The sequence below is a fragment of the Aquarana catesbeiana genome, linkage group LG01 (genome assembly GCF_042186555.1).
Source record: "Aquarana catesbeiana isolate 2022-GZ linkage group LG01, ASM4218655v1, whole genome shotgun sequence".
Lineage (NCBI taxonomy): Eukaryota > Metazoa > Chordata > Amphibia > Anura > Ranidae > Aquarana > Aquarana catesbeiana.
Window position 1 is genome coordinate 933,557,051 of NC_133324.1, and position 144,179 is coordinate 933,701,229.

The 144,179-nt window shown below is 46.2% G+C and overlaps 2 protein-coding genes across 2 annotated transcripts; both read left to right on the forward strand.

Moving 5' to 3' along the window:
• Positions 1 to 13,277: 13,277 nt before the first annotated feature.
• On the forward strand, positions 13,278 to 29,763 carry LOC141121068 (sepiapterin reductase-like). Its single transcript, XM_073611060.1, has 3 exons — positions 13,278 to 13,793; positions 23,881 to 24,171; positions 29,148 to 29,763. The coding sequence occupies exons 1-3, from the start codon at positions 13,352 to 13,354 to the stop codon at positions 29,333 to 29,335; spliced, it is 921 nt and encodes a 306-aa protein (XP_073467161.1). The 5' UTR covers positions 13,278 to 13,351; the 3' UTR covers positions 29,336 to 29,763.
• Positions 29,764 to 54,957: 25,194 nt separating this feature from the next.
• On the forward strand, positions 54,958 to 74,707 carry LOC141121085 (sepiapterin reductase-like). Its single transcript, XM_073611061.1, has 3 exons — positions 54,958 to 55,325; positions 71,407 to 71,697; positions 73,630 to 74,707. The coding sequence occupies exons 1-3, from the start codon at positions 55,001 to 55,003 to the stop codon at positions 73,815 to 73,817; spliced, it is 804 nt and encodes a 267-aa protein (XP_073467162.1). The 5' UTR covers positions 54,958 to 55,000; the 3' UTR covers positions 73,818 to 74,707.
• Positions 74,708 to 144,179: the final 69,472 nt, after the last annotated feature.

A 144,179-nucleotide genomic window follows, 5' to 3' on the forward strand; every position in this document is an offset into this window, starting at 1 on the left:
ACCGCATACTAGCTCATTATGAAAAACTTACCTTAGAACGAGGCGTCGGTATCTTACCTGGTCCACGCCGAGGCAACATGACAGCTCCCTCGGCGTGGACCAGGTCTTCCGGGTATCGCGGTTCCAGCGCTGTGAGTGGCTGGAGCCGCGATGTCATCAGATTTATTTCCCGGCAAGGTACGGCAGTTGCGGGTGTCTTGCCGAGAAAGTTCCCCCGGCGGATAAGGACCCCCTTGTACTGCGTAGGCGCTGCGCATGCGCAGTACCAACGACTAGAAGCCGCCGAAAATATCCAAAGCTGAAAAACTCCAATCAGCTGTACATGGCGCCTGCGCCCTAGGTCCAGGTTCAAGCCCGACCATCCAAGTGGACCTAGAGGGAGAATAAAAAAGTGCCGAGCGCAGCGAGGCCGTGCCCGAAGCGTGGCGAGCGAAGCGAGCCCACGAGGGACCCTCTTACAGGCGCCGTGTACAGCTGATTTCTAGTCTATTTCGCTTCGGCTATTTCCGCCGGCTCCTACTGCGCAGGCGCTGCGCCTGCGCAGTAGAGGGGGTCCTTATCCTCCGAGAGGAACTTTCTCGGCAGAACACCGGGCCTTCAGCCGAGAATCCCCTGTGCGCATGCGCCACTGCAGTCAGTGGCTCATAGCAAGGGGAATATCTCCTAAACCGTACAGGTTTAGGAGATATTTTTTTTACCTACAGGTAAGCCTTATTATAGGCTTACCTGTAGGTAAAAGTTAAAAAAAAGACTATACAACCGCTTTAATAACACGAAACAAGTATCAGTGTGCACACGTAACCAAAAAGAAAAGATTCAGCACCATAAGCCCCCCCCCAAGGTGACCATACTCTGCCTAAAAACTGAGAAACAGTGTGAACAGGGACACATAGAACTTCCAGAACGTACATGTCCCTGGGAGGTGCCAGAGCTTCTGCACTGTAAGCATTGCTGAAACACGGTGTAGGGTCTGAGGCACACAGACACCCCTAATTTAGGATCTCACAGTGATTACTGCGGGCCAAATTTGGGGGCAAACACCCCCAAATTGGACCCACGGTCACTGTGCTGTGAGATCCGATTTTGGGGGGTGTCTGTGTGCCTCAGACCCTGAGGCAGCCAGGCACCCCATTAACCACTCATTAACCCCCCATTAACCCCCAAAAGCTGGTACCACTGCGATTGGGGGTTAATGGGGATACCTGTTTGCCTCAGGGTCTGAGACACCCCCAAAATCAGATTTCACAGCACAATGATTGTTGTGGGCTGAATTTGGGGGAATCTGTGTGCTTCAGACCCTGAAGCAGCTAGGTACCCCATTAACCCCAAATCACCGGTACCACAGTGGTCAGGGGTTAATGGGCATGCCTGGCTGCCTCAGACACCCCATTAACCCCCAAAAGCCAGTACCACAGCGATTGGGAGGCAATGGGGGTGCCTGGCTGCCTCAGGGTCTGAGACACACAGACACCCCCCAAAATCGGATCTCACAGCACAGTGACTGTGGGACGAATTTGGGGGTGTTTGCCTTAGACCCTGAGGCAGCTAGGCACCCCTATTAACCCCAAATTATTATTACCACAGCGATCAGGGGTTAATGGGGATGCCTGGCTGCCTCAGGGTCTGAGACACACAGACACCCCCAATATCGGATCTCACAGCACAATGATCACTGCAGGCCAAAATTGGGGGTGTCTGTGTGCATCAGACCCTGAGGCAGCCAGGAACTCCATTAATCCCCAAAAGCCAGTACCACTGCAATTGGGGGTTAATGGGGATACCTGTCTGCCTCAGGGTCTGAGACACACAGACACCCCTAAAATCGGATCTCACAGCACAATGATTGTTGTGGGCTGAATTTGGGGGAATCTGTGTGCCTCAGACTCCGAGGCAGCTAGGCACCCCCATTAATCCCCAATCACCGGTACCACAGTGGTCAGGAGTTAATGGGGGTGCCTGGCTGCCTCAGACACTCCATTAACCCCCAAAAGCCAGTACCACTGCGATTGGGGGTCAATGGGGGTGCCTGGCTGCCTCAGGGTCTGAGACACACAGACACCCCCCAAAATTGGGTCTCACAGCACAATGATCACTGCAGGCCAAATTTGGGGGTGTCTGTGTGCCTCAGACCTTGAGGCAGCCAGGCACCCCATTAACCCTTAAAAGCCAGCACCACTGCGATTGGGGGTTAATGGGGGTACCTGTCTGCCTCAGAGTCTGAGACACACAGACACCCCTAAAATCGGATCTCACAGCACAATGATTGTTGTGGGCTGAATTTGGGGGAATCTGTGTGCCTCAGACTCTGAGGCAGCGAGGCACCCCCATTAATCCCCAATCACCAGTACCACAGTGGTCAGGAGTTAAAGGGGGTGCCTGGTTGCCTCAGACACCCCGTTATCCCCCAAAAGCCAGTACCACTGAGATTGAGGGTCAATGGGGGTCCCGGACTGCCTCAGGGTCTGAGACACACAGACACCCCCTAAAATTGGATCTCACAGCACAGTGACTGTGGGACGAATTTGGGGGTGTTTGCCTCAGACCTTGAGGCAGCTAGGCACCCCCATTAACCCTAAAATTATCATTACCACAGCGATCAGGGGTTAATGGGGATGCCTGGCTGCCTCAGGGTCTGAGACACACAGACACCCCCAAAATCGGATCTCACAGCACAATGATTGTTGCGGGCTGAATTTGGGGAAATCTGTGTGTCTCAGACCTTGAGGCAGCTAGGCACCCCCATTAACCCCCAATTACTGGTACCACAGCGATCAGGGGTTAATAAGGGTGCCTGCTGCCTCAGGGTCTGAGACACACAGACAATACCAAAATTAGATCTCATAGTACAATGACCGCTTTGGTCTGAATTTAAGGGTATCTGTGTGCTTCAGACCCTGAGGCAGCCAGGCACCCCCATTAACCCCTGATCGCTGTGGTACCAGTATTTGGGGGTTAATGGGGTGCCTGGCTAACTCAGGGTCTGAGGCACACATATACCCTCAGATTCGGCCCACAGCGATCATTGTGCTTTGAGAAGCTCCGAACTCTCTGTCACAGTAGCTCACAATGGGCTATGAGCAGCAAACAGGGAAAAAAGTTTAATCCCAATGCCGCGTACACACGATCGGAAGTTCCGACAACAAATGTTCGATGGGAGCCTTTTGTCGGAAATTCCGACCGTGTGTAGGCTCCATCTGACATTTTCCGTCGGAATTTCCGACAAACAAAATTTGAGATCTGGATCTCAAATTTTCCGACAACAAAATCCGTTGTCGGAAATTCCGATCGTGTGTACGCAATTCCGATGCACAAAATCCTACCCATGTTCGGAATCAAGCAGAAGAGCTGCACTGGCTATTGAACTTTATTTTTCTCGACTCATCGTACGTGTTGTACGTCACCGCGTTCTTGAAGTTTGGAATTTCCGGCAACATTTGTGTGACCGTGAGTATGCAAGACAAGTTTGAGCCAACATCCGTCGGAAATAAATCCCAGGATTTCGTTGTCAGAATGTCCGATCGTGTGTACGCGGCATAAGTGTTCCTGTAAAGAGAACAGTTTGAATTACAATAATAAAAACCCCTTCACTGCTGTCTGATCACTGCTTATATGCAACCATATCTGGCTGGAGCTACTAGAGTTCCACTCTAGACAGGAAACTTGTGACAGGAAACGCAGATGTGACATCAAACATGTGACCTCCACTTACTCAAGTTGTGTCTATTGGTTGTTTGTTACATTAAAATTGATTAAAAAAAACTTTAAGCGATGGTCACATGTTTCCTGTCGAGAGTGGAGCTCCAGTCTAAGGACAGACCCCTCTCGTGTGCTCTGGCTCCCACCAGCAGTGTCCTGCAGTGGTGCATGCTGGGGGGTGGCTATAAAACCTTGGGGCTTGGTGGCCAGGTGAGCTCGCTCCCCCAGGTTGTGTCCTGAGGAGCACAGGTGAAGTGTTATGCTGGGCCTAGCACAGGTTTGATCAAGCTGCCCTGCCTGATGGAGGAGGGTAATGCGGGTTTTCCCTTCATCCAATTTGCATAACAGGAGAGAGAGCCGGTTCACACATCTCCGGGGGCGGCTGCGGAGCGAATTGCACAAGAGCCCTGTATGTCTTCTGGTCCGTTTCAGGTCCAAGTTCAGCCAAAAATTCGGGCCTGATTTGTCCCTGAGATGGAGAGTTGAGACGCACCAGACCCTTGCTGCTGTCAGCCACATCCGTCTTATGGCCCTATGCTAGTCTCATATTGAAAATGGAGAGGTTACTTAAAAGAGTTTGTAAACGCTCATGTTTTTTGACCTGCGTCAAGTCTTTTGTGGTATTTGTGGATGAGGCTCTTTATCTTCTCAGATGGTAAAGCTGCCCGTTCCTCTTGGCAAAAAAGCTCCAGTTCCTGTAAATTCTTGGGCTGTCTTGCATCAATCTCTCCAGAGTGGCTCAATGATATTGAGGTCAAGAGACTGAGGTGGCCACTCCAGATCCTTCACTTTATTCTGCTGTAGCCAATGACAGGTCGATTTAGCCTTGTACAAACAACAAAAGAACACCGCTCTAGGCAGACATCTCATGATGCATCCCACCTGCTAATGGAAACTAATGGAAACAGGTGCTGGCTCTGCATGTAGGAATGAATCAAAGAAAAGACTGGCATGAAAAGCTGACATGTTTCACACCGCTATGGGGTGCTTAGTCATACATATGACTAAGCACCCCATAGTGATGTGAAACATGTCAGCTTTTCATTGATCCTGTGCCTCTGATGTCTTTGTACCAGAATAATTTTTAAACCGTCTTCAATAAAGGTGTCAACAGAGTGTGGCTGTCCAGTCTTTTCTTCGATTCATTTTGACTTGGCCTTATGTTTTCAATCATTGTTATGTTGGAATGTCCAAGTACGTCCCATGTGCAGCTTCCTGGCTGATGAATGCAAATGTTCCTCCAGTATTTTTTGATAACATACTGCCTTCATCTTGCCATCAATTTTGACCAAATTTCCTGTGCCTTTGTAGGTCACCCCCCCCCAAAACATCAGCGATCCACCTCCGTGTTTCACAGTAGGAATGGTGTACCTTACATCATAGGCCTTGTTGACTCCTCTCCAAATGTATTTGTTTATGGTTGTGGCCAAAAAGCTCAAGTCTCATCACTCCTAATGACTTTGTGCCAGAAGGTTTGAGGCTTTCTCTGTGCTATTTGGTGTATTGTAAGCTGGATACTTTGTGGCATTTGCGTAGTAATGGCTTTCTTCTGGCGACTCGACCATGCAGCCCATCTTTCTTCAAGTGCTTTTTTAGTGTGCATCTTGAAACAGCCACACCACATGTTTTCAGAGAGTCTTGTATTTCACCGTAAGTTATTTGTGGGTTCTTCTTTGCATCCCGGACAATTTTCCTGGCAGTTGTGGCTGAAATTTTAGTTAGTCTACCTGACTGTGGTTTGGTTTAAACAGAACCCCTCATTTTCCACTTCTTGATTAGAGTTTGAACACCGCTGATTACAATTCTCAATTCCTTGGATATCTTTATATCCCTTTCCTGTTTTATACATTTCAACTACCTTTTCCCGCAGATCATTTGACAATTCTTTTGCTTTCCCCATGACTCAGAATCTAGAAACGTCAGTTCAGCACTGGATGAAAGATGCAAGGGTCTGTCAGGAGTCCAGAAAATCATTGACCTTTTAGACACACACACACTAATTACAAGCAAACAGATCACAGGTGAGGATGGTTACCTTAAGAGCCCTTTCACACTGAAAGCGCCCGGGCGTCGGCGGTAAAGCGGCGCTTTACCGTTGTTTTAGCAGTGCTATTTGGATGCTAACTGAGTGGTTTTAACCCCCCGCTAGCGGCCAAAAAAGGATTAAAACCGCCCTTAAGGCGCCACTGCAGCGCAAAATTTCTCTACAAAGCGAACTTTCTATATTGCCTTTGGTAAATCATCCCCTTAGATCCTTAGATGTGCAGCAATAAACAAGTATGTACTGACTTCTCAAAGACTAACCCTTCCACCACAAATGTATGAAATGGCCGTGTCAATAGTCTTTGACATTTATATATTTGGTTGTGTTCTGTTGCTATGCTTTAATTGAGCATGAAAAATTTCCCCCGGTCATCATATGCACAGCTTATTGTACGTCACATGAAAGAAACACAGATCAATATACTATTTGTTTTCTTTTTCTCAATAGGAAGTGAATGAGTGATGTTAAAGTGAACCTTTCACCTGCTTTTCAAGACTGCATGAGAAAATCAACACATCAAAATATATACAGCTGTAGCAAAGTCCCGTGTCCCTTGAGGCCTAATGGTGACCTCCAGAGTTATGGACAGCTGACATCCTTCTGTGTAGTGTGGGTTAAAAGGTGGGTGTAATGCAAGTTGAACAGGTAAGCGCCAGACACTTTTTGAATGCAAAGAGATTTATTGTCTCTTGAACAGAACTGTAGGAGAGAGGGTTAGGGCCAGGACACCCTTAAGTAGATGCAATGATAATTGGCAGACTCTGAGACTTCTGTAGGAAGACAGCTATACAGGTGAAGGCCTTAAGCTGGACACCACTTCTGTATAGGTAGGACCACTGTCTCCTAAGGCAACAATCTTGTAGCAGTTACTAACCGTAGTTGTATTCAACTATTGGCAACACAAACAGTTCTCCGCTTACTCCACAGTCACTCACTGTAGATCTTCACTCAACGAACTCCCAGTCTTTCACTAGACTTCAGATTCAATAGCCACTCGATCCCCTGAGCTCTTCCCCTTTTAGCACTCAGTATCTTCCTCAAGCGTCACCCCCGCTTCCCTGCTGGGTCCCTGGCTTGGCATTCACAGATACTCTTCAAGCGTCACCCCAGCTGACCCGCTAGGTCGCTGGCTTGGCACCCACTGATGCTCCGCAAGCGTCACCTATGATGTGCCGCTGGGTCCCTGGTTTGGCACTCGCTGAAGTTTTCCCACTTTTTCACCGTCCCCAGCTGGTAAGAAGACTGCTCAGGTACTGGCTTCAGCTTACTCACAGTGGACTCCAGGAAACAAGGCGGATGCTCCCTTAGTGGCGACAGCTTCCCCTTCTACCTTCGACCACAGCTGGTTCCCCATCCGGCTGAACCACTACTTCTGGTTGGACTACAAGCCAGCAGTCCCAACCCTACGCTGCTCTCCCGCTCCTGGAAAGGCCTTCAGGCAGCCTAGCAGCCAAATTTCCCTGAGATAGGCCTCAGGATTCTGGCTTAGCAGCCCGGGGCAGCATAACACACATCCACCCAGACAGCAATTTAGGTGGCACTGAACACCGATCACCTGACTCCACCCAAGGAAATATTCTAAGCATGGAATTGTTAACAAAAAAATAGTCTATACGGGAGTGTGTGCAATGGGGGGCCGAATAAAACATGTACTGTCGATCCCCTGGATGGAGAGCCCACTAGGTGTCAGAGAGCATATCTTCTAGTGAGCTGGCGAAAAAAGCTGCGAGACCCTGAGGACTTGGGATTGGTTACCCCAGGGTTCCACCATATGACGATCGAGAGCGGCAGAATGATATAAATAAAATCTGCTCCTACAAGCAGATACTCGTGATCTGAGCAGAAGAGATGGGCAAAAAAGAAGTTAAACTGTAGGACAGTCGGAGCATATAGGGTACAGAAGGTAACTGCCTGCGTCTGCCAAGGAAGATAACGAAATGGCTCCTTGGGTCCATGTAAGATTCAGAGCAGGTAAAGGTGGAGTCGCCTTTAAAAAGTATAGCAACACCAGCTGTAAGAGTTCACGGCTTACTACGCATGCACCAATGACGGATTGCCGCAAGAGGAAATCCGTGCCAACTGAGCATGCACCAAAGACGCCTCAGGGTGCCAACCCGCACTTGCGCAGAAGACTTGATGGAAAAGGGCAGGAAAACGCCCAGGATGTGCACAGGAAGTGACCTCAACCTGATGGAAAAAAGGCGGGAAAATACCCAGGAGGCGCACAGGAAGTGACATCAACCTGATGGAAAATGGCGGGAAAATGCCCAGGAGGCGCACAGTAAATGACCTCAAACTTCCCTATATAAGCCCAGCCCAGACACTGCCAAATTGCTGGATCATCTTCAGTCCCCCCTTGTTCCTGTGCTAGTGTGAGATCTGTCTGAACCTGTTGTGACCTGGAAACCTGTTTGACTGCTCTTGATTGCTGCTTGCCTTTGACCTCGGATTTGTACCTTAACCATTCTACTTCTTTGCCCCTTTTGTACTCAGCTGCCAGATTGGAACCTGCCCCGGCTTGGATCTCGACCATTCTTCTGATTAACCCTTTAATGCTTTGTTCCCCAGCTGGACTTGACCTCGGCTCGGATCTCGGACTAAGACTTGCACGGTGCTCCGCATTCTTGGCACCCCTGCCACTCGGTGTCCACACCATGTCTCTGTCTCCATCTCCAGAGGTTTTAAGGACCCGAGGTGCAAGGGAGGCCTCCCCACTACTTTGGTCTTACATCAGGTACGTGGCCTTCATGACACCAGCCCTCTTATGAGAATTCGAAGCTTGATATACCCAGGGGTAATATTTGGATGCGAACGAGAAGGAACTCCTCTTGTCTAGATGAGTCTCTTGGACTAGAATAACATCAGCCCCCCACTGCCTAAACTCTCTAAGCGCCAGATGCCTCTTTCTATTCGAATTCAAACCATGAACATTCAGAGATAGAACCTTAACCATGGTGTTGGATGAAAGCAGAGAAAACAGCACTTATTTGATCCAGTAGTGGAGTAGCCATAGTTGAAGAACCAGGAGGACTTGTACACCAGGAGAGGAACGGGACAGAAGGAAACAGCCACATGATGACACAAAGGAAAAGGGAAGAAGGAAAGAGTGGAAAGGAAATAAAGGGTTAACATAGCAAAAAAAAGACAATACAACACAGTATTAACATAATTAAACAAACCTGCAAGGCCTAGAACTTTTCAAGTTCCTTTATGTCCTCCTGACCAGAATAGAGACCAGGGGGACACAAAGGTGAAAAAAAAAGAAGGAACTTTTGGCAAGTAGCAGGAGAGGGTTAATAAAAGAAGAGCCGACCGCTCTCAAGTCTCACCCGGAGTGGGCCCATTATGTAACACTGGTAAAAAGAAACATAGGAGAAAAAGAGGACTATTGGTATGCTAACAGTGACGGCATAGCAACAGTCAGTAATCAAGTGCTAACTATTGCTATGCCCTCACATTTAGCATACCAACAGTTCCCTTTTCTCTTATGTTTCTTTTTAAGCAAGGCAAGTATTCAGGAGGAGGTGAACCGGCAGACAGTTCATCCAATTCTGTGTCTGGTGGACTTGCGTGGAGTATCCGGATCTCTAGAGCAGAGGGGGGGGGGTTGACACAAGATCCCATTCAGGGAGCAGCGTATGACAAAAGGCCATAAGATCTTCTGGATAACACATCACTGAAGACTTGCCCTGACGCTTGGCGGTGAGACTGAAAGGAAATCCCCAGCGGTAGTTGATAACAGCTTCCTGTAAGGAGCGCAAAAGGGGTTGAAGAAATCTACATTTTTGGAGTGTGATCCAGGAGAGATCTGGATATAGCTGTACTGGTGTTTCCTCGAATACCACTTTGTGGGAGGAGCAAGCTTTTTGCATAATGTCCTCTTTCAAGGGATATGAGTGAATTCTGCAGATGACATCCTGTGGCTTAGTCAAAGAACCTTTGGGTCGCAGAGCAGGATGGGCTTGGTTCATCTCGATGTATTTGGTGGGGGGGTTTACCCAGTAGTTTGTTAAACAGGGTCTGTAAAATAGACTGTAGGTCCTCAGAGCCATCTGGCTACTAGAGGCCCCGTACGCGCATATTATTCCTGCGCCCTCTATTGTCCAAGTCCTCAAGATGGTGTTGCATGTCCCTTAGTAGGAGATGATGGTCCTCTCCTTGGAGTTGGGTGCGGCGAACTGCCAATTTTGTTTCCTGAATCTCCTCTTCTGCCAACTCCACCCAGTCCGCATGGTGCTTGAGATAGTTTGGAGGGCTTGGATGTCAGTGCGGCAGGTAGTTTTAACATCTTCTATTAACTGCTTAAAGTCCTCCTTGGTAGGGATAACTTGAAGAGAGGACTGCCAGGAAGGAGGTACTTGTGAAGAGGGGCAGCTGTCACCATCTACAAAGGTGGGTAGGGGAAGAAGGTTGCACCAAAGCAGCTGACTGAGCTTGGGGTACATGGAGCAGGCGAGGATCCCACAGTTCATACTAAGCTGGAGAGTGTAGAGGAGAGGATGCTGGTGAGGTGAATCCCCCCGGGAGCTGACCAGGAGAGCCATTAGCATAGGTATGAGGTGTGGGGGGTCTTGCAGCACCCCTGCAGGAGCTGGGGTCCCAGGACCTAGGTGGTGCTGAAGTGGAAGCATGGGGGAGCACGTGATTCTCCAAATGCCTTGCCACTAGCAGTTGATGGGCTGGAGATTGCAGCAGGCCAGGATAAGCAGGAAAGTCGATGGGATGGTCTGAGGAAATGGAGCATTGTGTATAGGACGGGGGGCCAGGCTGGGTGAGAGGGCCTGTGCTCTGTGCAGTGCAGCAGTAAGGGAGGCTGCCGAGGGGGAAACACTCGCTGCTCTCGCTTGTGAAGGTGGCTGTCTGCCATCCGGAGCTGCCATCGAGACATCTGCGGGGACCCGAATTCCCCCCGGAGCAGAGGAGGAAGGCTGCGGTGAGTCCACATCCCGAAGGTGCTCTATTGGATTGAGATCTGGTGACTGTGGAGGACATTGGAGTACAGTGACCTCATTGTCCAGTGGTGAGATGATTGGAGCTTTGTGACATGGTGATTATCCTGCTGGAAGGAGCCATCAGAAGATGGGTACACTGTAGTCATAAAGGGATGGACATGGTCAGCAACAATACTCAGGTAGGCCGTGGTGTTTTTTTTGAAACTTGTATTTACAAGTTAAAATCCATTTTTTTTTTGCTAGAAAATTACTTAGAACCCCCAAACATTACATATATATTTTTCCTAAAGAATAAACTGGTGGGTGTTGCAATACTTTATGTCACACCGTATTTACGCAGCAGTTTTACAAGCGCAATTTTTTGGGAAAAAATACACTTTTTTTAATTAAAAAATAAGACAACAGTAAAGTTAGCCCATTTTTTTTATATTGTGAAAGATAATGTAACGCCGTTTTCATATGCGGGCACGACTTACGTATGCGTTCGCTTTGGGCATGAGCTCGGCAGGATGGGGAGCTTTAAAAAAAAAAAAATGTTTTTCTTATTTACTTTACTTTTTATTTTTACACTGTCCTTTAAAAAAAAATAAAAAATTGGGTCGCTTTTTTTCCTTGTACGAGGAATGTAAACATTCCTTGTAATAGAAAAAAAGCATGACAGGACCTCTTTAACCACTTGCCTACCGCGCATAGTGATATGATGGCGGCAGGAACCCTTTGTCCCTCCGGGCCACCGTCATATGACGTCTTTTACGTCCTGAGCCCCTAGGTGGCGCGTCACTAGGCACGTGCGCTGTGGTATGTGCTGAGTGACCACAGGGCTGCTTTTACCTGCATTTCCGGGAGCTGCGATGCTCTCAGGTGCCCTCCCTTCTCCCCCATTGGCCACTCAGTATGAGTGCGAGGAGATGGGTGGGTTTTTCCTTAGCACATCGGCATCACGCATCCGCCTTACACATCCGATGCCCTTTGGCGTCGGAGTGTCGGGACGAGTCACGTTACCTCGGCTAACCAATGGGGAGTTCCATCTGGCTTCAAATTAGCGGAGTCGGCCGCCTTGATCCGGACCTTCCTCCCTCATGTTATGCCAGCGTGACGTTAGTTGGGCTGGTTGGATATACACCGGATACACACACCTCGGCCATTGGTCTCAGTCCATTCCTGCTTTTTATACACCCTTACTGCTGGGTTTTATGTCTCTCTGGGGCAACCAAGGTACATGTTTTTCACCCATTTTCTTATCTGGGTTGGGGGCTTTTTGTTTACTCCTAGTCAACCCACTTGGTTACTAATGTCACTCATCATTTAATTTAGATTGAAGCCCCTGTATTTTCCACCTATCAGGTGGACACCTACCTACTTGGGAATATGTCCATGGTTGCTGCTTCCCACTGGCCCCACTTCAGCTCCCAGTTTGCAGACTATCCAGTGTTCCAACTCGCATGCACACCCCCGCATGCTGCCAATGAGTAAGTTGTTTGGAGATGGACCATTTTCATCTCTGTGCTAGTGTCTCCCAGTTTTTGGGTGGTATGCCTAAATTTATACATCACATTTATGTCCTTCTGCAGATTTTACTCTATTATGCATCCGCCCCTGAAGATTGGCAAGTACGCCATGAAACGCGTCGGGCACACACAAATGCAACATGATTCAACTGTAGGATCTACCTCGGTTTTAATGTTTCCACTCGTGAGAGGATTTTTTAGCAATGCGATTAAGTAGTCGTTTCACTATGTTTTATGGTTTCTTGCATCATGCTTTGTAAATGTTTACTATTATGTATGCCTATGATTATGTATGTATCTTCAAACGCATGCTCTGCTGGGAGTTTTATACTAAAAAACACATCCGTATTAGATTGTCTTATCCTTGGGTCCTTTCAACCAATAAATATACGCTTATTGCGATTTTTTTTTACCAAAAATATGTAGAAGAATACATATCGGCCTAAACTGAGGAAAAAAATTTTTTTTTTTTTTTTTTTTACTGGGATATTTATTATAGCAAAAAGTAAAAAATATTGTGTTTTTTTCAAAATTGTCGCTCTTTTTTTTTGTTTATAGCGGAAAAAATAAAAACCACAGAGATGATCAAATACCACCAAAAGAAAGCTCTATTTGTGGGGGAAAAAATTATCAAAATTTAATTTGGGTACAGTGTTGCATGACCGCGCAATTGTCATTCAAAGTGTAACAGTGCTGAAAGCTGAAAATTGGTCTGGGCAGGAAGGGGGTGAAAATGCCTGGTATTGAAGTGGTTAATGTGAGATCTGGTGTCAAAAATAATAAAGTGGCCGGAGAGTGTAATTTGGACATAGGACCATATCGTCTTTGTTTAGACTTAAAAAGTTACCATATGGTCCACTTTAATAAAGACTGAAACCCTTTCTGATGAAACCAATGTTACTGTAGTATTTTTGCTTGCATTATACGGTTTTATGTGTGACCTTTTGCACAGCAATTCATTATATAAAAAGAGAGATAGCATCAGTGTGCGTCTTTGTAGGAGGGGGGGGGGATATGTCATGGTTCATACAAAGAACAGATTTGTATAGAGACAGGAAGGAGGATGAGTATATAAATTGCCTGGTACATGCAATGAGCAGACAGGGCAGCAGAAGAAGAAGGACAAGTATATAGACAGAGCATTGTATACAATGAGCAGGCAGAGCAGCAAGCTGGAAAGCAATGGCCATGTAGATGCCCCCGTGTATAATATGAATGGACACAATGGTAGGGAATGTTGGGAGAAAACAAAATTTGGAGACTTGACACTGGATGCCACAAACTGGCACAACAGCTCCAGCCTGGGCACTGTGCTGTGTGTTATCACAGGGGCCTCCCGGGGGTTTGGAAGGAGCCTGGCATGGGAACTGTGCAACAGAGTGACGCCGGGCTCTGCCCTGCTGCTGGTGGCCCGCACAGAGCAGGCGCTGCGCGTGTTGGCCGAAGAGCTGACACTTCAGTACCCGGAGATCGGGGTGAAATGGGTGGCAGCAGATTTGGGCACAGCAGACGGGGTTAGGAAGACGATAAAAGCTGCACAGGAGCTGAATGGATGGGACACTGCACAAAGGATCCTCATCGTCAATAACGCAGGTAAGGACGCAATGTCACGTAGAGCTGCCAATAATATAAAGTTATTGAAAACACATTGCTGCTTAAGGGACAAATATGGCCAAAATTTTGTATTTTGATAATATGTTTAATTAATATGTTTTTAATGTCACCACTTATAGAAATTTTACAGTTCTTCCAGGGACAAAGGAAGTTCATTTGCTTTTTTTTTTTCACGGAAGGCGTAAAAGTGTCTAACATCAAAAATGTCTTTAGTTATGGAATGGGAAGCATCATTTGATCATCCCAAAGGGACACACAACAAAAAATACTTTAACCACCTACATATTAATACAGTCTACAAGCTTGTACTGTATGGCTCTTCTGTAGCTATCCATGGTTTACAGTTGGATCATACAATCTGTTCAGATGTATTGACTTGTGTTGGTTAAATTAGATCCAGCCCAACCATAAACACTGGGTGGTGCTTCTGTAATCCAATATAACCCGTAGGCCCTCAAAGGCTACAGAAGCTACCAAAAGCTACAACTGAAGCTTTTCTGATAACGTCTAACCCAGTGATGGCGAACCTTGGCACCCCAGATGTTTAGGAACTACATTTCCCATGATGCTCAACTACACTGCACAGTGCATGAGCATCATGGGAAATGTAGTTCCAAAACATCTGGGGTGCTAAGGTTTGCCATCACTGCTCTAACCCATACTTTGTACCCAATGATATCAGTGTCCAAAAAACTACCCAACTGTAATTTATTAATTACGCCTTGTTATGACAAGAGGGTCACTCTTTTGATAGTAACAAAAGTATGAATCTTACCCATGCTCCTCAAGAGTCCTGCCACAGGCCGGCAGCTTCCAAGCTTATTTATAGCTGAATAGTACAAGGTAACACGATTATTACAGCAGCTCCAATAATTCCTTGGTAATGCTGTGTAGGAAAGTCTATTATTAATATACAGGATTTACTGTATATAGCGCCAACAGTTTGCATAGCACTTTATAAACAATAAACACTAAAACCTACAGTTAGAATACAATACAAGACGAGGGTTATTAGGAGGGCCCTCGTAAAGGGAAGGGCAAGAGATACAAAAAGGTAATAAATACTGTAACTGTGTGGGGATGAGTCGTTTGAGAAAGTAAAAGTTCAGGTGTAAAGGTGTACAGAGTAGGAGAAAGCTGGACAGATTGAGGTAAAGAGTACCAAACGATGGAAGAGGCTCTGCAAAAGTCTTAGAGGAGAATCTGGGAGGGGATGATGAGGTTTTGGGATGTAAGGGAGCTGTGAATGGCTTTGTAAGTTGTTAGGATTTTTAAATGTATTTTTTAGGCGAGCAGAAGCCAGTGGAGGAATTGGCAGAGAGGGGTGGTGGATGCTGAGCATTGGTAAGGTGGATGAGTCTGGCAGCAGCATTTAGGATAGAATGAAGTGGGGATAGTCTGTGTAGAGGTTGGTCAACAAGAAAGAAGTTGCAATAGTTGAGCTGAAAGTTAAGAGAGATAAGTAGTGATTCAATTAGTAACTTTTTGTGGTTTCATTGGTTAAGAAGGGGAGAATTTTGGAAATGTTATGGAGGTGAAGGCAGAAAGATCTGGGTAGTGATTAGATGTGGTGCCAGAAGGAGAGGTCAGAGTCCAGGATTATACCTAGCACCTTGGCATGAGAGAGTAATAATACTGATAGTTGTAAAGAGGAAAGGATTGCCCCCAGGTTACTAAACAATAAGGAGCAGCCTCAGCCTACACGTCTCCACCAAACCACAGAACCTCTGATGCATTTTGCCTCACCCACTGGGTGGTTTGGTGGAGACATGTAGTCTAAGGCCGGTCCTTATCTTTTAGTCACCTGAGCTGGTCGGGAGTAGCAGTGATCCTTTCCCCTTTACATTTACTAGCCCTCTGGTTGGTATCAGGACAAGCCTGCACCCCATGCTGTGGGACACAAGTATATGCTTTCACCTCTAGTTTGAGCAGTGCCAAAAGCACTAATACTGATGGTATTACTGATCTTGATGGAAAAGTTGGGAGAGAGGGCTCGGAGGAGGGAAATATTATGAGTTCAGTTTTAGAAAGATTTAGGTTTGGGAAGTGGTGTGACATCTATTCTATTATGCTAGAAAATGAGTGATATGCAAGGAGAATAAAGGGGTATGTTGAGGAGTAGAGAGACAGATTTGGATATCATCAACATAGTGATGCTTTTGGAAACAATAGGAGGCTATCAACAGACCAGTAGAGGATGTGCAGATAGAGAATGGGAGGGGTCTGATGACAAAGTCTTGGGAAGAGGAGAGGAGGAGGTACAGATGTAGGTTACACTGGAGACTTAGACTGGGAGGGAATATTGCATCGATAAACACAGAACATAAATGGGAATTCTTCAAAAATGCATGCATGTATGCGAACTCACTGCAAAGTATATTCCCATGGGCAATACGTTTAAAAGGCTAAAAATAAAACCTATGTTGCTCATGGCCAAAGTTAAAGAGAAGAGCTTTTAAAAATATAAAAATGAAGGAACACTATCATCATTTAAAAGTTACAAAGAATATAACAGAATATGCGAAAAGGAAATTAAGGACGCAAAAATTCAAAACGAACGACATGTTGCAAAAGATAGTAGAACAAACCCCAAAAAATTCTTCAAAAATATTAATAGTAAAAAGGTCAGGTCTGAGCATGTAGGACCTTTACAAAATAATCTAGAGTGGGTGACTGGGGACAAAGAGAAGGCAAATTTATTAAATTGGATTTTGAAAAAGTGTTTGACACAGTTTTTTTTATGGTCGAACTAGATGGACTTGTGTCTTTTTTCAACCTAACTATGTAACTAAGTTCCCCACACACAGCTAATGTGTAACGTAAAGTCTACAGGCTTGGAAAGATCAATTTGTAAAGGGATAGAAAACTTTCTAAAAGACTGAATTCAGAGAGTAGTGGTTAATGATTCATACTCTGAATGGTCTATAAGGTTATCAGTGGTGTACCCCAAGGTTCAATGCTGGGACCCTCACTTTTTAATATCTTTATAAATGATATAGGGCCTGGGATTAAAAGTATCATTTTAGTCTTTGCAGATGACACCAAGCTATGCAGTGGAATAACATCCTTACAGGATGTCTCCAACTTCCAAGCCGACCTCAATGCACTGTTTCATTGGACAACTATGTGGCAAATGAGGGTTTAATGCTGATAAATGTAATGGTATGAACTTGGGGACTAAGAATATGCATGCATCATACATACTAGGGGGAGTACAACTGGGGGAATCCATAGTGGAGAAGGCTTTGGGGGTTTTGGTAGATCATAAGCTTAATAATAGCATGCAATGCCAAGCTGCGGTTTCCAAAGCGAGCAAAGTCTTTTCTTGTATTAAGAGATGCATGGACTGCAGAGAAAGCAATATCATTTTGCCCCTGTACAAATCATTAGTAAGACCTCACCTGGAATATGCAGTTCAGTTTTGGGCACCAGTTCTCCCTAAGACCACCATCCCTACAGTCAAGCACGTGGGTGGAAACCTGATGCTTTTGGGCTGTTTCTCTGCTAAAGGTACAGACAGAATTTGCCACATTGAGAGGCCAATGGACAGGGCCATGTATTGTAAAATCTTGGAGGAGAACCTTCTTCCCTCAGCCAGAACACTGAAGATGGGTCATGGATGGGTCTTCCAGCATGACAATGACCCAAAACATACTGCCAAGGCAACAAAGGAGTGGTTCAAGGAGAAGCACATTAAGGTCATGGAGTGGTCTAGTCAATTTATAGACCTTAATCCTATAGAAAATGTATGGAGGGAGCTTTAACTTTGAGTTGCTGCCAAGAAACCTTAAGGATTTGGAGAAGATCTGTAAAGAAGAGTGGACCAAAATCCCTCCTGAGATGTGTGCAAACCTGGTCACCAACTACAAGAAACGTCTTACCTCTGTGCTTGACAACAAGGGTTTCTCCACCAAGTACTAAGTCATGTTTTCCTTGGGGATCAAATACTTATTCACCTCACTGAACTGCAACTTAATTTATAGCATTTGTTTTATGTGTTTTTTTCTGGATTTTAGGTTAATATTCTGTCTTTGTCATTTAAAATACACCTATGATAAAAATTATAGACCCTTCATTTCTTTGTAAGTAGGCAAACTTACAAAATCTGCAGGGGATCAAATAATTATTTTCCCCACTGTAACTTTGGAGTTCTTAGTTAGGCAGGAGTTGAACCAGAAAAGTCCTATTTTTGGGGAGGAGCGGGTAGTAAACTGTACCAAAGGCACGAGAAAGGTCTAATGGTGTGGGTATGGAGTAGCAGCCATAGGTTTTAGCAGTTTTTAACGCATTGGTAAATTTTAGTAGAGCAGATTTGGTGGAGTGTTGCGGGTGAATTCCAGACTGTAAAAAGTTTAAAGGTTGTTGACTAGACATTCTAGAAATTTAGAGGTAAATGGGAGCAAGGAGATGGGTCTTAAAGCGGAGTTCTGCCTGGGAAAAAAAATTAAAAGTCAGCAGCTACAAAAGCTGTAGCTGCTGACTTTTATTATATGCACACTTATCTGTCCAGGGAGCCCGCGATGTCGGCACCCGAAGCTGATCTTTGGATCGACTCACGGGTACTGCCACCGCCATTTCTGGTAAGGGAACCAGGCAGTGAAGACTTTTAGCTTCACTCCTGGTTCCCTACTGTGAGTCGCGCTGCGCGTTCTGAATGGTCCCTGCTGTTTTCTGGGACCTGTGTGGCTCCCAGAAGACAGCGAGGGGGAGGAGGGGCTGGACATAGCATAGTTCGCCGCACGATGTTCGCCGCAGATATCTGCTCCCCAATCCAATCAGCAAAAGTTCCATTTCTGGGTGGAACTCCGCTTTAAATTGTTCAGACTAGTTGGGTTCAGTGAGGACTTTTTAGGTATGGATGTGATCAGTGCATATTTTAGAAGGTAATATGCCAGTAGAGAGGCAGAGATTGAAGATTTGAGTTAGAAAGTGTTAAATAGATCAAGACAGAGGTTGACTGGAGTACTTGTGATGGAATGGGGTCCAGTGAACAAATAGTTAGGTGGGCATCTGAGAAGAGTCTTCCAACATCCTCCGTAGTAACAGAGTTAATAGAGGAAAATATTGAAAGTGTTGGTAGACTTGGTATGTTAAGTGAGGGAGATATCTGGACAGTGGAGAGCTCATAACAAATTGCATCTATCTTGTTTTATTAAATGATTGGCAATGCCCTGGGCAATAGCTGTTTTAGAGGATGAAGGCAGTGGGGTAGTAAGTAGAGAGTTAAAGGTAGAAAAAAGTTGAGGAGTACTGGATAAGTGGGTGTTAATCAGAGTGATGAAATTGGTCTGTTTGGCAGATCAGAGGGAGGAATTATATTTTAGGAGGGCAGAAGTCTTTTAGGGATTTAGTTTTTATACCACAATCATTAAAAGTACATCCATGTCTTTTGAGACTTCTGATGTCATCAGATTATCAGGGATGTAGCTGTCAGGCATACTCGCTACAATGATGTGACCAAAATTATACAGTGCTGGTGACATGGAAATTGATCCTCTAGCGGGACTTTTAAGGGGAACACCTACTCATGGGTCATAAAGAGTATGGAAAATGTAGAATTAGTATGATAGAGTGTTTATTGGTAATATAGATAGTTAAAGGGATCTGTGATACATGGGGGTACATATGCAGCATAAGTAATACATACAAAGAAATAGCAATACAAATGCCAATGCAAACAATTCACAATCATGGAACTCCAATACACATGGAACACATATGCGGGGAGTACCCGACGCGTTTCGAGATATATACTCTTCCTCAGGGGTATCAGATTGGAATCGGCAAGCAAAGGGTATATCTATAAATTAAGAAAACAGTAATGAACCAATTGTAAGGGTGTTGTGAACAACATATATATATAAACATGAAAGAGGTAATGGTTGGAATACAGGTATACAATATATATATATATATATATATATATATATATATATATATATATATATATATATATATATATATATATATATATATATATATACGGAGGAAACCAGTAAAATACTGACCATAAAATATTGCTTGGAGGGCATGTGTCTAATGCTGCATCCATATTTAAAACCAAAAAGGGAAAGATCAGGGGTCTGAAGGGGACGTAATACTGCTGAACATAAAGGTGTGTCCTGGTCCACAACCCGCAAGGCTTGTGTGCCCCCCACGGCGCGGCCGCCAGGAAGAACCTCCCCAACAGAGGGCGTCAGAGAAGACCACCAATAGTAAGGAATGATCCTAGGGGGCTCCAATCTGTGGGGAGCAAAAGATAGGAAAAAGAAGGTGGGGTGATGAAGGGGCAAGGAGGTGTACATAGTGGTTGTTGATAGTACAAAAGGACCCCAAGGAGCATGGTAACCCAATAAAAGGTAATGGCCAACAAAAAATACCTGAATGAGCCCGTCAGTGGTATGTAGGCGGGAGGCTAAAAAAAGTGATAAGTAATGGTGCGTCTAGGCCTGGGTCCGGAGTGGCCGGGTGTATTACCCCCGCTGGATGATCCCCAGAATCAGGGGGTCCCCGATGCTATAAGCAGGGGGGATGGAGTAATGCCGGTCAAAGAATGGTCCAGAACAGAGCAGGGATGGAGGATGGACAGGAGGTTCCAGACCCGGGGACACTTGCGGGGTCCAGTCTGCAACAATTAAGAGAAAAAGTAAGCTAGATGAATCCCTGGGGGGGGCCCGGACGCCAAAAGTTGTGGTCTTACCTAGGAGGGTCCCGAGTGTAGACTGGATGTGGTAGATGTCAGCGTGCTGCAGCCGAGGACGCCGTGGGATTGTGGAGGATTGGAAGCCCGTTCATATGGCGCGGTTGCGCCCGTGATTGGTCGCAGATGCGGCCAATGGGTGGAAAGGTAGACGTCCCCCGAGCCTGGGGCGCACGCGCCGGCCCCATTTGACACCGCAACCCGGAGTATGTACAAGCCTCCGGGCGCGGTGACGTGTGTCCCCCGGTGTAAGGACGTATGCCGCACGGGGTGGGGTGGGACCGAGACCTGCGCCGAAGGCCCGCGGCGCGGGAGTCGGGAGAGGCCGGACCGGGTTACGATCCAGCATCTCCTAGTTACAAGAACGCCGCCTGCAGCAACATGGTTGCGTCAGGCGGCCCCCCCGCGCCGAGTGGGGAAGGAGGTCCGGCGGCACGCGCCGGAGAGGGACAGCCCCGTGGCGTGGAGAGGAGGGGCAGGACAGACCAAGCAGTGGGTGGAATGTCAGGAGGTGCCAACAGGAATGCACACAGGAAGGAAAGATCAGAGTGGAAAGACTAGCCAGGATATGAAAAAGGGGAAAAAGAAATGAGAATTAATGAAAATGAAAAAAGAGAGAGATGATTGTAGCCAGGAAAAAAGAGGATAAGGTAAATAATAAGGAAACAATAAATACCTAAAATACCATATATACCATATACAGTAATAAAATAAAATAAAGTACATAGTGTATCCTTGTGGGTATGAAACCAAGCAGACAAGGACACCTGCTATATACAGTATATACAACTATGTACAAAGGGAAAGGGGGAGGGGGGGGGTAGTAAGGGACAAAAAAAAAAAAAAAAAACCCTTTTTTCCCTCAAAATCTCTTTTCTTCCTTCCTTCTCAAGATTCTTTCTTTCTTCTTTTCTTTACCCGTTCCCTTGGGAGGGGATCTCATCGGGTTCCCATTCGGAGCCCCCTGATGAGAAGTCCTCCAGGAATGGTCTAAAAGATATACATGTATTTAACCCGGGGGGTTGGGTGGCTCTGAGTCTAAAGATCCACCTCTGTTCCAATTGCAAAAGTGTTTTGTTCATATCTCCTCCCCGTATACCGGTGTATACACGATCAAGGATAATGAACCAAAATTTTGGGCAGATGCCCTCATGTATGTTTGTGACATGGCGACCCAGAGGTAAATTCGGGTTGCAGGTCTGCATAGCAGTAATATGTCTGTAAGCCCTGCGCCAAAATTCTTGGATGGTTTTCCCTATGTAGAAACACGTGCATTCACATGTGAGCAGATAGACTACCCCACATGTTTTGCAATTGGCGTAGTGTCTGGGTTTGAAAAGTTCGCCATTGGGCAGGGTGATGTGTTTAGAAGTGTTAAGAAACCTGCAGTAGTTGCATCCGCCACACGTAAAAGTGCCTTTATTTTTACATGGGTCATGTTTGCCACTGCCTTTGAACTCACTACAGACCAGTTGGTCTCGAAGGGAACCAGCTCGTCTGTAAGTGAAAGCTGGTGTAGGGGGTACAAAAGGGCCAATGGATGGATCCATGGTGAGCATGTGCCAATACTTGGATATGACTTTTTTGATGGCCATATGTTGGTTGTAGAACCTTGTGATGATGGAGATTGGTTGGGATCTTTAATTATACAGTGCTGGTGAGAGCATCCTCTCTAGCTGTAGAACACAGGACAATGTCTCTTCCAGCAGGACCACTCGCCCATCTCAGCATGGTCACAGTCCAGCTAAATCACATCCCACTCTCAAAAAGAGGAATGTACTGTCCCAAGTTTGTAATATCCCCCACCAAGACAACCAAGAGGATATTAAAAACTGAATCTTCATGCAATACGTTTATTAAATAGTAGCACATTAAAACCATAAGATATAAAAGCAGGTTGTATGTGCACAACAAAATGTCAATGGATGAACGTCTAATGCTTTTCATCCTCTGGCCCTTCGTTCTTGGTTGCTGAAAAATGTTCTCCATGGTAATTGGTGGGTTTGGCAATTTTCTTGGTGTGGTTCCCTCTAGGGCAGTGTTTCTCAACCTTTTTTTTAGTCAAGACACCCTTTGAAAGGATGCACAATCCTGAGGCATCCAATTCTAAAATGTAAACTAAACTAATAGTTGGACATAAGGCAGCAACATCCACACACGTAGGACACCCAGCGTTGGAGGTGATTTGTTCTTCCTAAGCAAATCCAGTTTTGTACACTGGTACTGACTAGTATTCCAAGGTTTCTCTTCTCCCTCAGTCTATCTCTTGCGCAGCTCATGTGACTCCAGTGCTGACGGGGTGGGGCAAACAAGGATGCAGTGCAGGCGCTTGATGTCCTCCTTATCAACCGATGACACAATTGGTTGTTAGGATGCCGGCAGCTGGAAAGTTGTAATGGTGCACAATAAAAACATGTGACTTTGTGTAACTAAATCCACCCACTGGCAGTTTTTGGGCAATTTTTAGGCATTTTGCCAAAGCACCCCTGAAAAGAAACCTAAAGGCATCCCAGGGTGCCTAAGCACCCTGGTTAAAAAAGGCTGCTCTAGGGCTTCCTGTTCCCTTCTTCATGGGTACATTAGATGGCAGCTGACCACACACAACACAGGCACTGAAGATCCATCTACTGAAAGATCTTTATAAAGTAGAGTGACCAGACGTCCCCAGTTTCCAGAGACAGTCCCCGAATTAGAGGGCTGTCCCCATGAAAATAAACATTGTAGATTTCAACCCTAGTTAAAACAATGTGTCCTGATTTATTTCCAGCTTTATTTGTTTTTTACTGTTTTTAAGAAAAGAAAAGGACAAAACTTAACAAGGAGGAATTTCAGCTTCAAAAAAAAAAGTTCCAAAACTCAATATTTCCAGCTTTAATAATGGTGTCCCCAGCCCCGGCAGCTGAAGGGTAGGCCATCACATGCCGATATTTTGTGGTCTTCCTAGTCCTTCCCCTTTGGGCTTGTGCAGACTTAGTTGCAGGAGATATGGATATGGATCATTTCCCGCCTTGCCCTTGCTTGAGATGGTGACCTGCAATGCATACCTGGGCTTGTACTCTTGACTCAGGGCAAAGTAACCTCAGATAAACTATACCCTATTAAGCCCCTCCCACTGATAGCACAGTTTGGCCACACTGAGCATTTGGTGTGATGCATTTGGAATGGCGCAATTATCTCCATCCCTTGCTCCTCCCCTCTCCCACCCCCACTAAAAGTGGGCGTGGTCTGTAGGGTGTCCTTGGATTTCATTTTAGAAATTTGGTCACCTTATTGTACAGATATGGAAGTTTGTGCTGAACATGGTTGGCTGTCAAACTTTAAAGAATATTTTTGATTACAAGTCTGTGTCTTCTTCTTCCTCCACAGGGTCTCTGGGTGATATTACCAAATCTTTTGTGGACTTTACGGACCCTCTAGAAGTGGACAGATATTTCTCCTTCAACGTGTCATCAACGCTGTGTCTGACCTCCTCCCTGCTGAAGATCTTTCAGGGACGTCCTGGGCTACAGCGGCTGGTGGTCAATCTCACGTCTTTGGCAGCTCAGCAGCCATTTAAGTCCTGTACGCTGTACTGCGCCGGGAAGGCGGCTCGGGAGATGATGTTCAAGGTGCTGGCCGAGGAGGAGAAGGATGTCCAGATACTCAACTACTCACCAGGTAACTTCTCACTTTCAGGAAAATTCAATGTGCTAAACATTTAAAGAAAAATAGGGAAAGGAAACAAAAAATAAAAAGGGGAAGTACAGCAGGTACAGAGGGTGCAACAGCTATCTTGATCCACATACAGATTTGTAGATTCTCCCTCTAGTGTACTAAGCAGTGAAGTCGACATCCCTGCTAAACACCTGCTGAAAAACTTTATGTGATAATTCAAATGGAGAGTGCATAAATTTACACCGAGGACCAGTGGTGAACAATTTGAGAGCTGCACCACCAAGCAGGAAGCAGAATCATCATAAAATCAGCACCAACTATGGCTACTTCCATGAACAAACTGGACATATAAACAAGAGTTTTAAAACATAAGTTCTGTTGATGAGATTAATTGTTTTTCCCTAAAATTTAAATGCCAACGTCACCTTTGGTTAATAAACTCCCCTTACCCCCCCTGAGAGCAGGCAGACTGATCTTATACTTACCTTAAGCCCCAATCCTGTGATCTCCTCAGCAAACTACACTCCCTTGGCCTTTGTGATTCTGCTTTATCCTGGTTCTCCTCCTACCTATCTCAGCGCACTTTCAGTGTCACTTACAACTCCATCTCCTCTACTCCTCTTCCTCTCTCTGTTGGGGTACCCCAGGGCTCTGTCCTTGGGCCCCTCCTATTCTCGCTCTATACCTCTTCCCTGACCAGTTGATAACCTCCCATGGCTTCCAATACCACCTCTACGCCGATGACACCCAGATCTATCTCTCCACTCCTCAACTCACCCCCTCACAGGTATCAAACTTACTGAATGACATCTCAGTATGGATGTCACACCACTTTTGTCAAACTCAATCTTTCTAAAACTGAGTTTGTAACATTTCCTCCTTCCCCGTGCCCCCCCCCCCCTTACCATTAAAGGGGTTATAAAGGTAAAAGTTTTTTCACCTTAATGCATTCTATGCATTAAGGTGAAAAAACATCCAACAATACCGGCCCCCCAGCCCCCCGTTTTACTTACCTGACTGACCCCCCGACATCTTCTTCGCTGCTCAGCCTGGCTGTTGATTGGTTACAGTGGATGGATTGAAAGCAGCGCAGCCATTGGCTCGCGCTGCTGTCAATCACATCCAATGACGCGGTGCGCCGGCTGTATCACGGGAGCGTGCCCGCAAGCATGCGAGGGAGTTCACTGAAGGTGTTGAGTCCTTGCGGGGGAGAGCCGAGACAGCCGCCGAGGGACCCCAGAAGACCAGGTTTGGGGCCACTCTGTGCAAAACGAGCTGCACAGTGGAGGTAAGTGTAACATGTTTTTTATAAAAAAAAAAAAAAAAGTATCTTTAGTGATCCTTTAAGATCAACAGCACAACCATTGGTCCCTCCGCACATGCCAGGGTGTTGGGTGTAATCCTTGACTCTGGCCTCTCCTTCAGCCCCCACATCCAATCACTGGCTAAATCTTGCCGCCTTAACCTCCGCAACATCTCCAGAATTCACCCCTTCCTGACTAATGACACCACAAAGCAACGTATTCACTCCTTGATTATTTCCCGCCTTCTCTACTTCAACTCTCTCCTTAATGGCCTACCCTTACGCAGGCTATCCCCCCTTCAGTCTATTATGAATGCTGCTGCTAGACTTATACACCTCACTAACCGATCCGTGACTGCTGCCTCTCTCTGCCAATCCCTTCACTGGCTTTCCTTACCCCACCGTATAAAATTCAAAATGCTATCCACAACATACAAGGCCATCCACAACATCGCCCCCAGCTACATCACCAACCTCATCTGCAGATATCGCCCAAAACGTCTCCTCCCAGGACCTCCTGCTCACTAGCTCCCTTGTTACCTCCTCTCATGCTCGTCTTCAGGACTTCTCCAGAGCCTCTCTCATCCTCTGGAACTCCCTGCCCCGGTATATCCGATCAGCCCCTAACCTGTCCACCTTTAGGAGATTCCTGAAAACTCACTTATTCAGGGAAGCCTATCCCACATCCACCTAACAACCCCATCAAATTATTCCCCGCATCTATTACCTTTTGTACCACCACCCCCTCCCTTTAGAATGTAAAATCTATGTCCCTTCTGTATTGAACGGTACTGTAATTGTACTGTCCCCCCTCTACATTGTAAAGCGTTGCGTAAACTGTTGGTGCTATAAAAATCGTGAATAATAATAATAATAATAATAATAATAATAATAATCTTACCACCAACACGGGCCTGGCCAAAACTTCTTAATCCTGTGCATGTAACTGCTAGTAACTGATGGAGACCACCATGAATATGGTCACCTGTAAGGTGAAGCCAGGACTCATTCACATGTGGGCCTCACGTTCAGCCAAGTGCCAGCCTCTAAGTGCAAGTTGCAGGGCGTCACAAGTTGTTCAACCCAAACCAATCAGTATCACATGCATGGATGGTGGCCTGAGACCATCCTCCTGGCCATCTCACAGTTCTTTATAGATAACCCCTTCCTGCCTGGGGTACTCACTTACATGAGCCCATTCTTGACACATGATACAGAAAAAGGTCCCAGAGTCCTGCCGACCACCCAGGGCCCATATGACATGGAGCCCCGGGCCACCCGGCGCATATCACTCTTAACAAAAGACGGGTTACTCCTCCACCATCACCACCGACTCGAGCACAGACCAGTAAAACACAGAACTCACGTCACCTCCCAGGTATTGACTGAGCTGAAAACTTCACCCATTAGGTTATCACACAGCTAGTTTTTGTTGGAATAAACTCTTTTACTTGAATACTCCTTCAACTGAACAGTCCAAATAATGGCATCAATAGATCTCAAATACTGGCTGTAGATCAATGAATATGAGATAGTTTGTGGCTTTCAGCTAAAATTGGATATTCATCCTCTCAGGCCCTATCTGAAACTTCTCCCACAGGCCACCCAGTTCCTACAGAGGGAAAAACTGGGGGGACACACCAGCCCCTCACTCTTTCTTGGGCACCTGCTCCAACTTTTAAAGTATAACTAAAGGCAAACATTTTTGTAGTTTTGGATAGAGTGGAGGGGGATTAGAACCCCTGTCAGTTTTTATTGCTGTCTGTGTCCCCGTTAAGGAGATTCACCTTTTATTTGTTCTGTTTACCATTATCATTGAAAGTTAAATAAAAGAAAATCTTCCAATGGGGACACCAGTTCTGGTGACCTCGGGGACCCCAATGAATCCCATTAATTTTCAGGGATTTCCTCTCACTTCCTATTTGGTTATGGAACAGGAAGTGAAAGGAAATCCCCACAATGGGACACGGGTGGTGAAAAAAAAATCTGACAGGGGTTATAATTCTTCTTTGATCTATCCATAATTAAAAAAAAAGTTTTGTCTAAAGTTCTACTTTAAGATCTTAAAGTGTTACTAAATCCAGGACCCTGCATTCACTATAGCTGGGTCTTCCACAGTACACAGAACGTGGAAATGCAATTAATTTGGTAAATATAAACTGCTAAATACCTTTTCTCGTCGGCAGTTTATAGCAGTCTTTTGACTTCTATCAGTGTCTGATGTAGGAGGAGTTTTCATTCTCCCCTGATTGTCCTATGAGGCTGCAGGACCCCTGACCTTCTTTCTGGACAGTACTGATTGGTCCTGTGCTGATCACATGCACTCTCTCAACAAAAAAACTCTCTAGCAATACACATCAAACTGAGCATGTGCAGAGTGCCCCCCAAGGCTCTGTTCTATAAGGAGATGAGTTGGGGACAGTGGAAGAAGGGGAGGATCCGAGAAGACAGAATCAAACAGCCTTTTTACACAATGCACAGGATTAACCCCTTAGGTTCCACAGTGAGTAAAACAAGCATGCTTTACTGCATATACAGAATGATTTTACTGTTGTGGGTTTAGTAACACTTTAAGTTCTTGTGCTAACTTCCCTCTGAAAGTGAAGGCAAAAGAAGAGTAATAGAGGGGGAAATCTTCCAATGGGGAGCCTTGGGGGCACTCTGCACATGCTCTGTTTGATGTGTATTGCTAGAGAGTTTTTGTTTTTTGCTTAGGCCCAATAGCCCGTGTTGGAGCCTAAAGTGTGCTGAAGTGGTCCTAATGCCGCATACACACGAGCGGACTTTTCGACTGGACTGGTCCGAAGGACTATCCGACGGACTTTCAACGGACTTTCCGCATGAACGGACTTGCCTACACGCGATCACACCAAAGTCCGACAGATTGGTACGTGATGACGTACATCCGGACTAAAATAAGGAAGTTGATAGCCAGTAGCCATTAGCTGCCCTAGTGTCGTTTTTTGTCCGTCGAACTAGCATACAGATGAGCGGACTTTTCGACTGGACTCGAGTCCATCGGAAAGATTTGAAACATGTTTTATTTCTAGGTCCGTCGGACTTTTGGGGAAAAAAAGTCCGCTGGAGCCCACACACGATCAAATTGCCTGACGAAGTCAGGTCCGCCAGGCCAAGTCTGCAGGAAAGTCCGCTCGTGTGTACGCGGCATAATGCTGTCCTGCCTGGTCTGAAGGAAGCTGTGCCAAGAAGGAGAACCAGGGGAGGCCCCTTGTTGGAGAGAGCCAGGATGAATGCTGGTCTCTCAGAAGGGCCTGGTGACTCATTGGAGGATGTACTGAAATTTAGGAACATGCTTACAGTGTTGCCGGCTTAAAGGTTTTCACACTGTGAAGCTGGACATACACTATCTGGGACCCTTAACCCTCACCTCCCTAATTGTTCTGCAATAAAACTTTAAAAAGACAAAAGTGACTGGCGCCCAATATCTTTTCTTAGTCTTAGCCATGGATTCAAGGATTCATTCAATAGCCCACCCCTTCCTCTGGAGGTGCTATATTACCTTTGGGGTGCTACATATGCATTGCAGAGAGTTATTGAATTTTTTTTTTTTCCACAGACATTAACTTTAAAAAGTCTTCAGGTTTCCTTTATATAAACATGCTATTATGGTATTTTCTGCCCTACTTAATGTGATTTATTTTCCCACACCCTACAGGGCCCCTGGATAGCTCCATGCAGGAGCAGATGCGGAATCATACAGCAGACCCTGATGCCCGCCTTCATTTTATTAATTTGCAGGAAAGCGGACAACTTGTTGACTGTCACGTCTCTGCAAAGAAAATGCTGGACATTCTCCAGGGTGACGCCTTTATATCTGGCAAGCCTGTTGATTTTTTCGATTAGCATCATTTGATTGATTAGTGCCAGTTTAGTGGCTTCTCGATCTGGTTATAAAAGTCTGTGCTTATAATGACTTGTGCTTATGGGCTTTCTGTACAGCTCCCAGTGTGCACTTGTGTCTTGTGATCTAGGCACCCCTGTTAGACTGCACCGATGCATTCTTTACTATAGACCCCTCTTCTTCCTTCACTATAGCTAAGCAATACCACTGGTCTGGGACTCACCCTGCCTAGGAATGGGCAATGAAGCAGTACACTGATTACAACTCTGTTCTCTCCTACTCCAAGGACGCTCCTAATGTTAAATAGACAGCACACGTGGACTGCAGTAGAGCCTGATTGGCTCAGAGTGCTGCCCCTCGTTCTTTTTATTTTTTAAAGAAATGTTTTTGGATTTTCATAAACGTATACAATAAAGAACAATTACAACAATCATACTAGTCTCTCACATCTCTTTACAGTAGATTATTGCAAGCATAGTACAGCCTATAATGGGCATAGCCTGGGCTGTTGATAGAGGGGGTAGAGCTGTGTGACAGAACACCTTGCCACCCTGCATAGGTGCTTCCGCCAAACAGTGCCTCTTGCCCTCCTAACCGTTCCAGCAGACCGTGAGATATCACCAGCCCTTTTACCCTAAGCATCGTACACAGACAAGATGTTGAGGTAGAACCAAAGGAATGACTGTCTATTGAACAGAAAAACAGGTTTTTATACACCTCAAAAGTAGGTCAGTCACCACATGAACAATAAAACCAAATATTTACCCAAAACATCACACAATGGTTTAGACAACAAGCTAAAGTTGACACAAGGCTAATCCCATCATAAGAACCTCTAAGAGTTAGACAAATTAGCCGACAGAAATAATAGGTGACTCAATAAACTCAATTAACGATGGGAATTCACACCTAGGAGCCACACAATGGGAGAGACACAATTCTTCTGTCCGCTAGACAAGTCATCACAAGACAATGTTCCAGCAGTCTAATAAAGTGGAATTAATTTATCTTGATAGATTTCTTGAGGGATCTTGTTGATAAATATTTTTGTCCTAAGTGAAAGAGCTTCTCCAACCCAGTCTGCAGGAGGGCCACCATAATCCCTCTAACTATTACTCTGTACAAGATTAATATTACACCTTTCCATTCACTCCAGAAGGGAATCTTTATTGTCCTTATTCAGAGAATTAATCCAAGCCTTGCTCTCAGCATTCATTACATTGTTGTCCATCATTGGAAAATGATCTGCTCTCTCCATGGGCCACAATTAGTGGTTAGGAGGCAAGCCCCTAGTCCCCTCCAAAAGCCCCTGTCCAGGTTGGGTCTGTCATAAGTTGGCTCTCCTGTACTGGACCCTTACCCTATTAGTTCAGTAGTCCATGGGCAGAGAGGGGATTTTCTATTTTCCATGGGGCACAGGTGGAGTATTACTCTGGGCCATGGCTCCCAGCAGAAAAGTTACCTGGGCCCCATTAGTTTATCAGGATTGCACATAAATGAGGACCTTTTTACTTTTGGGGGCAGGTGAAGTAATATTACGTGACTCAGCTATCAACAGTAACTCCAGACCCCTGCAGTCTGTAACCTTACATGCTCCTCAACCTGCACTCAGTACAGTACATACTCCTGAACCTGCACTCTGTACGATACATTCTCCTGACATCTGCACTCTATATAATTCATGCTCCTGACACTTGCACACTGTACAATACATATTCCGGAAACATGAATTGTGTACAATTCATACTCCTGAAACTTGCACTCTGTACAATACATACTCCTGAAACCTGCACTGTGTACAATACATACTCCTGAAACCTGCACTGTGTACAATTCATACTCCTGAAACCTGCACTGTGTGCAAATTATACTCCTGAAACCTGCACTCTATACGATACATACTTCTAAAAACTGCACTGTGTACAATACATACTCCTGAACCCTGCACTGTGTACAATTCATACTCCTGAAACCTCTGTACGATACATGCTCCTAAACCGGCACTCTGTATGGTACATACTCCTGAACCTGCACTCTGTGAGATACATACTCCTGACACCTGCACTCTGTATGTAGGCTCATTTTTTTAAGCCCTTTCCACTATTGGCACAATTTTGCTACACCCACAATTCACAACTAGGTGCTTGCTGTACCTGCTTTATTTTTGTTTTCCAGATGTTCAAGGGGGCCCTGTCAGATAAGCTGTATAGAGCCCCATGAATTCTAATGGTGGTGGAAGCCCATCTACCACATATTTTATCAAAGGTATGTGTTTTTTTTCCTAAGGTCATATGTGAGTTTTTATAATAGCAGGTTGTCATTAATCAATAGATGGGGAGGAGTATATGTAGTATGGCATGCATAGAAATGGGTAAAATAGTAGATACCTAATAGGCAATTTTTGGGGTGTGAATCATTGGGTATCCCCAAAGCTGAGGATATGAATCCATTGACCCAAAACCAAACGGTATGAACATATTGGCAGGTCCAAAAACAGTGAAGAAAGTCTCTCCAACCCCAAAAGCAAACAGCAGTAGGGTGTAGACCCCATTTTACAATCTAACCAGTGTAAGATGACTAGTTATCACTTTGTCCCTTGAGGAGATCACTGAGCCCTTATAAGTTTCTTCAAATTCCAACCAATCTTGGTTGGTAAGTTGAAGACCAGGCAAGGACCATGCGAGTAGAGCCTGTTGATATCTGGCTCTAGAGCTAGCAATTAGTGGAGTGGCAGTAGAGACTAATTCAGTAGTATCTGGTCTTCTCAGGAGTTTTTTTGAAGGAAGTAACAATCGTTGGATTATAAGTGCCTAATTGCATGCGGATAGGGATGGTGGAGCTGGTAATAATATAATAAAAAATTTGAGGATAGTTCAAAATTTTCTCTTAATTGGAGGAATGGCTTACATTTTTGCATGGAATACAAATGGCATAAAAATGTTATGCCATGAGTAGACCACCTCTGAGCATCTGGGATAGTTAGAAGAGAGGAGTTTGACCACTAGGAGTTATATGGTACCCCTCCTTCTTGCTTGCATCCAGGACAAGAGGCTCCCAATGGCCAACTGGAAGCCCTGGTATACCCAGAACAGGCATGTCCTGATGTGAGATGCCCCAGAGGGGTGCCCTGCTCCAGGTATTCGTTCTAGTTTTAGAAATAAGCTAATGCTTGCCCTCAGCACTGGATTGGGCTTCAGTCATGCCAAGTGAGAGGCATGCTGACATATGAGAACCATACTGTACAATGAAGCATGATACCAAACATGATAGATCATACACTTTTAATCAATGCAGCCAATAAGATCCCATCTTACCTTGGTACAGAATGAGATAGCAAAGTGTGGCCAGTGTTCTATTCCACCCTCATGGCATTTTAATTACCATCTACTTTACTATGCTCTCATGAGGTGACCCATTGTAAGAGGTAGTTAGCATCTCTTTAGGGTGGCCTGACCCCAGACAGTTTGGACTGGCCTTCCTTTGCCCTTGCAGGGTATACATACTGAGGGTTTAGCTGTTAGTGTGGTGGCGTTTGAGAAGAGTAGAACCATGGGGAAGTCCAGCAGGCGGTGGTAAGAGAACCACTTGTCTTTCGTTCAGCAGACCCCAGTTCAAGCCCTAATCCAGTTACTTGGGAGGTTAACTCTGAGTACAGCTTGCGGTTAATGGAAGAAAAATTAACATTTGAACGCCTTACGATTACTTGGACCCTGTAATGCCATTTTACCATTTAGTAAAGAAAGCAGAAAAGCTAATTTCTTGACTGAACATTCCATTAATGGGAGGCTTGGGATGAGTAGTACACCTGGGTAAGCATGAACCCTTGTGAAGCCCAATACACATTAAAGGATAAGTTCACTATGTTCACTTTTTTTCTAAATTCCAGCTCCCCTATGTACCAATAGAGCATTCATGTACTTTTTTTTTGCAAAAATATCAACGCTTTCCATAAATTCTACATACACTTACTTTGCTTGTTCTCATCCATGTTTCCAGACGTATTCATTTGTAATGCCTTACTTCCTGGTCAGACTATAGATTATGACACAGGATGGAGTTGACCAGCTGACCCCATTATCACACACCCTGCATCATCCACCCTCCTACCCACCCACCCACTCCCAGCTGCAATGTCCTTTCCTGATAATGTTTTCGACAACCTGATAGCTTTGCACTGTATAGAGATCACTACTGGACTTTGTAACTATTTTGTGTCATACAAAAGTGCGATTACACCTTTAAACACTAGTCCTGACTGTAAAGGTAAAAAAGCAGGAGTAGTATGGCGCTGCCCTTATGGAGACAAAATTTTTTTTTTTTTTTTTTCTCTTTCCCTTTTTCCTTCTTTGTAGTGAATGTATTGCCTAGTATCCTTATAGAATTGCTTCTAAAACCTGTATATGTTCAAAAATTGAATAAAACTGACTGGTGGTGAATATTTCTATTCAAAATGAAAATACAACAACTGGTGCTCCAATTGTTCAACAAAGGTGCATTGTGCCCTTTAAGTTAAGTAATAAAGTAGTTGTGGATATAGATGTAATATCATCTAGGTGGAAAGTGTTAAAAAAAAAAAAAAAAAAAGGAAAACAGGAATAGTATGGCGCTGCCCTTATGGAGACAAAAAAAAAAAAAAAAAAAAACACCTCTCTTTAAAATGACTTTATAATTCCTAAAGTGTGTGTGCCAAAAATGAATAAATATGTGACTGGTGCCAAGTCCTTACTGTTAAAGGTACAATTGCAACATAAGGTGCTTCAATTATTCAACAAAAGTGCATAGTGCAGCATCACTAAAGTGACCAGTGTTAAATCATACAAATCCATACAACATTGTGCAAAATATCCATCATAAATAGTGACTCTTGTGCTGTGACCAGTATTGGTTGGATAGGAAAAGTTCAGTTTTTGAAAAAAACAAGTTCTTTTTGGAGTATTTTGTAGTGTTCAATCTTTGAGGGTCAAATATCTGTAGGAAAGCTTCTTATCCAGGTGCTGGTTTCTTTAATTAGTGCCTTGTCTGCATGCTCTGACAATGCTTGCACTCACCGGATTCTCCTTTCCCCTGCAGGGGTATGGGTGGTCACAGTGTCTGCCACTGTGCAGCAATCAAGGATATCCCCCAAACTTTACTTGCGTATTGTGGTGTAGTAATTACATGTAAAGGAAAGAAGGTATGCCCATCGCGTAAAACCATAGGAGAACTTTTATTAAAACTTAATAGACAAATGTACTCACATTTCAAATGAACAAATCAATCAAGGGGCCCCAGTAGAAGTCTGACGACGAAACGTGCGTAGGGCGGGTTACGAACGTCTTGCAGCACCTCTAACAAAGGGAATTCGCTAACTTTTGGCATGCTTGATTTGTTCATTTGAAATGTGAGTACATTTGTCTATTAAGTTTTAATAAAAGTTCTCTTATGGTTTTTTACGCGATGGGCATACCTTCTTTCCTTTACATGTAATCACTACACCACAATACGCAAGTAAAGTTTAGGGGATATCCTTGATTGCTGCACAGTGGCAGACACTGTGACCACCCATACCCCTGCAGGGGAAAGGAGAATCCGGTGAGTGCAAGCATTGTCAGAGCATGCAGACAAGGCACTAATTAAAGAAACCAGCACCTGGATAAGAAGCTTTCCTACAGATATTTGACCCTCAAAGATTGAACACTACAAAATACTCCAAAAAGAACTTGTTTTTTTCATAAACGAAACTTTTCCTATCCAACCAATACTGGTCACAGCACAAGAGTCACTATTTATGATGGATGATTTGCACAATGTTGTATGGATTTGTATGATTTAACACTGGTCACTTTAGTGATGCTGCACTATGCACTTTTGTTGAATAATTGAAGCACCTTATGTTGCAATTGTACCTTTAACAGTAAGGACTTGGCACCAGTCACATATTTATTCATTTTTGGCACACACACTTTAGGAATTATAAAGTCATTTTAAAGAGAGGTGTTTTTTTTTTTTTTTTTGTCTCCATAAGGGCAGCGCCATACTATTCCTGTTTTCCTTTTTTTTTTTTTTTTTTAACACTTTCCACCTAGATGATATTACATCTATATCCACAACTACTTTATTACTTAACTTAAAGGGCACAATGCACCTTTGTTGAACAATTGGAGCACCAGTTGTTGTATTTTCATTTTGAATAGAAATATTCACCACCAGTCAGTTTTATTAAATTTTTGAACACATACAGGTTTTAGAAGCAATTCTATAAGGATACTAGGCAATACATTCACTACAAAGAAGGAAAAAGGGAAAGAGAAAAAAAAAAAAAAAACATTTTGTCTCCATAAGGGCAGCGCCATACTACTCCTGCTTTTTTACCATTTTTAATACTTTCCACTTAGGTGGTATTGTATGTGTAGAGGCAGCAGCCATATCCATAACTAAAACATTCAATTCATTGCGCGGATTTACCCCATACACCTACTGACTGTAAAGGTGATGGACTGGCCAAGCACGTCTCCAGACTTAAACCCTATTGAGCATCTGTGGGGCATCCTCAAACGGAAGGTTGAGGGAGAAGCAGAAGGTCTCTAACATCCACCAGCTCTGTGATGTCGTCATGGAGGAGGGGAAGAGGACTCCAGTGGCAATCTGTGAAGCTCTGGTGAACTCCATGCCCAAGAGGGTTCAGGCAGTGCTGGAAAATAATGGTGGTCACACAAGATATTGATACTTTGGACCCAATTTGGACATTTTCACTTAGGGGTGTACTCACTTTTGTTGCCAGTGGTTTAGACATTAATGGCTGTGTGTTGAGTTATTTTGAGGGGACAGCAAATTTACACTGTTATACAAGCTGTACACTCACTACTTTACATTGTAGCAAAGTGTCATTTCTTCAGTGTTGTCACATTAAAAGAGATAATAAAATATTTACAACAATGTGAGGGGTGTACTCACTTTTGTGAGATACTGTATATCTGAGTACTCATGCATGCCCACAATGAAAGCGTACCATAGAAAATTTTATCACCGCTCTAATTAATTTCATTTACTACATCTGTCCCATTGCATCCAAATGGAGATGTAGCAAGCCCCTGACAGATCCATTAAAATCTGAAATTAATTTGCTTTAGTTAATCCAAGAATTTGAAGTGGCCCCTTTGACCCGTTGACCATCACACTTGTGTGTCATGTGCGTCATCATCATCAATCTCTATTTTAAGCCAAATTCCCTCATATGACCCAAAGCCTTGACTGATCTTAGGTACGCTGGATGACATGGTGCCTATACTCAGCATTGTGGGGGTTTCATTTCATTAGAAACTACAGAATGTCCATTGTTTTCAGTCTGTCACACCCTGTCTGGTAGACTTGCATTGGGATCGAAGGACCACAACCAAAAAACAGAGCTTAAAGAACAAATAAGGACCCCGTGTTTTGTTACAAATTGTGCATAGAAAGAAAGCTCTTTTATTTTTATTTTTTTTATTAAATGAAAAATCACTAATTAGATTATTTACAATGAATTGATATATAGATATTTATAAATTGATATTTACAAATTGATGTTTACAATAAATATAGAAACTGATATTTACAAATTTATATTTACATAAATATATCCCTCCCCTCCAGTAATGAACACCAATGTCCTCCCCTCTAGGAATGAACACCTATGTCCCCCCCTCCAGTAATGAACACCTATGTCCCCCCCTCCAGTAATGAACACCAATGTCCTCCCTCTAGTAATGAACACCAATGTCCCCCCTCCAGTAATGAACACCAATGTCCCCCCTCTAGTAATGAACACCAATGTCCCCCCCCCAGGAATGAACACCAATGTCCCCCCCCCAGTAATGAACACCTATGTCCCGCCCCCTCCAGCAATGAACACCAATGTCCTCCCTCTAGTAATGAACACCAATGTCCCCCCTCCAGTAATGAACACCAATGTCCCCCCTCTAGTAATGAACACCAATGTCCCCCCCCCCAGTAATGAACACCAATGTCCCCCCCTCCAGTAATGAACACCAATGCCCCCCCCCAGTAATGAACACCAATGTCCCGCCCCCTCCAGTAATGAACACCAATGTCCTCCCCTCCAGTAATGAACACCAATGTCCCCCCTCCAGTAATGAACACCAATGTCCTCCCCTCCAGTAATGAACACCAATGTCCCCCCCTCCAGTAATGAACAACAATGTTCCCCCCTCCAGTAATGAACACCAATGTCCCCCCTCTAGTAATAAACACCTATGTCCCCCCCTCCAGTAATAAGCACCTATGTCACCCCCCTCCAGTAATAAACACCTATGCCACCCCCCTCCAGTAATGAACACCTATGCCCCCCCCTCCAGTAATGAACACCAATGTCCTCCTCTCTAGGAATGAACAACAATGTCCCCCCCTCCAGTAATGAACACCTATGTCCCCCTCCAGTAATGAACACCAATGTCCTCCCCTCCAGTAATGAACACCAATGTCCCCTCTCTAGTAATGAACACCAATGCCCCCCCCAGTAATGAACACCAATGTCCCCCCTCTAGTAATGAACACCAATGCCCCCCCCTCCAGTAATGAACACCAATCCCCCCCCAGTAATGAACACCAATGTCCACCCTCTAGTATTGAACACCAATGTCCCCCCCTCCAGTAATGAACACCAATGTCCCCCCCCCCAGTAATGAACACCAATGTCCCGCCCCCTCCAGTAATGAACACCAATGTCCCCCCTCCAGTAATGAACACCAATGTCCCCCCTCTAGTATTGAACACCAATGTCCCCCCTCTAGTAATGAACACCAATGTCCCCCCCTCCAGTAATGAACACCAATGTCCCCCCCCCCAGTAATGAACACCAATGTCCTGCCCCCTCCAGTAATGAACACCAATGTCCCCCCTCCAGTAATGAACACCAATGTCCCCCCTCCAGTAATGAACACCAATGTCCCCCCTCCAGTAATGAACACCAATGTCCCCCCTCCAGTAATGAACACCAATGTCCCCCCTCCAGTAATGAACACCAATGTCCCCCCCTCCAGTATTGAACACCAATGTCCCCCCTCCAGTAATGAACACCAATGTCCTCCCTCTAGTAATGAACACCAATGTCCCCCCTCCAGTAATGAACACCAATGTCCCCCCTCTAGTAATGAACACCAATGTCCCCCCCTCCAGTAATGAACACCAATGCCCCCCCCCCAGTAATGAACACCAATATCCCCCCCTCCAGTAATGAACACCAATGCCCCCCCCCCAGTAATGAACACCAATGTCCCGCCCCCTCCAGTAATGAACACCAATGTCCTCCCCTCCAGTAATGAACACCAATGTCCCCCTCCAGTAATGAACACCAATGTCCCCCCTCCAGTAATGAACACCAATGTCCTCCCCTCCAGTAATGAACACCAATGTCCCCCCCTCCAGTAATGAACACCAATGTTCCCCCCTCCAGTAATGAACACCAATGTCCCCCCTCCAGTAATGAACACCAATGTCCCCCCTCTAGTAATAAACACCTATGCCCCCCCCTCCAGTAATAAGCACCTATGTCCCCCCCCTCCAGTAATAAACACCTATGCCACCCCCCTCCAGTAATGAACACCTATGCCCCCCCCTCCAGTAATGAACACCAATGTCCTCCTCTCTAGGAATGAACACCAATGTCCCCCCCTCCAGTAATGAACACCAATGTCCTCCCCTCCAGTAATGAACACCAATGTCCCCCCTCTAGTAATGAACACCAATGCCCCCCCCCAGTAATGAACACCAATGTCCCCCCTCTAGTAATGAACACCAATGCCCCCCCTCCAGTAATGAACACCAATCCCCCCTCCAGTAATGAACACCAATGTCCCCCCTCCAGTAATGAACACCAATGTCCCCCCTTCAGTAATGAACACCAATGTCCCCCCTCCAGTAATGAACACCAATGTCCCCCCTCCAGTAATGAACACCAATGTCCCCCCTCCAGTAATGAACACCAATGTCCCCCCTCCAGTAATGAACACCAATGTCCCCCCCTCCAGTAATGAACACCAATGTCCCCCCTCCAGTAATGAACACCAATGTCCCCCCTCCAGTAATGAACACCAATGTCCCCCCTCCAGTAATGAACACCAATGTCCCGCCCCCTCCAGTAATGAACACCAATGTCCCGCCCCCTCCAGTAATGAACACCGATGTCCCCCCTCCAGTAATGAACACCAATGTCCCCCCTCTAGTAATGAACACCAATGTCCCCCCTCCAGTAATGAACACCAATGTCCCGCCCCCTCCAGTAATGAACACCAATGTCCTCCCTTCCAGTAATGAACACCAATGTCCCCCCTCTAGTAATTAACACCAATGTCCCCCCCCCCCTCCAGTAATGAACACCAATGCCCCCCCCCCCAGTAATGAACACCAATGTTCCCCCCTCCAGTAATGAACACCAATGTCCCCCCTCTAGTAATGAACACCAATGTCCCGCCCCCTCCAGTAATGAACACCAATGTCCCCCCTCCAGTAATGAACACCAATGTCCCCCCGCTAGTATTGAACACCAATGTCCCCCCTCTAGTAATGAACACCAATGTCCCCCCCTCCAGTAATGAACACCAATGTCCTGCCCCCTCCAGTAATGAACACCAATGCCCCCCCTCCAGTAATGAACACCAATGTCCCCCCTCCAGTAATGAACACCAATGTCCCCCCTCCAGTAATGAACACCAATGTCCCCCCTCCAGTAATGAACACCAATGTCCCCCCCTCCAGTAATTAACACCAATGTCCCCCCTCCAGTAATGAACACCTATGCCCCCCCTCCAGTAATGAACACCAATGTCCTCCTCTCTAGGAATGAACACCAATGTCCCCCCCTCCAGTAATGAACACCTATGTCCCCCTCCAGTAATGAACACCAATGTCCTCCCCTCCAGTAATGAACACCAATGTCCCCCCTCTAGTAATGAACACCAATGCCCCTCCCCAGTAATGAACACCAATGTCCCCCCTCTAGTAATGAACACCAATGCCCCCCCTCCAGTAATGAACACCAATCCCCCCCCCAGTAATGAACACCAATGTCCCCCCTCTAGTATTGAACACCAATGTCCCCCCCTCCAGTAATGAACACCAATGTCCCCCCCCCAGTAATGAACACCAATGTCCCGCCCCCTCCAGTAATTAACACCAATGTCCTCCCTCCAGTAATGAACACCAATGTCCCCCCTCTAGTATTGAACACCAATGTCCCCCCTCTAGTAATGAACACCAATGTCCCCCCCTCCAGTAATGAACACCAATGTCCCCCCCCCCCAGTAATGAACACCAATGTCCTGCCCCCTCCAGTAATGAACACCAATGTCCCCCCTCCAGTAATGAACACCAATGTCTCCTCTCCAGTAATGAACACCAATGTCCCCCCTCCAGTAATGAACACCAATGTCCCCCCTCCAGTAATGAACACCAATGTCCCCCCTCCAGTAATGAACACCAATGTCCCCCCCTCCAGTAATGAACACCAATGTCCCACCTCCAGTAATGAACACCAATGTCCCCCCTCCAGTAATGAACACCAATGTCCCGCCCCCTCCAGTAATGAACACCGATGTCCCCCCTCCAGTAATGAACACCAATGTCCCCCCTCTAATAATGAACACCAATGTCCCCCCTCCAGTAATGAACACCAATGTCCCGCCCCCTCCAGTAATGAACACCAATGTCCTCCCCTCCAGTAATGAACACCAATGTCCTCCCTTCCAGTAATGAACACCAATGTCCCCCCTCTAGTAATTAACACCAATGTCCCCCCCCTCCAGTAATGAACACCAATGCCCCCCCCCAGTAATGAACACCAATGTTCCCCCCTCCAGTAATGAACACCAATGTTCCCCCCTCCAGTAATGAACACCAATGTCCCCCCTCTAGTAATGAACACCAATGTCCCCCCTCCAGTAATGAACACCAATGTCCCCCCTCTAGTATTGAACACCAATGTCCCCCCTCTAGTAATGAACACCAATGTCCCCCCCTCCAGTAATGAACACCAATGTCCTGCCCCCTCCAGTAATGAACACCAATGTCCCCCCTCCAGTAATGAACACCAATGTCCCCCCTCCAGTAATGAACACCAATGTCCCCCCCCAGTAATGAACACCAATGTCCCGCCCCCTCCAGTAATGAACACCGATGTCCCCCCTCCAGTAATTAACACCAATGTACCCCCTTCAGTAAAGAATACCAATGTCCTCCCCTCCAGTAATGAACACCAATGTCCTCCCCTCCAGTAATGAACACCAATGTCCCCCCCTCCAGTAATGAACACCAATGTCCTCCCCTCCTCCAGTAATGAACACCAATGTCCCCCCTCCAGTAATGAACACCAATGTCCTCCCCTCCAGTAAAGAACACCAATGTCCCCCCTCTAGTAATGAACACCAATGTACCCCCTCCAGTAATGAACACCAATGTCCCCCCTCTAGTAATGAACACCAATGTCCCCCCTCCAGTAATGAACACCAATGCCCCCCCCCCCCCCCCCAGTAATGAACACCAATGTCTCGCCCCCTCCAGTAATGAACACCAATGTCCCCCTCCAGTAATGAACACCAATGTCCCCCCTCCAGTAATGAACACCAATGTCCTCCCCTCCAGTAATGAACACAAATGTCCCCCCCTCCAGTAATGAACACCAATGTTCCTCCCTCCAGTAATGAACACCAATGTCCCCCCCTCCAGTAATGAACACCAATGTCCCCCCTCTAGTAATAAACACCAATGTCCTCCCCTCCAGTAATGAACACAAATGTCCCCCCCTCCAGTAATGAACACCAATGTCCCCCCCTCCAGTAATGAACACCAATGTCCCCCCTCTAGTAATAAGCACCTATGTCCCCCCCCTCCAGTAATAAACACCTATGCCACCCCCCTCCAGTAATGAACACCTATGCCCCCCCTCCAGTAATGAACACCAATGTCCTCCTCTCTAGGAATGAACACCAATGTCCCCCCCTCCAGTAATGAACACCTATGTCTCCCTCCAGTAATGAACACCAATGCCCCCCCCCAGTAATGAACACCAATGTCCCCCCTCTAGTAATGAACACCAATGCCCCCCCCTCTAGTAATGAACACCAATGCCCCCCCCCTCCAGTAATGAACACCAATCCCCCCCCCAGTAATGAACACCAATGTCCCCCCTCTAGTATTGAACACCAATGTCCCCCCCTCCAGTAATGAACACCAATGTCCCCCCCCCAGTAATGAACACCAATGTCCCGCCCTCTCCAGTAATTAACACCAATGTCCCCCCTCCAGTAATGAACACCAATGTCCCCCCTCTAGTATTGAACACCAATGTCCCCCCTCTAGTAATGAACACCAATGTCCCCCCCTCCAGTAATGAACACCAATGTCCCCCCCCCCCAGTAATGAACACCAATGTCCTGCCCCCTCCAGTAATGAACACCAATGTCCCCCCTCCAGTAATGAACACCAATGTCCCCCCCCCCAGTAATGAACACCAATGTCCCGCCCCCTCCAGTAATTAACACCAATGTCCCCCCTCCAGTAATGAACACCAATGTCCCCCCTCTAGTATTGAACACCAATGTCCCCCCTCTAGTAATGAACACCAATGTCCCCCCCTCCAGTAATGAACACCAATGTCCCCCCCCCCAGTAATGAACACCAATGTCCCCCCTCCAGTAATGAACACCAATGTCCCCCCTCCAGTAATGAACACCAATGTCCCCCCTCCAGTAATGAACACCAATGTCCCCCCTCCAGTAATGAACACCAATGTCCCCCCCTCCAGTAATGAACACCAATGTCCCCCCTCCAGTAATGAACACCAATGTCCCCCCTCCAGTAATGAACACCAATGTCCCCCCTCCAGTAATGAACACCAATGTCCCCCCTCCAGTAATGAACACCAATGTCCCGCCCCCTCCAGTAATGAACACCAATGTCCCCCCTCCAGTAATGAACACCAATGTCCCCCCTCTAGTAATGAACACCAATGTCCCCCCCCCTCCAGTAATGAACACCAATGTCCCCCCCCTCCAGTAATGAACACCAATGTCCTCCCCTCCAGTAATGAACACCAATGTCCTCCCTTCCAGTAATGAACACCAATGCCCCCCCCCCAGTAATGAACACCAATGTTCCCCCCTCCAGTAATGAACACCAATGTCCCCCCTCTAGTAATGAACACCAATGTCCCGCCCCCTCCAGTAATGAACACCAATGTCCCCCCTCCAGTAATGAACACCAATGTCCCCACTCTAGTATTGAACACCAATGTCCCCCCTCTAGTAATGAACACCAATGTCCCCCCCTCCAGTAATGAACACCAATGTCCCCCCTCCAGTAATGAACACCAATGTCCCCCCCCAGTAATGAACACCAATGTCCCGCCCCCTCCAGTAATGAACACCGATGTCCCCCCTCCAGTAATTAACACCAATGTACCCCCTTCAGTAAAGAACACCAATGTCCTTCCCTCCAGTAATGAACACCAATGTCCTCCCCTCCAGTAATGAACACCAATGTCCCCCCTCCAGTAATGAACACCAATGTCACCCCCTCCAGTAAAGAACACCAATGTCCCCCCTCTAGTAAAGAACACCAATGTCCTCCCCCCCAGTAATGAACACCAATGTCCTGCCCCCTCCAGTAATGAACACCGATGTCCCCCCTCCAGTAATTAATACCAATGTACAATGTACCCCCTTCAGTAAAGAACACCAATGTCCTCCCCTCCAGTAATGAACACCAATGTCCTCCCCTCCAGTAATGAACACCAATGTCCTCCCTCCAGTAATGAACACCAATGTCCCCCCTCCAGTAATGAACACCAATGTCCTCCCCTCCAGTAATGAACACCAATGTCACCCCCTCCAGTAAAGAACACCGATGTCCCCCCTCTAGTAATGAACACCAATGTCCTCCCCTCTAGTAATGAACACCAATGCCCCCCCCCAGTAATGAACACCAATGCCCCCCCCAGTAATGAACACCAATGTCTCCCCTCCAGTAATGAACACCAATCCCCCCTCCCCCCCAGTAATGAACACCAATGTCCTCCCCTCTAGTAATGAACACCAATCCCCCCCCTCCCCTCCAGTAATGAACACCAATGTCCTGCCCTCTGCCACTGGACACTAATGGTTTCCCCCTTCACTAATCACCAATATCTCCTCTTCCACTGAACTCCAATCATTTTTTCTCTGCCAATGAACACCTATACTTCCACTCAATCCCACCCCAATGCTTATGCACCACTCCACTGAACACCAATGCCTACACCCTCCACCCCACAAAACAACATTGTTAGCCTCCTCCCATTCCTAATCACAGTTTAAAGTTTGAATGAATGGACAAGGAATGTTTTAACCATCTGTGCAGTGGCGGCTGGTGAAGTTTTAGGATGGGGGGAGCCAGAACCCGCCCTTCCTTTTTGACCCCTCCCACTTCCCATAAGCCCCATCCCTTATAGAATGCACCCACTCTGTCCCATGTTTTCCATTTGCTTACACCCATAGTGTCAGGAGTATACGGCCCCGGAATCACAGAAAAGAGTATACAGCTCAGCATCACAGATACGGTATATAGATCAGCATCACAGATACAGTATATAGATCAGCACCACAGATACAGTATATAGATCAGCACCACAGATATGGTATATAGATCAACACCACAGATATGGTATATAGATCAGCACCACAGATATGGTATATAGATCAGCACCACAGATATGGTATATAGATCAGCACCACAGATACGGTATATAGATCAGCACCACAGATATGGTATATAGATCAGCACCACAGATATGGTATATAGATCAGCACCACAGATATGGTATATAGATCAACACCACAGATATGGTATATAGATCAACACCACAGATATGGTATATAGATCAGCACCACAGATATGGTATATAGATCAGCACCACAGATACGGTATATAGATCAGCACCACAGATATGGTATATAGATCAGCACCACAGATACAGTATATAGATCAGCACCACAGATACAGTATATAGATCAGCATCACAGATACGGTATATAGATCAGCACCACAGATACAGTATATAGATCAGCATCACAGATACGGTATATAGATCAGCACCACAGATACGGTATATAGATCAGCATCACAGATATGGTATATCACCTAATAACTGCCCACGGCTTCCAATACCACTTATACGCTGATGACACCCAAATCTATCTGTCTACTCCTCACCTCACTCCTTCAGTCTCCTCTCGCATTACTAACTTACTAACTGACATATCAGCATGGATGTCGCACCACTTCCTTTAACTAAATCTCTCTAAAACTGAGCTATTAATATTCCCCCCCCGCCCATGCCCCCCTCCATGACTTTTCCATCAAAATCAACAATGCAACCATCAGTCCCTCCCCTCACGCCAGGGTACTAGGTGTAATCCTAGACTCCGACTTGTCATTTCAGCCTCAAATCCAATCATTGTCAAAAGTTTGTAGAATCCACCTCCGTAACATCTCTAAAATTCGCCCTTTTTTAACAAATGAAACCACCAAGCTCCTCATTCACTCCCTTGTTATCTCTCGCCTTGACTATTGCAACTCCCTTCTCATTGGCCTACCGCTCCATAGACTATCCCCTCTTCAGTCTATCATGAATGCTGCTGCCAGACTTATCCACCTTACCAACCGCTCAGTGTCTGCCAACCCTCTACTTCAATCCCTACACTGGCTCCCAATCACCCAGCAAATTAAATTCAAAATTCTAACCACAACATACAAAGCCATTCACAACTCTGCCCCAAGCTACATCACTAATCTTGTCTCCAAATATCACCCAAATCGTCCTCTCCGGTCTTCTCAAGACCTCCTGCTTTCAAGCTCTCTCATCTCCTCCTCCCATGCTCGTCTCCAGGATTTCTCCAGAGCCTCTCCCATCCTCTGGAACTCGCTACCTCCATCTATCCGGCTAGCCCCTACTCTTGCTACCTTCAGGCAATCCCTGAAAACTCATCTCTTCAGGAAAGCCTATCACGTCTCCAACTAATCTCCTACCACTTCCACCAGCTCATTCCCCACAGTTACAACCTTTTGTACCACCTGCCCCACCCTATTAGATTGTAAGCTCTTCTGAGCAGGGCCCTCTTAATCCTATTGTATTGTATTGTATTATATTATAACTGTATTGTCTCCCTTTTATATTGTAAAGCGCTGCGTAAACTGTTGGCGCTATATAAATCCTGAATAATAATAATAATAATAATAATATAGATCAGCACCACAGATATGGTATATAGATCAACACCACAGATATGGTATATAGATCAGCACCACAGATACGGTATATAGATCAGCACCACAGATACGGTATATAGATCAGCACCACAGATACGGTATATAGATCAGCACCACAGATATGGTATATAGATCAGCACCACAGATATGGTATATAGATCAGCACCACAGATACAGTATATAGATCAGCACCACAGATATGGTATATAGATCAGCACCACAGATACGGTATATAGATCAGCACCACAGATATGGTATATAGATCAGCACCACAGATACGGTATATAGATCAGCACCACAGATATGGTATATAGATCAGCACCACAGATACAGTATATAGATCAGCACCACAGATATGGTATATAGATCAGCACCACAGATATGGTATATAGATCAGCACCACAGATACAGTATATAGATCAGCACCACAGATATGGTATATAGATCAGCACCACAGATACAGTATATAGATCAGCACCACAGATACAGTATATAGATCAGCATCACAGATACGGTATATAGATCAGCACCACAGATACGGTATATAGATCAGCACCACAGATACAGTATATAGATCAGCATCACAGATACGGTATATAGATCAGCACCACAGATACAGTATATAGATCAGCACCACAGATACGGTATATAGATCAGCACCACAGATACAGTATATAGATCAGCACCACAGATACGGTATATAGATCAGCACCACAGATACGGTATATAGATCAGCACCACAGATACGGTATATAGATCAGCACCACAGATATGGTATATAGATCAGCACCACAGATAGAGTATATAGATCAGCACCACAGATACAGTATATAGATCAGCACCACAGATACAGTATATAGATCAGCACCACAGATACTGACACACTGACAGCATGACAATGCCCCCCCGACACTCCACTCACAGCACCCCTCCCCGCCTGACGGATGGATCGTGGGACACCACACTCACAGCACAACCCCCCCTACCCCCGAGTTTGCACACTGCTCTTCCCCCTAGTTTGCACAATTGCCCCCCAGTCTGCCCAATCTCCCCTCAGTTTACACAATCCCCCTCCCCCAGTCTGCACAATCACCCCTCCCCCTAGTCTGCACAATTACCCCCCTCCCCCTAGTCTGCACAATTACCCCCCTTCCCCCAGTCTGCACAATCCTGCCTCCCCCCAGTCTGCACAATGCCCCCTCCCCCCAGTCTGAACAATTACCCCCCCCATAGCTCCCAACTGTCCCTGATTTGGAGGGACTGTCCCTGATTTGGAGCAATGTCCCTCTGTCCCTCATTCCTCCTCATTTGTCCCTCATTTTGGTCTGATCCATATAGATGTATATAAAATGCACTTTTTATCTATCAAAAAGTGTTTCCCAGTGCTAAACCTTTCATCTGATTTCTAAATTGCTGCATTTGTAAATGACAAAAGCCAATATAAAGGAATAGTAGTGGTAAAAAAAATCACTTGTGGCTTTAACCAATCTTGTTTTGTTGTACAATTCTCCTTTAAGGGGGCGTGACCAGGGGTGTGTCCTATACCTGCATACTTTTGCTGATAGATGTCATTGGGAGGTATGACCCCCCCCCCCCCCCGTCTGCACAATCCCCCTCCCCCTAGGTCTGCACAACCCCCTTTCCCCATTCTGCACAATTCCCCCCCCCCCCAGTTTGCACAATTACCCCCCCAGGTGTGCACAATCCCCACCCAGTTTGCACAATCCCTCCTCCCCCCAGTCTGCACAATTACCCCCCCTCCCCCAGTCTGCACAATTACCCCCCCTCCCCCAGTCTGCACAATTACTCCCCACCCCCCAGTTCGCACAACCCCCCTTCCTCCAGTCTGCACAATCACCCCCCAGTCTGTACAATTACCCCCCAGTCTGCACCCCCCCCCCAGTTTGCACAATCCCCCTCCCCCAGTCTGCACACTCCCCCCTCCCCCCAGTCTGCACACTCCCCCCTCCCCCCAGTCTGTACAATCCCCTCTCCCTCAGTCTGCACAATTACCCCCCCAGTTTGCACAGCGCCCCCCTCCCAGTTTTCACAATCACCCCCCAGTCTGCACAATCACCCCCAGTCTTCACAATTACCCCCCCGCGTGTGCACAAATTCCCCCAGTTTGCACAATCCCCCCTCCCCCAGTCTGCACAATTACCCCCCCCAGTCTGCACAATTAACCCCCCATGGTGTGCACAATCCTCCCCAGTCTGCACAACCCCCCCGGTTTGCACAATCCCCCTCCTCCAGTCTGCACAATTATCCCCCCCCAGTTTCCACAGCCCCCCTTCCTCCAGTCTGCACAATCCCGCCTCCCCCCAGTCTGCACTATTACCCCCCAGGTGTGCACAATCCCCCCCAGTTTGCACAATTATCCCCCCTCCAACCAGTCTGCACAATTACCCCCCAGGTGTGCACAATCCCCCCCAGTCTGCACAATCTCCCCCAGTCGGCACAATTACCCCCACCCCCCAGTTTTCACAATCCCCCTTCCTCCAGTCTGCACAACCCCCCCGTCTGCACAATTACCCCCCCTCCCCCAGTCTGCACAATTACTCCCCACCCCCCAGTTTGCACAATCCCCCTTCCTCCAGTCTGCACAATCACCCCCCAGTCTGCACCTCCCCAGTTTGCACAATCCCCCTCCCAGTCTGCACGATCACCCCCCCAGTCTGCACAATCACCCCCAGTCTTCACAATTACCCCCCCGCGTGTGCAAAAACCCCCCCAGTTTGCACAATCCCCCCTCCTCCCAGTCTGCACAATTACCCCCCCCAGTCTGCACAATTACCCCCCCAGTCTGCACAATTAACCCCCCATGGTGTGCATAATCCTCCCCAGTCTGCACAACCCCCCCCCCAGTTTGCACAATCCCCCCTCCCCCCAGTCTGCACAATTATCCCCCCCCAGTTTCCACAGCCCCCCTTCCTCCAGTCTGCACAATCCCCGCCTCCCCCCAGTCTGCACAATCACCCCCCCCAGTCTGCACTATTACCCCCCCAGGTGTGCACAATCCCACCCAGTTTGCACAATTATCCCCCTCCCCCAGTCTGCACAATTACCCCCCACCCCCCAATTTGCACAATCCCCCTTCCTCCAGTCTGCACACTCTCCCCCAGTCGGCACAATTACCCCCACAGTCTGCACAATTACCCCCCAGGTGTGCACAATCCCCCCCAGTCGGCACAATTACCCCCACCCCCCAGTTTTCACAATCCCCCTTCCTCCAGTCTGCACAACCCCCCATCTGCACAATTACCCCCCCTGTCTGCACATTTCCCCCCCAGGTGTGCACAACCCCCCCAATTTGAACAATCCCCCCTCCCTTCAGTCTGCACAATTACCCCCCTCCCCCAGTCTGCACAATTACCCCCCACCCCCCAGTTTTCACAACCCCCCCCAGCCTGCACAATAACCCCCCCAGTTTGCACAATTACCCCCCATTCTGTACAATTACCCCCCACCCCCCCAGTTTGCACAATTCCCCTTCCTCCAGTCTGTACAATCACCCTCCTAGTCTGCACAAACCCCCCCAGTGCATTCAGAAGGCTCAAGTGTGGACGGGGTTTGGCCACTTGGGCGCCCGTGCTGAAACAAATGGGAGGAGGATTCAGAATGCCGGATTGGACAGGCGGCCGAGGAGCTAGGAAGACAGTGGCGATGGGCGACAAGCAGATAAAGCTCAACTCTATTACTGGGGCTGCGGGTGTCAGAAGTGGTGTGCGTGGCCTTTACTGGCCATCAATTTCAGCCTGGGGGGGGGGGGGGGGCAAATGCTTAGCTTAGGCGCCGCTCCGCTCATCAGAATCCACCGGTTGACTCCACCCCCACATGTCAGTGAGGAAACAAACAACGCCCACTGTCCTCTCCTCCGGTCCCCACTTCACCAATCCTAGCCAGTTAATCTGGCATATTAACAAATCAGAGTAGAGTGGGGGTCTTTGTGGCGCATTGCGTGTGCCCCGACCACACCCTAAACACGGGCAAATCAGCTTCCCAGCCTGCAATCAGCTGATCGCAGGCTGAGAAGCTTCCCATAGACCGCCACATGTCCGGCGCCTGGTCACTCTTAAAGTGACATTTTTTTTTTTTTTAACAGTTTGGGGGGGGGGGGGGCGAGCGCCCCCTATGGGCGGGCCGCCACTGCATCTGTGGACATTGGGTGTGCTATACAGGCCCAAAAAACTTAATCAAACCAATATGCCCTGTCCTACTGCCCCAACTTACGCTTGGTGGCCATTCCTGGTTGTCAAAATAACAGCCAGGAGTTGCTTTACAGTTAAAAAAATCAGACCATCTGGCACCAGTTAGAGGGATACAAAGTAACAATGTTACTTTTATATCTACTCTGTTTCATTTATTTGCAGTCAAAGTGATGCATATGATTTCAGTGAAATCAACCTGACAAGTAAAAAAAAAAAAAGTACTTTTTAAAATTAAATTTGTAACTACTTAACCGTTTATTAACACTTTGTTGACCCTAATCTGCCCTAATTAACTCCTTTTTCCCCTTCTCCCCTTAACTATTAATTTCCTGATTTTATTTACTCTACTTTTAATTTTAACTATTAATATTTAAACTTTTTTAGTTTTTTTGTTATTTTATTTAGAGGTCTATGTATAACGGAGGAGGTAATCATATGGCAAACAAATGGTTAAGAGATCTGCACAGCGAATGTTTCATACAAAGACTCCTTATGCTGGCCATACACTATACGAAAAATCGGCCGAAAAATCGTTCGTATGGACACTTCGTTCGTTTTTCGGCAAGTTAGTGGGTACAAATCGATAATCGTTTATGACGTTTTTGTGGAAAAAAAACGAACGGCATGTTTGGAAAATTTCTGCCGAACGTACGATAAATTGCAAGGTTAATGTGTTTCCCGTCCGAACTGCCTGCACTAGGTATATGTAAAAAAACGAACACAAAATTATTTATTCATGTCCACTGAACAGATTATCGGACATTATATGATGGCACGATCGTTTGCGGTCACGGTCGAACGTTCGTTTTTCGAAAATGGGTTCGGCCGATTTTCTGTATAGTGTATGGCCAGCATAAGTGTCACAGAAAAAAACCCCCCACAAAATTAAAAAAATAAAGCGTTTATAACTTAGCAATTCTTTGTACCAGAATCACAATTTTAGTGTAATTTTGTTTTTGTTATGGATTGCATTAAAAAATAATTTTTTGCAAGACAAAAAGAAACCTTGTTAAGTATTATTTTGTTCTGTTAAGTAATGACAAAAGGATTGCTGAATAAATAGGTCCAAAGCAGAACTGTAACATTTACCGTGGTCCGAAATGCACAGGAATGAGAGCTGAACTGGTTAATAGTTCACTGGCCTAAAATATTTGTTCTGTGATATGTGACCTTTGGTCATTTACTTGTTTAATGGTTAAAGGTTTGTTGGGCTTGAGTTTGAACTTCTGAGTTTGTTTTTTGTTATAAGTCAAAGATCAAAGATTTTAAAAGTTACGTTTTATATTGTATTTAATAATTTATATGTATTTAATAATTTATTTTAGAATTCCATTTGAAAAAGGCATTTTAATTGCTGTGTTTTTTTTTTTTTTTTTATTTATTTATTAATTGTATTTAATAATTATGTTTATTAAATTTGTTTTCGGATTTCCTGTTGTGGGGGGTGTGGGGGGTTGGTGTGCATTTAATTTAGTTAAACTTAGCTGTGCATCAAATTCTGCAGAAACAGCTGACGGGCCCCGCCTCATCTTGTGGCATGTTTTATTTATTTTATTTTTTAGTTTTATTTTTAAATTCATAATATTTTATTGTGGCATCTTTTATTCTAATGTGTTATATTCGGAAAATAAAATTAGTTAAACTTAGTTGTGCATCAAAATCTGCAGAAACAGCTGATGGGCTGCACCATCTTGTGGCATGTTTTATTTATTTCATTTTATTTTTATATTTATAATATTTTATTGTGGCATCTTTTATTCATTTTATTTTATTATTATTTATGTATAATATTTCAATGTGGAATATTTGATTTATTTATAATATTTTACTGGGGCATATTTTATTTGTATTTATGTATAATATTTTATTGTGGAATACTTTATTTGTATTTATTTATAATATTTTATTGAGGTATATTTTATTTTTATTTATGTATAATATTTTATTGTGGAATACTTTATTTGTATTTATTTATAATATTTTATTGGGGCAATTTTTTTTTTTTTATGTATAATATTTTATTGTGGAATATTTTATTTATTTTATAATGGGAAAAATACCGCGCTATAGTACACAAAGAATTTCTTGCAAATCGTGCCACAAAGAATAATAATGTGAATAGCCAAATGAAAAATCTCAAATCAGTGGTTTCAAAATTCTAAGCAAAAGCAGCCGCTCTATGTGGGATACACACAATGACATAAATAATAACAGAGATAGCAGCGCTAATATCCCTAAAGTGAATACATGATATTTATATGTAAAATTGACCTTAAATCTTACCAAAAAGAATATTACCAAAAAATGTATTTATTTATTTTATTGGTATTTTTTTTATATTTTATTGTGGCATCTTTTATTCATTTTAATTTATTATTATTTATGTACAATATTTCAATGTAGAATACTTGATTTATTTATAATATTTTATTGGGACCTATTTTATTTTTGTAATTATGTGTATGTGTAATATTTTATTGTGGAATATTTTATTTGTATTTATTTATAATATTTTATTGTGGCATCTTTTATTCCAATCTGTTATATTCATAAAATAAAAGTTAGTTAAACTTAGTTGTGCATCAAATTCTGCAGAAACAGCTGACGGGCCCCACCTCATCTTGTGGCATTTTTATATTTATAATATTTTATTGTGGCATCTTTTATTCATTTTATTTTATTATTATTTATGTATAATATTTCAATGTGGAATATTTGATTTATTTATAATATTTTATTAGGGCCTATTTTATTTTTTTATTTATGTATAATATTTTATTGTGGAATATTTTATTTGTTTTTATTTATCATTTTTTTATTGGGGCATATTTTCTTTTATTTATGTATACTATTTTATTGTGGAATCCTTTATTTATTTTATTTGGATTTATTTATAATATTTTATTGTGGCATCTTTTTTTCCAATCTGTTATATTCATAAAATAAAAGTTAGTTAAACTAAAGCTGGCCATACACTATACAATTTTCCTGTTCAACTTTCCTTTAGATTTACCAAAACCATATAATATGAGGTCAAACCTAAACCCTTTCAATTTGTATGCAATCAGACAGGCCCTTGCACTACATAGTTGAAGGTAAATCTAAAGGAAATTGAATCAGAAAATTGTATAGTGTATGGCCAGCCTTAGTTGTGCATCAAATTCTGCAGAAACACAGCTGACGGGCCCCGCCTCATCTTGTGGCATGTTTTATTTATTTTATTTTTTTATTTTATTTTTAAATTTATAATATTTTATTGTGGCATCTTTTTAGTCTAATGTGTTATATTCGGAAAATAAAATGAGTTAAACTTAGTTGTGCATCAAAATCTGCAGAAACAGCTGACGGGCTGCCCCATCTTGTGGCATGTTTTATTTATTTTATTTTTCATTTGATATTTATATTTATAATATTTTATGGTGGCATCTTTTATTCCAATCTGTTATATTCATATATTATATTCATAAAATAAAAGTTAGTTAAACTTAGTTGTGCATCAAATTCTGCAGAAACACAGCTGACGGCCCCGCCTCATCTTGTGGCATGTTTTATTTATTTTATTTTTTTATTTTATTTTCAAATTTATAATATTTTATTGTGGCATCTTTTAGTCTAATGTGTTATATTCGGGAAAATAAATTAGTTAGTTATACTTAGTTGTGCATCAAAATTTGACGAAAAAGCCGACGGGCCCCGCCTCATCTTGTGGCATGTTTTTATTTATTTTATTATTTTATTTTTAAATTTATAATATTTTATTGTGGCATCTTTTATTCGAATGTGTTATATTCGGAAAATAAAGTTAGTTAAACTTAGTTGTGAGTCAAATTCTGCAGAAACAGCAGATGTAGACTTTTTTTTTTTTTAATATTAAATACATAATAAAAAAAAAAAAACATAAATAAATAAAACGTCATTCAAGCCCAATTGTCTGCGTACAACCGTAAGGGATAATGTAAATAATAATAATAATGTATTCTCATCATGAATGGGTTAATCCCAAAACCAGCCCCCCCCCCCCCCCAGGTGGTTTCGTATATTCATGGTATTGTTTGCCTGCTTCTGCTGCTAATAAAGGTGGTTAAAAAAAAAAAAAAAAAAAAAAAAGAAAAGGAAAGGGGCAGGACTTAAGGGGAGGAGGGAGGGGGAAATGACAGTGATTGTGCAGCCTGTGTGTATTGCACAATGCAGGAGATGGATGGAGAGAGAAGGTGCAGCCTGGGCACTGTGCTGTGCGTTATCACAGGGGCCTCCCGGGGGTTTGGCAGGAGCCTGGCATGGGAACTGTGCCCCAGAGTGACGCCAGGCTCTGCCCTGCTGCTGGTGGCCCGCACAGAGCAGGCGCTGCGTGCGTTGGCCGAAGAGCTGACACTCCAGCACCCGGACGTGGAGGTGAGATGGGTGGCGGCGGACCTGGGCTCAGCAGACGGGGTGAAGAAGACGGTGCAAGCTGCACAGGAGCTGAACGGACGGGGCGCGGCTCAGAGGGTCCTGGTCATCAATAACGCGGGTAAGGGGCGCTCCGCCACGTGTTTTTCCCGATATTATACAACCACATACAAGAGAACACATCTCATATAAAAGAACCTGTGTGTGATATATCTTATGATTACATAAAACTCTCGCTATACAAATTGATTTTTATTCCGCCGTGTCTTTAATATTTCTTTGCACGGTGACACCCAAGACAAACTTCCCAGCAGCGGCAGACATTGGGACAAACAATAAAACTGCCAGGGAGGGGGGAGGGGGGAGAAGCTGCTGCAACAGATGCGAGCAAAAAAAAAAAAAAAGTGCCTCTACAGTACAAACAAGAACACAAATGAATATATTGCAGCTTGTCCTTAGATGTTGCTGCTGCATTTTTTTTATTTAATTTTTTTTTTTTTTTAATTCACCGGGTGATCGTGTGAGTCGCGCTCTTTCTGACCCCTTGGGACAACTTGGGAATAAACTTTGGTTCTGTCCGAACCCAAACCTAGGCTGTCAATGCTGGGTCAGCGAGCGTCAGGCAGGAATTCCCCCCTCCTCTGAGCTGTATTGTACAGTGAGGGGAAAATAATGATTTGATCTCCTGCAGATTTTGTAGGTTTGCCCACTTACAAAGAAATGAAGGCTCTCTTTTTTTTATCATCGGTGTATATTAAAGTGATACTAAAGGTTCTTTTTTTTTTTTTTTTTTTTTTTTTTTTTTTTTAACAAACATATCATACTTCTCCACTGTGCAGCTCGTTTTGCACAGAGTGGCCCCGATCCTCCTCTTCTGGGGTCCCCCAGGGGCTCTCCCGGCTCCTCCCCGGATGAGATAACCCCCTAGGAGAAGCGCTCTCCCGGGGCAGGGTTACCTTGCGGCAAGTTTTAGTCGACTGAATACGACTAAAACTAAAACAATTGAAGAAGACTAAAATGGGACTAAAACTAAAATGCCATTTTAGTCCTAAGACTATAAAATGAACACTGCCTTGCGGGCGCGCCCCCGAGTCCAGCATTCGGCATCCATAGGCGGCGAATACAGGACTCGGCCCCCCCGGCGGCCGCGTAATTGGATTTGATTGACGGCAGCGGGTGCCAATGGCTGCGCTGCTATCAATCTATCCAATCGACAGCCGAGAACCCCCTAGCCAAGAGACGGGGGACAAGTTCGAGGGTTCAGATAAGTAAAATGGGGGGGGGGGGGGGGGGCTGCTGGCCAGTCATCGCCAGGTGTTTTTTTCACCTTAATGCATAGAATGCATTAAGGTGAAAAAACACGAACCTTTAATGTTCCTTTAAATGATAGAGGCAGATTATCAACCAAAAATCCTGAAAAAAACACACAATACAAATTTTATAAATCGAGTTGCAGTTTAGTGAGTAAAATAAGTATTTGATCCCCAAGCAAAACATGACTTAGTACCAGTGGCGGCTGGTGCTCCCAAAAACTTTTTGGGGGGGGGTGCAAACAAACTTAAGAATTCTGAAAAATACTTTAAAAAAAAAAAAACTCAAATGCAGCCCATGTACCCATCAAATGCAGCCACTGTGCCCACCAAATACAGCCACTGTGCCCATCATGTGCAGCCACTGTGCCCATCATGTGCAGCCACTGTGCCCACCAAATACAGTCGCTGTGCTCATCATGTGCAGCCACTGTGCCCATCATGTACAGCCACTGTGCCCACCAAATACAGTCGCTGTGCCCATCAAATGCAGCCACTGTCCCCACCAAATACAGCCACTGTGCCCACCAAATACAGCCACTGTGCCCATCATGTGCAGCCACTGTGCCCCCCAAATACAGTCACTGTGCCCATCAAATGCAGCCACTGTCTCCACCAAATACAGCCACTGTGCCCATTATGTGCAGCCACTGTGCCCCCCAAATACAGTCACTGTGCCCATCATGTGCAGCCACTGTGCCCACCAAATACAGTCACTGTGCCCATCATGTGCAGCCACTGTGCCCATCATATGCAGCCAATGTGCCGATCAAATGCAGCCCCTGTGCTGAGCATATTCAGCCACTGTACCCACCAAATACAGCCACTGTGTCCATCATGTGCAACCACTGTGCCCACCAAATGCAGCCACTGTGCCCACCAAATGCAGCCACTGTGCCCACCAAATGCAGCCACTGTGCCCACCAAATACAGTCACTGTGCCCATCATGTGCAGCCACTGTGCCCACCGACCCCCCCCCCCCCCCACTCGCGGGACTCGCAGCTCTGACAGCACACTTGCCCCCCCATCTCTGGGCTCTGACAGCGGCACCCTCCTTGGAGCTCATGGCTCTAACAGCACCCCCAACCCCCCCCCCCGCACTTGGCTCGTGGCTCTGACAGACCCCCTGGTCAGGCACTTAGCGCCAGGCAGCAGCTCCTCTCCAAGTGCATCAGAGCGGCGGCGACCTCCGCTCCCACGCGTGTCTCCTCTGCTTCCCCTTCCTAAGCGCCAGGCATCCAATAGGGTGGCCTGCCGCTTTGGCCAATCAGGAAACAGGTCTGACACCCTGCCTCCTGATTGGCGGGGAGGAAGGTTAGTGTGAAAAGAGCAAAAATTAATTCGCTATCATCACACAATTGGGTGGGATCAGCACCCCGAGCCCACCCTATTTTGAAACCTATTAGAGCCTCTGGCTTCAAAAAGTACCACTCCCTCCAAATCCCCCGCCATAGGAATCAATGCGTCCGGATTCCTGAAAGGGGCCGGGCGCATGGATAGGGGGGGCAGCGCCCGTGTGCCCACAATGCACAGGCTGCCACTGCTTGGTACTTGGTGGAGAAACCCTTGTTGGCAAGCACAGAGGTGAGACGTTTCTTGTAGTTGGTGACCAGGTTTGCACACATCTCAGGAGGGATTTTGGTCCACTCTTCTTTACAGATCTTCTCTAAATCCGTAAGGTTTCTTGGCTGTCGCTCGGCAACTCAAAGTTTCAGTTCCCTCCATAATTTTCTGTAGGATTAAGGTCTGGAGACTGGCTAGGCCACTACCTGACCTTAATGTGCTTCTTCTTGAGCCACTCCTTTGTTGCCTTGTCGGTATGTTTTGGGTCATTGTCATGCTGGAAGACCCATCCAAGACCCATCTTCAGTGTTCTGGTTGAGGGAAGAAAGTTCCCATCCAAGATTTTACAATACATGGCCCCGTCCATTGCCCCTCAATGCAGTCAAAGTCGGCCTGTACCTTTACCCAATCCTTCTCTGAATCATTTAGATGTTCATTGGCAAACTACAGACGGGCATGTATATGTGCCTTCTTGAGAAGGGTGACCTTGCGGGCCCTGCAGGATTTCAATTCATGGCAGCGTATTGTACTACCAATGGTTTTTTTTGGTGACTGTGGTCCCAACTGCCTTGAAGTTGATATCATTCACAAGCTCCACCCGTGTATTTGTGGGCTGATCCCTCACTTTTCTCATGTTCATCCTTACCCCATGAGGTGAAATCTTGCATGGCCCTCCAGACTGAGGGCGATTGGTTATTTTGTATTTCTTCTATTTGTGAATAATCGCTCCAGCAGTTGTCTTCTTCTCATCAAGCTTCTTGCTGATGGTCTTGTAGCCCATTCCAGCCTTGTGCAGGTCTACAATCTTCAATCCCTGATGTCCTTTGACAGCTCTTTGGTCTAACCCATGATGGTGAGGTTTGAGTGGAAGAAAGAGATTCTGTGGACAGGTGTCTTTTATACACTGGTTTTTGTTAGGAGCACCTTCTTAAATTGACAGGACTAATCTGTGTACCACATGAGTACATACTGTAGCCAGTCTGTGTGAGCCAGAATTATTGTTGGTTGGTAGGGGATTAAATACTTATTTTACTTACTGAACTGCAACTCTATTTATAACATTCGTATCATGTGTTTTATCAGTGAGGCCCGGAACGGAAGAGACAGCAAGGATTGATAGTGTAGGGCTGGGCAAGACAGTGTGTCTAAGGGAGACACAAAAGGGTTAATGAGAAAAGGTTGAAGGGGAGTGTAGAGAGGGGTGGGTAAAGAGAGAAGTAGAGTGGGGGGGAGTGGCTATATTTAAGGGAGAGGCGGAGCTAGGCTGGGTAGTGTGAAGAGGAAGTGGAAGGTGGAGGCAGTTTTTTCACTGCTCCTCCACGATGGCCGACATAGACATGATTTTAGCAAGATTGAGACAGGCGGCAGCGAGTAAGGGACCGGAATGGCTACACAGCCAGGTCGCGGCCCTCATCGAAGAAGAAGCGGGCGGGTGGGCACCAGGTGAGGCGTCCCATCGCGCGCGGAGGTCGCAGCCTCCGACGAGCTTTTTCCCCAGGGCCTCCATCTCGGGCCGTTCGCCTGCCCAGAAGTCCGCTGGAGGACTGATCGGCACCTCTGGCGAAAAGGTCACAACAACAGGCCACAGCAGGGCCCAGGCGGTCCACACGCCCCCCGGCCTAGCTTGGTGGGCGGGGCCACTGGCCGTCATGGCACGGCTTCCCTGCCCATGAATCGCGGGACCATAATAGTGGCAGTATCCCCCACAGCTACTAACAATTTGATGGGGGGGACTAGGAGGGAGAGAGCGACAGGCAAGGCCACCGAAGTGGGGACAGAAAAGGCCGGAATCAGGGCAAGATAGCGGAAGAGGACACAGACAGTTCGGGGGTGAGACGGGCCCTACAACGCCAGTGTTCCATGCCCTCCAGGTCCACTTCACCTGGGGGCTAACAACGTCACCAGTCATGGTACAGGACGAGAGGTCGAAGGGGAGGTGTCGGAGGAGCGACTAGAACCAGCGAGGGAGACCAGCGCAGCGGCTGTTGGGAGAGCTCCTGGTAAGTCCACTAATACTTTGTCTTTGTCTGTCTGATGCATTGAATGATTTGTTAGGGGTGGTAAAAGCGGGTACAGCAGGGGCAGCCGCCCCTCCGGCGTGGTCAACAGGGGAGGTGCCGGACCAGCAACTAGCAGAAAATAGGTTGGCCAGTTCAGGGTCATGGGCACAGCTGAAGGATTTGTTGGAGGGCCTGCGGGCCTTGGTAGGCAGATTTGAAGGGGGGCAGGAGCAGCCCCTACAAGTGGCCCCATGGGCAATATCGGTGAGCGGGAGAGTGGATGGGGGAGCGGGGGTATCCGGTGCCGCGGCGTCCCCTGCGGCGCTGCCCCCCAGGCCGACAGGGGCAGGATCTGTCACCGAGAAGGCAGGAGAAAAAGGAGTCAAGGAGACGACGGGTAGGACAGATGTGGTAAGGATCGCAGACGCGGCAAAGTGTGAGGTGTACGTGTGTTTCGAGGGTCCGCTGGGATGTAAAACAGGAGGTCCGGGATAAGATTTGCAAGGGTGAGTATGTGGAGATTTTCTCGTTACTGCCCTTGGAAAAATGTAACTTGGACAGGGTAAAACCTGATGACTCCAAGAAAGAGGATGAGGAGAAGAGGAGGTACAGGTTGATCTCACGTACATTTGTTAATTGGCTACAAGCGTTCGCCATTATGGCAAGCGTTATTGGCGAGAAGAACCCCGAGCATTGTTCGGTGTTGCTCTGTTATGTGGACGCTATCGGAGAGGCACACAGGGTGTGCGGGGGTTCTGCTTGGCTAAGATATGACGAGCAGTTCCGACAGCGCAGAGCGGTTCGCCTGTCTCTTCGCTGTGACCATAAAGATTTTAGCCTGTGGATGCGACTTATGTCATCGGCGAGGGCCCCGCCTCAGTTTCTTCAGGGGGGGCCTGGGGTACACTTTCCTCAGGACTGCCGGCCGGAAAAAAGTGGGGGGTGTGTTGGCAGTACAACAAGGGCGCTTGTAAGTTCGGGGGGTCCTGCAAGTTTAAGCACGAGTGTTCAGGGTGTAGAGGAGCCCATACATTGTCCTGGTTCTTCAACAGAGGGAAGCGTACCGGCGAGCCTGCTCACAAAAAGGGATGACGCCGGTGAGGGGGGAAAGGATGCAGCCTTTTCTAAGTAGGTATACGGACAGGGAAGCGGCTATGCTGCTGGCTTTGGGGTTTTGGGACGGTTTTAAGATCCCGTGTTCATTGGCGGTAGTTCCACCGGTGGCAAGGAATCTGAAATCTGCATTACAGCATCCGGGGGTGGTGGGGGAAAAATTGGCAAAAGAAGTGGCCATGGGCCACATAAGGGGGCCGTTTGCAAAAGAATCTTTGCAGGATCTAGTGGTGCTGCCATTGGGGGAGGTGCCCAAGAAGGAACCAAACAAGTTCCGAATCATTCATCACTTATCCTTTCCAAAGGGGGGTTCTGTCAACGATTTAATTGACCCTGAAGCGCGCAAAGTGTCCTAAGCTTCATTAGGCGCTATGGCAAGGGGGCGCTTATGGCAAAGGCAGACCTAGAATCTGCATTCCGCTTGCTTCTGGTGCATCCGGATAGTTTCCAGCTGCTGGGATGCTTCTGGCAGGAGCAGTTTTATGTGGACCGCTGCCTGCCCATGGGTTACTCCACTTCCTGTGCTATGTTTGAGGCGTTCAGTTCGTTTCTGGAGTGGGTGGTTAGTGACGTGTCGGGCCTGGATTCAGTCATACATTATTTGGATGACTTTCTTTGCATAGGCCTCCCTGCCTCCGTTGCGTGTGCGTTTCTACTCTCTACGTTGCAGCACATCGCAGGTAGGTTTGGAGTGCACTTGGCAGCCAAGAAAACCGAAGGCCCGACGACGGTAAGTTGGACAGAAAGAAATTCGGGAGATCCACGGACTGCGGAGAGTTCAGTTGAGGACTTTGCAGTCATTGCTGGGTAAGTTAAATTTGGCTGCAGGATCATCCCGATGGGGAGGGTTTTGTGCCAATGGCTGTCGGCAGCTACAGCGGGGATTAAAGCCCTGACCCATTCGACTTACCAGGGATCACCGCGAGGATTTGGAGGTGTGGTATGAGTTTCTGGCTTCATCCAACGGCAGATCGGTGTGGATGTCTGGCCCGGTGAGTGATCTGGATGTGGAATTGGTCACGGATGCGGCGGGCTCCGGTGCATTTTTTCAGGGATGCTGGAGCGCGGAACCTTGGCCTCAGTCATGGGTGGAAGCGGGGTTCCTTCGTAACCTGGTGCTATTGGAACTTTTTCCAGTGGTGCTGGCTATGGAGCTGTGGGGGGGCATGCCGGAACATGAAATTGAGACTGAATTGTGACAACATGGGCGTGGTTCAAGTGGTCAATCGCATGTCAGCATCATCACAACCGGTCATAAGGCTTTTGCACCAGTTGGTTGAGGTGCTTGCAATTGAACATTTGTATCTATGCTGTTCATATCCCGAGCTTTGACAACTCACTGGCTAACTCCTTGTCTTGATTTCAGTGGGACAAGTTCAGAGAGCTGGCTCCGGGCGCAGAGAGGGAAGGAGTTCCTTGCCCGGGTTGGATCTGGGAGCTGGCCTTGGAGTCGCCACGGGATGGATTCGACAGTCAGTGAGTGAGTCCACATGGGCGGCTTACGCGAATGTGTGGAAAGAATGGTTGTTTCTGGTGCAGGAAGCCCGGGTTGGCACAGAGGGGTCAGAGGTAAGGTTGTTGGTGTTGTATTTTGTGTCTAGGAACATGGAAAGCGGGGGATCGGTCTCTTCCATCGAGCGGAGGATGGCGGGTCTGTCATTCTTTTCTAAACTACTGGGGGGGGGAGATTGGACAAAAGATTTCTGGGTGAGGCAGGCAATAAAAGGTTATCGTAAAGTGCACAAAAAAAAAAAGACGCGAGATGGCCTGTCACTTTTGCAAATCTAATGTCCATCTGTGGGATGTTGGGTTCAGTGTGTACCTCGAGTTATGAGGTTTTGCTGTTTACACTGGCGTTTTATGGGGCATTCCGTATCGGGGAATTGGTGAGCCCATCGCGGTGTTTGGCGGGGGGGGCTTTTGGAGCAGGATGTGCAGGTGGACGTGGACAGGGTGTGTTTGCGGCTGCGTAGGTCCAAAACGGATCAGCAGGGTAAGGGGGTTGATGTGTTGCTATTTGCATTGCCGGGATTCAGAATATGCCCTGTGGAAGCAGTACGGGAATTTTTGAATTTTTGAAGGTTAGACCAGCTGTGGGAGGACCATTCCTGAGGCATGAGGATGGGTCATTTTTGTTGAAATTCCAGTTCATATCAGTGTTCAGGAAATGTCTTACAGGGGCTGGGTTGGATTGGGCAGAATACGCTTCACACTCCTTACGCATCGGGGCAGCTACTGAAGCTGCCAGATGTGGGTTGGATGAGGCGGCTGTGCGAAGGATTGGGAGGTGGGAATCGAGGAGATTCCGTACCTACATAAGGTCTCAACTGGTAGTAGAATTAAAAAATCCCAGGCTAGGAATGCCTGGGATGATGTGGGGCAGGGTGGTAGCGGAGGTGTAGTGGTATGCGAGGTTGGATAGACCACCTGATGTGTTAGTTATACGTGCGGGGGGGAATGATTTGGGGGTCCAACCAGTCAGGGATCTGATTGCGGACAAGTCAGATTTTGTACATTAATAAAGTGGTGGGGAGGTTTGTGGCTCAGAATGGGGGCATGGTGATCAGGCACAGAGAGTTATGCCGCATACACATGAGCGGACTTTTCGACCGGACTGGTCCGACGGACCGAGTCTGGCGGACAATTCGACCAGGTGTGGGCTTCATCGGACCTGCAGCAGACTTTTTCGGTCGAAAAGCTGGCGGACTTTAGATTTGGAACATGTTTCAAATCTTTCCAGTGGACTCGAGTCCGGTCAAAAAGTTCGCTCGTCTGTATGCTAGTCCGACGGACAAAAAACAACGCTAGGGCAGCTACTGGCTACTGGCTATCAACTTCCTTATTTTAGTCCGGTCGTACGTCATCACATACGAATCCGTCAGACTTTGGTGTGATCATTTGTAGGCAAGTCCGTTCGTTTGGAAAGTCCGCCGAAAGTCCATCAGATAGACCGTCGGACCAGTCCTGTCGAAAAGTCCGCCCGTGTGTACGCTGCATTAAAGACAAATGTTGGTCTCTATTTGCGGAAGGATGGAGTTCACCTCTCCGATGTGGGGATTGATCTCTGGACTATGGGGTTACAGGAGGGGATCCAATGGGCCCTGCGAGTGTGGAGGTGCCCTCAAGGTCAAGGTTGTCACCCTTTCGGGCTGTGGCTGTGTGTTTGTTGGTCTTTGACGGTGGCAGTAAACGTAGGTGATGAAAAGGGGCGGGGGGGCTCATCGGTAGTATGTGCCCCTCTGGTGTATTCCAGCAAAAAGGTTGATGGAATACTGTAATGGTTGCACTGTGGGAATGAGGTTGTCTCTGAGCGGTTACAGCTGGAGGCCTATCATGTTGGAAAAGGTCCCGCAGTGCATTGGTGGTAAATGTGATGGAATGTGGGTCGCCGTCAGAGACCAACAGACTGGGGTTAAAACAAGTTTTGTGTTGTGTTATTGATGATATATATATTATCAATGGAAATTATATTGGAGTTATTTATTTAGATTGTTTTAATAAAAGGCTGTTATGGCCATTTATGCTCCAAATTCAAGGTGTGGTCTCAGTCATTTTAGGTGGGTAAGAAATGGGGGTTGGAGTACAGGCAGTATAACAGTGAGAGTACAATATGGGTACATTTGGACTACACTGGTCATGGATTTTTGGTTGATATTCTGTCTCTATCATTTAAAATACACCTATGATAACAAATTATAGACCCTTCATTTCTTTGTAAGTGGGCAAACTTACAAAATCTGCAGGGGATCAAATAATTATTTTCGCCACTGAATGTATGCACAGGCTACAGTTACTGTATTGCATCTATGGAGGAATAACATTGTTGACCTAGGCGGCTCTCTCCACAGTTGGATACTGACATTTCACCATCATAACATAGGATGAAGGCGCCCAGCAGCAATCTCAGGGAATTTAGGGTGTCTACACACTTTTACGGGTAAATGCCTAAAATGTTATATGCACATCTTAGTAAAAGATTTGTGTAGAAATGAATGGTCTGGTGACAGAGTCTCTTTATTTAGTAAGATGCATGAGATTACAGCTGCCTATGGTGACAACGCTATTCCTCCATACATAAAATTCAGTGACTTGGGTTTCGGGCTTGTCCCGTCCCTTTCCACTGATCCTTTGAAACTTCTTGTGTCCCTTCCCTGGCCCCTTCGTGGACCTAACATGGCCAGGTGGCCATATTAGGTCAATGAAGTAGGCAGGGAAGGGACACGGGAAGTTACAAAGTAGCAGTAGGAATCAGTGGAAATGGTGGGTGTGAATTATAAGACCGCTTGAGCAGAATTGAACACACTGTCATATATTACCTAAAAAAAAATCAAGATGATATAAATATATAATACGGCGAGGATTAAATGGGCCTCTCCCCCCCAGTGTGGACCATTTAGGAACTATTAATGGGGCTACATCAAGTATCTGCCGTGTAATCTCCTACACACATTTTCCAGTTTGCAGGTCTTATACAACCCAACCCAACCTTCTCCGGATGGGTCTCCCAGTACATAGTGCTTTTGAGTACGGAAGGATGAGCTCAAGCTCTCCTGTTGCTCTCAGAGATATACATGCCAATCTATTCCTATCCTAAAGCTGATCAAATTATAACCAATTCCCATGAATCACTGAAAATCTGAGCCTAGAGGTGCCCCTGCAGACAACCCTGGGGTCAATGAACTTCAATTGAGAAACTGAAGGAACCGGGGGAAAAAGCTCACCCAAACAGTGACTGTATAAATAATGCATGTTTAAACTTTTTCTCAAAGAATAGGTGCAGGTACTCCTCCCTTTTGAGTCACTTCTTCTCTCTGCCCCCTACCCACCTCCGAGTACCGTCCCCTCGTCCCATCCCTAACTCACCTCCCAGTAGCGCCCCTTTCAGAGAATACAGAACCAAGTACAGTGGAACCTTGGTTTACGAGTAACGCGGTTAACTAGCGTTTTGAAAGACGAGCAACTTTTTTTTTTTTTAATTCTGACTTGGTTTGGGAGTGGTGTCTCACAAAACAAGCAGAATTCAAGCTAATGGGCAGTGCAGTACCGCATTTGGCCAGAGGTGCGGGGGCACGGGGACACTCGGAGCGGTTCGGAGCAGTTCGTAAATACTCGGAATGACTCGGAAATACTCCATTCCCGAGTGTTTCCGAGCCTTTCCAAGGCTTTCCCGAGTTCAGCCGAGCTGTCCGAGTATTTCCGTGGCTCTCCGGTGCCTCCCACCTCTGGCCACATGCGGTATTGCATGTAATAGAAGTCAATGCGGAACTAATTATCTTTGCTTTGATATGCGAGTGCTTTGGATTACAAGCATTCTCCTGGAACGGATTATGCTCGTAATCCAAGGTTCCACTGTATCACCTTGTGGTGCTAAGTAATTTTTTTAAGGGCTTTGTTATTGATAAAAAGAAAAGTAATACAATTCATCCTCTCCAGATACAAAACCCCCCCCCCCCCCCCCCCCCCAGCAGCATTAGATCATCCCAGCAACAATAGAACCCCTGCAACAAAATACTCCCCAACAACAGATGCCCGCCAGCAACAAATTCAATAGATCTCCTAGCAACCAACATCAATAGACCTTCAATGTGACCAGACATAGCTTAGTGTGCCTCTCAAGCTCTCTGGAGTGGGGTGTAAATGCTATGCTTCTGGTGCTGGGAGTGCTGGCACGGGAGGGAGCTTGTCCCAGCTCCTGCAATCACTGCAGGTTAAGAAAGGACTCCCTGTAGCCGCACATCGATACTGTCCCTAAGAGCGTTTAAGTGATGACTTCAGCCTGGACCCTAGCCAGACCACGCCCCCAATGCATTTTGCTCCGCCCCTTGGATCCTAGTCATGGGGATGGAGATCCCAGGCTTGTGGGGGGAGCAGCCAGCAACAGTAGACCCCTTCCTTAACAGTAGATCCCTACCAGCATAAATTGACCTCTAGCCACATGAGATCCTCCTGCAACAATAGACCCCCCACCAGCAACATCAGACTTCCCCAGCAACAATAGATCCCCCCCACAACCATGGATCCCTAGAGACAATAGATCCCCCAGCAGCCAGCATCAGTAGACCCTCCAGCACCCCATTCATTGGTGATGGTGCCGTAACTGTGTTTCCCCGCGTTCCCACTGGAAAAAAGCCCAAGCTTAACTACCACATGTAGCAAACAACTGAACGGTATAAGTATGTAGATAACAATAAATGTAACAAAATAAAACCTGCAGAAATATTCCTACCACATAATGATTGAAACTTGACGGGATTTGGTTCTGTTGAAGGAGATCACTCATTGTATGAGATTGTTGTGCAATATGGTCTCCAACAAACAAAATCGAACAGAATTTGTAGCTTACCCCTCTACAAGAAGAAAAAGCAGTTAAAAGCACAACCAAATAAGAACACAACAGTTGAAGAAACAGAGAAGTCTGTCAAGAGGTTTATTCTTCCACTCATAGCTGACCACTCCCAGGGATCTCAAAGCAGGGAAGGTATGTAAGGGGTAGCGTAGAAGTTGGGTAGGTACTGGGTGCTGCCTGGAGGCCCTTCCATATGATATGACCCAAATGGATAGGGGAATTATCACATACACATATACTCTGAGCTGAGACCAGTCCTAGATCTCCAGGAGCCTCTGGAACCAAAGAGAATCCATGTGCTCAAGCTGGTCCTGCACCATTTAAGGCCTCTTTCTCTGTTGCGGTATAAGAGACTCAGCCTCTTACTTCTCTCTGTAGACATTAACCGGCCTTCACCTTTTTGTGTTTGGTCAAATTCCTGGAGGCCTCACACATCTCCTTCCAGGGCTTGGCAGCAGAGAGCCAAGAAGAGGGTTAGTGCAGTAAACCAGGGGTGTCCAACCTTTTGACCTTTCTGGGTCACATTGGAAAAAAGAGGAATTGTCTCAGGCCACATTTGCTCGGGCGCAGCAGCCCATTTATTGTTATTACAGGTATTTATATAGAGCACAGTGCTTTAGATATACAGTATATTGCACATTTACATCAGTCCCTGCCCTCCAAGAGCTTACAGTTTAAAGTCCCTAACTCAATTCAGACATACACATACTAGGGCCAATTTAGACAGGAGCCAAGTTACCTACCAGCATGTCTTTGGAGTGTGGGAGGAAACTCATGCAGGCACAGGGATAACATGCAAGCTCCAGGGAGGTAGTGTCATGGTTTGGGATTCAAACCATTCACCCTAGTGCTGCCTGGTGAAGGTGCTAACCACTTAGCCACTGTTCCGCTGTTGAATGGGCTGCTGTGCCTGTGTTTAATGCAGGAAAAAGGTTCCTGCACCATTTTTGAACCACAGCCGCTGGGAAAGTGCATGGTGCGGTTTTCGCACTTGAAATTGCGCTGCATTTTTAAATTTTTTTCTGCCAAGGGAACTGGCATTATTTTAAGCCCAGTGTACATGGACCCTTAAGCTGGGAAAGGTAAATAAGCAATGTCGTCACTCTCAACAAATATGCAGTCTGTCCGGAGGGTGATGTGGTCTGTGGATTACCCTCCAGGCAAACGGAATATTTTTTGGGGTAGCACTGCTTTATTACCTTTCCCAGCTCAAATGTGGATATTTGTCTTTTACTTTTTATCTAATAAAGGGTTTACTGCATTTATGCATTAACCCCCTTCCTGTGCTCTGTGTTTTACATTCTGCTGAATCTACCATGCTCACCCTCTCTGTTTTTAGGATAAAAGTGGAAATCAATCTGCCCAAAAGTGGGGGGCAGGTGTAAACGTTTTGGCACTGGGTGCCTTCCTTAAAACATAACTCAACAAGAGAAGAGTCTTACACAGATACTCTAAGCCGAGACCATTTCTAAATCACCGGCAGCCTCTGGGGCCACACAGTATCCTGTGCTCAAGCTTGTCATGCACTGTTTGGGCCCCCTCTCTGTGGGGGGTGTCAGAGACTCAACCTCCTGCTTTCCTCTGTAGACATTAAAAAGCCCCTTTGATCCCTAGTCAAATCCTTGGAGGCCTCACACATTATCTTCCAGGGTTTGGAACTAAGGAGCCAAGCTACCATCTTCTAGTGTGCAGTCATTCAGCCACTCCACACCTACCCTAGTGCATAATCTTTCATGCTCATATTTTTTTGAAAATAAAAGTAGAAAGAAACCATTCCAAAGTGAGGGGTCTGGTATAAAAGATGGGCAAAAGGTGATGCCTGGAGAGCCTTCCATCTGACATAACAAATGGATAGATGAATCATCAAATACACATGTAGTATACTCTAAGCTGAGGCCATTCGGAAATTACCAGTGACACACAGTATCCATGTGCTCAAGCTGGTCCTGCACCATTCAGGGCTTCTCTTTCCTGGGGTGTCAAAGATTCAACCTCTTACTTTTCTCTGTAGACATTTAATGGCCTTCACCCTTTGGTCTCTAGTCAAATGCTTGGAGCCCTCACACATTATCTTTCAGGGTTTGGGGGCAGAAAGTCAAGCTACCCTCTTCTAATGTACAAGCATGGAGCAACTACACACCTCCCCTAGTGCCCAATTTTCCATAAACCCCCTTTTTTAGGATGAAAGGTGAAAACCAAACTCCTCTATGGTGAGGGATCTGGAGTAAAAGGATGGTACTAGGGGTTGTCTGAATGGCTTTCCATCTGACATGACTCAAGTAGATAGAAGAATCATTAATTACACATATACTCTAAGCTGAGGCCATTCCCAAATTACCAGTGCCTCTGGGGCCACACGGTATCCAAATGCTCAAGCTTTTCCTGTACCTTTCACGGCTTCTCTTTGTCGGGGTGTCAAAGACTCAACCTCTTTTCTCTGTAGACATTAAAAAGCCTTAACATTTTGGGTCCCTAGTCAAATCCTTGGAGCCCCCACACATTATCTTTCAGGGTTTGGGAGCAGAAAGTCAAACAACCCTCTTCTAATGTACAACCGTGCAGCCACTCCACACCTCCTCTAGTGCCCAATCATCCATGTTCCCCTTTTTTATAGGAAGAAAATAAATGAAAAAAAAAATCTCTAAGGTAAGGGGTCTGGTGTAAAAGGTTGGTACTAGGTATTGCCTAGATAGCATTCCATCTGACATACAGTAAATCAAGTGGATAGAAGAATAATTAATTACACATTTACTCTAAGCTGAGGCCATTCCCAAATTATCGGAGCCACACAGTATCCATGTGCTCAAGCTTGTCTTGCACCATTCACGGCCTCTCTCTGTGGGGGTGTCGAAGACCCAACCTGTTACTTTTCTCTGTAGACATTTAATGGCCTTCACCCTAGTCCTTAGTCAAATCTTTTGAACCACTCACACATATTATCTTTCATGGTTTAGCAGCAGAAAGTCAAGCTACCCTCTTCTAATGCAGCCACTACACACCTTCCCTAATGCCCAATCTTCCATGACTCCACCCCCCCCTTTTTTTTTTAGGAGAAAAGGTGAAAAAAACTCTCAAAGGTGAGGGGTCTGGTTTAAAAGGTTGGTACCAGGTGTTGCCTTGATTGGCTCTCCATCTGACATAACTCAAGTGGATAGAAGAATCATTAGTTACACATATACTCTAAGCTGAGGCCATTCCCAAATTACCGGTGTCTCTGGGGCCACACAGTATCCAAATGTTCAAGCTTGTCCTGCACCATTCAGGGCCTCTGCCTGTGGGGGTGTCAAAGACTTAACCGCTTATTTTTCTCTGTAGACATTTAAAACGGCCTTCACCCTTTGGTTCCTAGTCACATTGTTGGAGATACTCAACCTCTTACTTTTCTCTGTAAGGTTTGGAAGCAAGGAGGCAAACTACCATCTTCTGGTGTACAATTTTGGTGTACATCTTTTGGACTATAATCATGTAGCCACTCCACACCTCCTGTTGTTTAAGAAGAAAAAGTAAAAAGAAACCTCTTCAAGTGAAGGTTCTAGAATAAAAAGTTGGAATTCCCATTACTCGCTGTCCTACTGACACTAAATAGTCACCAGGACCAATTGATGGGGTAAAACTCCCCATCACAGATACAGGTTGCAGTAAGGACTTTTTTTTTGTATTGAGATATTTAAATGCTTTCAGAGTTTCCCCAATAAAATATATAGTCCCCAGGACCAATAGATGGGGGGAAATCTCCCCAGTGGGAACACAGGCTGCAGTAGGGACCTTGTCTTGTGCTGTCTCAAGATATTTGGATCATATACCTCCATGAGTTTGATAGCGTTGACCTATCACATTACCAAATAGTTTTTTGTCTTCTTCCTTTGCAGGGTCTCTGGGCGATATCAGCAAGTCTTTCGTGGATTTCACGGACCCTCTAGAAGTGGACAGATATTTCTCCTTCAACGTGTCATCAGCGATGTGTCTGACCTCCTCCCTGCTGAAGGTTTTCCAGGGATGTCCTGGGCTACAGCGGCTGGTGGTCAACATCTCATCTCTGGCTGCCCTGCAACCATTCAAGTCATGGACACTGTACTGCGCTGGAAAGGCGGCTCGGGATATGATGTTCAAGGTGCTGGCTGAGGAAGAGAAGGATGTCCGCGTACTCAATTACGCACCAGGTTAGGCAAAGTGCAGAAAAAAACTGCTTTGCTAAGCAATAAAGGGGGCTTACTGTGATCACATTGGGTTAGAAGAGCCGCTCAAAGCTGGAGGATTAAGGATTTCCCCACCGGTGTTTAGAATGTGGGGGTGGGCACCAGAAGTGTAAATATACCAAGGGTAAGACGGCACTCTTACCCTGCTCTGGTCACGCCCACTAATGCGTTTCGCCCCTGGCCAACGGGGGCTTGGTCACAGAGGCCAAATCTCCAGTGGGCGGGGCGAAACACATCAGGGGCGTGGCTGCAGCAGCACTTGCGGAGGCCAAACACTGCGATAGCACTGGGTCGGCTAGAGCAGCGTCTTACCCTTGGTATGTTTATAATAAAGGGAGTTTGATGCTGTTTGGAGAATTTTAAAATATATAAGAAGGAGGTTACCTACTTCATTAGAGTGAACATGTGGCTACAGACATATTATTAACAAGCAACAAATGAGCCTTTCATTGCTGGCCCAATTTTTTTCCTTTTTTTGCACACATTGCGCCTCCATTCACACTGGTGCCCATTCATGTCAATCAACATGGTTCAGTGCCATTTTTGAAAAGGTGCAGGCACTGCCTTTGGTGGATTTTTGGTCCCATAAACTTCAATGGTAGTGCATGAAAAAAGAACAATGGACCTATAATATTATCTCTAATTGTTCCTCTTGCTCCAGTTTGCACGGTGATACCGAATATGTTTTGCTTGGTTGTTGTGTGGTGTGAGTCACTGCTGGGTGGGGGAGCTGAGATAGTGAGTATATCTCTGTGGGGAGAAGCTGTGCTGCTGAGTGGCTGATGGGAGGGGCAGCAGAAAGAGCTAAATTGTTGAGTGATTGGAAAGAGAGGAGAGATGAAAGGGGACCTGAGTCACTGATGGGAAAGGGAAGCTGAGCGCTGAGCTGCGGAGTATCTGCTGCAGAGGAGATCTGAACTGCTGAGTCACAGTTGGGAGGGGTATAAGTACCATTTATACATACAGACTATTCATTTTTAAATCGGTGAAGGGAACCGTTGAGTCAGTGTAGGAAGGGGTAGCTGAGCTGCAGAGTAACTGATGTAGAGGGGAGCGGAGCTGCTGAGTCCCGTTTGAGAGGGGAAGCAGACAGAGCTAAATTGCCATGCCAGATGGGGGAGGGATGAAGGGGACCTGAGCTGTTCAGTCACTGCTGGGATGGGGGAGCTGAGCTGCTGAGTCATAAATGGGAGGGGCAGCAGAGAAGGCTAAACTGCTCAGTGACAGTTGGGAGAAGGGGGAGGGGTGAAGGGAACCTGAGCTGTTGGGTCACTGCTGGGATGGGGGAGCTGAGCTGCTGAGTCGTGGGTGGGAGGGGCAGCAGAGAGGGCTCAATTGCTCAGTGACTGCTGAGAGATGGGGGAGGGGTGAAGGGAACCTGAGCTGTTGGGTCACTGCTGGGATGGGGAGCTGAGCTGCTGAGTCATGGATGTGAGGCACAGCAGAGAAGGCTCAACTGCTCAGTGACTGTTGGGGGATGGGGGAGGGGTGAAGGCGGAGCTGAGATGCTGAGTAATAGATGGGAGGGGCAGCAGAATGAGTTAAACTGCTCAGTGACTGATAGGAGATGGGGAGGGGTGAAGGCGGAGCTGAGCTGCTGAGTAATAGATGGGAGGGGCATCAGGGAAGGCTAAACTGCTCAGTGACTGATAGGAGATGGGGAGGGGTGAAGGCGGAGCTGAGCTGCTGAGTAGTGGATGGGAGGAGCAGCAGAGAAGGCTAAACTGCTCAGTGACTGATTGGGGAGGAATGAAGGCGGAGCTGAGCTGTTAAGTCACTGCTGGGATAGGGGAGCTGAGCTGCTGAGTAATGGATGGGAGGGGCATCCCTTGGTTGAATGACGTATAATTACCATTTGGTACATTTGCACTGACTTGTCCTTCCCGTATCTGGCAGGGCCCATGGATAACGACATGCAGAAGGAGGCACGGACACTGACGAAAGATCCTGACTTACGTCTCCAATTCTTTAACATGAAGAAAGAAGGAAAACTGGTGGACTGCCACGTGTCTGCCCGCAAGATGCTGGACATTCTCCAGGCCGACGCCTACAAATCTGGCGATCATGTGGATTTTTTTGATTGAGTCTGAGCTGTGATCGACTTTCAATGACGATTGGCGATCTCCTGCTTTCGTAAAAAGGGATGTAAAGTGGGTTTAGTGTTGCACAGTTGCCGACAAGTCGAATGACCCGCTGCATTTCATGTTCTCTTCTTGCATTGCTCGGGACTTTTCTCATAAGATCTACCCATGTGGAATCCCAGCAATTAGAAAGCCAGATGACGGTGTCATTCCCTCCCCAATGGATTGTTCTTTGGCTGTAAAGTTGGGCTTACAGCTTACAATCTGATTGAACAATTAGTTCTACCAGCAAATAAGTAGTCTTAAAGTGGTTGTAAACCCTCACATATATCCAGTGTAGTAACTGGCCTCAGGTGATACAGAGATGAAACAAATCCTGCTGCATAAGTTGTACCTGTTTACCTGCAGTCTTCTCTTTTTTTTTTTTTTTTTATCTTTATTTAAAGAGTGCAGATTATACAATTAAACCAACAATACAACATAAGTTATCTGTTTCTGTTAGTAGTTTTTCACACAAAAAAATAAAAGAAATTCAAGTATATACTGGTTTAACAGCAGGCATGGTTGCATTGAAAGGTGATATTGAGGCAGGAAGTCATAGGCTAACGATTCCGGCTTGATTTTTCCATCAGCACAGAAGAGAGTGCCCTCTATCCGAAGTTAAATAATAAACATAAACTAAGCATAATTCAAACAAGGGTGCACCAACAATGCAATGCAACTAACTTAGTGACTTCCCGAGGGGTAATACCAGTCTATCCCTATTGGCCAAATAGCGCTCTGCTATCTTATGGTGAATTAATTCTATGTATTGCATTATATAAAAATTATGGTTCTCAATCCTATGAACATAGGAGTGGTACCAAAATGGAACACTGCAATCCGGGGTTTTTTTCTTTCCCCCTTATTAATGGGGGAAAAAAAAAAGAAGGCAAAGGACACTAGTGGTGCCAAAGGAGGAAGAAAGGGATAGAAATAAGGAGGAACAGAAATGGGAAAGTAAGAAGGGGGGGGTGGGTATAGGGTTCCGGTGAGGCCGACGACCCATGGTCTCGATGCAACTAGGGACTGGATACCTATGTATAAGAGTTGTATTCGTCTGAAAAAGCAAAACAGATCCCAATGTGTCCAACAGGTGCCATGCTCCTCCTCTTTTTCCCTGAGAGCAGCTGTAAGGCGTTCCATTCGCTGAATATCACAGACCCTGCTAAACCATTGTGTCACTGTCGGGGGGGGGGGGGGGGGGGACTGCTGCTCCCACATGCTGGGGACACACGCCCTAGCCGTGTTCAAAAGGTGTTTCAGCAAAGATTTGCGGTAACGCTTACTGGACATTGGAGTCAGATTCAGGAGTACTGCTGCTGGATTGTTCTGAAGAGCCACATCAGTGAGTTTGTGTATGATTCCCAAAACCTGTCTCCAGAAAGGAGTCAAGGCCGAGCAATCCCAGAAGATGTGAATTAATGTGCCGTTCTGTGTGCCACATCTCCAACACAGGGGACTGTGCCCCGGGAATATGGATGCCAGCACCGAGGGTGTCCTGTACCATCGCGTCAGAATTTTGAAGGTAACTTCTTGGTGTTTGCTACATAAAGAAGATTTACTGTATGTGCAAAGAAGAGGATTCGGGTTTTTTGATCTTCTGTAAACGTAATGTTAAGATCTCTCTCCCAATTCCTCAAGTATGGGGGATCCTGTTGGGACGTATGGGTCAGTAAGATATTGTAAGAATGAGAGAGAGATTTCCGAATCGGCTCCTCGCCCATGCACAACTCCTCAAAGGGTGTTGGTTGGCTACAGAAACCGCTGACCTCTGGAAGGGATCTGAGAAAGTGTGACGATTGTAAGATCTTCCATCTACCCAATATGGAGGAGTTAAAACTAGGGTATATGCTAGAAGGGTTCTAGCATATCTCATTCCGAAAGGCCCACAAAAAGAGGAGGCTCTAACTAGACTCCGATCTGAGTGGAGCCGGAAGGACCTATCAGAGAGGCCTGGTTGGAAATCCGGATGTCCAATTATGGGTGTCAGTGGGGAAGGATAACTGGGCGTCTCCGCCAATTGGAAGTATCTGCGAAGTTCCTGTAGGGTGGGTTCAAGCAATGGGTGGGAAGGTGAGGATCTGGAAGAATGAGTTCCACTCCAGGGTAGACCTTCAATGGGAAATGGGACTGTTTCCTGTTCTAACCCGATCCACAACTTATGTGATGAGTTCCTGCACCAGTCTACAACTCTGTTCATGTAGACTGCTGTGTAATATAGAGCTGGGTCAAGGAGGCCAACGCCTCCTCTCAATTTTGGTCTTTGTAAGAGGGATCTCTTGAGCCTCGGGGGTTTGCTCTGCCAGACATAGCTAAATGAATGTAGCTTACGGAAGAAGTCCTGTGGTATCCTAACAGGCAATGCCTGGAGGAGGTAGAGCAGTCTCGGCATGATATTAATTTTTAAAACATTGCATCTACCAAACCAGGAGACCGCCAGGCCTTTCCATCTGTCTAGGTCTGAGGAGAAGATGCTCAGTGGTTGAAAGTTGAGTTGATAAATGAGGTGTAAGTCAGAAGGGATTTTTGTGCCTAGATATTTAATGGCCCGGGGAGACCACCGGAAGGGGAAATTGCCGCTAATAGAGGCTCGGGAACCAGGGGTAAGAGTGATGTTTAGAGCCTCTGACTTTTGGAGGTTGATTTTACTTGATTTGATTGTAGCCGTATTAGTGCAATTGTGACAGAGAAAATTGAGTACTGTCCGTGATACTTTTTTTATTTGCACTAACATACAATTTTTCAGGACAAGCTTTCGGGGTATGTCCCCTTCTTCAAGGTCCAAGCAGTACTGATTCACAAATTTTTAAGCAGAATGTTAAAGAAGAAAAAAAAAAAAAGAGAAAACCAAACACATACAAATCAATGGTAATAAAGATAGCAGCAGAGTTAGTGAGATAAGACAGAGGGAGAGCAAGGGGGGATGCAAGGGGGGATGCTAGTCACAGAGCGGTCGTAAAACTTTAGCATAATGTGTAAGGAAACCAATATCTAAATTCAGGCCATTATTCTTTGTGTCAAAAAGAAGTATCATTCTTAGTTCAAACGTTTTCCTTTCCTGGATAGTTCTGAAATTCCCTTTAAGAACTAAGACATTGAGGTCTTCTATAGTGTGGTCCGATTGTGAGAAATGATGTCCCACAGGTGTGCATAAACTGTCTTCTTTATGTTCTTTGATGGTATGTCTGTGCAAATTCATCCTCGCTTGCAACTTCTGTCCTGTTTCACCAACATAAGATCCTTTGCTGCACCTTTTGCATTGGATGAGGTACACAACATTACTGGAGGTACAGCTGTAAGATCCCATGATATTGAAGGTCCCATTAGTGTGTGTAACACTTTTGGATAGATTTATCTGGTTGCATAGTTTGCAGCGTTTTTTATTGCAGGGTTTGCTACCATTGTTTGTGACTTCATAATCAGAGTGAAGTTTCCTGCTGATTAGTTTGTGTCTGAGGTTGGGTGGTTGTCTGAAAGCCAATAATGGGGGTTGTTGGAATATTCCTTTCAGAGTTTCATCCTCTGTTATAATGGGTTGTAAATCTTTGATTATCTTTTTGATCCCTTCAAGTGCTGGGTTGTATGTGGTGACTAGAGGTACTCGGTTATTTGTTTTTTTCTCTGTGTATTGGAGGAGATTTTCTCTTCGGGTTTTCAAGGCTGTGTTTATGCTGTTGTTGATGGTTTTGTCTTTGTAACCTTTCTTATGGAAGGAGTCTGCCAGTGTTCTGAGATGTTTATCTCTGTCTTCTGGGTCTGAACAAATTCGGTGGTATCTGATGGCCTGGCTGTGTATGATGGCCCGTTTGGTGTGTTGGGGGTGAAAACTGGAACTATGAAGATAGCTGCATCGGTCAGTCGGTTTTCTGTATATCGACATGTGTAGCTTGTCATTCCTGATGTATACTGTAGTGTCCAGGAAGTTGACATGTGTGTTTGAATAGTCCATTTTTAGTTTGATAGATGGGTGAAAAGTGTTGATCAATGAGAAGAATTGGTTTAGATTTTCTTCACCATCAGTCCATATCATGAATATATCATCAATATAGCGATAATATCTGTATGGCTTTTGTTGTATGCTGTTCAGAAATTTGTCCTCCAGGTCAGCCATGAATAAATTTGCATATTGGGGTGCCATTTTGCTTCCCATAGCAGTACCCATACACTGGAGATAGATGTCATTATTGAAAGTGAAGTAGTTGTGTGTAAGAATGAATTCAATGAGCCGTGTCACATCCTCAGCAGTGTATTTGTGGTCTGGTGAGGATGATAAGAATCTGTGACATGCCGCCAACCCATCCTTGTGAGGGATGTTACTGTAGAGAGATTCTACATCCATAGTGACTAGAAGTGTATTAGGTGGTAATTGTTGTATATTGTTAAGCTTGTTCAGAAAATCAGTGGTGTCTTGCAGGAAACTTGCAGTGTTCATGACTAAAGGTTTTAACATGTTTTCTACAAGGCCTGAGATATGTTCGGTAAGTGTATTCATACCTGTTATAATGGGTCTGCCTGGATTTCCTGGCTTGTGGATCTTGGGCAGCATGTAGAAGTCTCCAATTTCTGGATTATCCGGAATCGCATTGATGAGTTCTGAATGTAGGTGGCTTGGTATTGTCGCAATGAGACTTTTTAATTGCTGAGTAAAATCCTGGGTCGGATTATAATCCAGTTTTTTGTAGTAAGTAGTATTTGCCAGCTGCCTCTGGCCCTCTTGTATATATTTGTCTGTATCCATCACAACGACTGCTCCCCCTTTATCTGCTGGTTTGATGGTTATGGCCTGATTATTGCGCAGATCATGTACAGCTCTTCGCTCCAGTGGTGAAAGGTTGTATAATATTTTCTTTTGCTGGGTGGATATCAGGGATGTGACTCGCAGCCTGAAGCTGTCAATATAGGTATCCAGTTTGGGGTTGCGTCCTTGTGGAGGTGTGAAGTTGCTGTTCTTTTTCCTTTTGTAATCTCCTATTGTCCTAGGATTCCTTTCCTTACTGTCAAAATATTCTTTGAGCCTTAGTCTCCTAAAGAATTCCTCCATATCTGACCATACCTGTAATTTATCCAATTTGGTGGTTGGGCAGAATGTGAGGCCTTTGGAGAGGACTGTTGTTTCTGGTGTAGTAAGTTGATGATTTGACAAATTTATGATTCCGAGTTCCTCTGTTATATCCACATTTTCTGTAAAGTCAGCATTTGCACAAGGGATACCTTGGGATTCTGGATTGGCTTCCAAGTTGCTGATAGCAGGAGTTATAGAAGTTGTGTTTGTTTTGTGTTGTTTAGGTTGTATCCAAAAGGTCTGCTCTTGGTGTAGCTTTTGGAGTTTTTTTTGCTTGATTTTGAAATCCGATAATTCCCCGTACTGATGTATTGCCGATAGTAAGATTGGGAGAGACGTGTGAGGATCCGAGATGTAAAATAACAGGTCATCCGCATAGGCGGCAATTTTATGGTGATAAGTGCTCGTTTCGAGTCCCCTGATGTCCGGGTTAAGCCTTATATGTTGTAATAAGGGCTCTAGTGAAATTATGAAAAGGAGCGGGGGAAAGTGGGCATCCCTGCCTCGTACCTTTGCTTATCTTAAAGGGGCTAGAGGTTGTCCCATTTACTCTAACTGTTGCTGTGGGGGAAGAGTATATGGCAGATATCCAGGATAACATGGGAGCTGGCATGCCAAGGCGTCGCAGGGTGGCTAAGAGGAAAGTCCAATTTACCCTGTCAAACACCTTTTCGGCGTCTGTAGACAACAAGATGAATGGGGTGTTAAGGCGTTTGGCCCTTGCCACCACATTTATCGTCCTAATGGTGTTGTCTCGTGCCTCTCTGTTACGGATAAAACCTGCTTGGTCTAGAGGGATTATGCGTTGGAGAACAGAGTCTATTCGCTCAGCCAGGATTTTCGTGAATAATTTCAGATCACAATTAAGAAGGGAGATAGGCCTGTAACTCGCGCACAGAAGCGGGTCCTTTTCAGGCTTAGGGGTAACAGATATGCTGGCTTGCAGGATATCTGTAGGTATGGCGTGGTTATCTAATATGGCATTGAAAGCATTAACAAAGTGAGCTGCCAGAGTGAGCTCATCCGTGGTAATAGGCTGTGAGAGCAAATCTATTCTAATCTATCATTGAGGGAAGGTAGGTCCGCAGCCACAAGGTACGTTTATATGGATTCTAAACTATTCTGGTTCCCTTCCCCCGAGGGACAGGAATGTAGGTTGTACAGGGCTTCATAGAATACCCTGAAGGACCATTTCTGCGGAGTCGTGAATTTTGGATCCTATGGAGGAAGATAAGGCGGGGATGTAGGAAAGGTTGCGTTGGGTCCGTATGGCATTTGCTAGTGTTCTGCTGCACTTATCTCCGAACTCATAAAAGGTTCTGCGTATCCTCAAGAGGCTATTCTTGGCATGAAAAAGAGAATGCTCTCTGATTTGCTCCCGGAGGTTGGTTACCTCTGCCTCTGTGGCCCTATCTGGGTGGTTTTTGCGACGTTTTTCACAATCATGTAGTTTTGCGAGTGATTCAGATAGCGTTTTTTCTCTGGCTACTTTGAGGTTGTGGCCATGTTTAACCACTTGCCCACTGGGCACTTAAACCCTCTTCCTAACCAGACCAATTTTCAGCTTTCGGTGCTCTCACACTTTGAATGACAATTACTCAGTCCTGCAACACTGTACCCATATGAAATTTTTATCCTTTTTTCCCCACAAATAGAGCTTTCTTTTGGTGGTATTTAGTCACCGCTGGGTTTTTTATTTTTTGCATTATAAATCAAAAAATACTGAAAATTCGGTAAAAAAAAAAATTTAAAAAAATTCTTTGTTTCTGTTAAAATTTATGGCAGAGTGTTGGCAGAGTGTTGGCAGAGTGTTGGCAGAGTGTTGCTGGGTATTGGCAGAGTATTGCAAATTTTTGGCAGTGAGCAGCGCTGTGGGCACTACACATCCAGCCCACAGCGCTGCTGCCATCTCTCCCCCTCTCCCCTCGCACTGTACCGATCGGTACACAGAGGGGAGGGAGGAACCGGCGTAATGACGTGACACTGGTTTGTTTACAAGCGATCGTTCCGTCATTTGACGGAACAATCACATGGTAAACGGCCGCGATCAGTGGCTAATTACCGTGATCCGTGATGCCCGGCGGTCACGGATGTTCCTAGGTGCGCGCCCCAGGGGGAGCAACATTCTGGAAGGACGTCCATGGACGCCCACCCAGAAAAACTGGACCGCGCTGTAGCCATCTTTCGGATATGGCCTGGTCGGCAAGTGGTTAATGAGTATTCCTCTTATGTAGCATTTATGTGCTGACCAGATAGTTAGAGGATTGGGGACCAATTGTTTGTTACTCTCGAAAAAGAATCTGCAGTCTTATCTTCTCTACATCCATTCAAAGTGCAGAGATGACACAGAAAAAAAGAAAAGAAAAGCAGGGGGCGGGGAGCTGAAGTTGCATCAGTGAGAAGAGCCCTAAGAGCTGATTGGAGGGAAGGGACACCCCCCCCCCCCTTTACACAGTACACATGTACAGAGCTGAGACTGTCAGTCACAGGCTGTGCCCTCCCCTGTCACCATTTTTCTCTTGGTGTCAGGAAAACTTGTCAGAAGTGACTCATGCTGATAGCAGAGGAAGGAAGCAACAGACAGAAATGATACTTAGTGCTCTGGAATGAGACAAGTACACAGTATAGAGGGATGTGCTTTGTTCATATTTCCCATCTGAGGTTTACAACCACTTCAAGGCCCCTTTCACATTTGTTACTTTCTGGCATAAAACATATCTGATTAAAAAAAATGTAGAAAATCCAATTTCTTCATCAATTTAGGCCAATATGTATTCTGCTACATGTTTTTGGTAAAAAAAAAATCCCAATAAGTGTATATTGATTGGTTTGTGCAAAAGTAATAGAATCTACAAACTATGGGATATTTTTATGGCATTTTTACTTTTTCAATTTTTTTACTAATAATGGCGGCGATCAGCGATTTTTTTTTTTTTTTTTTTTTTTTTTTTTTTTTCTTTGCGGGGCATCAACATTGCGGCCTTCAAATCAGACACCTAACTGACCACTTTTGAAATCTTTTTTGGGAACCAGTGACATTATTACAGTGATCAGTGCTAAAAAATATACACTGTCACTGTACTAATGACACTGGCAGGGAAGGAGTTAACATCGGGGCGATTAAAGGGTTAACTGCATGCCTAGCTGGTGCTTGCTAACTGTGTGGGGGATGGACGGACTGGGTGAAGACAGAGATCGGTGTCTCTGCTTAGCAGGAACACCGATCCCTATCTTCTCCCCTGCCAGTACGGCGATCAGCCTCTCTGAAGAACGATCGTGGGTGGTTAGCGGACATTGTGTTCGCCGGACCCGCTGAAAATACAAAAGTCCCTAAATCTATCCCCTAGTTTGTAGACGTGATAACTTTTGTGCAAACCAATCAATATACGCCTATTGCGATTTTTTTTTTTTTTTTTTTTTTTTTTTTTTTTTTTTTTTTTTTTTTCTTAACCAAAAATATATAGAAGAATATATTTCGGCCTAAACTGATGAATACATTTTTTTTTTTTGGATATGTATTATAGCAAAATGTAAAAAAAAAAAAAAAAATTTTTGTTTTGAAATTTTCGGTCTCTGTTTGTTTGTAGCACAAAAAATAAAAACCGCAGAGGTGGTCAAATACCACCAAAAGAAAGCTCTATTTTGTTTGGGTACAGCGTCGCACGACCGCGCAATTGTCAGTTAAAGCGACGCAGTGCTGTATCGCAAAAAATGAAGGGGGTAAATCTTCCGGGGCTGAGGAGGATAACCGGTTGCAGCAGGTTGGCTCCGCTGCGCAAAATCACGTTATATTCCGTGATCTCACGGGGCTTGGATAGCAGGCGCACGCGCCTGCCGCGAGCTCTGTGAGTCCGACCGCGGGTCCCGCGGGACTCGATGTCCAAGGGGATACCCGTGATCGTCTCACAGAGAGGAAGAATGGGGAAATGCTGATGTAAACAAGCATTTCCCCATTATGCCTAATGACACTGACACTGATCACAGCTCCCTGTAATCGGGAGCGGTGATCAGTGATGTGTCACACGTAGCCCATCCCCCCCACAGTTAGAACACATCCCTAGGACACACTTAACCCCTTGATCGCCCCCTAGTGTTTAACCCCTTCACTGCCAGTCACATTTACACAGTAATCAATGCATTTTTAATCGCACTGATCGCTGTATAAATGTAAATGGTTCCAAAATAGCGCCAAAAGTGTCCAATCTGTCCGCCATAATGTCGCAGTAATGTTAAAATTATTAATAAAAATGCCATAAATCTATCCCCTATTTTGTAGACGCTATAACTTTTGCCCAAACCAATCGATAAACGCTTATTGCAATTTGTTTTTACCAAAAATATGTAGAAGAATACATATTGGCCTAAACTGAGGAAAAAAAATAGTTTTTTTATATTTTTTGAGGATATTTATTATAGCAAAAAGTAAAAAAATAATGTGTTTTTTTTTCAAAATTGTCGCTCTTTTTTGTTTATAGCGCAAAAAATAAAAAACGCAGAGGTGATCAAATGCCACCAAATGAAAGCTCTATTAGTGGGGGAAAAAAAGGACGTCAATTTTGTTTGGGAGCCACTTTGCACGGCCGCGCAATTGTCAGTTAAAGCGACGCAGTGGCGAATCGCAAAAAAACGCTCTGGTCTTTGGCCAGCCAAATCCTCCGGGGCTGAAGTGGTTAACAAAAACAGGGTGGGGTGAAACTATTAGGAAAAAAGATAAAGGTACATGTAATCAGGGCTTATTTTTTCCTTCAGAAAATAGTTGCAGGAACTCAACCACGGCCCCCAAAAACCCCCTCCCCCACACACCTTCCAAAACACATCAAATAGTGGGTGTGGTCAAATTTCACTAACAGTAGAAGGAGCATTAAATACCAGGAGTGCATTACATACAGAGTGCAGAGTTTAGGGCGTTACATACAGAGTGCAGAGTTTAGGGCGTTACATACAGAGTGCAGAGTTTAGGGCGTTACATACAGAGTGCAGAGTTTAGGGCGTTACATACAGAGTGCAGAGTTTAGGGCGTTACAGAGTGCAGAGTTTAGGGCGTTACATACAGAGTGCAGAGTTTAGGGCGTTACATACAGAGTGCAGAGTTTAGGGCGTTACATACAGAGTGCAGAGTTTAGGGCGTTACATACAGAGTGCAGAGTTTAGGGCGTTACATACAGAGTGCAGAGTTTAGGGCGTTACATACAGAGTGCTGAGTTCGGGGTGTTACGTGCAGAGTTCAGGGGCGTTACATACAGAGTGCAGAGTTCGGGGCGTTACATACAGAGTGCAGAGTTCGGGGCGTTACATACAGAGTGCAGAGTTCGGGGCGTTACATACAGAGTGCAGAGTTCGGGGCGTTACATACAGAGTGCAGAGTTCGGGGTGTTACATACAGAGTGCAGAGTTCAGGGGTGTTACATACAGAGTGCAGAGTTCGGGGTGTTACATGCAGAGTTCAGGGGTGTTACATACAGAGTGCAGAGTTCAGGGGTGTTACATGCAGAGTTCAGGGTATTATATACATAGTGCAGAGTTCAGGGTGTTATATACATAGTGCAGAGTTTAGGGTGTTACATACAGAGTGCAGGGTTCGGGGTGTTACATGCAGAGTTCAGGGGTGTTACATACAGAGTGCAGAGTTCGGGGTGTTACATACAGAATGCAGAGTTCAGGGGTGTTACATACAGAGTGCAGAGTTCAGGGGTGTTACATACAGAGTGCAGTGTTCGGGGTGTTACATACAGAGTGCTGAGTTCGGGGTGTTACATGCAGAGTTCAGGGGTATTACATAGAGAGTGCAGAGTTCGGGGCGTTACATACAGAGTGCAGAGTTCGGGGCGTTACATACAGAGTGCAGAGTTCGGGGCGTTACATACAGAGTGCAGAGTTCGGGGTCTTACATACAGAGTGCTGAGTTTGGGGTGTTACATGCAGAGTTCAGGGGTGTTACATACAGAGTGCAGAGTTCAGGGGTGTTACATACAGAGTGCAGAGTTCAGGGGTGTTACATACAGAGTGCAAAGTTCAGGGGTGTTACATACAGAGTGCAAAGTTCAGGGGTGTTACATACAGAGTGCAGAGTTCGGGGTGTTACATACAGAGTGCAGAGTTCAGGGGTGTTACAGAGAGCAGCGTTTTGGGGTGTTACATACAGAGTGCAGAGTTCAGGGGTGTTACATACAGAGTGCAGAGTTCAGGGGTGTTACATACAGAGTGCTGAGTTCGGGGTGTTACATGCAGAGTGCAGAGTTCGGGGTGTTACATGCAGAGTGCAGAGTTCGGGGTGTTACATGCAGAGTGCAGAGTTCGGGGCGTTACATACAGAGTGCAGAGTTCGGGGCGTTACATACAGAGTGCAGAGTTCGGGGCGTTACATGCAGAGTTCGGGGTGTTACATACAGAGTGCAGAGTTTGGGGCGTTACATACAGAGTGCAGAGTTCAGGGGTGTTACATACAGAGTGCAGAGTTCGGGGCGTTACATACAGAGTGCAGAGTTCAAGGGTGTTACATACAGAGTGCAGAGTTCAGGGGTGTTACATACAGAGTGCAGAGTTCAGGGGTGTTACATACAGAGTGCAGAGTTCAGGGGTGTTACATACAGAGTGCAGAGTTCAGGGGTGTTACATACAGAGTGCAGAGTTCAGGGTGTTACATGCAGAGTTCAGGGGTGTTACATACAGAGTGCAGAGTTCAGGGGTGTTACATGCAGAGTGCAGAGTTCGGGGTGTTACATGCAGAGTGCAGAGTTCGGGGCGTTACATACAGAGTGCAGAGTTTGGGGCGTTACATACAGAGTGCAGAGTTCGGGGCGTTACATGCAGAGTTCGGGGTGTTACATACAGAGTGCAGAGTTTGGGGCGTTACATACAGAGTGCAGAGTTCAGGGGTGTTACATACAGAGTGCAGAGTTCGGGGCGTTACATACAGAGTGCAGAGTTCAAGGGTGTTACATACAGAGTGCAGAGTTCAGGGGTGTTACATACAGAGTGCAGAGTTCAGGGGTGTTACATACAGAGTGCAGAGTTCAGGGTGTTACATGCAGAGTTCAGGGGTGTTACATACAGAATGCAGAGTTCAGGGGTGTTACATACAGAGTGCTGAGTTCGGGGTGTTACATGCAGAGTTCAGGGGTATTACTTAGAGAGTGCATAGTTCGGGGCATTACATACAGAGTGCAGAGTTCGGGGCGTTACATACAGAGTGCAGAGTTCGGGGCGTTACATACAGAGTGCAGAGTTCGGGGCGTTACATACAGAGTGCTGAGTTTGGGGTGTTACATGCAGAGTTCAGGGGTGTTACATCCAGAGTTCAGGGGTGTTACATACAGAGTGCAGAGTTCGGGGTGTTACATGCAGAGTTTGTGGTGTTACATGCAGAGTTCAGGGGTGTTACATACAGAGTGCAAAGTTCAGGGGTGTTACATACAGAGTGCAAAGTTCAGGGGTGTTACATACAGAGTGCAGAGTTCTGGGGTGTTACATACAGAGTGCAGAGTTCTGGGGTGTTACATACAGAGTGCAGAGTTCTGGGGTGTTACATACAGAGTGCAGAGTTCTGGGGTGTTACATACAGAGTGCAGAGTTCAGGGGTGTTACATACAGAGTGCAGAGTTCAGGGGTGTTACATACAGAGTGCAGAGTTCTGGGTGTTACATACAGAGTGCAGAGTTCTGGGTGTTACATACAGAGTGCAGAGTTTAGGGGTGTTACATACAGAGTGCAGAGTTTGGGGCGTTACATGCAGAGTTCGGGGTGTTACATACAGAGTGCAGAGTTTAGGGGTGTTACATACAGAGTGCAGAGTTTAGGGGTGTTACATACAGAGTGCAGAGTTTAGGGGTGTTACATACAGAGTGCAGAGTTCGGGGTGTTACATGCAGAGTGCAGAGTTCGGGGTGTTACATGCAGAGTGCAGAGTTCGGGGTGTTACATGCAGAGTGCAGAGTTCGGGGTGTTACATGCAGAGTGCAGAGTTCGGGGTGTTACATACAGAGTGCAGAGTTCGGGGCGTTACACGCAGAGTTCGGGGTGTTACATACAGAGTGCAGAGTTTGGGGCGTTACATACAGAGTGCACAGTTTAGGGGTGTTACATACAGAGTGCAGAGTTCAGGGGTGTTACATACAGAGTGCAGAGTTCGGGGCGTTACATACAGTTACATACAGAGTGCAGAGTTCGGGGTGTTACATACAGAGTGCAGAGTTCGGGGTGTTACATACAGAGTGCAGAGTTCGGGGCGTTACATACAGAGTGCAGAGTTCGGGGCGTTACATACAGAGTGCAGAGTTCAGGGGCGTTACATACAGAGTGCAGAGTTCAGGGGTGTTACATACAGAGTGCAGAGTTCAGGGGTGTTACATACAGAGTGCAGAGTTCAGGGGTGTTACATACAGAGTGCAGAGTTCAGGGTGTTACATGCAGAGTTCAGGGGTGTTACATACAGAGTGCAGAGTTCAGGGGTGTTACATACAGAGTGCAGAGTTCGGGGTGTTACATGCAGAGTTCAGGGGTGTTACATACAGAGTGCAGAGTTCAGGGGTGTTACATGCAGAGTTCAGGGTGTTATATACATAGTGCAGAGTTCGGGGTGTTACATACAGAATGCAGAGTTCAGGGGTGTTACATACAGAGTGCAGAGTTCAGGGGTGTTACATACAGAGTGCAGTGTTCGGGGTGTTACATACAGAGTGCTGAGTTCGGGGTGTTACATGCAGAGTTCAGGGGTATTACATAGAGAGTGCATAGTTCGGGGCATTACATACAGAGTGCAGAGTTCGGGGCGTTACATACAGAGTGCAGAGTTCGGGGCGTTACATACAGGGTGCAGAGTTCGGGGTCTTACATACAGAGTGCTGAGTTTGGGGTGTTACATGCAGAGTTCAGGGGTGTTACATCCAGAGTTCAGGGGTGTTACATACAGAGTGCAGAGTTCGGGGTGTTACATGCAGAGTTTGTGGTGTTACATGCAGAGTTCAGGGGTGTTACATACAGAGTGCAGAGTTCGGGGTGTTACATACAGAGTGCAAAGTTCAGGGGTGTTACATACAGAGTGCAAAGTTCAGGGGTGTTACATACAGAGTGCAGAGTTCAGGGGTGTTACATACAGAGTGCAGAGTTCGGGGTGTTACATACAGAGTGCAGAGTTCAGGGGTGTTACATACAGGGTGCAGAGTTTGGGGTGTTACATACAGAGTGCAGAGCTCAGGGGTGTTACATACAAAGTGCAGAGTTCAGGGGTGTTACATACAGAGTGCAGCGTTCAGGGGTGTTACATACAGAGTGCAGAGTTCGGGGTGTTACATACAGAGTGCAGAGTTCAGGGGTGTTACATACAGAGTGCAGAGTTCTGGGTGTTACATACAGAGTGCAGAGTTTAGGGGTGTTACATACAGAGTGCAGGGTTCAGGGGTGCACTAAACACAGGGTGCAGAGTTCGGGTTGTTGCATACAGAGTGCAGAGTTCGGGGTGTTACATGCAGAGTTCGGGGTGTTACATGCAGAGTTCGGGGTGTTACATGCAGAGTTCGGGGCGTTACATGCAGAGTTCGGGGTGTTACATACAGAGTGCAGAGTTTAGGGGTGTTACATACAGAGTGCAGAGTACGGGGTGTCACATGCAGAGTGCAGAGTACGGGGTGTCACGTGCAGAGTTCGGGGTGTTACATGCAGAGTGCAGAGTTCGGGGTGTTACATGCAGAGTGCAGAGTTCGGGGTGTTACATGCAGAGTGCAGAGTTCGGGGTGTTACATGCAGAGTGCAGAGTTCGGGGTGTTACATGCAGAGTGCAGAGTTCGGGGTGTTACATGCAGAGTGCAGAGTTCGGGGTGTTACATGCAGAGTGCAGAGTTCGGGGCGTTACATGCAGAGTGCAGAGTTCGGGGCGTTACATACAGAGTGCAGAGTTCGGGGCGTTACATGCAGAGTTCGGGGTGTTACATACAGAGTGCAGAGTTTAGGGGTGTTACATACAGAGTGCAGAGTTTAGGGGTGTTACATACAGAGTGCAGAGTTTAGGGGTGTTACATACAGAGTGCAGAGTACGGGGTGTTACATGCAGAGTGCAGAGTTCAGGGGTGTTACATACAAAGTGCAGAGTTCAGGGGTGTTACATACAGAGTGCAGCGTTCAGGGGTGTTACATACAGAGTGCAGAGTTCGGGGTGTTACATACAGAGTGCAGAGTTCAGGGGTGTTACATATGGAGTGCAGAGTTCTGGGTGTTACATACAGAGTGCAGAGTTCTGGGTGTTAATTACAGAGTGCAGGGTTCAGGGGTGCACTAAACACAGAGTGCAGAGTTCGGGGTGTTACATACAGAGTGCAGAGTTCGGGGTGTTACATACAGAGTGCAGAGTTCAGGGTGTTACATACAGAGTGCAGAGTTTGGGGCGTTACATGCAGAGTTCGGGGTGTTACATACAGAGTGCAGAGTTTAGGGATGTTACATACAGAGTGCAGAGTTTAGGGGTGTTACATGCAGAGTGCAGAGTACGGGGTGTCACATGCAGAGTGCAGAGTACGGGGTGTCACATGCAGAGTGCAGAGTTCGGGGTGTTACATGCAGAGTGCAGAGTTCGGGGTGTTACATGCAGAGTGCAGAGTTCGGGGTGTTACATGCAGAGTGCAGAGTTCGGGGTGTTACATACAGAGTGCAGAGTTCGGGGTGTTACATACAGAGTGCAGAGTTCGGGGTGTTACATACAGAGTGCAGAGTTCGGGGTGTTACATACAGAGTGCAGAGTTCGGGGTGTTACATACAGAGTGCAGAGTTCGGGGTGTTACATACAGAGTGCAGAGTTCGGGGTGTTACATACAGAGTGCAGAGTTCGGGGTGTTACATACAGAGTGCAGAGTTCGGGGTGTTACATACAGAGTGCAGAGTTCGGGGTGTTACATACAGAGTGCAGAGTTCGGGGTGTTACATACAGAGTGCAGAGTTCGGGGTGTTACATACAGAGTGCAGAGTTCGGGGTGTTACATACAGAGTGCAGAGTTTGGGGCGTTACATACAGAGTGCAGAGTTCGGAGCGTTACATGCAGATTTCGGGGTGTTACATACAGAGTGCAGAGTTTGGGGCGTTACATACGGAGTGCAGAGTTCGGGGCGTTACATGCAGAGTTCGGGGTGTTACATACAGAGTACAGAGTTTAGGGGTGTTACATACAGAGTGCAGAGTTTAGTGGTGTTACATACAGAGTGCAGAGTTTAGGGGTGTTACATACAGAGTGCTGAGTTCGGGGTGTTACATACAGAGTGCAGAGTTCGGGGTGTTACATACAGAGTGCAGAGTTCGGGGTGTTACATACAGAGTGTAGAGTTTAGGGGTGTTACATACAGAGTGCAGAGTTTAGGGGTGTTACATACAGAGTGCAGAGTTCGGGGTGTTACATGCAGAGTTCAGGGGTGTTACATACAGAATGCAGAGTTCAGGGGTGTTAATACAGAGTGCAGAGTTCAGGGGTGTTACATACAGAGTGCAGCGTTCGGGGTGTTACATACAGAGTGCTGAGTTCGGGGTGTTACATGCAGAGTTCAGGGGTATTACATAGAGAGTGCATAGTTCGGGGCGTTACATACAGAGTGCAGAGTTTGGGGCGTTACATACAGAGTGCAGAGTTCGGGGTGTTACATAAAGAGTGCAGAGTTCGGGGTCTTACATACAGAGTGCAGAGTTTAGGGGTGTTACATACAGAGTGCAGAGTTCGGGGTGTTACATGCAGAGTTCAGGGGTGTTACATACAGAGTGCAGAGTTCAGGGGTGTTACATACAGAGTGCAGAGTTCGGGGTGTTACATGCAGAGTTCAGGGGCGTTACATACAGAGTGCAGAGTTCGAGGCGTTACATACAGAGTGCAGAGTTCAGGGGTGTTACATACAGAGTGCAGAGTTCAGGGGTGTTACATACAGAGTGCAGAGTTCGGGGTGTTACATACAGAGTGCAAAGTTCAGGGGTGTTACATACAGAGTGCAGAGTTCAGGGGTGTTACATACAGAGTACAGAGTTCGGGGTGTTACATACAGAGTGCAGAGTTCGGGGATGTACATACAGAGTGCTGAGTTCGGGGTGTTACATGCAGAGTTCAGGGGTGTTACATACAGAGTGCAGAGTTCGGGGTGTTACATACAGAGTGCAGAGTTCGGGGCGTTACATACAGAGTGCTGAGTTCGGGGTGTTACATGCAGAGTTCAGGGGCGTTACATACAGAGTGCAGAGTTCGGGGCGTTACATACAGAGTGCAGAGTTCAGGGGTGTTACATACAGAGTGCAGAGTTCGGGGTGTTACATGCAGAGTTCAGGGGTGTTACATACAGAATGCAGAGTTCAGGGGTGTTACATACAGAGTGCAGAGTTCAGGGGTGTTACATACAGAGTGCAGCGTTTAGGGGTGTTACATACAGAGTTCAGAGTTTAGGGGTGTTACATACAGAGTGCAGAGTTTAGGGGTGTTACATACAGAGTGCAGAGTTCGGGGTGTTACATGCAGAGTGCAGAGTTCGGGGTGTTACATGCAGAGTGCAGAGTTCAGGGGTGTTACATGCAGAGTGCAGAGTTCGGGGTGTTACATACAGAGTGCAAAGTTCAGGGGTGTTACATACAGAGTGCAAAGTTCAGGGGTGTTACATACAGAGTGCAGAGTTCAGGGGTGTTACATACAGAGTGCAGAGTTCGGGGTGTTACATACAGAGTGCAGAGTTCTGGGTGTTACATACAGAGTGCAGAGTTCGGGGTGTTACATACAGAGTGCAGAGTTCGGGGCGTTACATACAGAGTGCTGAGTTCGGGGTGTTACATGCAGAGTTCAGGGGTGTTACATACAGAGTGCAGAGTTCGGGGTGTTACATACAGAGTGCAGAGTTCGGGGTGTTACATGCAGAGTGCAGAGTTCGGGGTGTTACATGCAGAGTGCAGAGTTCGGGGTGTTACATGCAGAGTGCAGAGTTCGGGGTGTTACATACAGAGTGCAGAGTTTGGGGCGTTACCTACAGAGTGCTGAGTTTGGGGTGTTACATGCAGAGTTCAGGGGTGTTACAGAGTGCAGAGTTCAGGGGTGTTACATACAGAGTGCAGAGTTCGGGGTGTTACATGCAGAGTTTGTGGTGTTACATGCAGAGTTTGTGGTGTTACATGCAGAGTTCAGGGGTGTTACATACAGAGTGCAGAGTTCGGGGTGTTACATACAGAGTGCAGAGTTTGGGGTGTTACATACAGAGTGCAAAGTTCAGGGGTGTTACATACAGAGTGCAGAGTTCAGGGGTGTTACATACAGAGTGCAGAGTTCAGGGGTGTTACATACAGGGTGCAGAGTTTGGGGTGTTACATACAGAGTGCAGAGTTCAGGGGTGTTACATACAGAGTGCAGAGTTCAGGGGTGTTACATACAGAGTGCAGAGTTCTGGGTGTTACATGCAGAGTTTAGGGGTGTTACATACAGAGTGCAGGGTTCAGGGCTGCACTAAACACAGAGTGCAGAGTCCAGCCTTTTTCCACAGCTGCTCACCTCTGCATCCCCCATCCAGATCTCACTTTCACCCCTCTTAAGCTATGGCCTCTGCATGCAACCTCCCTTCCACTGCCCCCATCCTCTCCTTCCCTCCCTCCTTTAAAGCTTCACCATCTTCCACATGTCTTACTTGTGTTGCCGTATTAAAGGGGTTGTAAAGGTTCCTTTTTTTTTTTTAATAAAAAAAACAATCATATCATACTTACCTCTAGACATGTGCACTGTCAACAAATTTGTTTCGTTTCGTTCCATTTCGTACGAAAATTACTTCGTATTTCCTAATTCGTGTCCGAAATTCAATTCGGATTCGTAGGAACTACGAATTTTCGTTAGATTCGTAAACTTTTCGCAAAATAAAGAAAGTTCGTTATGATGAATTTATCATTATGAGGGGTTCTCACCATCCCTGTGCTATGCTGACTTCCTCTGATTGGTGAACAAAACACCAGTCACTTTTCTGTTGTAACGGAATTTGGATCTGAAATTTCGAATTTCATTTTTCGTATAAAATTTGTAAGCATAGAAATTCCCATAGGGTTCCCACCATCCCTGTGCTGAGTTCCCAGGTCCGTACACCCGCTGTGACCATTATGAGGTTAATTTTGTTTATTGAAAAGTCTTACAAACAGCAACTTATATACAATAAAACCATAATAAATAAATAAAACATATTTACAAAATAATTGAATATGATTATACAAAACAAGAACATAATAAATGGTACAAACCAAATTGCGCACAACACAATCCCTACGGGAGAGCCAGACTAAGGAACATCACCGTCACCATGCATGGAGCCTTTTATCAAAAATAGATTTGATCTTGAAAATCTAGGGGAGTGAATCAAGAATACAAAGAAAAGCCGCACACCCCGAGATCAACAGTCAACAGCTACAGAGTCCTGATATTGCTCCACACCCTTATCCAGGCCTCCTGCTGCCACCTGCCTTTCTCAAGACCCCGAATCTTCCCAACCTCACCCAGAATGTCCTGCACCACCACTTCGACAGGGAGGATCTTACTCCGTAAGGATACCTGACACGTGCACTCCACGTGAAATAACGGACTACTAGACTAACTAAAAAAAGTGTTTCCAAATCATAATACCGACGAGTCTGGAATGCCCCATACACCCACTCTGCATAACTCATATGGGGGAGGAAGGGTATACTCAGAGCCCTCCCCACCCTCTTGTACACCTCTATATTAAAAGGGCATTGAAGTAGAAAGTGATCCATGGACTCCACCACTCCTCCACACTCCACTCTCGGGCAGCCCCGATCACTCATGGAAAGAAACTTCAAGTTGCCCTTCACATATAGTTTTCCATGAAAGGCAAGCCAAGCCTGATCCCTAAACTTCATTGGGATTCTCTCCAAATTAATCAATCGCAAACCCACCCCCAAAACCAGGCTTGGGCAATCCCTCAAGGCCAGTGGCTTGCAAAAAGCAGAGCTCATGATCCGCTTCTTAAGAAGTTTCCTTGGAAGAGATCTGACTTCTCCTGCTGTTACTTGCCACTGCCGAGGCATTTTCCTTGTCAAAAGAAGTTTATTGAGTATACAATGTTATAAAGATACATAAAGTAAGTTTATAAGGATCTATAAAGTAAGCTCATTGTTTTACAGTAGGGTTTATATAGGTAAATATCATGAAATTTCAAATATTAAACATTGGGTTCACGTAAACCTAAATTAAAGATATATATCATTTCCTTAGTTACTTTTGTAGGTATTTAAATGATTTATACCTACTATACATATTGTTTACAAGTAGAGTGTATATAGGTCAAATAAATTCTGATAATGAGCTTTAATCGTAAGGTGGAGAAAAGGAAAGAGAAAGAAGAAAAAGGGTAGAAAGGTAGAGGTATGGTCCACAAGGTTGTCCCGCTCGTCGGTTTATTATTCTTTTTAGTTCTCTTTGAAGCCTTAGAATGGGTGTCTCTGTAAGTCATTTAATCTGTTACCATGGCAACAGGACAGAGTCATTGAAGTTTGACAGGAACTGTTGTTTTATCCAAGGATGCCAAAGTTTTTCAAATTTTGGAATTTGATTTTGATCGATGGCTACCATCTTAGCATGGGACATTGTATTATTCATTCTGTGAATTGTTTCTGCTAGTACCAATGTAGGAGATTTCCATGCCTTGGCCACTGTTTGTTTTGCAGCCGTTATTAGTTGGATCATAAGTTTGAATTGAGAGAGTGTTAACCATTCCGGTTTTAGATTAAGTAAAGTTAAATATGGATCTGGTTGTATTATTTTTTTAAATATTTTAGATGCAATCACGAAGACTTCCTTCCAGAAGGTTTGGATTACTGGGCACGTCCACCATATGTGTAAATATGTGCCTATTTCTGGGCATCCTCGAAAACAATATTTTGCCACTCTAGCGGGTACAAGGTACCAGCGAGTTAGGACTTTATAATTTGTCTCCAGTGCTAAGATGTTGGGTGAAGATGACTTAGATGTGAGCCATATGTTAGACCAGTCCGTGTCTTCTAAAGTTCGTCCCAGGTCCTCCTCCCACCTCTGAACGTAAGAGGGTCTATTAAGATTTGCTACTCCATACAATTGATTATAAAGTGATGAAATTGTACCTTTAGCAAATGGATCTTTTGTACAGATTGATTCAAAAATGGATAATTGGGATAATGGTGTATCCCCCTTTAGGAATGGTGTATAGAAATTTTTGATTTGGAGATATCTAAATATCTCAGAGTTTGGTAGATCATATTTTTCTCTAAGCGATGGGAATGAAAGGAATCATTTAGTGTCTGAATGCCTGATGTTGTCCAATGCCGAGGCATTTTCAAACACGGGGCAACATAAGCTGGGAGCTTATCATGCTTGACCCTCAGGCTTTTCACTGGCCCACCATTTTCCCAGTCTCGCAGAAAAGGGCCTAAACCAGGACTGGAAAATACCAACCCACCCAGGCGGTCTCTCTGCCAACATGTTACCAAGATTGTACTTCACAAACATTAGAGAGAAAAAGACTACAGGGTTGACCATCCCTAGACCACCCTCCCGCCTAGGAAGGTAAGTCACATTCCTTTTGACAAGGTTTATTCTGTTCCCCCATAACAGCTGGAAGAAACAACTATAGATGCTGGTATAGAGAGAAACTGGCAAAATGCAAACAAAACTGACATACAGAAAAATCGGAATCAGGTAAGTCTTGATCAGATCAATCTTTTTCCTCAAGGAAAGCTGCCAACCTTTCCAGCTTGCCACCTTGGCATCGGCATTCTCCAGCCTGTTCACCCAATTTGCATGACCATATAACCAGAGGAAAGCTTTCAGCCCCTTTGTACAAAATCTTGAGCCAATCAATGAAATCCCCCTCCAGGCCAAATTTGTCAAGAAGGAGCCACAAGTACTCATGATTAACCCGATCAAAGGCCTTAGCCTGATCCATTGTCAGCAAAAATTTACCCCAACCAGCAGCCCTACAACGCTCCAAGGCCTCCCGGACAGCTAACACCGCTGAGAAAGTGCTTCTACCTTGGACCGAACAGTGCTGGTGGTGGGATAATAAACTGCCTGCAAATGGTGATAATCGCCAGAAGAAAATCTTTGCCAGTATCTTTCTATCGACATTAAGAAGGCTAATGGGGCGCCAATTCCCAATCATCGAAGGATCTTTACCCTTTGACAGAAGGATCACTGCAGATTGCCTCATGGAGGGAGGGAGAGAACCCTTATTCAAACAGCCATTAAAAACCTCCGCAAGGTAGGGAGCCAGGATTGTCTTAAAACATTTATAGAACTCGGCTGTCAAACCATCTGGCCCTGGCGTTTTCTTGATGGCTAGTTTATCAATAGCCTGGATTACCTCATCTGCAGTGATTTCATCTGTCAAATTCATCAAAGGAACATTACTTTCCAGTCCTGGTGTAGAGTCCAAAAAACCCAACATCCTTGACCGATCAAGGTTCCTTCCTCCCAGGAGATCGGCATAGTATGACCTGACAACCTCCAGGATCCCTGACCTAGAGTTCACCAGAGAGCCTGTACTGTCCCTCAGGCCATTGACCGTCTTAACTGTTACGCTCTGTTTACAATTCTGGTAAAGGTCAGGCGAATGGTATTTCCCGTAATCCCTCTCCTGAACCAAAGAGGCGTGCCGGTCATATTGATGTCTCCTAAGGAGGAGCTTCACCTCAGAGATCGCCCCAGAATCTCCTCCATTCGAAACAAGGCGGTCAAGTTTCCTCCGCAAACGCTGGTAGGTGATATACTTATCTTGCTGCTTCTTTCTTCCTATGGCCTTGAAAAGCCCAATAGTCCGCTGTTTAACAAGCTCCCACGATTCTGACTTGTTGTTGCAAATGTCTAGGATCGTTACCTGTGCTTGAAAAAAATCCTCAAAGGATTGTCTTACTCTCTCGTCTTCCAGGAGGGCCGAATTCAATCTCCAGATACCCCTCCCCCTAGGTGGCATGTCTGGGGCATTCAGAGTCACAGATAGAATACAGTGATCAGAAAACTCCACTGCCCGACACACAGGTGCCGAAAAAGCGGAGTCTCCCTTTAAAAAAAAAAACTATCTATCCTACTCTGACTATTACCTCGCTGAAAAGTGAACCCCGTGCTGTCTGGGCAGCGCTTAATGTGCGCATCTACCAGACCTGCTTCCCTAACTATCGCATTAAGAAAAAGGGTGTCATAGCCCAGCTTATCTCTGAAACCTCTCCTGTCTTTAGACCTAGTAATGGTGTTGAAATTACCTCCAAAGATAACCTGCTGGGCCGTAAAAAGAAAAGGCTTAATCTTTGTAAAGAGGCATTTCCTGTCCCACTTCATCTTGGGACCATAGATGTTAATCAGGCGCAAGTCCTGCCCCTTCACAGAGACGTCTAAGACCATGCATCTCCCTATCTCTACCTCAATTACCCGCCGACACGTTACCATACCACAAAAAAGGACTGCAATTCTGCTGTAAGGCTCGGCCGCAAGAGACCAAAATGAGGGACCATGTCTCCACTCCTTCTTTACCAGATGCATATCGGCCAGACTACTCAGATGGGTTTCTTGCAAAAACAAAATGTCAGCATCAAACTCGCTGAGCAAAAATAAGGCCATATGACGAGCACTTACTGATCTTAAGCTGGCAACATTAATGGTTGCTACTTTTAAGGGAGTGGGAACTGCCATTAGGGTAGTTGAGGCAGCCGTTTCTTAGCCTGACTACTCCCTCTTCCTGGAGAACCAGCGCGCTTCGTTGCACCCTGGCACTCATCATGCATAGAGGATGCCGAACTGAACGAGTCCCACTCATCATCATCATCAGACAGGACCTTAAACTCATTTTCCAAAGGCAAAAATTTAGGATCTAAGGTAACTGAACCCCCTTTTTCCTTCTTTTGCCCCTCCTCCTCCTATCCTCCAACCACTCCATATCATCCTTAGACAAACCAGACTCAACAGCCTCCCCACACCTATCCACCCCCTCCCCCCCCACTCCCCCTTCCCTTATCTACCACCAGGCCAGCCTCTCCACCATCCTCCCCACTCCTCTGCACCCCATGATCCTCAATAGAAACCCTGCAGCGTCGGGGGTGGGGGATTGGCACCACACCTGACGCACCTGCCTCAGCACCTCTTGCTGCCTCTGCAATTTTAGAAGACACAGACACAGAAGGATTGGACATTTGGCAACTGATACCTTACCTACAGAAGACACAGGCACACTGGGTAAACCCACAGACTGGGGAGACACAGACACATTAGGTATTGGCACAGAGTGGGGCACCACAGATTGGGGAGACACATTAGGTATTGGCACAGACTCAGATGGACTCACAAGCACCCCAGCTGCTGAGATCTGAGCATCCTCCATGTCCATGCGGAAGAACTCTCTCATGAGCTCAGGATTGCTGTGCATTGCCTCAGGACACTGACTGTAAGGATGTCCCACCGCATTGCACAGATTGCACCTGATGATATTACAATCCTTTGCCAAATGTCCTATACCCTGACACAGAGAGCACTTCATCACTGGACAGGAGGATGCAAGATGCCCTTTATCTCCACACTTATTGCAGAGCTTTGGCTGGCCTGGATAGAAGATGGTCAGCCTGTCCCTCCCCAGGAAAGCTGAGGATGGCAGATGCTGGACGACATTGTCAACGACCTTTAATTTTAGCTGCACAGACCATCCCCCTGTCCATATTCCCCGATCGTCCACAATCTTTTTTAGGGGGCTCAGGACTTCTCCATACCTCCTCAACCATACAGATAAATACCCTTGAGGTATGGACTCATTGGGGACCAAAATTGTGACCATTTTAATGAGGGGCTGGCGTGAAACAAGCTTTGGGATGAGCCCTTTCCAGTCCGGCAGGCCCCTACACACGCGTTCATACTTCTCCCAAAATATGTCCAAAGACTCCTGACGGATAAAGGACAAATCATATTCATAGGAACCTGCCGGACTGATCAGGGCAAAGATATCTGTGGGTGTAAACCCCATCTGTAGAATCTTATCCACCACTACCCTCCTATGTGGGGGGATTCCACCGCCTTCCCATTTTAACTGCACAACATTCCTCCTTTTAAACAGGGAGGAAGATAAAACATTCCCATATTCCTTCCCTGCTTGCTGCCCCTTCCCAGATCCTGTAGCAGCAACACGAGCATATGTTTTTCTTACACCAGCAGCATTTGCAGTCTTGTCCTTAGACACATTCAAACCTGCTGGCAGAGAGTCTGAATCAGCTGGGATAGCAGTCTTCTAAATTAGCAGAGGCAGGACCCTCCCCCTCCTCTGAACACACAGTTTCTTTTCTGGGATCAATCACAGTCATGGCTGCGGCAGACTCCTGGAAAGTTGTAGCACTACTGCACCCAGCATCTCCTCCACCATTCACAGGAACAGCCGCTGTGCCTGGTCCAGGCAAAGTCTCTGTATTGTCCATGGACCTCTCTGCAGACTGAAGCTGACAGTTATTAGCAGATGTTATTGCATGCTGTGTATTGTCTATGGGTCTGGGCTGACTGCCTGCAGCACTACAACCCTCAGCAAGCACATTGTCATTAAAGTTCACACCATCCTGCACACACACTGTACCTGCACCTTGTCTCTCCACAGGTCTTTCTTCCACAGGGCTAGGAACGGCGTCCATCTTTTCCTCATCATCCTGGGAAGCCACACCTGGAGGGGATTCAAGTTTATTGATGAAATACAGCATGGCAGAACCTTCAACCTCCTGCTCAGATGTTCCACATTGCTGGGGAGTGAAGGGGACAGAGGCCTCCACCATTGAGGGCTCAGCAGATGTCTGAGGTGTTGAAGAGCTGGGCTCATCCTCCGGGCCCACTTTCTCACTCTCTGCTGTCTGTAGCTGCATCTCCTCACTGGTCTCCTCACCCTCCATGCAGCAAGCGGCTCCTCTTCTCATTTGGCTGAATCTTTCTTCATTCTTATATTTTTCTTTAAATGCTCCACTATTCTCCTTCAGAAAACTCACCAGTTCTTTCTGCTTCTGCAGAGCTTGTTCCAGGTCTTTCAGCTCAGGCCTCAGAGCCGGTCGTTTCTTGCTGAACACTTTGGCACAAATCTGCTTTTTCTTTTTAAATTCATTTTTCAAAGCTACCAACTTCTCCTCTTCCTTCTCAATCCGCTTCAGTGTTTCAATAACTCCCCGTCTAAAGGCAGGCAGGGACTCATCTTTCCTTGGGCCAGGCCCAGTGTCATCCACAGGCTGAGGCCTATCCAGGGGGCCTCCACCAGGGTCCTTCCCAGGATCCTGCATCACTCCTGGGGCAGAGGAGCAACTCTAGCCCCTGGTCTCTGGAAGCACAGGAGCAAATGGAACCAGCAACCTCACACCTCGCTGTCAAGGAGCGGAATGGCAGTTTCCCACCATCCCTGTGCTGAGTTCCCAGGTCTGTACACGCACTGTGCCCATTATGAGGGGTTCCCACCATCCCTGTGCTGAGTTCCCGGGTCTGTGCACCCGCTGTGCCCATTATGAGGGGTTTATTTTGTTTATTGAAAAATCTTACAAACAACTTATATACAATAAAACCATAATAAATAAATAAAACATATTTACAAAATAATTGAATATGACTATACAAAACAAGAACATAATAAATGGTACAAACCAAATTGCACACAACACAATCCCTACGGGAGAGCCAGATTAAGGAACATCACCGTCACCATGCATGGAGCCTTTTATCAAAAATAGATTTGATCTTGAAAATCTAAGGGAGTGAATGAAGAATACAAAGAAAAGCCGCACACCCCGAGATCAACAGGCAGCAGCTACAGAGTCCTGATTCCTCCACGCCCTTATCCAGGCCTCCTGCTGCCACCTGCCTTTCTCAAGACCCTGAATCTTCCCAACCTCACCCAGAATGTCCTGCACCACCACTTTGACAGGGAGGATTTTGGGAAGGATACCTGACACCGTGCACTCCACGTGAAATAACAGACTGCTAGACTAACTAAAAAAAGTGTTTCCAAATCATAATCCTGATGAGTCTGGAATGCCCCATACACCCACTCTGCATAACTCATATGGGGGAGGAAGGGTATACTCAGAGCCCTCCCCTCCCTCTTGTACACCTCTATATTAAAAGGGCATTGAAAGAGATAGTGATCCATGGACTCCACCACTCCTCCACACTCTACTCTCGGGCAGCCCCGATCACTCATGAAAAGAAACTTCAAGTTGCCCTTCACATATAGTTATCCATGAAAGGCAAGCCAAGCCTGATCCCTAAACTTCATTGACATTCTCTCCAAATAAATCAATCGCAAACCCACCCCCAAAACCAGGCTTGGGCAATCCCTCAAGGCCAGTGGCTCGCAAAAAGCAGAGCTCATGATCCGCTTCTCAAGAAGTTTCCTTGGAAGAGATCTGACTTCTCCTGCTGTTACTTGCCACTGCCGAAGCATTTTCAAACACGGGGCAACATAAGCCGGGAGCTTATCATGCTTGACCCTCAGGCTTTTCACTGGCCCATCATTTTCCCAGTCTCACAGAAAGGGTCTAAACCAGGACTGGAAAATACCAACCCACCCAGGCGGTCTCTCTGCCAACATGTTACCAAAATTGTACTTCACAAACATTAGAGAGAAAAAGACTACAGGGTTAATCATCCCTAGACCACCCTCCCGCCTAGGAAGGTAAGTTACATTCCTTTTGACAAGGTTTATTCTGTTCCCCCATAACAGCTGGAAGAAACAACTATAGACCCTGCTATAGAGAGAAACTGGCAAAACGCAAACAAAACTGACATACAGAAAAATCGGAATCGGGTAAGTCTTGATCAGATCAACCTTTTCCCTCAAGGAAAGCTGCCAACCTTTCCAGCTTGCCACCTTGACATCGGCATTCTCCAGCCTGTTCACCCAATTTGCATGACCATAGTCACCTGGGCCGAATTCAATGCCTAGAACTCAAATTTTTTGTTGGGGCTCCTGGAAGTCACCTGGGAGAACAAAGCTCTTACCTTCCACGCCCATCCAGAAAGCTTCACACTTGTCCTGGTTGACCTTTGAACCTGATGCCCCTGCATACTGCCTTATCACTGAGACCACCTCCTGCGCCTCCGCAGTCCCAGAGACAAAAACAGAAACATCATCAGCATAGGCCACAACCTTCAAAGGAGGCCAGCGATGCCCAAAGGTACCCCACACAAAAGTCCACTCTCTAGCCTTCTAATGAAGGGGTCGATTGCAAACACATATAGCAGAAGACTCAAAGACTCAATGGACACCCCTGACGCACACACAAACCGACCGCACAGGGCTGCCCGACCCAACCATTAACCAGAGGAAAGCTTTCAGCCCTTTTGTACAAAATCTTGAGCCAATCAATAAAACCCCCCTCCAGGCCATATTTGTCAAGAAGGAGTCACAAGTACTCATGATTAACCCGATCAAAGGCCTTAGCCTGATCCAATGTCAGCAAAAATTGACCCCAACCAGCAGCCCTACAACGCTCCAAGGCCTCCCGGAAAGCTAACACCGCTGAGAAAGTGCTTCTACCTTGGACCGAACAGTGCTGGTGGCGGGATAACAAACTGCCTGCAACTGGTGATAATCGCCAGAAGAAAATCTTTGCCAGTATCTTTCTATCGACATTAAGAAGGCTAATGGGGCGCCAATTCCCAATCATCGAAGGATCTTTACCCTTTGACAGAAGGATAACTGCAGATTGCCTCATGGAGGGAGGGAGAGAACCCTCATTCAAACAGCCATTAAAAACCTCCGCAAGGTAGGGAGCCAGGATCGTCTTAAAACATTTATAAAATTCAGTTGTCAAACCATCTGGCCCTGGCGTTTTCTTGATGGCTAGTTTATCAATAGCCTGGATTACCTCATCTGCAGTGATTTCATCTGTCAAATTCATCAAAGGAGCATTACTTTCCAGTCCTGGTGTAGAGTCCAAAAAACCCAACATCCTTGTCCGATCAAGGTTCCTTCCTCCCAGGAGATCGGCATAGTATGACCTGACAACCTCCAGGATCCCTGACCTAGACTTCGTCAGAGAGCCCGTACTGTCCCTCAGGCCATTGACCGTCTTAACTGCTACGCTCTGTTTACAGTTCTTGTAAGGATCAGGCGAATGGTATTTCCCGTAATCCCTCTCCTGAACCAAAGAGGCGTGCCGGTCATATTGATGTCTCCTAAGGAGGAGCTTCACCTCAGAGATCGCCCCAGAATTTCCTCCATTCGAAACAAGGCGGTCAAGTTTCCTCCGCAAACGCTGGTAGGTGATATACTTATCTTGCTGCTTCTTTCTTCCTATGGCCTTGAAAAGCCCAATAGTCCGCTGTTTAACAAGCTCCCACCATTCTGACTTGCTGTTGCAAAAGTCTAGGATCGTTACCTGTGCTTGAAAAAATCCTCAAAGGATTGTCTTACTCTCTCGTCTTCCAGGAGGGCCGAATTCAATCTCCAGATACCCCTCCCCCTAGGTGGCATGTCTGGGTCATTCAGAGTCACAGATAGAATACAGTGATCAGAAAACTCTACTGCCCAACACACAGGTGCCGAAAAAGCGGAGTCTCCTTTTAAAAAAACCTATCTATCCTACTCTGACTATTACCTCGCTGAAAAGTGAACCCCGTGCTGTCTGGGCAGCGCTTAATGTGCGCATCTACCAGACCTGCTTCCCTAACTATCGCATTAAGAAAAAGGGTTTCATAGCCCAGCTTATCTCTGAAACCTCTCCTGTCTTTAGACCTAGTAATGGTGTTGAAATCACCTCCAAAGATAACCTGCTGGGCCATAAAAAGAAAAGGCTTAATCTTTGTAAAGAGGCATTTCCTGTCCCACTTCGTCTGGGGACCATAGATGTTAATCAGGAGCAAGTCCTGCCCCTTCACAGAGATGTCTAAGACCATGCATCTCCCTATCTCTACCTCAATTACCCGCCGACACGTTACCATACCACAAAAAAGGACTGCAACCCCGCTGTAAGGCTCGGCCGCAAGAGACCAAAATGAGGGACCACGTCTCCACTCCTTCTTTGCCAGATGTATATCGGCCAGACTACTCAGATGGGACTCTTGCAAAAACAAAATGTCAGCATGAAACTCGCTGAGCAAAAATAAGGCCATATGACGAGCACTTACTGATCTTAAGCTGGCAACATTAATGGTTGCTACTTTTAACGGAGTGGGAACTGCCATTAGGGTAGTTGAGGCATACGTTTCTTAGCCTGACTACTCCCTCTTCCTGGACAACCAGCGCACTTTGTTGCACCCTGGCACTCATCATCAATAGAGGATGCTGAACTGAACAAGTTCCACTCATCATCATCACCAGACAGGACCTTAAACTTATTTTCCAAAGGCAAAACTTTAGGATTTAAGGTAACTGAACCCCTTTTTTTCCTTCTTTTGCCCCTCCTCCTCCTATCCTCCAACCTCTCCATATCATGCTTAGACAAACCAGACTCAACAGCCTCCCCACACCTATCCTCCCCTTCACCCCCCTCCCCCCCACTCACCCTTCCCTTATCTACCACCAGGCCAGCCTCGCCACCATTTTCCCCACTCCTCTGCACCCCACGATCCTCAATAGAAACCCTGCAGCGTCGGGGGAGGGGGATTGGCACCACACCTGATGCACCTGCCTCAGCACCTCTTGCTGCCTCTGCAATTTTAGAAGACACAGACACAGAAGGATTGGACACATTTTCGGCAACTGATACCTTACCTACAGAAGACACGGGCACACTAGGTAAACGAACAGACTGGGGAGACACATTAAGTATTGGCACAGACTGGGGCACCACAGACTGGGGAGACACATTAGGTATTGGCACAGACTCAGATGGACTCACAGGCACCCCAGCTGCTGAGCTCTGAGCATCCTCCATGTCCAGGCGGAAGAACTCTCTCATGAGCTCAGGATTGTTGTGCATTGCCTCAGGACACTGACTATAAGGATGTCCCACCGCATTGCACAGATTGCACCTGATAATATTACAGTCCTTCGCCAAATGCTCTATACCCTGACACAGAGAGCACTTCATCACTGGACAGGAGGATGCAAGATGCCCTTTATCTCCACACTTGTTGCAGAGCTTTAGCTGGCCTGGATAGAAGATGGTCAGCCTGTCCCTCCCCAGGAAAGCTGAGGATGGCAGATGCTGGACAACATTGTCAATTACTTTTAATTTTAGCTGCACAGACCATCCCCCCGTCCATATTCCCCGATCATCCAAAATCTTTTTTAGGGGCCTCAGGAGGTCTCCATACCTCCTCAACCAAAAAGTTAAATCCCCTTGCGGTATGGACTCATTACGGACAAGAATTTTCACCATTTTAATGAGGGGCTGGCGTGATATAACCTTGGAGATGAGCCCTTTCCAGTCCGGCAGGCCCCTACACACGTGTTCATACTTCTCCCAAAATATGTCCAAAGACTCCAAACAGATAAAGGACAAATCATACTCATAGGAACCTGCCGGACTGATCAGGGCGAAGATATCTGTGGGCGTAAACCCCATCTTCAGGATTTTATCCACCACTGCCCTCCTATGTGGGGGGATTCCACCACCCTCCCATTTTAATTGAACAACATTCCTCCTTTTAAACAAGGAGGAAGATAGAACATTTTCATGCTCCTTCCCTACTTGTTGCCCCTTCTTAGATCCTGTGGCAGCAACACCAGCATAAGTTTTTCTTACACCAGTAGTATTTGCAGTCTTGTCCTTAGACACATTCAAACCTGCTGGCAGAGAGTCTGAATCAGCTGTGATAGCAGTCTTCTGATTAGCAGAGGCAGGACCCTCCCCCTCCCCCTGCCCTGAACACACAGCTTCAATCCTGGGATCAATCACAGTCTTAATTGCTGAAGACTCCTGGAGAGTTGTAGCACTACTTCACCCAGCATCTCCTCCACCATTCACAGGAACAGCCCCTGTGTCTGGTCCAGGCAAAGTCTCTGTATTGTCCATGGAGCTCCTCACTGCAGACTCTTCCCCCAGAAGCTGACAGTTACTCTCACCAGTTTCATCTAAAGCTTTGTTTTCAGCAGGTATTTCATGCTGCACATTGTCTATGGGTCTGGGCTGACTGCCCGTAGCACTACAACCCTCAGCAAGCCCATTGTCACTAATAAAGTCCACTTCACCATCCTGCACACACACTGTACCTGCTTGCTGTGTTGTTACCTTTGTGATGTCATGGCTGACGGTGGGATTAGACTTCCTCCCAGCTGCCGCAGACTTCATGGTGGATCTTGCTCTCGCTACAGGTCTCTCTTTCACAGGGTGAGGAACGATGTCCATCTTCTCATCATCATCTGGTGATTCCAGCTTACAGATGAACTCCAGCATGCCAGTACTTCCCTCAACCTCCTGCTCAGATGTTCCATATTGCTGTTGCAGAGGGAGGGAGACAGAGGCCTCTGCCATTGAGGGCTCAGCAGATGTCTGGGATGTTGAACAGCTGGGCTCATCCTCCGTGCCCACTTTCTCACTCTCTGCTGACTCTGTCAGTACCTGCATCTCCTCGATGAGTGGGTCACTTTCCATGCAGGAAGCGGCTCCTCTTCTCATGCGATTAAATCGCTCCTCATTGCTATATTTTTCTTTAAACATGCCACTATTCTCCTTCAGAGAGCTCACCAGCTCCTTCTGCTTCTTCACAGCGTGTTCCAAATTCTTCAACTCAGGCCTCAGAGCCGGTCTCTTCTTGCTGTATAGTTTGGCACGAATCTGTTTTTTCTTCCTAAATTCAGCCATCAACAATTTCTCCTCTTCTTTCTCAATCCGCTTCAGCTTTCCAACAATCCTCTGTCTAAAGGCAGACAGGGACTCATCACTCCTTGGGCCAGGCCCAATATCTTCCACAGGCTGAGGCCTAGTCACAGGCCTATCCAGGGGGCCCCTGCCAGGGTCCTCCCCAGGATCCAGCATCCCTCCTGGGGCAGAGAAGCAACTCCAGCCCCTGGTCTCTGGAAGCACAGGAAGCACTCCCTGTGCTGAGTTTCCAGGTCTGTACACCTGCTGTGTCCATTATGAGGGGTCCCCACCATCCCTGTGCTGAGTTCCCAGGTCTGTACACCTACTGTGTCCATTATGAGTGGGGTCCCACCATCCCTGTGCTGAGTTCCCAAGTCTGTACACCCGCTGTGTCCATTATGAGGGGTTTCCACCATCCCTGTGCTGAGTTCCTGGGTCTGTACACCTGTTGTGCCCATTATAAGGGGTTCCCACCATCCCTGTGCTGAGTTCCCGGGTCTGTACACCTGCTGTGCCCATTATAAGGGGTTCCCACCATCGTCGGATGTTTTTTCACCTTAATGCATAGAATGCAATAAGGTGGAAAAACATGTACCTTTACAACCCTTTTAAGCTGAAGCACCCAGCCGGCTCTAGTACCTCCCCACACATTGTAGTTGGCTCTGCCTCTTTCACTTGCAGTGTCAGGATCTGCACTGAACCCCGGGCACAGGCATCTCCCTTGTGCCCATCCTGCACTCAGTGGCAGCCACTCAGGAGATCAGATCTGTGGAAGCCATTGGGAGAGAAGCTTTCACTTGTAAACACAGAAGCCTGACTTCTAGCTTTACAAGTAATAGTGGTGAGCAGGGAACAGAGGGCCTAAACCAGAGGTGGTGGAACTGAGTTCCACCAAGTTCCAGCTGAAAAAAAGCCCTGTAGATGTAATCAGTAAATTCTTAGATTGTAAGCTCTAATGAGCAGGGCTCTCTGATTCCTCCTGTATTGAATTGTATTGTAAGTGTACCGTCCACCCTCATGTTGTAAAGCGCTGCGCAAACTGTTGGCGCGACATCCTGTAAAAAAAAAATATATCATTCTTAATAAACAAGCTGCCTGTTGTGTGTGTGTGTGTTGGGGTCTCCAGAATTCTGATGGGATCGCTGTGGTTTACCAAGGATGGGTGGTCGGCTGTCCAGTAATATATCCTTTGACCCTCCTCCTAGTCATCCAATAGAATTGCCTGTCCTTTCAGCCAATCGGGTGACAGGTATCAGGCCCGCTTCCCGATGTGCTGGGAGGAGGATCAGTGTTGCCATAGCGAATTTTTATTCCCTGTTGTAACACCTGGGTGGGCTCGGGGCGCAATGCTCTGCACCACGAGCCCACCCTATTTTGAAGCCTATTAGAGGCTTTAATCAGGTGCTTTAAAAAAAACACCCCCCGCTGCTGTAATTCAGGCCCCCGGCATCCGAAAAGGGGATCGGACGCATGAATAAGGGGTGGCGGTGGAGATGGTTAGAGCATCGCATCGTAGCATCGCTAGAAGGTGGAGGGGGTGGCAGTCGTGGATAGAGGGAAGCGGCGCTCGGGCACCCCTAATGGACGGGCCACCCCTGTGCAGACTCATCCAGTAGGTTCAGTCAGAGTGTTTGCCTTGGGTGGCATTTTTCAAGGTAGGGTGGCACCGCCCCCCAGGAGGCGGGGACACTATGAGGACTGCAGAGTAGCAGTGGCGTCACTGCGGGGAGTGGGGGGGGGTGCGGACCACACCTCACCCGCCAGAGGGGTGAGACCAGGGGAGGCCGCAGTCTGACCGTTCTGTGACAGGGGGGGGGGTGAATCTGAAGCATGAGGCGGTGTTGGTTGCAGCCTCTGCCACTTGGCAGAGCAGGTTGGAGTCCCGGGCTGTGATCGTGTCTCAGAAGCCTCGCTATACAAAACTGGTAAAAAGCAGCTGGCAGGCTGCAGGAAGGTGAAAGTCTAGTGCCGTTTTTTTTTTTTTTGGGAAGGGAGAGTCTCCTGGTGTAGTATGGGGGAGTAGGGGAGCCCCCCACTCTCTCACCCCTGCTCTGCTGCACGCTGTTGGCATTGATGAGTGTTCCTGGTTGGGCCTTCTCTTACCGGGTTTGCTGTGAACGGTTTTTGCCTTTGCTACAACACGGGTTCTACAAATTGCACTTGGACTGTGTGTGAGTCAGTGCCGGGTAGACGTGCAATTCGTTTCATTATTTGGAAATTCGGATATTTAAATTAATTTAAACAAATAGTAACGAATTTAAACGAATCCGAAATAACAAAGCAAACTTTTGGATGAAATTTGAATCAAATTTAAACCGTTTTTGAATTCGAATAGTTTTCGAATGCAATTCAGATTAGAATTTCCAAATAAAATTGAACAGAAAATAAAGGAATAGAATAGAAAACAATAGAAAAGAATAGAAAATAAAGAAATAGAACAGAAAATAAAGGAATAGAAAAGAATAGAGTAAAACAGAACAAAATGGAATAGAAAATAAAAGAATAGAAAAAAAGGAATATAATAGCAATAAAAATAATACAATACAATAGAGTATAAAAGAATATAATATAATAGAAAATAATAGAAAAGAATAGAAAATAAAGAAATAAAAGAGAAAATAAAGGAATAGAAAATAATAGAGTAAAACAGAACAAAATGGAATATAAAATAAAAGAATAGAAAAAAAAGGAATAGAATAGCAATACAAAATAATAGAATATAATACAATACAATAGAGTATAAAAGAATAGAATAGAATGGAAAATAAAGGAATAGAACAGAAAATAAAGGAATATAAAATAATAGAGCAAAACAGAACAAAATGGAATAGAAAATAAAAGAACATAATCAAATAGAATAGAGAATAAAGGAATAGAAGAGCATTCAAAATAATACAATGTAATACAATACAGAAAGAGTAGAAAAGAATATAACCCTCTTTTGAAATTCAAATTACAAATAGAATCAATTTGAATTGGAATAGAATAGAAAATAATAGATTAGAACAGAATAAAAAATAAAAGCATAGGTTAGAATAGAAAAAAAACAACAATAAATTCTATTTAAACTGTACAAAAACATCTGTACGACTAGTGTCCCATCAACATCTGTCACAGTGTACTTTTGCACAAAACCTCTGTAATTCTAGTGTCCCAGCAACATCTGATGATGAAAGCAGAAAAATGGCCGGCCAGGAAAGAATTATCATCCCTACTAGCACAAAACCCCCCAAACAAAAATTTCCCCTCCTAGCACAATTCCACCCCCCCTTATACCCTGTCACCTCTTATGCCACATACACACAGTCAAATTTAGCTCCTAGCTCAAACTTTACGACAACAAAATCTGTTGTCGGAAATTCCGATCGTGTGTACACAATGCCGACGCACAAAAGTTCACGCATGCTCGGAATCAAGCAGAAGAGCCGCACTGGCTATTGAACTTTATTTTTCTCGGCTTGTTGTACGTGTTGTACGTCACCGCGTTCTTGACGTTTGGAATTTCCGACAAGATTTGTGCGACCGTGTGTATGCAAGACAAGTTTGAGCCAACATCCGTCCGAAATAAATCCAGGATTTTGTTGTCGGAATATCCGATCGGGTGTACGCGGCATAAAAGCACAAAACCCCCCTCCTAGCACAAATCCTCTTCCCCCATCATTCCTTCCAACACTAAATCCCCTAAATCACCACTCTTAGCACACCCTCTTAAATTTCTCCTCCTAGAACAATTCTCCCCCCTCCCCTCCCCAAATTCCCCCTCCTAACACAAATCCCCTCCCCCTCAATCTCATTTTAGTGCCCCCCCACCTCACATGATACCACAGTGCCTGGGGCACCTTTCCCTCTGGACCCCCCCCCCCCCGTCCCAGCTCTGGTGTGAGTTATTGCCGCTGCACCACGCTGCACCCACCCACATGCAGACGCAAGAAGTTAAAAGGGTAAGTTCATCTGTTCACGAAATTTGTAAATGTAGCGCTGGTAGATATGCGATCTACCATATGTTAGGTAAATTTAGTAACTTGTTCGTTAAGAAGGTTAGTTTTGCCTCTGTTCCAGCTTGGCTGACGTTGTGTGTGTTTCCATACTGACCGGTGGGTGTCGCTGTTATCACTGGCTAGTGTTGGAAAGGCAACGTGTCGCAGCGTATGGGTGCTCTCCTGTCCCAGAGACAACTTGGTGGAGGTAGTCCTCCGAGATGCATGCCGGGCGAGGGTATTTATGGGACAGACGCTGTATTGTGGGGTTCGATTTACAGCCACCTGCTGGCCCTCCTGGCCGACAGGTATGCGTTAGAGAGCAATCTCCTGGTCCTTCGTTACGGAGGCCCACGTCGCTGCGGCGCAGGGGTGGGCCCAGAAGCTTGTCTGGGGCCTACCACAGCGGCCAAGGAATGGTCCTGAGCTGTCCATGCAAAGGGAGGAAGCTGGACAACCGAAGAGATCCCAGGGGAGGACCCGTCATGGAAGGATCATGCAGAGTGCTGGTCTGGAGAGGGGCCTGGTGACTCGGTTGGAGGACGTATCCTAAAAGTAACTATACAGCATAGTGTTGCCGGGTTGGCTTAAAGGTTCAAGCACTGTGACTGACGTTGATTGCATCAAAAAAACAATACATCCTGTGGCAGAGGATCGTACAGGTTTATCCCAAACAAGTCTGTGGCAGACACTTTTGTTCGTGCTACGTACTGGCTGCTAGGCAAGTGAGAGAGGCCTATCCAGGCGAGCAAAGAGCGTGTCCCACGTGGGGAGCGCATTCTATTATAATACCCAAATTCTACCAGGACATTTGTCAAGAACCCTACAAGAAGATATTTGAGTTTCTTCTGCAGTTTCCCTTCTGCCTCTTTCCTGCTACTTCCTTAGTAACTCGTTTAATAAAGCATTGAAAACGTACTCAAGTGTTGGTGCTTGTATCGTCCAGAGGTAAACTCAACGGAACCCTAGACCCGGTGCCGGTAAAACAGAGGGAAGGAGAGTGAAGGTAACAAGCCCGCTCCACCGAGAGTTATTGCTACATAAAGATAAATTAACTCTAAATATCCCTGATCCCTGCTCTACATAGAGGCCGTGCTGCCCTACTCATACACAGCAATACAGTGGAACCTTGGATTACGAGCATAATCCATTCCAGGAAAATGCTTGTAATCCGAAGCATATCAAAGCGAGTTTCCCCATAGAAGTCAACAGAAACGAAGATAATTCGTTCCGCATTGACTTCTATTGCATGCAATACCGCATGCGGCCAGAGGTGGGGTGGGCGCCGGAGAGCCTCAGAAGTATTTCCAAGCGGTTCGGAGTATTTCTGAACGGCTCAGAACCGTTCCGAGTGTCACCGGCGCCCCCCGTACCTCTGGCCAAATGTGGTACTGCACACCCCATTAGCTTGAATTCTGCTTGTTTTGCAAGACAACACTCACAAACCGAGTCAGAATCAAAAAAAAAAAAAGTTGCTCGTTAACCGCATTTCTCGTTAACCAAGGTTCCACTGTACATAGCCCTGGAGGGAGTATTCAAGGTAGTGGGGTTGATTTACTAAAGGCAAGAAGACGGTGCACTCTGCAAGAGCAGTTGCTCCAGAGCTTAGTAAATGAGCAGAAACTCTGCTGACTTCCATCATCCAATCACGTGCAAGCAAAAAATTTTTTTTTTTTTCATTTTCCTTGCATGTGATTGGGTATTCTTTGCAAAGTGCAGCTTTACCTCATTTACTAACCTCTGGAGCAACTGCACAGTCACTTTGCCTTTAGTAAATCAACACCAATGCTGGCAATCATAAGCACTCATTGGTCAGTGCTGACCATAAAAGAATCACTTTTTTCTTCTGGGACACCATACTGGAAGAAGAAGCCTCAAATGCGCATCTCATTGGTCAGCACAGTCACATGGTCATGCTGAGCCTTTGCAAGCATTATGATGGATACTTACCCCGGGGCTGTGTGTTATAGTGTACACAGGGCTGCTATTAGAAATCACAGGGCCCCGTACAGCCTACCTGACTGCCCCCCCATAGGTGTATTGCATTAGGGTGTGCACCCCAAAGTTCAAACACACATGCACAGTAGAGCAGTGGATGGTGTCAGTAGGGATGAGATTGGTGAAGTCGTTTTTTCTTTTAATTATTCTTTATTTTTATCTTTTTTACAATATTATTTTTTATGTCATTTTTGTATAATATTATTTGTTATAATATATATATATATTTTTTTACAATTTGTTAGGAGCCCTTTGTTAGGGACTTTGGTGTAATAGCAGAGAAAGGAACTGAGGATAGAGATTCCTCAGTGCCTTTGTCTGTAGCCTCAGCTGCCACAGGGGTTAGGCAGGGGGAATCTGCATCGCACAGGGTGATTAGGGTGTGCCTAGGCACCCCCGGCACACTATGTGCGCATGCCTATGCCCCCCTACTTTTTTTTTTTTCACATCCTTTTAACAGCCTTGTTGGGTGTAGCCATCTGATGTCTCACATTTGATACAGAGAAAAGGGACAGAGATTCCACAGTCCCTTTCTCTGTAGCCTCAGCTGCACAGGACTTCGGCAGGGGGAATCTGCATCACACAGGGTGATTAGGGTGTGCCTAGGCACCCCCAGCACACCCTGTGCGCACGCTTATGGCCCCCCCCCCCTACTTTTTTTTTTTTTCTCACGTCCTTTTAACAGCCTTGTTGGGTGTAGCCATCTAAACAGACCCCTGATATCTCACATTTGATACAGAGAAAGGGACAGAGATTCCCCAGTCCCTTTCTCTGTAGCCTCAGCTTCCACAGGGGTTCGGTGGGGGGAATCTGCATTGCACAGGGTGATTAGGGTGTGCCTAGGCACCACCGGCACACCCTGTGTGCACGTCTATGGCCCCCCCACCCCCACTACTTTTTTTTTTCACGTCCTTTTAACAGCCTTGTTGGGTGTAGCCGTCTAAACAGACCCCTGATGTCTCACATTTGATACAGAGAAAGGGACAGAGATTACACAATTCCTTTCTCTGCAGCCTCAGCTGCACTGAACAGTGAATGAATGGGAAAGTGCTCTAAGGCTTCCTGTTTATTCACAAACTGAAGCATAGTAAACACAATTTTCTAGGCTTCGGCGGTGAATGGACACAGTGAGTGATCTGTGCTAATCGCTCACTGTGTTCATTCAGGAAGGGAAGGGGATGGTAAATAGGACATGGAGAGGAGAGAAGCTGGCAATGCTACGGGGGGGAGGGGGGGGCACACAGGAAGGCCTGGACAGGGGGGGATGCAGATACCAATCACCCTGCAGTGCAGCCGGGGGAAGAACAAGGAGGAGAAGCCAGCAGAGCTGCAGGGGGAGCCACAAGAGTTGGCAATAGTGCAGTTCAGTGTTGATCCTGCTTGACAGGTGCCCCGGGCCTCCCTTTTGAACTGATGGGGCCTGGGCCCAGTACAGCAGGGCTGGCTGTACTGCCTTATCAGCGGCCCTAGTGTACAGACTGCTAGACTGACAGCATGGGGCATCACAACCGTCAAGTGCAGGGGGGTCTGCAGGTGTAGACAGGATATTCGGAGTTCATTCTTTGTAAAAAAAAGTGAACTGACCCTCTAAGTGATTCTCTTAGGCAAGCCATAGAGTATGCGATTTTCTTTCCCACATTCAGTGTTGATGGCGAAATGCCTCCTGCTGAGTTCTTGTGTTCTCTCAGCATTGGGGCGGGGAGCAGTCTTACCTGGGAGAACACAGTGATTACTGCTAGAGGCTATAGCCTCTGGCAATAGTCCAATGCTAAAAATCGGATATGCTGGTTGAACCCAAGTTGAATGATGGATCGACTTGGGTACAATCATCCTGCCCACAGATGGATCGGATCTCAGCTGGTCCCTGCTGAACTGGCCAAGATTCAATCTGTCTATGGCCACTTTAAATTTGCTCATGTTTTTAAACACAACACTGACAGATCATGTTATTAAAGCAGGTAGACTTTGGCCTGTCTCCTTATCTACCAAACAGAAGCAGATAAAGTGTGCTGAAAGTCTTGCAATATACACTATATTACCAAAAGTATTGGGACGCCTGCCTTTACACACATGTGAACTTTAAATGGCATCCCAGCCTTAGTCCGTAGGGTTCAATATTCGGTTGGCCCACCCTTTGCAGCTATAACAGCTTCAACTCTTCTGAGAAGGCTGTCCACAAGGTTTAGGAGTGTGTCTATGGGAATGTTTGACCATTCTTCCAGAAATGCATTTGTAAGGTCAGGCACTGATGTTGGATGAAAAGGCCTGGCTCACAGTCTCCAATCCAATTCATCCCAAAGGGGTTCTATCGGGTTGAGGTCAGGACTGTCAAGTTCCTTCACCCCAAACTCCCTCATCCATGCCTTTATGGACCTTGCTTTGTGCACTGGTGTGCAGTCATGTTGGAACAGGAAGGGGCCATCCCCAAACTGTTCCCACAAAGTTGGGGGTATGAAATTGTCCAAAATGTCTTGGTATGCTGACGCCTTAAGAGCTCCCTTCACTGGAACTAAGGGGCCAAGCCCAAACCCTGTGCAGGCCAGTCAAGTTCCTTCCCACCAAACTCGCTCATCCATATCTTTATGGATGTAAACATACCTTGCTATAACAATACAGCATGAGAGGTGCTCTTTATGGAGAGGTCTGGTGTCTAAAAGACCCCAAATCTCTCTTCTACCCTGACCCATTTGACAAAACTCTGATAAAAAGCAGAGGTCTCATCATCATGTGTTCACCAACCTATGTCAAAGTCACTGGCAATAATCACCATGCTGCTGCAAAGCGTGACTCAAATGGTGGCCATACTACAATGTTCTTTAGCGTTACCACAACTGTGTAATATGAAGACAAACCTAAGTAATCTATTCAATTAGCATCAAAACAATCAGGGCACGCACTACATAGTTGATTGCAGGTTTATTCTTTGAGCCAGAACATGGTGGAGCGGAGTTCTGCCACGTCCGGCACTGACCCTGAGCTCACCGCTTTCTTCTGTGGTAGCAAGTGACGGCACTTCCCCTATCTGCCCCTGCATTCACAGTGGGACATGAGTTCTCAGGAGGCATGATGCTGTGCTAGAAAAGAGCATGGTCATCAGATTCTGCTGCAGCATTTCTGATCTCACTGGCCAATAGGAGGAATGCAAATGAATATGTACTTAGTGCTGAGAAGCGAGTGCAGAAGTAAGATGTGGATGAGGGATGCAGAGGTCCTCACCTCTGTATCCCCATCCACATCTTAGTTCTCAACTCTCTTCTCAGATCTGACATCTGCACTCCCATAGCTGTGGATGATAGCTACAGATCTTAGCTATAGTATTTAGAAAGATGGTAGTGGTGTTTGTGGGGGTGGGTGTTGAGGAGAGATAAGCTGTGGACAGGGGTTAGCTATGGTGGGGGGTGCAGTAATAAGCTGTGGAAGGGGGGAATGTGTGGAGCTAAGCTGAGGACAGGGTGCAGAGGTGGGGTGTGGACAGGTTTGCTTGCAGAGGTGGGATGCAGATGGGGGATGCAGAGATGTATTGCAGATGAGGGGGTGCAGAGTTGAGTTGTCAGCAGGGACGGAGGGGTGCAGATCTGAGCTGTGGACAGAGGTACAGAGTTGAGTTGTGGACAAGGGTGCCAAGGTAAACTGTGAATGAGAAGTGTAGAGGTGAGGTTTGGGCAAGGGTGAAAGGTGAGCTTTGAATAAGGGTTGAGTGAATTGAGGACCGTGGGGTGCAGAGGTAAACAGTGAACAAAAGGGGCCGAGGTGGGGTTTGGATGGGGGAAGAGGTTGTTGTGGATAGTGAGGTGCAGAAGTAAGCAGTGAACAGCAAGTGCAGAGGTGAGCTTTGGACAGGAATGCAGAGGTGAGCTTTGGATGGGGGAAGAGGTGAGTTGTGGACAGTGGGGTGCAGAAGTAAGCAGTGGATATAAGGTGCGGGGGTGAGCTTTGGATGGGGTAAGAGGTGAGTTGCAGACAGTAGGTAGCAGAGGTGAGCTGGGAACGGAAGGTGCCGAGGTGAGCTTTGGATGGGGGAAAAGGTCTGTTGTGGATGGTGGGGTGCTGAGGTGAGCTGGGAACGGAAGGTGTGGAGGTGAGCTTTGGATGGGGATTCAGAGGTTAGCTTTGGACGGGGGAAGAGGTGAGTTGTGGACAGTGGGGTACTGAGGTGAGCTGGGAACGGAAGGTTGGGAGGTGAGCTTTGGACAGGGATGCAGAGGTGAGCTTTGGATGGGGGGTACAGAGTTGAGTTGTGGACAGGGGAGGCAGAGTCGAGTTGTGGACAAAGGGATGCAGAGGTTAGCTTTGGAAGGGTGGTGCAAAAGTGAACTGTGGATGGAAGGTGCAGAGGTTAGCTTTGAACGGGGGAACAGGTGAGTTGTGGACAAGGGGGTGCTGAAGTGAGCTGTGGATGGGAGGTGCAGAGGTGAGTTCCTGCACCTATTCTCTGAAAAAAGCCCTGGTTGATGGTAGATCTAAAGGGAAGAACCACAGTGCGCAGCAGGTGGAGCAAGTATTCAGTCCATCCAGTCGGTTAAATACTTTCAGCAGCTGGGTTGCTGAGAATCAGCTGGAGGAGCGCAAGGTCTCTAACATCCACCAGCCATGTGATGTCGTCATGGTGGAGTGGAAGAGGACTCCAGTGGCAACTTGTGAAGCTCTGGTGAACTCCATGCCCAAGAGGGTTAAGGCAGTGCTGGTAAATAATGGTGGCCACACAAAATATTGACACTTTGGGCCCAATTTGGACATTTTCACTTAGGGGTGTACTCACTTTTGTTGTTTAGACATTAATGGCTGTGTGTTGAGTTATTTTGACGGGACAGAAAATTCACCCTGTTATACAAGCTGTACACTCACTACTTTACATTGTAGCAAAGTGTCATTTCTTCAGTGCTATCACATGAAAAGATATAATAAAATATTTACAAAAATGTGAGGGGTGTACTCACTTTTGTGAGATACTGTATATGGGCCCTCAGAAGTGCCTCCTCTTGTACAAGTGCAATGTTAGGACAAGGTCCTTTAGTCCCCAAGAGAAATGGCCAAAGTGCCCCCCCCCCATGATCTAGGTCCTACCCCTTTTGTGTCCTCTAATACTGAAGTTCCCAAGGTGGTTGCCTCTTCTGCCTACTCCTTGGCACTTTTGGTGATGTCCTTCCATGAGACAAGGCCTGGGCCAAAATCTCCCTGCCGATATAATGCTCTGAACTTTTCCACCCACCTCACTCGCTTCCAGGCACTTCACCGACAATTACTAAATTGTACTTATCAACGTAAATATTTCCGGATGAGCCTCTCACGGAGATCGTGGCATTGTACAAGGGGAGCGATTAGTGGAACACAAAGCCCAGACAGCACAGAGATGGATCTAATCCTCCGATAGGAAATGATTAATTCATGGCCTTCCTGCTGCCTCCGCTCCCGGGGATTACTCTCCATTTAACTCAAATTGCCCCCATAATGCCTTAAAGAGACAGGTCGGGGGATTAGCCGGCGTGTGATTGACGCGCATTATCAAAGGTGTTTTGCAGGCTGATGTCTTGTTTTGTTTCTCTTTTCTCCTCCCGCGACATCTCAATTAATTCTCCAGGAGAGATTTGGGATGGTGTGCGAGTGACGGCTCCGGGTGACGCAGTAATTGAGCCGTCGCATGCACTGTTGTGGCTGTTGTGTGTCACACCTGTCTCACCAGCACGCTGGTATTAACCCTCGCGCAGACCGAAGGGTTTCTCTTCTTGACCAGCTTAAAATGGACTTTTTTTAATAACTGTACCAGTCTGCATGAATTATTCCTGACAGGTCACAATGTAGAGCAACAGTATAATTTTTCAAAAAAATCTCCACCTATTATCAAAGTTGAGCTTCAGTCCAGTGGCTTTGCCAAGGCTCAGATGATGTCATTAGTCTACAACATGTAAGGGGGGGGTGTTAACGCATTTCCCAGTTTGGCCCCTAGAGGGTGCCCTCACACTCACTATCCGGGAAATAAGGGCAAGAGGCCTGTTAGTGGTGAAAAATGATGTCCTTTTTGGCCCTGCTTACATGCAGGCAGTAGAAGCATTTCCTCAGTCTCCTCCATCCAGTGACCAGACTGCAACATTGTAACTCTGGGGCTGTAGCAGGGGCTGATCTGTGTCATACATAGTTACATAGTTACATAGTAGGTGAGGTTGAAAAAAGACACAAGTCCATCAAGTCCAACCTATGTGTGTGATCAGGGGCATTGCTAGGTCTGCAAAAGATCTGGGGCTAGAGCCCATAGCAGCGTTCCCAAACCTTTTTGCATGCCCTGGGGGGAGGGGGAGGGCGGTTGGGGTATGGGTGTGATATGGTGTCAGGGTGATTGAAGAGCATTGTTTCTATTGTTACATTCTAATATATAATGAAGTGGTTCAACTCGCCATAATGTAGAATCAGTGGGAGCCCTGAGCGTGTCACTTGGCACATCTCTTGCCACCAGATGCAGTGTGTCACTTGCCACCGTCGCCTGTCACCAGATGCAGCTTGTTACTTGCCACTGTCACCTGCCACCTGATGCGGATGGTCAATTGCCACGTCACCTGCCACCAGATGTGGCTTGTCACTTGCCAACTGATGTCCTTTGGGATGAATTAGAGCAGAGACTGTGAGATGTTGTCAGCCCTCCTTCAGCAGAGATCCATCTCCTATATGTCAGGGCTGGGCTCAGCCCTTCCTTCTCTGAGCTGGCCGCTCAGCTGTCGACTAATTGCCAGCTCCCATCTCTCCACCGTTACTCAGCTGTTGATGATATCCTGCTCGTCAGTCCTGCCAACTCAAGCCGTCCAGTCCAGAGAATCTCTGCCTTCTCCTTGGTCAACATCACAGAGACTATCTATTGCATTCCTGTTAAAGACTTGCTTGGCTGACATCCCTTCTGGTTCCAGATCCTGCTTGCTGTTTTTCTACGCTCATCTCCGGCTCCCTGACGTTTGGCTTGTCTGACTATCCATTCCGGTTTCTGAACTCTGGCTATGTTTTGACTACGTTTGTTCTATTTTCTTTTATTATTAAACAAGTGTGATTTAACTGTACTTCTGTCTCGGTCTGATTTCATGGTTTCTGACACTGTAGCAACGGGAGAAGATCTGCACCATAGGGACCCTCATCCTGTGCACAGGAATGGAACAGGAAGAGTTAACTAAAGTGCAGGCATGGAGTCTGCACTAGGTGCACGACGGGACTCCATAGTGTTACCGGGAGTGAGGTAGCAGTAATACTCTGGATAGGTGGAGAGAGCATTGGCTCTGCATGTCCTTCCTAAATGCACAAGTGATCATGGTTATGTACAGCAATATGGAAACAGTTCACTAGAGATCAGCCAGTTGTTCCAGTAAAAATACCCCATGTGTAAGGCAGTGGCCCTGTACCAAGTACCTAGTGTAGCCTAGAAGAACCCATTCCAAGGTAGGCCTCTCATGTGACCCCTGCTTGGCACCCAACAAAGAGGGAAACATGGAGAACATGATAACCACCCCCATCACCCAAAAAGCAGCAAGCAGATTGCAGAGTTAAAGCGATATTAAACCCAAAACCAAAAATGTCATACATTTCAGCCTACCAATCATTAGATGTGGTGGCTGCATTCGTTTTTTTTTTTTTTCTTTTTTTTGGGCTTTTTTCCCATCTGTTTAGACTTGGTGATCCAACCAGTAACACACTTCCTGTATTAGAGAGACACGACTCTGGATGAAGGAGCACAGGGGGCGCCTTCGGACAGCAGCATTGTCACCTGTGCCCTCCCAGTCTGCAGTTAAATGCTAGAGCCCCACGCCGGTGTTAACACCAATTATGGGTGAGTGATAAACTTTGTTGGCTAGCTTAATCACTTGCCTACCGGGCACTTTTACCCCCTTCCTGCTCAGGCCAATTTTCATCTTTCAGCACTGTCGCATTTTGAATGACAATTGCGCGGTCATGCGACACTGTAACCATGTGAAATTTTTATCATTTTGTTCATACAAATAGAGCTTTCATTTGGTGGTATTTATTCACTGTTTTTTTTTTTTTTGTTTATTTTTTACAAAAAAAAAAAAGAAAATGTTGAAAAAGAAAAAGTTTTTCTCAGTTTCTGTCAGTAAATTTAGTAAAAAAGTATTTTTCCTTCTTCACTGATGGACACTGATGAGGCTGCACTGATGGACACTGATGAGGCGGCACTTATGGGCACTGATGAGGCGGCACTTATGGTCACTGATTAGGTGGCACCGATGAGGAGGCATTGATATGTGGCACTAATGGGTGGCACTGGTGGGCACTGATAGGCAGCACTGATGGGTGGTACTGATGGGCATTGATGGGTGGCACTGATGGGCAGCAATGATGGGCATTGATGGGCAGCAATAATGGGCAGCACTGATAGGCGGCACTGATAGCCAGTACTGACTGGCATCACTAATGGGCACTGATTGGGGGCACTGGTGGGCACTAATTGGTGACACTGGTGGGCACTGATTGCTGGCACTGGTGGCGGTGTATTGTAATCAGGGCACTGATGATCAGTGCCCTGATTACATGTCTGGATGTCCCCTGCGAGGAGATGCCGCTGATCGGCTCTCCTCGCCACACACTCTGTCAGTGTGAGGTGTTACACTGAGGTGTCCTAGCAACACGGCACAGCTGCAATATGCGCCCCCGCAAGAGCGGCCATTCTGGGACAATGTCATATGATGGCGGAAAGTGGTTAAGTTATATAAAATGATTGTAAAGGTTAAAAAAAAAACATGTCTATACCTACCTGCTCTGTGCAATGGAATTGCCCAGAGCGGCTGCGAACCTCCTCTTTTTGGGGTCCCCCGCCGGTGCTCCTGGCCCCTCCCCTCCGTCCAGTGCCCCCATAGGAAGCTGCTTGTGCGTGCTCGCACCTGAGCCCTACTGCTGCATCCATTGACACAGACAGCGGGACTCGACCCCGCCCCCTGCTCCCTTGTCACTGGCTTTGATTGACAGCACTGGGTCTGGGAGCCAATGACTGCCGTGCCCCAGCAAAGCCAGCAAGACCTGGAAGTGAGGGGAGAGAAGAGCTGCGGATGTGCACAGCACTGGATCGAATGAGAGCTCAGGCATAGGGGTGGGCACAGGGTTTGCCAGGTGTGCCTGGGCACACCCTGTGTGGTGCAGATTCCCCCTGTTTAAACTCCTGATATTTCACGAAAGCCCCCTAGCAGGGCTCCTAAAATTAAAAAAAATAATAATAATAAAAAAATAATTTTAAAAAATAATAAAAAATAAAATAGTAAAAATAAAAACTACTGACACATCCACAGCCCTACTGACACCATTGGTATATACAGTATATACACATGCACACACGTTTGAGCTTTGAGGTGCACAGCCTATGCAATAGGCTGTGCACACCTATGGGCTCAGGTAAGTATAATGCCGCGTACACACGAGCGGACTTTCCGACAGACTTGGTCTGGCGGACTGGACGCCGTCAGACAATTCGATCGTGTGTGGGCTCCAGCGGACTTTTTTCCCCCAAAAGTCTGATGGACCTAGAAATAAAACATGTTTCAAATCTTTCCGACGGACTCGAGTCCGGTCGAAAAATCCACTTGTCTGTATGCTAGTCCGACGGACTAAAACTGACGCTAGGGCAGCTATTGGCTACTGGCTATCAACTTCCTTATTTTAGTCCGGTCGTACGTCATCACGTACGAATCCGTCGGACTTTGGTGTGATCGTGTGTGTCCAAGTCCGTTCTTTTGAAAGTCCGGCGGACTTACGCTGCAAAGTCCGTCGGAAAGACTGTCGGACCTAGTCCGTCGAAAAAAGTCCGCTCGTGTGTACGCGGCATAAGGAGGGGAGGTAAAAGCCTTCATAATGCAGTACAGCCATGTAATATGGACTGTCAGCAGCAGAGGGCGCTCTCAGACCACCAATTAACTGACCATGGCTGTGCTGCTTTTCTAATCTCAGGTCAGTCTATGTATGCAGTGAGCTTGTAATTAACTTCTCTGACTGTGTCTGTAGATAAAAGTCTTGTGTCTGTAATATGGGGGGGGGGAAATGATATAGAGGACCGCCGCCTATAATAATAAAGACTATAATCACTTTTTTTTTTTTTTAATTTCCAGGGGCGTTGGCCAATACTGCAGTTTGTTCTGAAACATTTGTCCTGGGAAATGACAGCTTTTGACCTTTGATGGAAATATCAATACATCTCCCTGTTATTCGATTGATGATTTTATTTCAGCCCTGAAGCCTATTTGTATCATTTACACTTTACTACTTTGTATCTTTTTCTGTGTTTTGGATATATTTTCACTTACAAAAGTATTTTCCAATCCATGCATATTGAGTTATTGTATCATTTACCATACCTGTTGTCATTCCTTTTAGGTGACTTTAAATACTTGCTGTGCCATATTTTATCTATTTCTTCCACTATCTGTATAAATGAATTGTATGGAGGCTGCTTAATACCCCTAGGTGTGAAAATTGAATGCCTTCTTTCGCCATCTAATGGTCATTTAGTAACATTGCATCCTATACCATTTTTACTGTATATGAGGCCAGGGGGTCCCCAAACTTTTCAGTAGGAGGGTCACATCAAATAATTTACAAATAAGTGCACGCCAAAAATACGTCAGCTTTATGATCTGAAAATTAAAAAACGTATACATAAATGACCCCCCCCCCCCTTTTTATATCAGAGTCCCACCTGCTCCAGCAATTACATCAGAGCCCCCTATCAGAGTCCTCGTTCCCCCCTGTCCTACCTTATAACCTTCCCCATGATGTGCACAGCACAGAGCAAGTGATGGAGCAGGTTGTCTTCTGGGGCACTATGCGTTTTCATGGTGTGGTCAGGCCCCATCATTGGTGTCAGTGGGAGGAATAGTGCCCCATCATTGGTGTCAGTGGGAGGAATAGTGCCCCATCATTGGTATCAGTGGGAGGAACAGTGTCCCATCGTTGGTATCAGTGGGAGGAATAGTGCCCCATCCTTGGTGTCAGTGGAAGGAATAGTGCCCCATCATTGGTGTCAGTGGGAGGAATAGTGTCCCATCTTTGGTATCAGTGGGAGGAACAGTGTCCCATCGTTGGTATCAGTGGGAGGAATAGTGCCCCATCATTGGTATCAGTGGGAGGAATAGTGCCCCATCATTGGTGTCAGTGGGAGGAATAGTGCCCCATTATTAGTGTCAGTGGAGGAATAGTGCCCCATTGTTGGTGTCAGTGGGAGGAATAGTGCACCATCATTGGTGTTAGTGGGAGGAATAGTGTCCCATCATTGGTGTCAGTGGGAGGAATAGTGCCCCATCATTGGTGTCAGTGGGAGGAATAGTGCCCCATCATTGTTCACAATTCCTTCCATTGAGACCACTGATAGGGCAGTGCTGAAATTAGGAATCCCTTTGCTACAACATTGCAGCCTCTTGTCTAATGATATTGTGCTGCATAGGGGTGCGCAGCCTGTTGCATTAGGGTGTGCACCCCAAAGCTCAAATACACACAGCCTCAGTTGCACGGGGCAGTAAATGAATAGGAAGTTCTCTGTGGTGAGCTGCTTCCTGCTGATTCACAAACTGAAGTGTAGTAAACACAGTTTACTATGCTTCAGTTATGAATGAACACAATGAGTGCGTTTGTTGTGTTCATTTAGAAAAGAATGGCTCTGGTAAATGACATATTTACTAGCCCCTTTCCCCCACTCTCCATCCTGAAACATCCCCCACAGCAGCTGGGGGAAGAGGAGAGGAGGGAAGCCAGCCGCACTGCCAGGCCAACCTGGGGAAGCCCAGGCAGTAGAGGGAATCAGCACTGCATGTAGTGATTAGGGTGTGCCCAAGCACACCTGGCACACCCCCTGTGCACGCCTATGTTGTGCTGTGCCATGAGCTACACGGAGCAGTGCTAGAACTGGGGAAAACTGTGCTGTAGCCTCTCGTTTCTGTAGCCAAGAGCTACAGAGGACAGTGCTGGAATGGGGTAACACATGGCTGCAGCACTGTAGCTTCTTGTCTCATGTTTCTGTGCTGAGCCAAGAGCTACTCAGGGCAGTGCTGAAATTGCAGGAGACTGTATTGTAGGACTATAGCCTCCTTTTTAAGGATTCTGTGCTGTGATTCTGAGCCAAGAGCTACAGAGGGCACTGCTGGAATTAGGAAACCCTTTGTTTTAGCACTGTAGCCTCTCGACTCTTGATTCCATGCTGTGTCATGAACTACAAAAGTTCTGAAATCAGGGAACATGTGGATGAGCACAGTGAATATTCTGTGTTGTACCAAGATCTATATAGGGCAGTGCTGGTGTTGGGGGAAAACTGCACTGTAGCACTATAGTCTCCCTTTTTATGATTCTGCGCTGTGCCACTAGCTGAACAGAACATTTCTGAAATTGGGGGAACCTTGGGTTGTAGCACTGTAGCCCCCTGTTCCATGATTCTATGCTGTGACAAGAGCTACAGAGAGCAGGGCTGGAATCGAAGATACAATTGTCTGCAGCACTGCAGCCTCTTATCTCATGATTCTTGTTTTGTTTTGAGAGCTGCTGAGAGCTACAGAAAGCAGTGCTGGAATTGGTAAACGGTTGGTGGCAGCTCTGATACTGTGCCGTACTAGGAGCAGCAGGATGCAGTTCTACTGGCCACACACGTTACAACAAACTACAAAGGCAAACTATAGCTTAAAACAATCAAATATATGAAGTGTGGTTTGCTGATCACTATGGGAATGGCCAGCAAAAGGGATTGTATGGAGATTGTGTAACCAGATGTAACATGTGTAGACAGCTTGCTCTCTAAAGGAGACTTCAGTGGCAGGGCACACTTTGGTATGCTTGTCTGCGTAGGAAGTGGTGCAGCCTTTTTACAGGCCATCATAAAGGCCCGGGGGGGGGGGGGGGGGTCGGCAATTGCCCCCCTGCCTCCTGGCCCAGTCTGCCCCTAACTGGAATCCAAGAACAAAAGGGTTGGGAGAGGTTTTTATGTGGTAATAGTGGTAGGGTTGGAATGGGGTGTGGAGCGGATTTTTATGTGGTGATGGTGGTAGGACTGGGATGGGTTGTGGAGCGTTTTTTATGTAGTGATGGTGGTCAGGTTGAGATGGGTTGTGGAGAGGTTTTTATGTAGTGATGGTGGTAGGATTGGGATGGGGTGTAGAGTGGTTTTTATGTGGTGATGGTTGTAGGGTTGGATGGGTTGTGGAACGTTTTTTATGTGGTAATGGTGGTAGGGTTGGGTTGTGGAACGTTTTTTATGTGGTGATGGTGGTAGGGTTGGGATGGGTTGTGGAACGGTTTTTATGTGGTAATAGTGGTAGGGTTGAGATGGGTTGTGGAGCAGTTTTTATGTGGTGATGGTGGTAGGGTTGAGATGGGTTGTGGAGCGGTTTTTATGTGGTGATGGTGGTAGGGTTGGGATGGGTTGTGGAACGTTTTTTTATGTGGTGAAGGTGGTAGGGTTTGAATGGGTTATGGAACGGTTTTTATGTGGTGATGGTGGTAGGGTTGAGATAGGTTGTAGAGCAGTTTTTATGTAGTGATGGTGGTAGGGTTGGGATGGGTTTGTAGAGCGTTTTTTATCTGGTGATGGTGGAAGGGTTGGGATAGGGTGTGGAGTGGTTTTTATGTGGTGATGGTGGTAGGGTTGGGATGGGTTGTGGAGCAGTTTTTATGTGGTGATGGTGGTAGGGTTGGGATGGGTTTGTAGAGCGTTTTTTATCTGGTGATGGTGGAAGGATTGAGATAGGGTGTGGAGTGGTTTTTATGTGGTGATGGTGGTAGGGTTTGGATGGGTTTTAGAGCGTTTTTTTATGTGGTGATGGTGGTAGGATTGGGATGGGCCGTGGAGTGGTTTTTATGTGGTGATGGTTGTAGGGTTGGGATAGGTTGTGGAACGTTTTTTATGTGGTGATAGTGGTAGGGTTGGGTTGTGGAACGGTTTTTATGTGGTGATGGTGGTAGGGTTGAGATGGGTTGTGGAGCAGTTTTTATGTGGTGATGGTGGTAGGGTTGGGATGGGTTTGTAGAGCGTTTTTTTTATCTGGTGATGGTGGTAGGATTGGGATGGGGTATGGAGTGGTTTTTATGTAGTGATGGTGGTAGGATTGGGATAGGGTGTGGAGTGTTTTTTTTGTGGTGATGGTGGTAGGGTGGGGATGGGTTCTAGAGCGTTTTTTATGTGGTGATGGTGGTAGGATTGGGATGGGGTGTGGAGTGGTTTTTATGTGGTGATGGTGGTAGGATTGGGATGGGGTGTGGAGTGGTTTTTATGTGGTGATGGTGGTAGGATTGGGATGGGGTGTGGAGTGTTTTTTATGTGGTGATGGTGATAGAGTTGGGATGGGTTGTGGAACTGTTTTTTTGTGGTGATGGTTGTAGGTTGCGATGGGTTGTGGAACTTTTTTTTGTGGTGATGGTTGTAGGTTGCGATGGGTTGTGGAACGGTTTTTATGTGGTGATGGTGGTAGGACTGGGATGGGTTTTGGAGTGGTTTTTATGTGGTGATGGTGGTAGGGTTGGGATAGGTTTTAGAGCGTTTTTTATGTGGTGATGGTAGTAGGATTGGGATGGGGTGTGGAGAGTTTTTTTTATGTGGTGAGATAACAAGGCGAACCTCATGTGTTAAGAAGACCCGTCACCCTCCAGGAATGTCCCCTAATTGGCTTTAATGTAAACTTCATCAGATCCCCCAGCAACCCTTGACATAGTGACTCTGGCGGTAATCTTTAACCGCTGTTTTCTCATTACGATGAGCAGGAACAATTGATTAACCCAGATTAGCGTTGAAGAGCGTCCCGTTAGCTGGTAATCTGTCCTGTCCTCAGTGACTGCGGACTTTAATGAGTAATTATTTAGGACACTTTGTAAGTTAATGGAGGAGCGAAGGGTCGCATTGGTACGGGCAGCGAGCTGTGTCCAGACATTGTTTCTCCAGCTTGTGACTCCTCATTATCCTCGGGTCTGAATCACTTAGTGTAGTGGGCCCAGGAGAAGGCTTTAAGTGCACCTGTCAGTAACAATACAGGTCCGCATGAATAACATACAGCAACAATGTAATTTTGTTTATAAAAGCAACCAGGTGATTTTACCTAGGCTCAGATGATGTCATCAGTCTGCTGCAGGCAGGAGGAAGCATTTCCTCAGTCTCCCCCAATAATGGTTAGACCTCAACATTGTAACTTTTTAGCAAGTCAGATCTGTGTCAGACATTTGTGAACACAGATCTGCAAAGGCAACATGATTTACATGATTGTGTCATCTCTGAGCCAACATCTCGGTCCAGGAAGTGGAAGCTGACCCTGGATGACACCTGAACAAAGATGTTTCCTTCTTTCTGGAGAGAAAATCCTATCATGATGGAGAGTACTGTGATCAGTGTGAGAGTTAATAAATACCTGGAAGTGTTACACTTTTGCATTAGTGAGCTTCAGTAATGTAATGGGGTCTATTTAATACATTTTTGTTGTACGAATGTCCCAGCATTCGCACAGCCATTGCAAATAATGTTTCTAATGTGTTTTTTCCTAAACTCCTCAGCTCCATCTAGTGACCATAATGTGGTATTTTCCCGATCGGGTTATTTTAGGAAAATTCCACATTATGGCCACTAGATGGAGCTGATGGTCATATGGAATAGATATATTAGAAACACGGGGGATTCTAAATTTCATCACAGGGTCAGATCATCTATATGAGCAACCTAGGCAGTTGGCTAGAGCCCAGTGGTTGTTCAGAGGCCCATCTACAGAACTTATGCTCCTGCAGTAACCTGGGGGATTGTGTATGTAGCACCCCCTAGTGTATAGTGCTACCCTGTTTCCCCGAAAATAAGACCTAGCGTGATTGTCGGTGATGGCTGCAATATAAGCCCTACCCCCCAAATAAGCCCTACCATATTTCCCCGAAAATAAGCCCTAACCTGAAAATAAGACCTACAAGGACTTTAACTGGGGCTTATTTGGGGGTAGAGCTTATATTGCAGCCATTACCGACAATCACGCTAGGTCTTATTTTCGGGGAAACAGGGTAGGTGTACACAGTTACTGTAGTGTTAAGTGTAGTTACATCTTAGCCTGGCAGAGAGCCAGGCTGGGTTGAATCTGGGTCAGGGTGAGTGACTCAGGGAGGCTAAATGTCTCATCAGGCAGCACCTCTTGTACCTCCCCCTACTTGCTGGAAATTTGGAGAAGCTTCCAGAAGAATGGGAGAGAGGTTAAGAGGAGCTGCCTGGAACAGTGGGGGAATTATAGGGGTCACTGAGATCACCATGATGACCGGGCCCCTTGCTGCAGGGGCCCGTACTTTTCGATAGGAGGAGCAGCAGGGGCAGCTGAGACGAGCTCCCCGATCGTCAGGCAAACTGTAATCAGCGGCACCGGCACAGTGCAGGGAGCTCGTCACATTAACCTAAAGTGAAAGCACAGTGCTGTGCTCTTTGTCTCCCCCTACAGTGCAGTACCCAGCAGGAAGAGCTAAGGTAAAGGTCTGACGTTTTTCATATGATTATCTATCTATCTACTGTATGTGCAGTGGCGTAAACAGTGCTGTATTGTGGCCTAGGCCGACAAGGCCCAGGCCTAGGGCGGCACTTTGCGGGGGGCGGCAAAAAAGCCGCCCCCCTGCATGAATCCCCCCTTCCCCTCCTCCCGTATGCTGGGCCGCACAGCTGAATCCCAAAACCCAGTGCCACAATAAGTTCTGAGCTAATTGGTAAGACAGGGATGCGCTAGCATGGGCACCCGGGACATCTGCCGCCCGGGGTCCTGCAGCGTTGATTGGCTTTCCGAAGCAAACATCCCTCTCTCTCCACTGACATCTGCGCACACTCCTGGGCTTCTCCTCCCCCTCGTCTCCAATGTTCCTGTATACACAGCTAGGAGGAGGAGCTGAGGAGGGACACAACTTCAGTGAGAGAGCCGTGCTGCTGGTCTGAGGTCTGTGTACTAAATACAGTCATAGTCAGACACGGAAACCAGGAAAGGGGGGCAGATAACAGGTGCACACATGGAGTGCTGGGAGGTAAGAGGGGGTTAGGGGATATGTGCTGGGGAGTGCTTTGGCAGGGGATAAGATATGTGCTTCTGGGGGGGTCTGATATCCCAATAGCACATATCCTCTCCCCTCCCAAAGCACTCCCCAGCACATATCCCCTTACCCCCCTCTCCCACCAAACTAAAAGATGCCACATCCCCTCCCTGCAGCGTCTCTCTGTCCCCTCAGCGTCCCTCTGTCCCCTCTCCTCAGTGTCCCTCTGTCCCCTTAGTGTCCCTCTGTCTCCTCCCCACGGCATCCCTCTGTCCCCTCAGCGTCTCTCTGTCCTCCTCCAACGGCGTCCCTCTGTCCCCTTCCCATGGCGTCCCTCTGTCCGGCGTCCCTCTGTCCCTGTATCACGGAGTATATCTGGCCCCACGGCGTCCCCTTGTCCCCTTCCCATGGCATCCCTCTGTCCTCATCCCACGGCCTCCCTCTGTCCCCTCCCTGCGGTGTCCCTCTGTCCCCTCCCCACAGAGCCCCTCTGTCTTCTTCCCATGGCGCCCCTCTGTCCCCTTCATGCGGCTTCCCTCTGTCCCCTCCTCAGTGTCCCTCTGTCCCCTTCCCATGGCATCCCTCTGTCCCCTTCATGTGGCTTCCCTCTGTCCCCTCCTCAGTGTCCCTCTGTTCCCTTCCCATGGCATCCCTCTGTCCAGTGTCCCTCTGTCCCCTTCCCACAGTGTCCCTCTCTCCCCTTCCCACGGCATCCCTCTGTCGCCTTCCCATGGTGTGCCTCTGTCCACTCCCCAAGGTGTCCCTCTATCCTCTTCCCATGGCATCCCTCTTTCCTCCTCACACAACGTCCCTCTGTCCCCACCCCACAACATCCCTCTGTCCCCACCCCACAGCGTCCCTCTGTCCTCATCCCACAGCGTCCCTCAGTCCTCATCCCACAGCGTCCCTCTGTCCTCATCCCACAGCGTCCCTCTGTCCTCATCCCACTGCGTCCTTCTGTCCTCATCCCGCGGCGTCCCTCTGTCCTTCTCCCACGGCATTCCTCTGTCCTTTTCCCACAGCGTCCCTCTGTCCTCTTCCCACAGAGTCCCTCTGTCCTCTTCCCACAGAGTCCCTCTGTCCTCTTCCCACAGCGTCCCTCTGTCCTCTTCCCACAGCGTCCCTCTGTCCTCTTCCCACAGAGTCCCTCTGTCCTCTTCCCACAGAGTCCCTCTGTCCTCTTCCCACAGAGTCCCTCTGTCCTCTTCCCACAGCGTCCCTCTGTCCTCTTCCCACAGCGTCCCTCTGTCCTCTTCCCACAGAGTCCCTCTGTCCTCTTCCCACAGAGTCCCTCTGTCCTCTTCCCACAGAGTCCCTCTGTCCTCTTCCCACGGTGTCCCTCTGTCCTCTTCCCACTGCGTCCCCCTGTCCTCTTCCCACAGAGTCCCTCTATCCTACTCCCACAGCGTCCCTCTGTCCTCTTCCCACGGTGTCCCTCTGTCCTCTTCCCACGGCGTCTCTCTATCCTCTTCCCACAGTGTCCCTCTGTCCTCCTCCCATGAATTTGACAGGGCGTGTAGGGGTGTAGTCTTGACAGGAAGGGGTGGGTCATACTTAAATTAGGGGGTGCGCGAGTTTAGTCAGGCCTAGGCAGCACAAAACTTAAATACACCACTGGGCGTAACTAAAACCTTCAGGGCCCCGATGCAAGAAATCATGAAGGGCCCCCTGACCCCTGGACAGCACTTTTCCTAGGGGGATGTCTGATAAGAGGAGGAGCCGCGAGAGCCGCCGAGGGACCGCAGAAGTCGGTGTTCGGGGCCACTCTGTGCAAAACTAACTGCACAATGAAGGAATGACATGTTTGTTATTTAAAAAAAAAAAACCTTTACAATCACTTTAAGGGGTTAAAACAGGTACAACATATTGCCTCTTTACCAGCTGTCAAATGCCTCTGAAAAGTGATCTGAGCATGGATTGCTTTTCAGAGGAACAGCATTTTGTTGCTGGTACTTTAAATGAGCAAGAAAAAAAAAATCAGTCCTGATTGTACACATATAGGGTGTCAGGATTAAACGTGCATACATAAAATGTGCATACATACATCTAAACAGTGGCGGCTGGTGCTCAAAATTTTTTTGGGGGCGCAAACATTTTTTGAAAAAAAATCATCAAACGCTGCCACTGTGCCCATCAATTGCAGCCACTGTGCCACTTAAATGCTGCCAGTGTGCCCATCAAACGCTGCCAGTGTGCCATCAATTGCTGCCACTGTGCCACTTAAATGCTGCCAGTGTGCCAACAAACCCAGCCACTGTGCCATCAATTACAGCCACTGTGCCAATCGCTGCCACTATGCCCATCAAACGCTGCCAGTGTGCCCGTCAAATGCTGCCACTGTGCCATCAAACGCTGCCACTGTGCAAATTAAATGCTGCCAGTGTTCCATCAAACGCAGCCACTGTGCCCATAAAATGCTGCCCATGTGCCCATTAAATGCTGCCAGTGTGCCCTTGAATGCCCCCAGTGTGACCCCTGACTGCTCATCGGCACTTACCCTGTCTTGGTGGGGCAGCAGGTGACTGCGACAAGTGGGGTCCTCCATGCGTCTCCTGCTGTCCTCATCTCCCGTCCTCTTTTCCTGATAGGCGTCCAATAGTGGCGCCTGTCGTTTCAGCCAATCAGGTGACAGGTAACAGACCAGAGCACCTGATTGGTGGAGAGGCAATTTAGTGTTAGGAAAGCGAATAGTCATTCGCTTTTCTAACACAGCTGAGTGACCTGTGAGGTCACCTTTTTTGATACCTGTTAGAGCCTATGGCTCTAATCCGGTGCTTCAAAACCCCCCCCCCCCGCTGCTGTACTTTAGGTTACCTGTGCCCAAAAAGGGGCTGGGCACCTAAATAGGGGGTGGCAGCGGCGGCCACAGATAGATTCATGCTATGCAAGAATCTATCTATTGGTGATAGAGGGGTGGCTGGAGAGAGAGGGTGGCGCCTGTGCGCCCTTAATGCGCGGACCACCACTGCATCTAAACACACACACACATATAGATAAACACACACATAATATACACACACATATACTGTATATACACACACACAAACACATATACATATATAAATACACACATAAACACACACATACACATACATGAACACACATATAAACACATATAAGAACACACACATACACATACATGAACACACATATAAACACATATAAGAACACACACATACACATACATGAACACACATATAAACACATACATGAACACACACATACACATACATGAACACACATATAAACACATATAAGAACACACACATACACATACATGAACACACATATAAACACACACATATACAGAGAGCCTTTTCAAAAACGGCAGTGCTTTACCTCACCTCTTCCTTCTCGGGTACTGCACTGTAGGGGGAGACAAAGAGCACACACTGCTTTCACTTTAGATTAGTGTGACAAGCTCCCTGCACAGTGCCGATTACAGTTCGGCTGATCGATCGATCTCAGCCGCTCCTCCTATCAAGATAAACAGGGGGGCCCTCAAGGGCCCCCTGCAGCATGGGGCCCAGTCGCCATGGCGACCTCAGTGACCCCTATACTTCCGCCACTGTGTATGTGTGTTTATATGTGTGTGCATATGTATGTGTATGTATGTGTGTGTGTGTGCCACCCCCTCTATGACCAATGGATAGATTCATGCATTGCCTGAATCTATCCATGGCCACCTTTGCCACCCCCATATTTATGTGTCCGGACCCTTTTCTGGTGCTGGAATTACAGCGACGGGGATGTTTTTGAAGCACCTGATTAGAGCCATAGGCTCTAATAGGCTTCAAAATAGGTGAACTGCGAGTGCCATGCTTGACGTTCACAGTCCACCCAGGTGTGAAAAGCGAATTAATATTCACTTTCCTAACACTGAACCGCCTTTCTGCCAATCAGGTGTGTGGGTCTTTTACCCGTCACCTGATTGGCTGAAACGATAGGCGCTGCTATTGGACACCTATCAGGAGGAGAGGACGAGAGATGAGGACGGCAGGAGACGCATGGAGTACCACGTTTGTGGCCCTCACCCGCTGCCCCACAGAGACAGGGTAAGTGCCGGGCAGGGCGAGAGGGGCAGACGGTAAACGGGCGGGGGGATTTACAGTGGCGGAATTCAATGGCACAGTTGCAGCATTTGATGGCACACTGGCAGCATTTAATGGGCACACTGGCAGCATTTGATGGGCACACTGGTGGCATTTGATGGGCACAGTGGCGACATTTGATGGGCACAGTGGCAGCGTTTGATGGCACAGTGGCTGCATTTGATGGCACAGTTGCAGACTTCGATGGGCACAGTGGCAGCATTTAATGGGCACACTGGCGGCATTTGATGGCACAGTGGCAGAGTTTGATGGGCACAGTGGCAGCATTTAATGGGCACACTGGCGGCATTTTATGGGCACAGTGGCAGAGTTTGATGGGCACAGTGGCGGAATTTGATGGGCACAGTGGCAGAATTTGATGGGCACAGTGGCGCCATTTGAAGGCACAGTGGCGGCATTTGATGGCACAGTGGCAGACATCGATGGGCACAGTGGCAGACTTCGATGGGCACAGTGGCAGCGTTTGATGGGCACAGTGGCAGCGTTTGATGGGCACAGTGGCAGCGTTTGGCACACTGGCAGCATTTAATGGGCACACTGGCGGCATCTGATGGCACAGTGGCAGAGTTTGATGGGCGCAGTGGCGGCATTTAATGGCACAGTGGCAGCGTTTGATGGGCACAGTGGCAGCATTTGATGGGCACAGTGGCAGCATTTGATGGGCACAGTGGCAGCATTTAATGGGCACACTGGCGGCATTTGATGGCACAGTGGCAGAGTTTGATGGGCACAGTGGCGGCAATTGTTGGCACAGTTTGATGGGCACACTGGCGGCATTTGATGGCAGAGTGACAGAGTTTGATGTGCACGGTGGCGGCATTTGATGAGCACAGTGGCGGCGTTTGATGGGCACAGTGGCGGCATTTGATGAGCACAGTGGCGGCATTTGATGGGCACAGTGGCAGACTTTGATGGGCACAGTGGCAGACTTTGATGGGCACAGTGGCAGCGTTTGGCACACTGGCAGCATTTAATGGGCACACTGGCAGCATTTGATGGGCACAGTGGCGGCCTTTGATGGGCACAGTGGCGGCATTTGATGGCACAGTGGCGGCTTTTGATAGGCACAATGGCATATTTTGATGGGCACAGTGGCAGCGTTTGATGGGCACAGTGGCAGCGTTTGATGGGCACAGTGGCTGAAATTGATGGTTTTTTTCAGAATTTTTCAGTTTGCTTGCGCCCCCCCAAAAATTTTGAGCACCAGCCGCCACTGGTTTATATGTGCGTTTATATATATATGTGTGTGTATGTATATATACAGTATATGTGTGTGTATTATGTGTGTGTGTGTGCTTACATGTATGTATGCACATTTTATGTATGCGCTTTTAATCCTGACCCCCTATATGTGTACAATCAGAACCTATTTTTTTTTTTTTTGCTTGTTCATAGTACCAGCAAAAAAAATGCTGTTCCTCCGAAAAGCGATCCATGCTCAGATCGCTTTTCAGAGGCATTTGACAGCCGGTAAAGAGGCAGTATGTTGCCTACTGACCGCCTGTTTTAACCCCTTAAATGCATTATCACTATACTGCAACTGCATGCAATGCACACAGTTGCAGGGTGGTTGTAGTGCTGCCCCATTCACCTAGGGGTGTACTTCAAGGGTGCCCTGACTGGAAAAAAGATTGAGAAACACCAACATAGAGGAACTGATCTCTCCATTTTCCTCCTGCAGCCGCTGAATGCCTGTGGGAGAGTAAAGAGCCCTGTCCGGCGGGCCCTTCATGGTTTCTTGCATCGGGGGCCTTAAGGTTCTAGTTACGCCTCTGGCCTGGTGTATACCCTGTTTCCCCGAAAATAAGACCTAGCGTGATTGTCTGTCATGGCTGCAATATAACCCTACCCCCCAAATAAGCCCTATTTAAAGTCCTTGTAGGTCTTATTTTCAGGGTGGGGCTTATTTTTGGGGAAACAGGGTAGGGCTTATTTGGGGGGTAGGGCTTATATTGCAGCCATCACCGACAATCACGCTAGGTCTTATTTTCGGGGAAACAGGGTAGGAGGGTCCCAGCCAATCCCAAGCAAGTGGGCTGGGAGGGGGTGGTCACCTCTTATATACTCTGGGTCATGCTAGCAGGGGGGAGTCAGCTGGAAGATGAGGAGGCTGTCCTCTACAACACAGGGAGGAATCCTGTCCTGGATGCACAGGAGCAGATGTGAGGACAGTGGGAGAGAGTCAGGAGAAGACAGCCGGGCTTGTGAGTGTGCAGTCCGGGAGGACTGTGACGAAGTTAGCCAGGAGGGCTAGTGAGAGGGGTAGCTGAAGCCAGGTGAGCTGGCAGAGCCTGAGGAGGTGGTGCCAGGATCAGTAGCCACAGGGATGTAAAGCTGGACACTGTATTTTTCTACACAACCCAAGGGGCCCGGGGTCCCCGCCTGTAAAGGGCTTTTGCTTCAAGATCTGACTGAGCCTTTTTGTCAGATCAAACATTAGTGTGCCAGCCCGGATTTCTGCAATAGTAATGAATCTACAATAGTATTGAATTTAAACGAATCCAAATTCGAAATTTGAATGATTTTCGAATTTCTAAAAAGAATAAAATAGAATAGAAAATAAAGGAATAGAATAGAAAAGAATAGAAAATAAAAGAATATAATAGACTAAAACAGAACGAATCCGAATTTGAATAGTTTTCGAATTTCAAAAAAACAGTGCTGGAGGAAGAGAGAGTAGTATATATAGACTGTATATAGGAGAATTGTTAAAGTCAAGTGGGCATCCCATAATAGCCCTATTCCTTATCCAAGTTTTACCCCCCTCAGTAAAATACAGAAACAAGCACTGGACTGTTCCTTGACTCCTTCCTTGATTGGCTGTGCAATTTCACCTGCGGCTCCTACGTGGGGTGCGCTGTACGCAATTGGTCCAAGCTGTGTATCCGTCACAGGGAGACTCAGTGGCGGCCCGTCTATTAGATCCTAATCTACATGCGGGGCGCCAGACTCATGGATTCCAATTGGGAATTTTTTTTTCTTGAAGCACGTGATTAAAGCCTGAGGCTCTAATTGGCTTCAAAAAAGGTTGGGCTCGGGGCGCAGAGCACCGCGCCCCCGAAGCCCACCCAGTTGTGTAACAATAGCGAATGAATATTCCCTGTTGTAACACTGATTCTGCCTCCCGGCCAATCAGGAAGCGTGTCTCGTTAGACCCGTTTCCCGATTGGCCAAAAGGAGAAGCTCCCCTATTGACCGAGGAAGGAAGAGGGAGGAGACGCAGGGGAAGCCAGCCGCCGGTCACCCGGCGATGCCCGGGGTAAGTGCTGTCCTGACGGGGGGGGGGCCCAAAAAATATACCACCGGCTGCCACTGGTTAGAATGTTCTTGTAGGCACTTGGTGTCTCAATGGAGCGCGCCATCACAGACCACACAAACGATGCGACTCCTCTGTGCTTTTTGCAATCCTTATCAATGTTAATCAAAGGGATGGGGGAGGGGGAGCTGCTACCTTGCTTTGGGATCCATTCTGTGCTTGGGTAAGTTGGGTGCTGCTTGGAACCTGCCATTGGACACAACACAAGGGTATTTTTCCTTCCACCAAGATGGCCATCCAGTGTGACATAAACATGGGCTCTTTGTTTCATTACAAATTGAAATTCGGACAAATTTTTCATTATTCATAAATTCAGATGTTTCTGAATTACAATAGTAACAAATTTATACGAATCCAACTTCGAATTTGAATGATTTTCGAATTTCTAAAAAGAATAAAATAGAATAGAAAATAAAGGAATAGAATAGAAAAGAATAGAAAATAAAAGAATATAATAGACTAAAACAGAACGAATCCAAATTCGAATTTGAATAGTTTTCGAATTTCAAAAAAGAATAAAATAGAATAGAAAATAAAGGAATAGAATAGAAAAGAATAGAACATAAAAGAATATAATAGACTAAAACAGAACAGAACACAAAATAAAAGAATGGAAAGAAATAGAAAAGAAAAATGAAAGACTAGAATAGAAAAGAATATAGCAAAACAGAACAAAATAGAATAGAGAATAAAAGAACAGAATAAAATAGAATAGAAAAAAAGAAATAAAATAGAAAAAATATAACCATCTTCTGAAATTCGAATTTCAAATAGAATAAATTTGAATACAATAGAAAATAATAGAATAGAAAATAAAAAAATAGAATAGAAAAAAAAATAGAATAGAATAAAAAAGAACATAAACTTCTTCTGAAATTCAAATAAAATAAATTCAAATTTGAATAGAATAGAAAAGAAAAGAATAAAATAGAAGTAAAAAACAATAGATTAGAATAGAAAGAATTTGACCATTTCCCAAAATTCTAATTAGAATAGAAAATAAAAGAATATAATAGACTAGAATAGAAAAGCAAAGAATAGAATAGGAAAAAAAACAGAAGAATAGAATATAATAGAATATAACCATCTTCCGAAATTCAAAGTTCGAAAAAAGGCAAAAAAAAAAAATCTCTTGCTGCAATACTCACCTGCTCCCCGTCCGGTGCTGAACTCCCACAAACCATCACCAATCCCTTCTGGGTGACACTTAGATTGGGCGTCCTCTACCGTATATTGATGTTGAGAATGGCGCTGATCATCGCATCGTTCAGGAATGTCCAGAAGATGACCCTACGTGTCACATGACCCCCCTGAGGACTTCTGAAAAAAAAAGGGGAAAGGGGTGAGGAGGAGAAGGGGAAGGTTGGGCTTTAAACAGCATCCACTCTTGGGACACTTTATCCCCTTGCCACTATCGCCCGGGCCCTTTAAGATCTAAATGCCAGGAGATGGGGGCGGGGATAACTAGCCATGTGACCACTGTGATTGGCTGTCACAGAAGTCACATGATCAGAAGCTCCCAATTGCCAGGATGCATTGGAAGCTGCCCATGGCAGCTCAGTTACTGTGTTGGGAGCGCACAGTGAGGGCACAGTGAGGGCACAGTGAGGGCACAGTGAGCGCACGCTCAGCACAGAAAAGCCTTCCCCCATGGACACCTATGTCCTGTGGATGGGCGGTAAAGCCCACCCACATGTGTAAAGCCAGCAGGAACAGGTTGAATCCAGCTATAAAAAAGATATACATTTACCAGCCAGTTTATTAGGTACACTGGTTCAGTTGTTTGGTAACACAAATTGCTAATCAGCCAATCACATGGCAGCAACTCAATAGATTTAGGCATCTAGGCGTGGTGAAGACGACTTGCTGAAGTTCAAACCGAGCATCAGAATGGGGAAGAAAGGGGGTTTAAGTGACTTGGAACATGGCCTGGTTGTTGGTGCCAGACGGGCTGGTCTGAGTATTTCAAAAACAGCTGATCTACTGGGATTTTCATAAAAAACAATTACTAGAGTTTACAGAGAATGGTCCGAAAAAGAGAAAATATCCAGTGAGTGGCAATTGTGTGGAGGAAAATGCCTTGTTAATGTCAGAGGAGAATGGGCAGACTGGTTCAAGATAAAAAGCAACAGTGACTCAAATAACTACTCGTTACACCCAAGGTATGCAGAATACCATCTCTGAACACACAACACATCCAACCTTGAAGCAGATGGGCTACAGCAGCAGAAGACCCCACCGTGTGCCACTTCTGTCAGCTAAGAACAAGAAACTGAGGCTACAATTCGCACAGGCTCACCAACATTGGACAATAGAAGATTGGAAAAATGTTTCCTGGTCTGATGAGTCTCGATTTCAGCTGCGACATTCAGATGGTGGGGTCAGAATTTGGTGTAAACATGAAAGCATGGATCCATCCTGCCTTGTATCAATGGTTCAGGTTGTTGGTGGTGTAATGGTGTGGGGTATATTTTCTTGGCACACTTAGGACCCCTTAGTACCAACTGAGCATCGTTTACACACCACGGCCTACCTGAGTATTGTTGCTGACCATGTCCATCTCTTTATGACTACAGTGTCCCCATCTTCTGATGGCTCCTTCCAGCAGGATAATGCACCATGTCACAAAGCTCCAATCATCTCACCACTGCACAATGAGGTCACTGTACTCCAATGGCCTTCACACTCACCAGATCTCACCACACTCACCAGATCTCACCACTGGACAATGAGGTCCCTGTACTCCAATGGCCTCCACACTCACCAGATCTCACCACACTCACCAGATCTCACCACTGGACAATGAGGTCACTGTACTCCAATGGCCTCCACACTCACCAGATCTCACCACACTCACCAGATCTCATCCAATAGAACACCTTTGGGATGTGGTGGAACATCATGGATGTGCAGCCAACAAATCTGCAGAAACTGCCTGATGCCATCATGTCACTATGCACCAAAATCTCTGAGGAACGTTTCCAACACCTTATTGAATCTATTCCACGAAGAATGAAGGCAAAAACCCGGGACTAGCAAGGTGTACCTAATAATAAAGTGTCCGGTTATGTCCCTAACATTAAGAGCCCTTTCACACTGGGGCGGGGGGCGGCGTCGGCGGTAAAACGCTGCTATTATTAGCGGCGTTTTACTGTCGGTATGCGGCCACTAGCGGGGCGGTTTTACCCCCGCTAGCGGCCGAGAAAGGGTTAAATACCACCGCAAAGCGCCTCTGCAGAGGCGCTTTGCCGGCGGTATAGCCGCGCCGTCCCATTGATTTCAATGGGCAGGAGCGGTAAAGGAGCGGTATACACACCGCTCCTTCACCGCTCCGAAGATGCTGCTGGCAGGACTTTTTTTACCGTCCTGCCAGCGCATCGCTCCAGTGTGAAAGCCCTCAGGGCTTTCACACTGGATACACAGCAGCGGCACTTTCGGGGCGGTTTGCAGGCGCTATTATTAGCGCAATAGTGCCTGCAAACCGCCCCAGTGTGAAAGGGCTCTTATGCAGCAACTTTACAGGCTCCTCCTGTAACATACTGTTGTTTTATCACTTGTCGATCCTGCCAGTAGATCTGTTATTTTTTTCACTTCCTGTAATAGGGTGACAACCTTCTTCATTCTACAGTGAAATTCCACAGCAGTGTTGTCACCATGTGGACGAGGTAGTCTTAGATAGATCTAAGTATAAAAAAAACGATTGTAACATGATCACCTCATATTGATCATCATCTAGTGGCCATAATGTGGTACTTTCCTGAAATACCTCCATAAAAAAAAATACCACATTATGGCCAGTAGCTGATGATCAAAGGAGATATTCAATCCCTGTATGTTGCGATCTTTAAGATGCCCATCTGATAGTTTTTTTGTTTGTTTTTTTTTAACTATCGACACTCCCTGCTGACACCACTGCCTGTGGAAGGGAGTTCCACATCCTTACCGCTCTGACAGTAAGGAATCCTCTACGCAGTTTAAGATTAAACTGATTTTCTTCCAGTTTCAATGAATGACTACGTGTCTTTTTAAACTCTATACCACAAAAAAAATATCTACAATGGTATACTAAAAAAGTTAATTTTTTTGAAATGTATGCTAAGTGTATACAACATTTATATATATATATGATAGAGACAGAATATCAACCAAAAATCCAGAAAAAACACATAAAACAAATGCTATAAGTTAAGTTGCAGTTCAGTGAGTAAAATAATTATTTGATCCCCAAGCAAAACATGACTTGGTACTTGGTAGAGAAACCCTTGTTGGCAAGCACAGAGGTCAGACGTTTCTTGTAGGTGGTGACCAGGTTTGCACACATCTCAGGAGGGATTTTGCTCCACTCTTCTCTACAGATTTTCTCTAAATCCTTAAGGTTTCTTGGCTGTCTCTCGGCAACTCGAAGTTTCAGCTCCCTTTATAAATTTTCTATAGGATTAAGGTCTGGAGACTGGCTAGGCCACACCATGACCTTAATGTGCTTCTTCTTGAGCCACTCCTTTTTACCTTGGCGGTATGTTTTGGGTCATTGTGATGCTGGAAGACCCATCCATGACCCATCTTCAGTGTTCTGGCTGAGGGTAGAAGGTTCTCCTACAAGATTTTACAATACATGGCCCCGTCCATTGGCCCCTCAATGCGGCAAAGTCTGCCTGTACCTTTAGCAGAAAAACAGCCCCAAAGCATAATTTTTCCACCTCCGTGCTTGACTGTAGGGATGGTGTTCTTAGGGTCATAGTCAGCATTTTTCTTCCTCCAAACATGGCTAGCCCCTCTACTCAAGAAGGCACATGTACAGTCATGCCAATGAACACCTAAATGATTCAGAGAAGGATTGGGAGAATGTGCTGTGGTCAGATGAGACCAACATTGAGCTCTTTGGCATTAACTCGACAAACCGTGTTAGGAGGAAGAAAAATGCTGACTATGACCCTAAGAGCACCATCCCTACAGTCAAGCACGGAGGTGGAAACATTATGCTTTGGGGCTGTTTCTCTGCTAAAGGTACAGGCCAACTTTGCCGCATCGGGGGGGGGGGGGGTCGGGGGCAAATGGACGGGGCCATGTATTGTAAAATCTTGGTTGAGAACCTTTTTCCTTCAGCCAGAACACTGAAGATGGGCCATGGATGGGTCTTCCAGCATGACAATAACCGCCAAGGCAACAAAGGAGTGGCTCAAGAAGAAGCACATTAAGGTCATGGAGTGGTCTAGCCAGTATCCAGGCCTTAATCCTATAGAAAATTTATGAAGGGAGCTGAAACTTCGAGTTGCCGAGAGAAAGCCAAGAAACCTTAAGGATTTAGAGAAGATCTGTAAAGAAGAGTGGAGCAAAATCCCTCCCAACTACAAGGAACGTCTGACCTCTGTGCTTGCCAACAAGGGTTTTTCCACCAATTACTAAGTCATGTTTTGCTGGGGGATCAAAAGAGTGGATCAAGAAAAAGAAACATTAAGGTCATGGAGTGGCCTAGCCAGTCTCCAGACCTTAGTCCTATAGAAAATTATGGAGGGAGCTAAAACTCTGAGTTGTCAAGCGACAGTCAAGAAACCTTAAGGATTTAGAGAAGATCAGTAAAGAGGAGTGGACCAAAACCCCTCCTGAGATGTGTGAAAACCTGGCCACCAACTACAAGGAACGTCTGACCTCTGTGCTTGCCAGCAAGGGTTTCTCCACCAAGTACTAAGTCATGTTTTGCTTGGGGATCAAATACCTAATATAATCAACTGCAGCTTAATTTATAAAAAATTTTAATGTGTTTTGTGTTTTTTCCTGGATTTTTGGTTGATATTCTGTCTCTATCATTTAAAATACACCTATGTGTATTACACCTAAAAAAAATTATAGACCCTTCATTTCTTTTCCCACTGTATGTATAGATAGATAGATAGATAGATAGATAGATAGATAGATAGATAGATAGATAGATAGATAGATAGATAGATAGATAGATAGATAGATAGATAGATAGATAGATAGATCTATATATATATAGATATACTGTATATCTATATATATATATATATATATAGATCGATATAGATATAGATATAGATATAGATATAGATATAGATAAAGATATAGATATATAGATATATATTTAGATATAGATATATATCTATATATATCTATATCTATATATCTCTATATATATATAGATATGTATATTTAAGTTTAAAGTTAAAAAAAAAATATTTAGAAATGTATACTAAAGAAAGTAAAAAAATAAATACACAAATAAACTAAATATATACAATTAAATATATATATACTGAATGTGTACCAAAAAAAAAAAAATTAAAAAAAATGTTTTTTTTTTCTAAGTGTGGTAAAGAGAACAAAATAAATTTTTATTAAATCAGTGTAGTTCTTTATATATGGTTCTCTGATTAGAAATGTATACTAAAAAAAGTAAAAAAAAAAATAAGTAAAGTAAACTAAATATGTACGATAAAAAATAAAAGATATACTGAATGTGTACCAAAAAGAATTATAAAAAAAAAATGTTTTTTTTTTCCTAAGTGTGGTAAAGAAAAAAAAAATCTTATTAAATCAGTGTAGTTCTTTATGTATGGTTCTCTGATTAGAAAAGTATACTAAAAAAATTAATAAAAAAGTAAACTAAATATATACAATAAAAAAATAAAAAATAAAAGATATACCGAATGTGTACCAAAAAGAATTATAAAAAAAAAATGTTTTTTTTCCTAAGTGTAGTAAAGAGAAAAAATAAATTCTTATTAAATCAGTGTAGTTCTTTATGGTTCTCTGAGTGAATAGTTCAGTGTAGACTGTGGTCCTCTATATTTTTGGGTGCCGCCCCCTACATTAGTATATGGAACTGCTTGAATTTTCACCAACTGCCATTCTCATGTAAAGTGACGCTGGGGGGGGTTATCACAACTCCCAGCAGTCCATTGATAGATCACACACTGGGGTAATGATGTGTGTCACTTGTCCTCAGTTACATATTACATGCAGCCTCTCAGGTCTCCAGACTCCTGTTAATCATCGCTCACATTACCAAACATTAAAGCCTAATTCTGCCTCTGAGTTAGTTTTCAGGAATAAATGCAGCATAATCAAAATACCATTCTTACTAATTTTTTACACCTTTTTCTTTCCCTGTGACGCTGACAGGTTCTTCCATTCTGCCCTCTTCT

What these genes read in the sequence shown, in the direction of transcription:
- LOC141121068 (XM_073611060.1), top strand. Translation starts at nt 13,352, where the DNA reads ATGAGCAGGCAGAGCAGCAAGCTGGAAAGCAATGGCCATGTAGATGCC. An exon ending in CCTCATCGTCAATAACGCAG is followed by an intron (nt 13,794 to 23,880) that starts GTAAGGACGCAA and finishes CTTCCTCCACAG; the next exon opens with GGTCTCTGGGTGATATTACC. An exon ending in GATACTCAACTACTCACCAG is followed by an intron (nt 24,172 to 29,147) that starts GTAACTTCTCAC and finishes CACACCCTACAG; the next exon opens with GGCCCCTGGATAGCTCCATG.
- LOC141121085 (XM_073611061.1), top strand. Translation starts at nt 55,001, where the DNA reads ATGCAGGAGATGGATGGAGAGAGAAGGTGCAGCCTGGGCACTGTGCTG. An exon ending in CCTGGTCATCAATAACGCGG is followed by an intron (nt 55,326 to 71,406) that starts GTAAGGGGCGCT and finishes CTTCCTTTGCAG; the next exon opens with GGTCTCTGGGCGATATCAGC. An exon ending in CGTACTCAATTACGCACCAG is followed by an intron (nt 71,698 to 73,629) that starts GTTAGGCAAAGT and finishes CGTATCTGGCAG; the next exon opens with GGCCCATGGATAACGACATG.